Source organism: Scyliorhinus torazame, chromosome 15 (assembly GCF_047496885.1).
Source record: "Scyliorhinus torazame isolate Kashiwa2021f chromosome 15, sScyTor2.1, whole genome shotgun sequence".
Classification (NCBI taxonomy): Eukaryota; Metazoa; Chordata; class Chondrichthyes; order Carcharhiniformes; family Scyliorhinidae; genus Scyliorhinus; species Scyliorhinus torazame.
Window position 1 is genome coordinate 38,256,261 of NC_092721.1, and position 144,179 is coordinate 38,400,439.

Here is a 144,179-nt window from a genome sequence, read left to right on the forward strand (position 1 = left end):
AAGGTGAGGACAAGACGAAGTACAAGACGGTCCTTCTCAAACTCAGCGTTGAGGTAAATGAGAGTTTCGAGAGGTACCTCTTCCAACAGCGCCTGCAGGGTAAGGATGAGCTATTTCAATCTTTCCTAACACACCTCCGTATCCCCGCGCAGTCCTGCGGTTACGAGGCCACCTCCAATTCCATGATTCGGGACCAGATTGTTTTTGGGATCACCTCGGGCACCCTACACCAGTAGCTCCTCAAAATTAAAAGCCTCACCCTAGCCACCGCCATCGAAGCCTGCGTCCTCCATGAAAACACGACCAGCCGCTACTCCCAATTCCAGGCGGCTGAATCGGCACGGCAGGGGTCCGACACGGCCGAATCGGCAAGGCAGGGGACCTATGAGACCGAGCGGGTCCAAGCGATCTAGTTCCTCCCGGCCCACGGCCTGGACGAGGGCTGCCATTTTGCGTGCATTCCGCGGCCTGCCGCGCTTGTACACGCCGAAAGTGATGTCGACGCAGAGGGACGTGACACACAGGCGCGCTCTACGCAGGACTGAACTGCGCATGCGCGATGGCGCAATGAAGGCCATGACGTCACGACGTGCGGCAACTGTGGATCCGCACATTTAAAGCGGCAATGTCCAGCAAAGAACCAGCAATGCCTCCGCTGTGGCAAGTTGGGCCACTATGCTGCCTGCTGTCGAGCAGCTCAACCTGTCAACGCTCCCCAATTCCGACAGCCTCGCAGGGACGTGCGGACCATTCAGCCTCCGTACTCTGAATCATACCCGGACGATATACAAACCGGTGATACAGACGACCGGGAAGCCTTCCGCGTTGCGGTCACTGACAGGAACCGGATGTCTCCAAGCAGGACCCACCAGCCGATGCCAGTAAACAGTGTCAATCCAGGTGATGAATAGTGTGCCACCCTAACGGTCAACCGCTCACATTCCGTTTGGACACTGGTGCCTCCGCCAACCTAATAGCATGGTCAGCCTTCTACGCCTTGAAGGTCAGACCACCAATTCCGCCATCCCGTTGTACGATGGTCGACTACAACGGAAACGTTGTCTCGGCCATGGGATCCTGCCAACTCCAGGTGACACACAACACATACGCGGCCACACTGATCCTTCGAGATAGTTGGATCATCGAAGGACTCCCTGCTAGGCTCACAGGCATGCAAAGTTCTCCACCTCGTTCAGCAGGTACACGCTCTGTCTCCAGAAGGCACATCAGACTCCCGGATGCAGAATTTAGGGCACAGCTCCACTCGCTCCTCGCCCACAATCAGGAGGCATTCGAGGGCATGGGCACACTGCCCTATACCTACAGAATATGGCTCAAACCGGATGCCACACCGGTCATTCACGCACCTCGCAGGGTCCCAGCACCACTCAAAGACTGCCTCAAGCAGCAGCTGCAGGATCTCCAGGACCAAGGGGTGCTATCCCGGGTCACGGAGCTCATGCCATGGGCAGCTCCATGGTGTGCATTAAGAAGCCCTCTGTCGATCTCCGGATCTGCATCGACCCGAAAGACCTGAACAACAACATCATGAGGGAACACTACCCCATACCCAAACGGGAAGAGATGACGAGTGAAATGGCCTGGGCTAAAATCTTCACAATGCTTAATGCCTCGAAGGGTTTTTGGCAGATACAGCTGGATCACTCCAGCAGGAAGCTGTTCACCTTCAACGCTCCTTTCGGCAGGTTCTGCTATAACAGAATGCCGTTTGGCATCATCTCAGCATCCGAGGTATTTCACAGAATCATGGGACAGATGATGGAGGGCATTGAAGGGGTGCGCGTCTATGTTGATGACGTCATCATCTGATCCACCACACCACAGGAGCACATCAGTCGTCTCCAGCGTGTCTTTGCGCGGATACGGGAACACGGCCTGCGCCTCAACCGAGCCAAGTGTTCTTTCGGCCAAACTGAGCTAAAGTTTCTGGGGGACCACATATCTCGGTCAGGAGTGCGTCCGGATGCAGACAAGGTGAGCGCCATTACAGCCATGCCACAGCCGGCAGACAAGAAAGCAGTACTACGCTTTCTAGGCATGGTCAACTTCCTGGGGAAGTTCATTCCCAACCTTGCCTCCCACACAACGGCTCTTCACCACCTAGTAAAGAAGTCCACGGAGTTCCGGTGGCTGCCTGCACACCAGAAGGAATGGGAGGAGCTCAAAATTAAGCTCACCACAGCCCCGGTATTGGCGTTCTTCGACACCTCTCGTGATACGAAGATCTCGACTGATGCCAGCCAGTCCGACATTGGGGCGGTACTCCTGCAATGGGATGACATTGCATCATGGGCCCCAATCGCCTATGCCTCGCGGGCCATGAGCCCCACAGAACAGCGCTATGCGCAGATCGAGAAGGAGTGCCTGGGTTTGTTAACCGGCATAGACAAGTTCCACGACTACGTGTATGGTCTCACCCAGTTCACCGTGGAAACCGACCATCGCCCCCTGGTCAGCATCATACATAAGGACCTGAACGAGATGACCCCTCGCCTCTAGCGCATCCTACTTAAGCTCCGGAGGTACGACTTCCAACTGGTCTACACCCCGGGAAAGGACCTCATCATTGCGTATGCCCTATCCAGAGCAGTAAGCACACCGCCCGACTCGGAGGGTTTCGTCTTTCAGGTCGAAGCGCAGGTGGCCTTCACATCGGCAAATCTGCCAGCTGATAATTCAAGTATGGCCCGCATTCGCCGGGAGACTGCGGCTGACCCCCTTCTACAAAGTGTGATGCGCCAGATGACAGGAGGGTGGCTCAAAGGACAGTGCCCACAATTCTACAATGTTCGGGGCGACTTGGCCGTCATTGATGGTGTCCTCCTAATGCTGGATCGAATTGTGATTCCACACAGCATGCACAAGCTGGTCCTCGACCAACTACACGAAGGCCATCTGGGGGTTGAGAAGTGCAGATGGAGGACCCGAGAAGCTGCATACTGGCCGGGCATCAGCGATGACATTGCCAACATGGTGCTCAACTGCCCCACCTGCCAAAGGTTTCAGCCGGCGCAACCCCCTGAGAGACTTCAGCCCCATGAGTTGGTGACGTCCCCCTGGGTGAAGGTGACCTTTTTCATGCGCTTGGCAGGGACTACGTCATCATCATAGATTACTTTTCGAATGATCCAGAGGTCATACGCCTGCACGATTTGACATTGTCCGCTGCCATCAGGGCATGCAGACACCTTCGCTCGCCATGACATTTCGCTTACTGTCATGTCGGACAATAGGCCCTGTTTTGCAAGCCAAGAATGGTCTTCTTTTGCTGCTTCGTATGGCTTCACACACGTGACATCCAGCCCCCTGCATCCCCAGTCAAATGGCAAGGCGGAAAAGGGCGTTCACATCGTCAAGCCCTTGCAAGCCCATCTGCAAGGCTGCTGATGCCGGATCAGGTTTCTGCTTAGCCTTGCTGGCCTATCGCTCGGCCCCACTGTCCACAGGCCTCTCACCAGCCCAGCTGTTGATGGGTCGCGCCCTCAGGACCACTGTGCCATCCATTCTGGTCCCTACACCCAACTGTGCTCCAGGACTGCAAAGGATGCGACAGCAGCGTGCTCAGCAGGAGGTGGCACATGACACTCGGGCAACTGATCTTCCTGCCCTGGCGCCTGGAGACAATGTCCGCATCCACCTACCAGAGGGTGGCTGGTTGGCAACTGCCGAAGTTCTCCGACGCGTGACTCCCCACTTGTTCCTGGTTCGCATGCATGATGGCTCCATTCGCCGGCGCAATCGCCGGGCTCTTCGCCTGCTTCCGCGCTCGCTACGTGATAATACACCGGTGCAATGCCCTCCTGTTGTTCCTGATGTCGACTTTGTGGAGCTTCCAGCCACCATGCCCATTCCTCTGTCGCCTGTGGCCAGGCCCATTCCTCAACTGGTGGATCCTGACCCACCCTTGAGGCGGTCAACCCGAATTCGTCGCCCACCTACTAGGCTGGACTTATGAGCCTGTTTCAACATTGAACTCACTGACGTTTATGCCACAATGTTCATATGTTTCTCTTTTTGTCGTTACAGGAGTTCGTTTTGATGCTTGATGTTTACACGTGTTTTGTTTATGGTACAACCTCGTTGCTATGTTGCACCTGACACATTCCCATGTATATAGTTTAGCCTCATGTACATGTTGTAGATATTGCACACACACATTCAGCTGCACTCAGTACACATCTATATTTATTACCAAATCGGCACATATTCTTGTAAAAAAAGGGGGGATGTCATGATATTCAGATAAACATCATGGTGCAAACATACATACACACTGATGGACAGATCAATGGACCAATCAATACACACGCAATATCACAGCCAATCACAGGCAAGAGCATACACACTATAAAATGGGGAACACGACACTTCCCGCTCATTCCAGCAGGAGACAGCTCCGGGCAAAGAGCTCACAGCAAGCCACTCAGACATTCACCATGTGCTGAGTGCTTCTCAAAGATAGGGTTAGGGCTAGGTCCACAGGTTAGAGGGTAATGAACGAACCGCAGTTACCAGTTTTCAGATGTTGTTATTGTTAGTAATAAAACTGAGTTGTACCATCCGCAACCGTGTTGGTTCGTCTATATAGCAGAGCACCCAACACAACAATGTTGTGGTCCTCCTCAGGTTTGGCAACCACTCCAAGTTTGGTGTCATCTGCAAGTTTGGAAATTAACTCCAAAGTCTAAATTATTAAAATAATTTGAGAACGTTGTTCACAGCGCTGATGCTTGTGAAAGCCCATTTCCTGCCTTCTGCTACATGAATAGATACCCTTTATCCCTCATCTCTGCTTAACATTTGCAGCCAATCAGCTATACATTCTGCAACCTATACCCTGGTTCTGCATGAACTAATATAACTCATTAATCTCTAATGTGGTACCTTAAGGAAGGCCTTTTGGAAATGTAGATGTATATTACACCTATGTACAACATAATGCAAAATTCCTGTTTCCTTCTAGTTTAAATAATGGTATATTGTAGTGCAGTCCTCTATGTGCTGTTGAGTGCATGCACACCTCAGCAGAAAGTGGAAGTTGGGCAAGTCTAGCGTCGCTTTAAATCTAGCCTGAACTTTTGAAAGTCGAGGTATATGCATGTACTTCTTGCTTCTTGTCATCTGAATGACTGGAGTCACCATGCTGAGGAATCACAATGCTCAAAGGATCTTTGCAAGGTCTCCAGTAACGTGTGCTGTAACAGATTACTAAGATTGCAGAGGCACAGCTAGGCATCCTTAATCAGCATAATTCTCTGCCTTTGTGTGGCAGCATGGATCTCATTAAATGCATGCTGTCTGCATGTGAGTGCATTGCACACCAAAGGATGGCCCTTTGTCCTTCAGTGACCACATCTCTAGTTTCAAATACCATTGATACATTAGATTGATGTTGAATGATGCAGGATGCCGGCCATTTAACTGCATAATGTGCTGAGAAGGGTCACACATCAGCTGCTCGTTCTGGAGGTGAAGCCCATTGTTCTTCGGAACATAGGACACAAGACCAGCAGCGGACCATTCGGCCCTTCGAGCCTGCCTAGCCATTCAGCAAGTCGGTGGCTGATCTAAATACATATCTATGTTTAGATGCAGTGTCAGCAAAACCACCTGGGTGCCGTCAAGGTATAGAACAGCAGGTGAAGCTGTTTGAACTGCAGCTGTTTCTGAAGCAGAATACTTGAAAGCTATTTTTGTACGCATTATAATTACTGTGGTAATTACCATGGCTACCTTAATTGTATTTACTGTTTGTTGTATTAAACGATATTGATCAAATACTAATAAACAAATGTTTACATAGAAAATTGAATGCTACATCTTAGCTTAATTACTGAAATGCAGGAAAGTTTCATTGAAGAAATTCAAGTCATGACTTAAAAATGAGGACGCATGACTCATACCACAGCTGAACTAAACTGAGCTGATCTGCACTGCAGACTCACACCCAGACATGATCAATGTAAGGCAGCCAGCAGCAGTGCACAACACAAGACTGAAACCTTTGGAACCATCTCCAGCCAAGAATGCCAAGTGGATGATCTATTTTGACCTCCTCCTGAGGCCCCCAGCTTCATAGATCCAGGTTTTTAGTCAGTCCAATCACTCCATGGTGGTATTTCCACCCCCCCCCCCCCACACCCCCGGGGCAGTTGGAGAGGGGGGTTAGGGTGGTAGAAGGAGGGGGGATTTTGATCGGATGGGATCGTGTCACATTCCCACCTCCACCCCGATTATGTCTATGTTGGGAAGGCCCATGGACCCCCTTCCAGCCCTGCCATAAATTGAGGCCTTTAAGGGACAATTGATGCCCAAATATGGGCCTCTTCCTGAGCCGCTGGTATTAGCCGTTGGTGAACAAAGAACAAAGAAAATTACAGCACAGGAACAGGCCCTTCGGCCCTCCCAGCCTGCGCGATCCAGATCCTTTATCTAAACCTGTCACCTATTTTCCAAGGATCTACTTCCCTCTGTTCCCCGCCTGTTCATATATCTGTCTAGATGCATCTTAAATGATGCTATTGTGCCCGCCTGGACCTGTGGCCACTCAGGAACATGATATGTAAACCCATGATTTTATGTGGTCTCCTGGTGGGAGGGGGAGGGCCTCTCTCATTGAAAGGCACTTTGTGCATCATCGAGTGACCTGGATGGGTAGATTGGAGGGGGGGGGGCATTGAGAGTTACCCTCCTGCCCTTGATACGGACTCTCTGCATCCCCCCACCCCATGACTTCAACCCCACAAAATCCCTCCCACCATCACTTACCCCTTGCCCAGGTCACACTGCGATTACGCCTCCTGTGGGTACAGTTCCATCAGCCACCACTGCCATTCAGGTGGCATTGCTTAACAAAAGATGTTTCAGTCTCTGATTGTCTGGCAGTTTCTGCTAGGCTGGACGTCCCACCTCGAACTTGTACCCGATCCTGTGAAGAAACACCGGTGACCTCTCAACTACCTGATTGGCAAGTAATACCAGTAGGCCTTCCTGGAGGATGCACGGGTCTCTCGCTGGCTCTCCAGCCAATGGCCAAGACCCCACCGCCGCCAACGCCATAGAGTTTCCTCCATGCGATATCAAGAAACAGTTAAAGGCATTGGATACAGAAAAGTCTATGGGTCCTGACAACATCCCACTGTTGTACTGAAGACTTGTGCTCCAGAAGCAGCCATGCACCTAGCCAAGCTGTTCAATTGTAGCTACACAACCTGAAAATTGCTCAGGAATGTCCTGTCCGTAAAAAAACAGGACAAATCCAACCTTGCCAATCACAGCTCTCCAAGTCCACTATTGATCATCAGCAAAGTGATAGAAGATGTCATCAACAGTGCTATTCTGCACCACTTACACAGAAACAACCTGCTAACTGATGCTCAGTTTGGGTTCTGCTAGGATTGCACAGCTCCTGAACCTATTACAGCCTTAGATCAACCTTAGGAAAAAGAACTGAACTCATGAGATAAGGTAAAAGTGACTGCCCTTGACATCAAGGCATTTTTGACTGAGTGGAGAATCAAGGTGCTTTAACAAATTGACGACAATAGGAATCAAAGAGAAAACTGTCCACTGGTTGCAATAGTACAAAGGAAGGTGGTTGTGATTGGTAGAAACATCTTACCAGGGCATCCGTTCAGGAGTTCCGCAGGGTGCTGCCCTGTGCTCAGTCACCTTCAGCTGCTTCATTAATAACCTTCCCTCCATCATATCAGAAGTGGGATAGTTGATGACGACGAAAGATTCATGACTCCTCAGACCTTGAAAAAGTCTGTGCCCATATTCAGCAACACATGAACAACATGCATGATTGGGTTGACAAGTGGCAAGTAACATTCGCGCCACACAAGTGCCAGTCAAAGATTATCTCCACAAAGAAAGAATCTGAGCATTTCCCCTTACCATTCAACAGAATTACCATAATTAAATCCCTCTCTGGGGGTTACCATTGACCAGACACCTAACTGGACCATTGATTCACAGTGCTGTACTGTGTACCACATACAAGATGCACTGTAGAAACTTGCCCAACCTCCTTCAACAGGACCTTCTGAAACTGTGACCTCTAACACCCATGGCACAGGCATCAGTTGCAGAGGAACACCACCACCTGCAAATTCCCTTCCATGGCACTCATATACCTGACGCGGAACTATATTGACATTCCTCCACTGTTACTGGTTCAAAATTCTGGAACTCCCTTCCTCAAAGCACTGTGAGTTTACCTGTACCACATGGTCAGCAGCAATTCATCAAGGTGACTCACAACCACCTTTTCATGGACATGTACGGATGAAACAAGAAATGCTAGGGTTAGGGTTAGGGTTAGGATTGCTTGAAATGCTTGTCATGATATTCAAACACACATCACAACACACACATCATGATAGACAGACCAACGGACCAATTAGCACACATAACACGACAGCCAATCGCAGACAAGAGCAGACACAGTATAAGACAAGAAACACGACACCTCCTGGTCAGTCCATCTGGAGACAGGACAAGGCCAGGACCTCATTAACAAGACACTCACACCGTCACCACGTGCTGAGTACCAAGTCAGATGTGTAAATAACTAGTTGGAATAAAACTGCGTTGTACCAATCGCAACCGTGTTGGTTCGTCTGTACCTCAGAGCACCCAACACCACATGGTACCAGTGAGTGAATCGATACTTACCGGCAAATTGCCATCTTGAGCCATGGACACCCACAACAAACCGCAGCCGTTGCAAGTCGCTGGGAACCTGGGCACCAATTGGAAGCTCTTCAAGCAGCGAATCGAACTGTTCATGCGAACCAACGAAAAACAGGGCGCCTCGGATGAAACAAAGATTGCCATGCTCCTCACTACCGCAGGTCAGCACGCCATCGATGTATACAACTCCTTGGTGTTCGCGGAAGGCGAGAACAAATCTAAATATGACACGGTCCTCCTCAAGCTCGACCAGCACTTCAACGTTGAGGTCAATGAAAGCTTTGAGAGGTAGATCTTTCAGTGGCGCCTGCAAGGTAAGGATGAGCTCTTTCAGTCCTTCCTGACGCACCTCCGCATACTCGCGCAGTCCTGCGGTTACGGCACCACTTCAGAGTCCATGATCCGGGACCAGATCGTTTTTGGCGTTGCCTCCAGTGGCCTATGCCAGCAGCCTCTAAAAATTAAAGGCCTGACCTTAGCATCTGCAGTGGAAGCCTGTGTCCTGCATGAAAATGCGACCAGCCGCTATGCCCAATTTCAGGCAACCGAATCGGCACGGAGGGGGTCCCAAGCGATCGAATCGGCAAGCCAGGCCGCCCACGAGGCCGAATGCATCCAGGCAATCGTGTTTCTCCCGGCCCGCGGCCCGGACGAGGGCGGCCGTTTCGCGCGCTTTTTGAGGCCTCCCGCGTTTGTGCGCGCCAAAACCTATGGCAACACTGAGGGACGTGTTGCACAGGCGCGCCCGACGCAAGACCGAACTGCGCATGCGCAGGGCGTAACGAACGCCATGACGTCATGACGTGCGGCAACTGTGGAGCTGCACATTTAAAAGGGCAATGTCCTGCAAAAACCCGACAATGCCTACGCTGTGGCAAGATGGGCCACTACGCTGCCTACTGTCGAGCGGCTCAACCTGTGGATCTTCCACATCTCCGACAACCTCGCAGACACGTGCGGACCATCCAGCCTCCACATCACGACATCCAAGCCGACGACACAGATGACCAAGACGCCTTCCGGGTTGCGGTCATTGATGTGAACCGGGTCAACACCATCAATCCGGGCGATGAATGGAGTGCCACCCTGACGGTCAACCGATCTACGATCACTTTCCGCCTGGACACTGGCGCCTCCGCCAACCTCATAGCATGGTCAGCATTCTATGCCATGAAGGTCAGACCACCAATCCAGCCATCCCGGTGCAAGATGGTCGACTACAACGGGAACGTTATCCCGGCCATGGGATCCTGCCAGCTCCAGGTGACACACAAAACACACACGGCCACACTCTCGTTCGAGATAGTTGGCTCATCGAAGGACTCCCTGCTGGGCGCACAGGCATGTAAGGCTCTCCACCTTGTGTAACGAATTCTCTCTCTCTCTCCAGACGGCAAGTCTGACTTCCCGGATGCAGAGTTCAACGCACAGCTCCAATCGCTCCTCGCCCACAATCAGGAGGCATTCGAAGGCATGGGAACACTGCCGTACACCTACCGAATTCGCCTCAAACCGGATGCCATCCCGGTCGTTCACGCACCTCGCAGGGTTCCTGCGCCACTTAAAGACCGCCTCAAGCTGCAGCTGCAGGATCTCCAGGACCAAGGGGTCCTATCCAGGGTCATGGAGCCCACGCCATGGGTCAGCTCCATGGTGTGTGTCAAGAAGCCCTCTGGCGAGCTCCACATCTGTATAGACCCCAAAGACCTCAATAATAACATAATGTGGGAATGTCCCATACCCAAACGGGAGGAGATCACCAGTGAAATGGCCCAAGCAAAGATATTCACGAAACTGGATGCTTCTAAAGGATTTTGGCAGATCCAACTGGACCCGTCCAGCCGAAAGCTATGTACCTTCAACACCCCTTTCGGCAGATTCTGCTACAACCGGATGCCATTTGGAATCATCTCGGCAACCGAGGTCTTCCACAGAATCATGGAGCAGATGATGAAAGGCATCGAAGGGGTGCGCGTATCTGTGGACGATGTCATCATCTGGTCCACCACACCGCAGGAGCACATACATCGTCTCCAACACGTTTTTGCCCGCATACGGGAAAACGGCCTGCGCCTCAACCGAGCCAAGTGCGCCTTTGGCCAGACCGAATTGAAGTTCCTGGGGGACCATATCTCCCGGTCAACGGTCCGTCCGGATGCAGACAAGATGAGCGCCATCACAGCCATGCCGCAGCCGGCCGACAAGAAGGCTGTCCTACGCTTCCTTGGCATGGTCAACTTCCTAGGGAAATTCATTCCCAACCTTGCCTCCCACACAACGACTCTGCGCCACCTCGTCAAAAAATCTACAGAGTTCCAGTGGCAACACACACACCAGCTGGAATGGGAGGAGCTCAAACGCAAACTCACCACGGCACCAGTGTTGCCGTTCTTCGGCACGTCTCGTCCCACCAAAATCTCAACTGATGCCAGCCAATCCGGCACTGGAGCAGTGCTCCTGCAGAGGGATGACATGTCGTCATGGGCCCCGGTTGCCTACGCATCGCGGGCCATGACTCCCACAGAGCAGCGCTACGCGCAAATCGAAAAAGAATGCCTGGGCTTGCTAACCGGTTTAGACAAGTTCCACGATTACGTCTATGGTCTTCCACGGTTCACGGTCGAAACTGACCACCGCCCCCTGGTCAGCATAAGAAACAAGGACCTGAACGAGATGACCCCTCGCCTCCAGCGCATCCTACTTAAACTCAGGAGGTACGACTTCCAACTGGTCTACACTCCAGGGAAGGACCTCATCGTGGCGGATGCCCTAGCCAGAGCAGTGAGCACGCCGCCAGATGCGGAGGGGTTCGTATGTCAGTTCGAGGCACAGGTGGCCCTGACAGCGGCAAATCTGCCGGCTGATGACTCCAGTCTGGCCCGCATCCGCCGAGAGGCAGCGGCCGACCCCTTTTACAGCGAGTGATGTGCCACATGACGGGAGGATGGCTCAAAGGGCAGTGCCCGCAGTTCTATAATGTACGAGATGACCTAGCCATCATTGATGGGATCCTTCTGAAGCTGGACAGGATTGTGATTCCGCACAGTATGCGCCAGCTGGTTCTCGATCAAATACACGAAGGCCACTTGGGGGTCGAGAAGTGCAGACGGAGGGCCCGAGAGGCGGTATACTGGCCGGGCATCAGTGACGATATTGCCAACATGGTGATCAACTGTACAACCAGCCAAAGGTTTCAGCCGGCGCAACCTCCTGAGACGCTTCTGCCCCATGAGCTGGTGACGTCCCCCTGGGCGAAGGTGGGTGTCGACCTATTTCACGCGCTTGGCATGGACTATGTTATCATAGTGGACTACTTCTCCAATTACCCAGAAGTCATACGCCTGCACGATCTGACGCCGTCTGCTGTCATCAGGGCCTGCAAAGACACCTTTGCTCGCCACAGCATTCCGATGACTGTCATGTCGGACAATGGGCCCTGTTTTGCCAGCCTTGAATGGTCGTCCTTTGCGGCCTCGTATGGCTTCACACACGTGACGTCCAGCCCTCTGCATCCCCAGTCCAATGGAAAGGCAGAGAAGGGCGTTCACATTGCCAAGCGGCTCCTCTGCAAGGCTGCTGCTGCCGGATCGGACTTCTACCTCGCCCTGCTGGCCTATCGCTCGGCCCCACTAGCCACGGGTCTCTCGCCAGCACAGCTGCTGATGGGTCGTGCCCTCAGAACCACTGTGCCTTCCATCCTGGCACCAACAATAGACCATGCTCCGGTACTGTATAGGATGCAACTGCAGCGCGATCGCCAGAAGAGATCGTACGACACAAGGGCAACTGATCTTCCCTCCCTGGCCCCTGGAGACAACGTCCACATTCACCTAACAGACGGTGGCTGGTCAGCACCTGCCGAAGTTCTCCGACGCGTGGCTCCCCGCTCGTTCCTGGTACGCATGACGGATGGATCCGTGCGTAGGCGCAATCGCCGAGCCCTTCGCCTACTTCCACGCTCGCAATGGAACCATACACAGACGCTGTGTCCTCCACTGGTTCCTGATAGTGACTTTGTGGAGCTTCCACATACCATGCCCCTTCTGTCGCCGCCCGTGGCCAGGCTCGCACCTCAGCCGGTGGTTCTCGACCCACCCTTGAGGCGGTCAAGCCGAATTCGTCGCCCACCTACTAGACTGGACTTATGAGACTGTTCACACGTCAAATTTTAGCAACTACTGTATTGTAACATGTCATTGTTTTATCGTTCCAGGCCTCGTTTGATCGGTCCAAATTTCAACGTTCTTCTTCTTTTGTTATGGTACAACCTCGTTAGCATGTCACACCTGACATCGCCCCTTGTATATAGTTACGCCACATGTACATGCTGTAAATATCACGCACACACACCTTTAGCTGCACTCAGGACACATTTATATTTATAACCACGTAGGCACATAATCTTGTAAAAAAGGAGGGATGTCATGATATTCAAACACACATCACAACACACACATCATGATAGACAGACCAACAGACCAATTAGCACACATAACACGACAGCCAATCACAGACAAGAGCAGACAAAGTATAAGACAAGAAACACGACACCTCCTGGTCAGTCCATCTGGAGACAGGACAAGGCCAGGACCTCATTAACAAGACACTCACACAGTCACCACATGCTGATGTGTAAATAACGAGTTGGAATAAAACTGCGTTGTACCAATCGCAACCGTATTGGTTCGTCTGTACCTCAGAGCACCCAACATCACAATGCTCACATCCAGTGAAAAAATAAAAAGACATGAGCAAAAAATACTTTCCTTTCCCACCAACTTTTCTACAACTGCTGTGTTCTGCTTATCACTAATGTACCAATCATACAACAAGGATTGATAAACTAATAATGTGGGTTCTTTATTTGGAGATGAGACCATATTCAGATAATGGTAACTGGGAGGCTAAGTTGACACAGCGCATAGAATCACTACAGTGCAGAATGAGGCCAGTCGGCCTATCGAGTCTGTACCTACCTTTCGAAAGAGCAACCTACCTGGGCCCAAACCCTCTATTCCTGCAACCTCGCCCGAAGAGGCAATTTAGCATGGCTAATCCACATAACCTGTACATCTTTGGACTGTGGGAGGAAAACGGAGCACCCAGAGGAAACCCATGCTGACATAGGGAGAATGTGCAAACTCCACACAGTCACCCGAGGTTGGAACAAACCCGGATCCCTGGTGCTGTGATGCAGCAGTGCTAACCACTGTGCCATCCAAGGCTGGCCTTTAAAACCATAGTAAGAAGCCTTACAACACCAGGTTAAAGTCCAACAGGTTTGTTTTGAATCACTCGCTCCTTCCTCAGGTGAATGAAGAGGTGGGTTCCAGAAACATATATATCGATAAAGTCAAACAAAGTCAAAGTTGACTTTGTCTATATATATGTTTCTGGAACCCACCTCTTCATTCACTTGAGGAAGAAGCAGTGCTCCAAAATTTAGTGATTCAAAACAAACCGGTTGTACTTTAACCTGGTGTTGTAAGACTTCTTATTGTGCTCACCCCAGTCCAAGGCTGGCGTCTCCACATCATGGCTTTAAAACCATGGCTGTATTCTGTTTGCAGAACCATTGGATTATACGTCACATCTGGGTAGTGATGAACGTCAGTTTAAGATATGCCACCTTAAAGGTATTTAGGCATCACATCACAGCAGCAGCCACTTGGGATGAACTTTGCAGGAATAGTTGAGTTAGGAAACCTTTTTTAAGTAAAGCACTTAATAAATTCAAGGCAATTATTGTCTTTAGAATTATGGAAAAATCCCGTGATGCAGTGCGTAGTATCTCTCCCTCTGAGCTGGAAGTTCTGTGTTCAAGTCCTGCTCCAGGACTTGATTCCCAAGGAAGGTGCAATCATAATGTGGCCAAACATTGATTTCCAACACACAAATCCTTCCAGTATGCTGAAGGCAGGGGTGTGAGTGTCTCTTGGTCAGCCACAATCATGTGATAGCTGCAGACACAACAGCCTCCTCAGTTTCTAAACCTCCAAACACAAGCTGTTGCTCTGGGTTCCATGGTATGTGCCTTCCTTGCTTCAAGGGACTGCTGATGATTATTATGTCTTTAGAATTTAATTTTAATTACCTTTTTATGTTTGGCACTTGGCTCGGTGGAATGGTTTCATAGCAGCTTATGAGTCTAACTTTATCAGTATGCCATTTCCAGCAAAGTTGACTGAATGTTTACATTGTCCTTCAGTGCAGGAATAAGGCAATGGTGAAGGATGTACAAAGGACTTTGTGTAACCTTTCAGGAGAAAAACATGTGCAGGCCACCTGAAGTGGTCTGGGTTGAAAAAATCTCTGGCTGCAAGGGATAACGGTCGCACCCCTACTTTTGCTTCTTTCTTGCCTTGGCAACAAATCCTCGTCATCAGATGATGAATGTCAACAATGCTCTATATCTCCTCCAAATGCAAGCCCCTCTGCATTGTCAGATCATGTAAGATGTAGCATAATGCAATGATGCGGCATATTCTAGGGAACCTCCAGTCCTTTATTTCCAGAACCTATAGTCTGCTTAATAATACTCCTGGTGGTCTCATGGCTTTGGTTGTAACTCAGTTACTCAGCTATGAAGGGCCATGTTTACTACATTAACGGTGCTATATAAATGAAAGTGACTGTTTGATGAATTCCTGTTTACACCTTTTAAACTTGATAAATTATAGAACCTGTTTGTGTTCAATTCAATATTCGAAACTGCATTTATTTTAATTCTAACTTTAATTAGTTTTGGAAGGTTTTCCTCCGACAAGTACACTATACAACTGACACTAAGCTGAGAGACACATGGGGATACTGATTAAAGTCTTCTAGTAAACAGACAGATTACAAATAAAAAAGTTCCAGAAATCCAGAGGGAAATAAACCCATCAAATGCCATTCTGTTAAGCATGCGAAGCAGGCAAATAAACACGAGTTGCAAATCGGAATACTAAACTGCATTTCAAATGTTTCTGGGGCTGAGAGCTGCACTGTTTGTAGATGCAGAACACACCACCTGCAACATTTATCTAATATTGCTTCTGTGGCAATTTGGTGAAGTTTTAAAATAGGCTTTATTCTGTGCAACTTGTTCCAGCAATGCAGCCGCCCTAATTCCATCAATTAGTCTGTGACACAGCTTATGTTATAAATTGTTGCTCATTAGAATCAGTATGGACAACAGCATAAAACAGGTGACTTTTGTGTATCGGGCTGCAAGTTTTTTTAAAATAAAATCCTCGAGTAGGTAAACGGAATAAATATCCTATTCAAAGCAAACTCTGAAGCTAAATATGTAACACAGGATTTCAAGAGTAGTGCCAGGTTGGTCTCCAGTTCAATATTGTTCCCATTATTTCAATGTTTATGCACTGTTCCTCTTTTATATCCCTACCTCAGCCCAACATTAAATCCATAAGGCCATAAGATACAGGAGCAGAATTAGACCATACCTGCCTGCACCGCCATTTGATCATTGCTGATATGTTTCCCATCCCCATTCTCCTGGCTTCTCCCCATAACCACTGATCCCCTTATTAATCAAGGAATCCCCTTATTAAGCAAGAACACCACAGCTGGGATTCTCCTAAAATGGGGCTATGTCCCCACATCCCCCGGAAAATGGGCGCGAATCACTCCAGACTTTTTTCAAAAACTCCGGAGTGATTCTCCGGTGTTAACGGGGCTCTCAGGGCCCCGGCATGCAGCCCTCAGCTCCTGCTGACGATACGTGGCCCGGCACCTCCGGCCGCGGGTCTGCACAGGCGCGCGGTTGCCGTTTTCGCGCCGGCCCCCGTGCAACAGGGCGGAGCCACAAAGTAGGCCGGCACGGAAAAAGATAGGATCCCCCTGGATCGCGTGCTACTGCCGATCGGTAATCCCTGCTCGTGGGCCTGGCCATTGTGGAGGCCGCCCCGGAGTCTGATCCCCCTGCCCCCCACCAGGACGTCCACCGCAGCCGCGATGACGCGCTCCCATCGGATGAAACCATATGGGAACCACGCTGGCAGAACTCAGCGGGAACTCGGCCAGTCGACCGCGGAGAATCGCTGCGGGGGCCTCTTTCAACGGCCCACGACTGGTGCCGCATCGACCGCGCACACGCAGTTGGCGGCGATTCTCCGGTCGCCGGAGGATCTCATCCCAGCGTCGGACCTGATCGCGGGTCCGATGCTCCATTCTCCGCTCCCGCGCCGAGCGCGCTTGCGACGCGGGGGCTCGGAGAATCCCAGCCCATATTTGTGCTTGAGGTACTGTTACCTACAGGGCTACAGACCAAGATCAGGAAGGTGGAATTAGACAGATTAGTTCTTTCTTAGAACATAAGAACTAAGGGCAGCACAGTAGCACAGTCGTTAGCTCCAGGGTCCCAGATTCGATTCCAGGCTTGGGTCACTGTCTGAGTGGGCGTCTACACGTTCTCCCCGTGTCTGCTTGGTTTTCCTCCAGGTGCCCGGGTTTCCTCCCACAGTCCAAAGATGTGCAATTTAGGTGGGTTGGCCATGCTAAATTGCCCTTGAAATGAAATGAAATGAAAATCGCTTATTGTCACAAGTAGGTTTCAATGAAGTTACTGTGAAAAGCCCCTAGTCGCCACATTCCGGCGCCTGGTCAGGGAGGCTGGTACGGGAATCGAACCGTGCTGCTGGCCTGCCTTAGTCTGTTTTAAAAGCCAGCGATTTAGCCCAGTGTGCTAAACCAGCTTTAATATCCAAAAAGGTTAGATGGGGTTTCGGGAATAGGGTGGAGGCGTGGGCTTAAGCAGGATGCTCTTTCCAAGGGCCGGTGCAGACTCGATGGGCCAAATGACCTCCATCTGCACTGTAAATTCTTTGAAAATAAATTCTATGAAACTAGGAGCAGGAGTAGGCAATTCAGCCTCTCGAGCCTGCTCCACTGTTCAATACAATAATGGCTGATCTCATCATGATCTCAACTCCACTGTCCTGCCCGTTCTCTGTACCCCTTTAACCCATTACAAATTTAAAATCTTTCTAACTCCTCCTTAAATTTACTCACTGTCCCAGAATCTACGGCACTCTGGGGTAGCGAATTCCACAGGTTCACGACCCTTTGGGAGAAGTAGTTTCTCCTCAGGTCGGTTTTAAATTTGCGACCCCTTATCCTGAAACTATAAGCTGTCATTCTAGATTGCCCCACAAAAGGAAGCATCCATACTACATCTATTTTATCCACAATTTAATCATCTTATATACCTCAAATAGATCTCTCCTAATTCTTCTAAACTCCAGAGGGTATAGGCCTAAACTGCCTAACCTCTCTTCATAACACCCCATCACAAACCCCTCATCTCTGGAATCAATCTCACAGAATCATAGAATCCCTACCGTTCAGAAGGAGGCCATTCAGCCCATCGAGTCTGCACCGACCCTCTGAAAGAGCACCCTACCTAGGGTCCGGCCCACCCCCTATCCCCGTAATCCAGTAACCTCACCTAAACTTTTGGTAATTAGGGGCAATTTTGCACGGCCAATCCACCTAACATGCTTTGAACTGTGGAAGGAAAGCGGAGCACCCGGGGAAACCCACGTAGACACCGGGAGAAAGTGCAAATTCCACACAGACAGTCACCAAGGCAGCAATGCTAACCACTATGCCACCCTGCCGCCCTAGCGAACCTCCTCTGAACTGTCTCCAATGCCACTGCGTCTTTTCTCAAATAAGGGGACCAAAACTGTGCACAATATTACAGGTGCGGTCTCCCCAATGCCTTGTACAGTTGCAACAACATTTCCTTACCTTTATACTCTACACCTTCAGCTCTAAATATCAACATTCCATCCGCTTTCTTTATTACCTGCTTTTCCTGCATGTTAGTTTTCTGTGACTCATGCATGATGACACCCAAATCCCTCTGCACCGGAGCAACCCAAAGTCTCTCCCCATTTAGATAATAAGTCGCCTTTCCATTTTTCCAACCAAAATGTATTACCCCACACTTATCCACATTAAACTCCATCTGCCGCATTTTGGCCCTCTCACCTAACCCATCTACATCCACGTGTAAGGTTCTTATTTCCTCATTGCAACTTACTGTCCCACCTATTTTAGCATCATCTGCAGATTTGGCGATCGAACCTTCTATCCCTGTATCCAAGTCGTTAATATGGATCGTAAATATTTGAGGCTTGAGGATTGAACCCTGTGGCACCCCACGAGTTATATCTTGCCATCCAGAAAATGACCCTATTATCCCAACTATCTGTCTTTTGTTCATCAGCCAGTCTTATATCCAAGTGAGTAAATTAGCCCTAACCTCATGTGATCTAACCTTCTGTATTAACCTTCTGTGTAGCACCTTATCAAATGCCTTCTGGATGTCCAGATATAATACATGTACAGGATCCCCGTTATCCACATGGCTTGTTACATTTTCGAAGACCTCTCGCAAATTAGTCAAACTTGATTTACTGTTCATAAAAGCATGCTGACATTGATGGATTGTATTTTGACTTTCCAAATGTCCTGATATTGCTTCCTTAATAATGAATTCTAACAATTTCCCAACAACAGATGTTAAACTAACTGGTCTGTAATTTCTTACATTCTGCCTCCCTCCCTTTTTGAATAAGGGCATTATATTAGCATTTTTCCAATCCATTGGAATCTTTCCTGTAACCAGGGACTTTTGGAATATTATAAACAATGGACCCACTATCTCTGCTGCCACTTCCTTTAACACCGTAGGATGTAAGCCGTCAAGCCCTGGGTACTTGTCTGCCTTCAATCCCAATAGTTTGTTGTGTTCTGTTTCCTTATTGATGGATGTTAATTGTTCTAAGGCCCACTCTTTCTATTACCTCTGAATTGTCCATTGCTATAGGGATGGTACTAGTGTCCTCCACCATGAAAACTGAGGCAAATTATTGATTTAGTATCTCCGCCATTTCTGTGTTTCCCACTATAAACTCTTTGGTTTCACCTTTCAAGGGACCAACATTTACTTCAGCGACGCTCTTCCTTTTTATGTACGTACGGAAGCTTTTGCTATCCTTTTTGGTATTTTGCGTTAACTTTCTTTTGTAATATACCTTAGCTCCTTTTATTACTTTTTTAGAAACCCTTTGTTTGTGTTTGAAAGTTTCCCAATCTTTCAGCCTGCCACTGGCCTTTGCAACATGGTGCACCTTAGTTTCTTTTTAAATCTCCAGGCTAATGGCTTAGAATGTCTTGAAAATTAAGATTAATATGTTATAAATTATGCTTGGTATGCATTCCATCTCGAAAGCCAATTGCAGCCACTGGTGACTTACACAGGGAGTTGGTACAGGTTTCCTGGCTCAGCTCATTTTTTAACATCAGTGGAGTTATTAATATCAAAGCACATAAACCATGTTGAACTACTGCAAACTTTGTTGAAGTCTATGAAAAATGTTCAACAAAAGCTTGGACAAACAAGAGAGAGAGGGATGGTTCTTTTCTGATGAAAGGTCCATTGAGCTGAAACATTGGGATTATGTTTCCAGTCCAGCCCGTCACAGGCGGGGTGGACAATTTGATGGGCCACTGAAAGGTCCGTTAACCTCGAGTGGGTATTTCTGATCTCAGGGCAGGTGGGAGCAGATAATCCTGCCCATTAACTCTATTTTGCTCCACAGATGCTGCCTGACCTATTGAGTATATCCAGCATTTTTATTTTCATTTCAGATTTCCACACCTTCCGGATTTTATTTTTGCACTTTTCAGAGAGAAATGGTGTTCAGCATTGTTAATTAGTTTGCAAATTATTTCACTCCATATTATCAAAGTGGTTATTATATTTCTAACAAACTAATGCTACTTCGACCATCCCTAGATCCAAACAGCAACAGCGCAGGAGATCTTCAATGTTGAAGAGCTGCAAGAAACTCAGAGGCAAGAAGCAGAGATTCCTAGGCATGGCTGCCAAGTAGTCTGTCAGAAATATAACTCATTTCACATGGTGTGGAGATGCCGGCGTTGGACTGGGTGAGCATAGTAATAAGTCTTACAACACCAGGTTAAAGTCCAACAGGTTTGTTTCGAATCACTAGCATTCGGAGCACTGCTCCTTCCTCAGGTGAATGAAGAGATTGGTTCCAGAAACATATATATAGACAAAGTCAATGATGCAAGATGATACTTTGAATGTGAGTCTTTGAAGGTAATTAAGTCTTTACAGATCCAGATGGAGCGACTGGAGAGAGGGATAATCACAGTTTAAAGAGGTGTGAATTGTCTCAAGCCAGGACAGTTGGTAGGATTTTGCAAGCCCAGGCCAGATGGTGGGGTGCGAATGTAATGCGACATGAATCCAAAGTCCCGTTTGAGGCCTTAATCATGTGTGCGGAACATATCTATGAGTTTCTGCTCGGCGATTCTGCGTTGTTGCACGTCCTGAAGGCAGCCTTGTCGAAGGTGAAGAACTTGTCGACAGCAAGTTCTTCATCCAGACACATGGAACAGCCATGGGGACCAAATTCACGCCTCAATGTGCCAACATCTTCAAGCACAAGTTTGAACAAGACCTCCTGACCGCACAGGACCTTCAACCAACGTTATACACCAGATACAGCAATTACATTTTTTTCCTTTGGACCCACGGCGAAGAATCACTGAAACGGCTACATGATGATATCAATAAGTTCCATCCCACCATCAGAGGGACTACTCTTCAGAATCGGTTGCATTCATGGACACACTCATCTCCATCAAGGACGGTCACCTCAGCATTTTGCTTTACCGCAAGCCCACGGATAACCTCACGATGCTCCACTTCTCCAGCTTCCACCCTAAACTCATTAAAGAAGCCATCCCCGATGGACAAGCCTTCTGTATACACAAGATCTGCTCAGACGAGGAGGAGCGTAACAGACATCTACAGACATTGAAGGATGCCCTTATATGAACGGGATATGGCGCTCGACTCATCGATTGACAGTTCCAACGCGCCACTGCACAAAACTGCACCGTCCTCCTCAAAAGATAAACACGGGACAGAGTACCCATCGTCGTCCAGTACTTCCCCGGAGAAGAGAAACTACAACATCTTCTTCGCAGCCTTCAACACGTCATTGATGAAGACGAACATCTTGTCAATGTCATCCGCACACCCCCACTACTTGCCTTCAAACAACCGCGCAACCTCAAACAGACCATTGTAGCAGCAAACTACCCAGCCTTCAGAACAGTGACCACAACATCACACAACCCTGCCACGGCAATCTCTGCAAGATGTGCCAGATTATAGACATGGGTACCACCATTACACATGAGCTAATTCCTGGGGGGGTCCTATATTCCTCTGCGCGTGCCCTGTAGGAGAATATAGTCCCTTATTTCTTCACTATCTTAATTGTGTGTGTGCTGTGAAAGTTCAAATCAGCACACAAAGTCTACCAAAGACAGGCAATCTGATTCCAGTTGAAGACCAGACCATGTTGTCACACATGCAGCTCCTGATGGCAAGGTTGGCAGTATTTTGTTAGCGCTAATTAATAACTTGAGCCTTACACTGTTGGCGTAGATAAAAGCTCTCACTAATTGTTCTGTCAATTGTATCCAAAGAGGGTAGAGCTTGCCCATCCTTCGACCCTCATTCTTGCAGATTCCTCAAAGAAATGGTAAGGGGGTAGGGGACAAAGGGGGAAAATGGGGGGGGGTGTTGGGGGACCAGAGAAGGAGAAAACACAAATGAGGAAGAGTGGAGGACTCCAAGCACCACTACAAAGACATGAGCATATAATTTTCTAAAAATTATTTATCTTGAACATTTTCATTTATGGCAAGCAAACATATCAAACACATAATCCAGGTATGCATTTGGATCTCCAAAGGTAACAGATACAAATAAAGTGCATCCTTGAACTGAACTTATAAAAAATGTGATTAGAGTGTAGACTTGTGGAAGCTACATTAACAATGTGATCAGTTTTCATCATTGTGCCACATGCAATGGCCACTATCGCCTCGAAAACACCCTGTTGTAACCTGAGGGGGTGGGTGATCCAACATACACCCCTACAGGGCGAGGCAAAGCGAAAGTGGGAAAGCCTTGCCTGGAGGCTTCGCCCTCTTTTACGGTCATGTTGCTGTTGTGTGTTTATGGGCCCACGCCCCTGGTGTAGTACACTCATTTCTCTATCCATGAGTTATGAGTGCAATCTCACTCCCCCCTGCCTCATCACACTCCTCTGGTCATTCCTCCCTTCTCCCCCCCTCCTCCCTTACCCCCTCACCCCCACCCCACCCTCCCGCTCTCCCCCTTAGCTGTTGATCACAAACAGGTCATGGAAGATGTTGGTGAACTGCTTCAACATGCATTGGCACCTTTCCTCCGACACTGTGACGGCAAATTTTATTTTTCGGGCCTCAAGAATCCCGCTAGGTCAGACAGCCAGTCTGCAGACTTGGGTGGCGCTGCTGACCTCTCCCCAAACAAGAATCTCCGCTGGGTAACCAGTGAGGCATCGGATTTCTTCCCCTCAAAGAGTTCTGGCTGCACCGACACTCCGAAGACTTCCACTAAGGGCAAGTCTACACCCTCACCCCCACAACTTTGGACATAGCCTCAAAAAAGGTGGCCCAGAAACCGCTCAGATTGGAGCAGGAAAAAGGTGGCCCAGAACATGAGCATATGCTTAAGGTTGACAAATCTCACAGTGCTGAGGCAGTGATAGGAAAGTTCACCCCATGCCCAATAAAGCAGATGGAATTCAGCGCTTTATGCAAAGGGACATAAAGTATTAAAAGTTATGGTCGATCTGTGTAAAACACTTGTTCAGCCTCAACTGGAGTATTATGCCCAGTTCTGGGCGTCACGATTTAAGAAAGATTCAGAAACAAGCGAAAACCAGAAGACACCAAATTTAAGGTGATTAGCAAAGAAGCAATGATGACAAGAGGAAAATCTTTTCATTGCAGCACATAGTTAGGATCAGGAATGCACTGTCTGAGAGGGTGGTTGAGGTAGATCCAAAAGTAACATTCAAAAAAGAATGAGATAGTCACCTGAAGATGAAAAATTTGTTGTGTTATAGGAAAAGGTAGGGCAGTTTTACTCGGTGAGTTCCTCTTGCAAAGTATTCGCAATGACACGGCAGGCCGTTTGGCCTCCGTCTGTGCTATAACCATTCGAAGTCCTGGCTAACACCATCATAACAGATTTTCTGATATTTTGTCTCATTGCTGGATTTGGGACCTTGCTCTGGATAAATTGGCAGTACATTTACCTACATTGTAACGATGACTATACTTTTAAAAAAATTAATCGTTGGCAGTGAGGTACTTTAGTGAATCCTGAAGACGTAAAACGTGTTTAAAATCTCAGTCATAGAAAGTTACAAGAATTTCTAGAGAGAGCACAGCACGTGATTGTTCTCACAAAAAACTGGTACAGATACAGAGAGCAAATATCCTCTTGCTCTATAATCATCCTTGGTTCTATTACATGTTAGCCCAGGTTTGCTTGTTTTCATAGAATCCGGATAAACCTCTGGGGTCAGCATAATGGTTTTGCCTTACTGAGACAGAAAAGTTGCATTAGTGTCCATCTAATTGACTTATCAGCACATTTGCCCTGACATTAATAAATGATTTGGTAAATGAATGCCAACTTTAGATGGTAATGGAGTAATCAACTTTTATTAGCAAAGGTTAAGCTTGAAATACCTCTGAGCCTCTGTTTTGTAACAGCACAATACTGACTTCACTTGACCCAATGCAAACTTGCACTTTGTATATGTTTATCTTGTCTAAATCATCTGAGCAATTGCCACCACAGTGCTGTTTAGCACAGGGCTAAATCACTGGCTTTGAAAGCAGACCAAGGCAGGCCAGCAACACGGTTCAATTCTTGTACCAGCCTCCCCGAACAGGTGCTGGAATGTGGCGACTAGGGGCTTTTCACAGTAACTTAATTTGAAGCCTACTTGTGACAATAAGCAATTTTCATTACGGGGCTGTTTAGCACAGGGCTAAATTGCTGGCTTTGAAAACAGGCCAGCAGCATGGTTCAATTCCTGTAACAGCCTCCCTAAGCAGGCGCTGGAATGTGGTGACTAGGGGCTTTTCACAGTAACTTCATTTGAAGCCTACTTGTGACAATAAGCAATTTTCATTTCATTTCAGTGGAGAAATTTATTCAGCATAATGGCAGTCATCAGTATGAGAAAACCTCTCCTTGAAGAATGCTGGTTCTGGCTGTGATAATTTTCCTGAGAAGAACTCAATTGATAAGCCTTAACACACATGCAGGAAGAGGCACAGTTATTCACAATCACTTACTGATCAAACGTAGTTGAATCTTTTGATGGCTTTCTAATATTTGATGAATCCATCACTGGACTCTTTAAATTAATAAGAATGTGTAATTTTTACTTGCTGTGCAGTATTCCTACTTTTTGTGTAAATTAATGATCTGCTATTTTACTCTGAAAATGATTAATTCCAGCTCCTTTGCCATTCAATTTTCTGAAAAGAAAATACTGCAGTTTAATTTATGAAATTTTACTTTTTTGCTATATTCCATCTAATCACAGCTTTTACCAGACAGTTGCTATTTGGAAAATCAAAACTTGAAATAACTTTGTTCTGGATTATGCAACTGATTCCATATGACGCGGGGCGGTGGCACAATGGTTAGCACTGCTGTCAAACAGCTCCAGGGGCTCGGTTCAATTCCGGCTTCGGGTGATTATCTGTGTGGAGTTTCCACTTCCTCCCCGTGTCTGCGTGGGTTCTCTACGGGTGCTCCCTTTTTCCTCCCACGGTCCAAAGATGTGCCGGTTAGGTGGATTGGCCATGATAAATTGCCCCTTATTGTCCAAAAAGGTTTGGTGGGGGTATTATGTTACGGGGATAGGGTGGAGGCATGGGTGTAAGTAGGGTGCTCTTTTCAAGGGCCAGTGCAAATGGCCTCCTTCTGCACTGTAAATTCTATGACTGCACAAGATCTATTCAGTTTGTGGATGTTAGTCCCCATAAATTTGTATAGTTGTTACTTTTACTGCAATCAATACTTAATTGAGCTTCGGGGAAGGATGTGATTGAATCTTAACATCGAATTGAGGGTTCAGGGGAATAAGGTTCGCTTCAAGATACTGCAACCCTCAAAAGGAGGAAGAAATCAAGAAGCTGAAACTGCCTAATAAAAAGATCATAAGGCTGCTTTCTGTCAACACTATTTAGTTTGAGAGACAGGAGAAAGCACAGTTTTTGCTATTTAATTTGCATTGCAAATAGTGCATGAGTTATCACATAATAGAACTCACAAGGAGGCTTTCAAATGCATTCCACTGGATAAATATTTAACAATTGTGTGGAATACAAGCTAAACATGTATGCTAATCTCTCTAATAGTTTGCATCAAAAATAACATGGTGATAATGAAAGTCATATAAGGGTTAAGGAGAATTGGAATCGAGGATTTGCCAAAAATAGATGCATTAACAGGGATCGTTTACTGGGTCAAGAGGAAATTGGATGAATGTGGTGGGGGTAAATGGTAGAAGATGGGTGTAATAACCTGCCTGCTTACCACTGGCTGGGGACTAATGGCAATCCCACAATCCTTTGGGAGTATGAGCTTCCACAATGAGGGGGGTGGAGAAATCATTAGCAGATTCCCTGCAGAAATAAAGCTGGCCAGTTTGGAACGGGCTAGAGAAGAGTGAGCAGCAAGGAGTTGCTGCTGACCTTGCACTATTTAAATTACACTCTGAATAGGTTTAAAGACAAGACTTATGAGCTTTATTTGTCTTTAGGGTATTGCACCAGGAAATCTGAAATGCTTTTATACATCATGTGAAGTCAAAGGCTTTGTCCATTGCATTCAATATCATTTCACATGTTCAGTTCAACGTCATGAAAAATGCACAATAACTCATCTCTATGATTAATATCAAGAATTTATTTTGACTAGATTTCAAGCGTTCATACATTGAGGTAAAGGAATTGATGAGGTAGAAAGGAATATTTTTCTAACTTGCATTTGGTGAGAAAACCTAGCACTTTGTGGTGGCCTGGTGGGGTAGCCACAACGTCGACTTGTCCCACATTGTCATGACAATGCTACTCAGTCTCTGCTTCTCATACATCTTACTTCTGCTCCTCCATGACATTTGCTTTCAGCTGATTCTTGTATCGATTAATCTCTGTAAAAATAGTTACTGCTTCTAAGATGTCCTGCGCAAAAAAAAAGTATTTGTGCTAAGAGCACAAGGTGACATGGTTTGAACCCAATTTGTTTCTGACCCTTAATGGATGCCCCTTAAAGACCTTCTTCTCCTTTCTTAGGATGTATTACACTTAAGTCTCGCTGAAGAGCAAGAAAATTGTAAAGTTTGATGTCATGTCAGCAGCAGCTTTCTTCTAACTTCCCTTGTACCTATGTACTTTGGTGATACAAGATGCCAATAGATTCATTTATTTGGTTATTCTTTGCCTGCAACATAATCTGTTTTTTGTGGGGGGCGTAGTGAAGAGGAAGGGTCTTGTTTTCTGAATAACATTCATTTTCAGGTTAAGTAGTGTGAATTGATTATGCCGAAAATGTATGGGCCAGCTATCATGGTCATGGATCATTCTGCTCTTATGTTAGCTTTGTGGGATTATTCAGGGGCATGGGGGCTGCGACGAAGGAGAAAGCACACAACTCAAATACATGTGGTGGTACCGAATCCTGACACATGTCCACAACTGACACAAGTGCGTGATTACTGCCTGGGTGAAGGGAATCACAAAATCACAGAACTGTTACAACATAGAAGGAAGGCATTTGGCACGTTGTGTCTGCACCGGCTCTCCAAACAACCATTAAGATTTAGTGCCATTTCCCTGACTTCTCCCAGTAGGCCTGAACATTGTTTAGAGTCAAGAAATCATCTAATGCCCCCTCGAATGCCTCAATTGAACCTGCCTCCAACAAACTTCCAGTCACTGCATTCCAGACCCGAACCACTCAATGCGTCGGAACGTTTTTTCTCACATCACATTTGCTTCTTTTGCAAAGCACTTTAAATCTATGTCCTCTTGTTCTTGACCCTTTTACAAGCAGGAACATTTTCTCTCTATTTACTTTGTCCGACCCTCTCATGATTTTGAACATCTTATCAAATATCAAAGGGGGGAAGGTAGCACAATGGGGAGTGGGCACATAGCATGGTAGCACAGTGGTTAGCACAATTGCCTCACAGCTCCAGGGTCCCAGGTTCGATTCCCGGCTTGGGTCACTTTCTGTGCGGAGTTTGCACTTTCTCTCCATGGGTTTCCTCCGGGTGCTCCGGTTTCCTCCACAGTCCAAAGATGTGCAGGTCAGGTGGATTGACCATGCTAAATTGCCCTTAGTGTCAAAAAAGGTTGGGAGGAGTTACTGGTGTAGCCATCTGGGATGGCCACATCCCGATTACAAAATGGACACTTTGCAAAGATTGCAGGGAAAATGGACAATACTGAGAAAACAAGCAGGTTCAGGGTTTGTCTGTTGATTAGAGCTGCAGCTCGAGACAAGACCAAAACTGCAAACCAATTAGCATACTAATAGGCCATCTCCGGGGACAAATGAGTAACATTTAAGTAAACGATACTAAGGCAGACACCCCGGCGCCAGAGGAGACCAGAACAAAGCAGGCCAAAGGCCACCTAGGACACGCCCAGCCATCAGGGCACCCACCCCTTTATTGGAGGAAATCGATAGGAACAATTGAGAAACGGCCCAATTAATTGGGGCCAAGTTCAAGGCCCGCCCAAAAGCGCGCGAAGACCCTTTTGAGTCTGAGAAGGATCCCCCAAGAGAGATTCATTCTCTTGGCTCCGGCTCTCACCGAGGAGAGACCTGCCCAAAGCTGCACCAGAACAAGTAAGTCCAGGGTCAACGCACGCTACCAGACCGACGACCTTAGCTGTTATCCCGTACCAGTTCCACCCCAGCAGCCTCAGAACCGAACAACGGCCATTGTTCCTCTGACTGAGTGGGCACCCGAAGCTAAGTATAGGCTTTAGCAGCAGCGATAATTTAGTCTGTAGTATTTGTGCATGATTATATTTAACTGTGTGTGTAAATAAATAAGCATTTGACTTTGAACTAACTAACTGGTGTATCGAGTCTTTGATCAGTATTCGGTTTGTACCTTGTGGCGGTATCGAAAGATACCTGGCGACTCTAGAGCAAAACGTAATTAGAACTAAGGAAGGCGACCATATTGGCCGCCATATTCAGAGCCAAATAAAGAGAAACACAATTAGCAACACTGGGTTACGGGGATAGAGTAGATGTGTGGGTTTAGGTAGGGTGCTCGTTCCAAGGACCGCTGCAGACTCGATGGGCTGAATGGCCTCCTTCTGCATTGTAAATTCTATGATTCTGTGATCCTCTTAGCCTTCTTCTCTCCATGGAGAACAGTCCTAACCTCTCCAATATAACCTCATAACTGAATTTTCCCATCCCTGTAACCATTCTTGTAAACATCTTCTGCACTCTCTCCAATGCCTTCACACCCTTCCTGTAGTGTGGCACTCGTGATGACATGTACAACATCATTGATCTCCCAGTCATCTAGGTAAGATGTTTCTACTAATAAGCTATTCATATGCTATCGGATTCTATTTAAATGCTTTCTAATCTCAATACTGAGATCCAACCTTTTGAATGCTGGCTACTGCTGTCGCTAGGCAGATTTCTATCTGTTGCTGGAAGGTCGCATCCTGCTTTTGTTTGTTAAATTTGTGTTCCTACTCTTACTAGACAAATCCATGACATGAGGGTGATCTCCCCTTCATCTGTAACACTCATCAGAATTCTTGGGCCGATGTCTGTTTTCTCCTTTTGTTCCAGTCCATGATCTTGCTCCTGGGATCTCAGTTCAGCCTCACCTGTGCCTGCCACCTGTGGTCCACGTCTAGCAGCAATTCCTCTCCAGCGTTGATTCACCTCGCCTTCCTGCACTGGAACTCAGAAGTGCCCTCTTTGGCACATTCAGTGCCTTTCAAGGATATTTCTGTTTTGGTAATAGTTTCATTTGGACATTGTGGTTGCACAGCAAACAATTGAGCAACATGTCACTTAATCAAGAGCAAAATTCACAGTGGTTAGCTATTTGACAAAGCCTTTCTAGAAATGCAGAAATTGACTCCCCCGGGTCCCTGATGCCAAAATTGAATTTACAGATAGATCGGGGTCTGGATTTGTAATGCTCTTCCACTTACACCACTAACTGATCAAACAACTTGCTATCCGGAGCATTTGGAGATATTAAATTTCAATGAGGTTATAAGTCTGGGGTCTGCACATTGTAAGCAAGATGGATTTTCGTTTGTCTCCTCCAGTATTATCCCGTAAAAATGTACCAAAACCTCTCAATGTATTGGCTCTCATCTTCAGTCTCCTGGTCAAAAGAATTGAATTTTCCTATTGGTGGCATTATTTTTCATTCACTGTTACTGTAGAGACCATTTCTTTTTCCTTCTCTGGAGATCTCCAATGGCACCCACTCCCCCTCAAATATTGCTGCTCCATTTATTTATCTCGGTGAACCACAAACATTTCCCTTATAGCGATCAAATGACCACACAACCAGTTAGTTAGTTCAAAAGATGGTTTATTTACATACACAAGAGTTATCTCAACATGCAAACACAATATCTACTACGAGTTAAACTACACCTATCAGCTCTAATAACCTATGCTTAACTTCAGGGCGACTGGCACTGTGAAAATGGATCAGGCCTTTATCTGGATTTCAATTGGCTGGTTCGAAGAAAGTGGCTCTGTCTCTGCTGGGCTCATCCGTCAGGTAGCGATCGTTGGTCTTGAACTTAGCTGGCTGTTCCTTCTGCAATTGGGTAGGCACAGGCCAGATCCAAGAGAGACAGAACACATGGCTGTGCTCTCTTTTATCCCCTGATTTTGCGCTGTTTTGGGGCAGTCCTTAACCTTGGACCCAATAGTTCGACAGGGCTCTGATCACTCTTTTTAATTTGGGTCAATAAAGGGGCGGGTGCCTTGGTAGCTGGGCAAGTCCTTAGCGGTCATTGAACTTGGCAAGAGAGTGGCACCAGTCAGTCTGAGGCTTTACCGGTTGCTTGATTGGAGTTCTATTGTCCTGGGAAAATGGGCCATTAAATGCTAACGGGCGGGGGTTTCGGTCAGGTCTGGTTACCTGTGTTTAAAATACACATAGGCTGTGTATCTGTCTGAGTCCTGGGTTGGCCATAATTCCCATGGTCCTTTCAGGCGTCCATCTTAGATGGCTACATTCCATCCTTTTGATCCTGAACGCGAAGCATGGTGGATCACACTATTGATCCCTGTTCATCCTTGGTGGACCGGTCACCCTTGGTCAAGGCAAGGTTCTACTCTACTCTATCTTAGGTTTGGGACTTTTACTGAATATTCCATTAATACATTCATAAATTACTTCATCTCCAACGGCTACCATAATTTAGGTCACTATAACATTTAATTTATCCGCACAGTTGATCTCTAGCTAACACTATCTAAGCTACTCTCATGCTGCTGGTGAATATCAAAGAACTTATAATCAGTACAAAATTTAAAACAGCAGCATCACATTTCTACTTAATCCTAATAACGTTAAAGAGGTACATGATTTATTTTTATCAGCGATTGTTACATGAGTTAATTTTGTTGAATTCCAAAGAATGGGGCTCGGTCTGTCTCTCTCGGGGAGCGAGAGGCTTTTGCTCGCCATTTACGGAGTGGTGAGTGTCTGAATGGCGCTGTAGATTATTGCAATTGCTGGAAGGGCCTCGACTATGTATGAAACGGGGTTCCATTTGGCAATGTTTTGGCACCAGGTGGGGGTTTCGATGTCTGTCTTTATGTGTGGTGTAGGGTCCGGGCTGGTGGTGGTCTATTGGGTGGTAGTGTTCGGGGCTGGTGTGGGGTTTGTCACAAAAGTCCTTTGCACGCACAGTTGTAGATGACCAGCGATGATCCAAACGCATGTTAGCAGTCCTTGCTTCATCCTGTTTTGTCTGTTTTCCGTGTAATCCTGGGCTGCGGGAGGTAAAGGAAAGAAGGGGTGAGCATACGGAACGTGGCAAAATACATTCTTTATACCACAACCAAAGAGAGAGTAGATAAGGTGAAACTAAGGCCTGCCAAAGGCAATGCAGAGTATAGAGAACCATTCCAGAGCATATGATGTGAAGGGAACATGAGGTGCGTGTGGGCCGCTGCGGGAGAAGAATGGGTGGAATCCCCGGGTAGGACGGGGGTTAGTGCCGTTACTCCACTACCCGAGCTTAACTGACCGGATGAATTTGGGGTCCTCAGGTAGGGCGGGAATCAGTGCCTTGATTCCCTACCTGGGTGATCTGGGTGAACAGGAAGAGTTTGTAGTCGTGTGGAAACCTGTCATAAAGACTGGGAGAACAGTGATCTGCTTCCCAACAAACTTGTGCCTTTAACTGACATTGGGCATCTTACCCTTGAATCAGAAGAGTAATTTTGTGTCGGACGACATTAATTAAAACCATGTAGTAGAAGTAAAAGAAGGAAAAAGGTGGGCAGGCTCCATTAGAACTTTGGACACCTTAATACTTTGGCGGTATCTCTTTCTCATCATCTGGACATCTCAGGGTTCTGTACCAGACAGTGTTGTAAAACCATTACCGAAACGAGGCTCAGTATCTGAATCATCATCACCTCCTGGTTGCCAGACTCGTGTCTGCCGTCTCTGTGCCTTTGACGCGTGGGCCGTCGGTCCTAATCGTCGTGCCTTACCGGTCTGCAAGAGTTGTCGTGGTGCCAAAGAGGGGCTTGTTTGTTGTGAGGCATAGGGGTGGTGGGAGTGGAGGGCAAGTTACTGTGGACGGGCGGTGGATGTGGCAGTGGCTGGGGCAGGGCATATAGGGGATCAAAGATATCTAAGTCGTGGTTCCGGTGGCTGGGGTGACTGGTGGCAGAGAGATCGCGCCAGTGTTCAGGACTGGTAATCAAATCCGGGAGGCTCTCACTGTCGTCGGAGTCAAGTGCAAGGTGAAAGTCTGTACCTGTGGGCGGAGACAAGTCCGGGTCTGTGGGCGTGGACAAGGGATAAATGCCGGAATGGCTGGGGGAGGGTTGGCGTAGGGGTCGGACTAGGTTGTCGATGGGCGGGGCGTCATCATCTCCTATTACCAGAGAGATGTGGTGGGAGTGGCTACATTGTGATCCATAGACTTTGAGTTGGTTGATGTGGAACCAACTAGTTTTACCATTGGGTTACATTATCTTGTACATGGAGGGGCTCACTTTGTCTGAAATAGAGTAGGGTCCTGCAAATTTGGGGGAGAGGAAAGAACTGGGGTTGTAAAGTGAAACCATTACTTGCTGACCGACTGAGTACTCTACGGGGTGGACAGTTTTGTTAAAGCAGGCTTTACTCTGTTTCCTTCTAGCGCCTAATCGGACAGCTGCAACGAGTTATGCTGCTTTAATGTTATCTGTAACCTGTTGGGCTGCTTTTTCGTGGGTGAGGGCGGTTACTGTAGAGCTTGCCAGATGGAGGCCTAATAAATATTCAATACCCTTCATGGGCCATCCGGTCATGAGAGTGTTAGGGTTGAAACCAGTGGAACTGGAAACGGTGTTCCGAATAAACATGAGAGCACATGGGAGGACTATGTCCTACGTGGTATTCTGTTGCACCATCTTCCTAATGGTCGCTTTTAAAGTTCGATTCATTCACTCAACAATGGCACTGGATTGGGGGTGATATGCTAAATGGAATTTCTGTATGACTGCCGGTGAAGTGGGAACCTTGGTCTGACCCAATGCTGCGGGGGAGACCCCAGCGTGTGAACATCTGTTGGGTCAAAATGTTAGCAGTGGCCTTTACTGTGTTTGTCCGTGAGGGAAACACTTCTACCCATTTTGTAAAGGTGTCGATTACAACCAGCACATACCTGAAACCACTTCTGCAAGGGGGAAGGGGGCCAATGTGATCGATTTGCAAATTTGTCCAAGGGCCATTCACAGGTCGGTGTGACGTAATTGTCCTTTCTTTGAGTAATGTTCAGGATTGTTCTGAACACAGAGAAGGCAATTCTCGACATAATGGGTTACATCGCTTTTTAAATCGGGCCACCAACACAAAGATCCTAAATGGGCAATGGTATTGTCTATCCCCTGATGTCCGTGTCTGTCATGAAATTGGTAAATGAGCTGGTTTCTGTCCTGGGTGGGGACCACATAAATTCCGTTTTTTAAAACTATGCCGTCCTGTACAGTCACTGCATCCATCCATTTATCATAGGAGGCTGGGAAGGTGCCATCTAAAACCTGTTTGAGGGTGTTGTCTGCTTTTAGGGCTTGAAATAGATCCTCAATATTGGTCTTGGAAACCAAGACTGTGTGTATCGGTTCGCTTTCGGGTGGCTGCCAGAAGTGACCATGGCGTGATCCTGCTTTAGCTAAAGCGCCTGCCTTTACATTACCAGGTGGGGAGGAGCGATGATGGCTTCTTCTTTAAATTATACCGTATGTGCGATCTGAGGCTGTCTTGAGAATGTGCTTTAACAACGGGGCAGAGGGTAGGGGTTTTCCATCGGCTGAAACAAAACCTCGAGATTCCCACAGGAGCAGGAATTCTGTTAAACTGTTGCACACGTACAGGCTGTCCGAGTGTATGTCTGCGGGGGTTGGAAAAGAGTCGGGGTGCTGAATTACATAGGCTACGGCTGCGAGTTCTGCTGCTTGTGAACTTAGGTGGCCGGGCAGTTTTAAAGAGATCTCTTCTAGTGGACGTCCCTGCTGGTCTTCCACGTAAATTCCACAACCAGTAATCCTAACTCCATTTTCGATTGTGGAAGAACCGTTTACATACATTTTTAAAGTATCCCCTGTGGTTTGGGAATCCTGTGTCTTACTGCCTGCTCGTGGGTGTAGTGACGTTCGGATAAAGGGCCCTGTGTGGTGTTGGGCTGCTGTGATCTGGCTCTCATGTAGGGTCCCTGCATATTGGAGATTATCGGCCAGACATGTGTGGGTTTTGGTGCGTTTTACCGTAATGGCCCTGCGTTGTAATAGTATTGTCCAGCGAGCTGTTCTGATTTGGCTGACTGAACCGTCCTGTAATCTACCATCTAGTAATAGTTGCGTGGGGGTGTGCTCGGTCAAGATCGTGACTAGGTTGAGGACTGTGATGTACGCAAAGTACTGTACTGCCCAAAAGACTGCAAGCAAGTGCCGTTCGCAGGCTGAGATTCCTTGCTCTACGGGGTCTAATACTCTTGAGGCATAGGCTACGGGTCCTAAGTGATTGTGTCATTCTTGCAGGAGCATTGCTGATAGGGTTCGGTCGGTGGTTGCTACTTCTATGGCATAGGGCAAATCTGGGTCTGGAACTTGTAAAGAGGGGGCTGTTTTAAATCGTCAATGGCGTCTGTGTGCTGCGGAAGCCATTCCCATGGGGCATTCTTTTTAAGGAGCTCTGAAAGTGGGGCTGCTTTGGTGGCAAAACCATCTATATAATTTCTGCAATATCCTACCAAACCTAAGAATGACCGGAGTGCAGTGACGTTTTGGGGTAGGGGCAATTTAACGATTGATTCGATTTGTTTGTGTTCAATTTCTCTCTTCCCGTGGGTGATTATGGTGCCGAAGTAAAGGACCTTTTCCTTTAAAATCTGGGCCTTTTGGGGGTATACCTTACATCCGATTGATTGCAGTAGGCTTAGTAATTCGGTTAAGAGCTCCAGATGTTCCTCTTTTGTGTCCGTTTGCAAGAGCAGATCGTCTACATATTGTATTAGACATTCGGGTCGGGAACATTTAGAAAGTCCGTTGGCCAATTGTCGGTGGAAAATGGAGGGGGAGTTATGGAATCCTTGTGGGAGGCATGTCCACATGTACTGTTGCTCTTGCAACGTAAATGCAAATTTATGCTGGCAGGACCTGTCTAACGGGATGGACAAAAGCCATTGTTGATGTCCAGCACTGTGAAATACTTTGCCTGTACTCCTTGTTTGAGCACTGTCTCGGGACTCTTGGCAACAGTGGGGGCTGCTAAAGGGGTTACCTGATTAAGTTCTCGGTAGTCGATCGTTAGTTGCCATGAACCATCGGGTTTTTTTATGGGCCGAATTGGGGCATTATTTGTGGAAGCTATGGGTCGAATAACTCCTTGGTCTAACAAACTGTCAATAACCTTAAAAATCTCACCCTCGACTTGCTGTGGGAAACGATATTGCTTTTGTGGCTTTGGATCGGGACCTGAAATCTTCATTGTACATCGGATCTTCCCACAGTCGTGTTTGTGTTTTGCTAACAAAGCTTTGTGATTTATTGAGGACCTCTCTAATCATCTGGTCTGCACTAATTGTTTGTGGATTCAACCAATAGTCCCCTACTGAGCAAATCCTGTTTTCATAATCCCCTACTGTGAGCGTAGCGGGAGCCCTAGCTGTTTTAGCCATTCGCCAGACACATTTGTTTACTGGGTCAAATGAAAGGTTATGGGAGCAAATAAAGTCAATGCCTAAGATGTGCTCTGTGGTTTGGGGTAAGTCAACTAAAACAACGGGGTGTTTGGTGCTAATGTTCCCGATCTGGATGGGTACGGGAGCTGTGATATATCCTTGTTGCATGTGGCCTGTGAATCCACTCAAGGTGATGGTGTCTGTGGTGGGCCATTTGTCCTGTTGAAACATGGTGGAGGAGTTTAAAGTGGTGTGGGATCCTCCTGTGTCCCAAAGAAAATTGACTGTATGTCCTCGGACTGTGCCTGTAACTACTGGTCTGCCTGATTTGTCCCAGCGTGTGTAATAGACCCAAGTTGGGGAGTCCGAACACCGTCAATCTAGGGAGTTAAACGCTAAGTTGTCTGAACGGGCGCTAACATTATGCATGGGTCTAACATTGTTCTTAGGTGGGGGGTTTGGTTGTTGGTATCGTCAATGGTTTGGGGGGTTTTGTCAGCAATCGTGGGCGTAATGTCCTACATGGCCACAGTTGTAACAACCTTGTGGTGCCTGTGCTCTGGGGTGCTGTTCCTCGTGTATTCCCTCGTTTATCCATGTTCGGTCCTGGCTAGTCCTAACTGGGTGCATGTTTGCTTCTATATCGTCCTGATCTGTCCGTCGGTGTAGGGTTTGTTCCCATGCTCTAGAAAGTCATGTAAGTACGCAAACCTCATTGTGTGTGTGGTCTGCGGGGTCGTAGTTTACACAAGCCTTTTGACCTGCATCTGTGGCATGCGAGACTTAAGTGCGGGACCATTTTGTGGTGTCCTCCTCAATTAGGTGTGCGCGGTTCAATTGTCCGTAGACTGCCATGAAATGAATCCATAGACGACCAGCAAACGTGGTCGGGTGTTCTCCCTTCTTTTGCCTGCAGTGATTTAAACCCTCGACTGGATATCCTTTGTTATACCCGATGGCATCTAATATGGCTGTTTTCATTTCCTGTAGGGTTCCTCCTGCTCAATTTTGGGGTTCTGGCAAAGCTGACCTTATGGACTGGCAAAGGCTCATAACTATTAGCTTTGCTTCCTCTATCTCATCTAGGCCGTACATAACCTTTTGTTGGCGCACCTCCTCAAAGAAGCTGTGCGGGTCTGCGGTGGGCTGGAATGGAATAATTTTCGTGCAAGCGTCTTATTTGGGTTATGGATAGTGGGGGCGGTGTAACCAATATCAGGCTCCTCCTGATCCGATGACCTGTGTTCTGTGGTAACCGGATTCATGGGGGTCGAATTGTGAATGGGGGTGTATGCTGCCTGTGCAGTTGGTGCTGCGGGTGCTTTTCTTTTTGGGGCGTGGGGTGTTCGATTTTGATTTCCCGTGTCCTCTACGTATTTTTGGGCGCTTTCATTTAACTCTTGCCAATAGGGAGCATCTTCCCCATCTAAATCCTGCCCGAAAGTGTACCTGAAGCCATTCTGTACTGAGAGTAGCGACTGTAACTTTTCTATCTTCTATCGGAATTTAGCATGGTCAACAGTACTCTGCCTCTGTTCCTTAGTGAAGTTGTGGAGCGCTCTCAAAGCTACTTTTAAATCTGCGCATTTGCTAGTTAGCTGGGTGACGTGTTGTTCTGTTTCCTCTCTTACCAGGACTGCACGCTGTGTATCTTGGTAGGCTTTATCATACTGGGTCTGGAAGCTACTAAGGTGAACTAGACAAGATTGATATGCGCGGTTTACATCGGCCATTTCCTTATCCTTAGCTGCTAACGTTTCCCGGAGTTGCTCAATTATCTTCCCGCTTTCATTACTGTTTCCCTCGTTCTTCTCTTGCTTCTCAATTAACTTCACGACCTCCTCTGTGCCAAACAAGGCACTATTGCCATCGGATTTCTGACTTTCCCTACGTTTTTCTTGTGAACCTCGCTTAGGTTCTCCCACCAAGTCTGTCCTATCTTTCTCTGACCTGACTCACCATTAGCGCAAAAATTCAACCAAAGGGGCCATCCTTTCCCCTTTAAGTATTTCCTTAACTCTTCCTTCCATATGGGGCATTGCTCTGCTCTGTTGGTCGCTGCGACCTCGGGTTCCTGTGGATTCATCAATCTTTCCATTGCTTTTGTGGCCATTACTTCTCTTATCTCTTTCTCTACTTTTAATTTGGGACAGGGGAATAATGAGGCGATTTGAACAGCGGGTATGGCTTAAGCTATTTTCCGGCTCACAATCCCTCGCCAGTTGTGCACAATTCTAACGAGTTTACATTACTTTTCCTGTTAGGGTTAGTACACACTTCCGAAATTCAGTTATTTGGTCGATATGGGACAAGCACTTGTGGTTCTTTCTCTTTCTTGCAATTGGGTTCAAAGTTTGTGAGTTCTCTCGGAGTGACAAAGTCACTTCTGATCGAGTCCCACCAGAGGTCGCCAATAATGTTGCTCTATTTATTTATCTCGGTAAACCACAAACCTTTCCGTTATATCGATCAAATGACCACACAACCAGTTAGTTAGTTCAAAAGATGGTTTATTTACATACACAAGAATTATCTCAACATTCAAACACAATATCTACTACGAGTTAAACTACACCTATCAGCTACAATAACCTATACTTAACTTCAGGGTGACCGGCACTTTGCAAGTGGATAAAGGCCTTTATCTGGATATCACTTGGCTGGTTCGAAGAAAGTGGCTCTATCTCTGCTGGGCTCAGCCGTCAGGTAGTGATCGTTGGTCTTGAACTTGGCTGGCTGTTCCTGCTACAGTTGGGTTAGGCACAGGCTGGATCCAAGAGAGACAGAACACATGGCTGCGCTCTCTTTTATCCCCCTGGGAGTTTGCGCTCTTTGGGGCGGTCCTTAACCTACGACCCAATAGTTCGACAGGGCTCCGATCACTCTCTTCGAATTTTGGCCAATTAAGGGGCGGGTGCCTTGGTAGCTGGGCAGGTCCTTAGCGGTCATTGACCTTGGTAGTTGTGCTTTCTGGGAAAGGGTATGGCGCCGATCAGTCTGTGGCTGTACCGGTTGCTTGATTGGAGTTCTATTGTCCTGGGAAAATGGGCCATTAAAATGTAAACGGGAGGGGGTTTCGGTCAGGTCTGGTTACCTGTGTTTTAGATACACATAGGCTGTGTATCTAATTGAGTCCTGGGTTGGCCATAATTCCCATGGTCCTTTGCAGGTGACCATCTTAGATGGCTACAATGTTGAAGTTGGCGCCCAATTTACTTTCGTCACCAATGTTATTGCGCAAGGTATCATCACGGGGGCTGTTTAAATCACAAAGTGATATATTCAAACAACGAGGTAAGACTATACAAAAGCACAGCACCCACAACACAGATCTTGACCTCTTGACTCCCGAGCTTATACTCCGGGTCCATTGCTCCCCGAACCTGCGCGATTTCTTGCCATTGGCTCATGTATGTCCATTCCTAAACAATAGACCCGGGGGGTTATGTGACCTGGAATCAGTGCCCCTTAAAGAGGCCACAGTATCATAGAAATGTTTTAGAGCAAAGTATTTATCAATGCAAAGATAATTTCCACATTTGAAAAGCCAAAAGACTTTTCCGTGTCGTACCTTTGGTAAATCAGTTTGTGCACTCAAGAACAGATTAATGACTTTGTTAAAATAGTGAAGTGAACGATTTCACCGAACTGTGTTAATTAATTTGCTAAAATGCCAGGCAGGAGGAATTTCTGTATCCAGAGAATCTATTTTAATTTTTTTAACGCATACAAACTTCAAAGAAATTGAGGGAAACTCAGCTCAAGCTCCATATTGCGTGTTCAACATGGGCAATGTATCTGAGGGTACTGTAATTTTTCTGGCCCTGTCCATTTCCACAGCCTGAGGTGAAATTCTAGGTGGCCAATCTGGAGGGTGTTAATTGGGTCAAAAGTTTGTCAGTAAAGATTCCGAGGCTTCAGCCTACTTAAGGCCAGTGACCAACATGCAGGAAACTAAACAGCCAACTCGACAGTCATATTAAAATTCAAAACTTAGGCCATCAATGAAGGCAGCTTCGGGATAATGGGTAATGGCCGGTTTTCACCTAGATGGCAATCAGAGCCTCTTTGCATTATGAGTTACAAATTAAAAGGATCTATTGTCTGAAAATAACCTGGTGTTTTGAACAAATCTTTTTAAAATGGAGCTCACTGGATCACCAGTTTTAATTGAGGCTCAGATGACCAATGTCATCTTGCGATTGTTACCCTCCCTGTGCACCCACCCTCTGAAACACCAAGCAAATGCACAGAATCATAGAATCTGAATTTACAGTGCAGAAGGAGGCCATTCGGCTCTTTGAATGTGCACCAGCCCCTAGAAAGAGCACCCTAATTATACCCAGGACTCCACCCTATCCCGGTATCCAAGTAACCCCATCTAACCTTTTTGATACTAAGGAGCAATTTAGCATGGCCAATCCAGCCAACCTGCACATTTTTGAGCTGTGGGAGGAAACCAGAGCACCCGGAGGAAACCCACGCAGACATGGGGAGAAAGTGCAAACTCCACAAAGACAGTCAATCGAGACTGGAATTGAACTCGGGTCCATGGACCTGTGAGGCAGCAGTGCTAACCACTGTGCCACCATGCAGTGAAAATTTAGCTCACTGCATATAATACCACAAGAGGACGAATCATACTTTTGCATTATATTTTTGTACTGTTCGGCTTATTGTTAGATACAAAGTTGATTGTGAGAAGTGTTATGAGTTATGTGTGTTGCTCTTTTATAACCACAGTGTGTTTAACCTGTATACGATGGACAGATGATCACACAAGTTTGTTTAGTACAATGATAGTTTATTTGACATATGCAAGATTATTTACTTAATTAATGACACATTCATGCCTACTGGACCATAACTAATACACTGAAACGAACTTGGCTTAATTTCCAGGTGACTGGCAGATACAGAGTAGAGAAGGCCTTATCTGGTTCTAGTGTTCTGGCAGAGGCTGCAGTTCTTGTAGGTAGCCTGTGTTCTGTTGTCATCCTTCTGTGGATGGCATAGGCTCTTGGTCTTGGCTGGTTTTGGTAGCTGTTGATGCTGCAGTTGAGAGAGAGCGAGTGATGGTCTGCGCAGTGCCTTTAAACCAGCTTGGATTTTCCCTGACACTTTTGTGGGCAGTCTCTGGGTCATTGTCAATCAATTGATCAGGGCTCCATCCTCCTGATCGGTCAAATCCAATCAGGGGCTGCCACATCGATTTTGGGGTGGGCACTCAGTGGTCATGCCTGGAAATTTTTCAGAGCAAGGCTTGGGTGCCGCTGTGTCTAGTAGACGATGTGATTGACAGGATAGTTCCATTGTTCCTGAGAAGATCTTTTAACGGCCTTTTTCCTGTGTTCGATTCTGCATAATCTGAGCTACAATTTGTATATTTGCAGGCTACAGCCTGTCTGTGTTCAAGCGTGGCCAAATTTCCCAGCGTTCTTTGCAGGAGGCCATTTTAGATGGCCACATGTGTTACAGTTCGTCTGTGTTTGTCAAGAATTGCATATTGATAAACAAATTATGATGTCAGCTATGATATTTTTCTCTGAAATATATTTTCATGAATATTTTGCAACGCAGCCTAATCAGCAACGTGTTCACTCTTTGTTGCTGCCTTGCCACTGAAAAGTCATTGAATTTAACCTTTTTCTGAACAAACCTCTCGGCATTCGGAATAAAAGATGACCAAGTGAGGATGATGAAATCTGAATAAAATCTTTTAAAAAATGATAATCTTTTTAGTTTATACAATTCCATAAAATAAAGAGACATTTCATTGTCACAGAATTCCTACAGTGCAGAAGGAGGCCATTCAGCCCATTGAGTCTGCACAGACCCTTCGAAAGAGCACTTCACACATGTCCACTGCACCTTATCCCCATAACCTAACCTGCAGATCCTTGGATAGTAAGGAGCAATTTATCATTCACAATCTACCTGACCTGCAAACCTTTGGACTGTGGGAGGAAACCGGAGCACCGGCTGCACCACGCAGCCACGGGGAGAATGTACAAACTCCACACAGACGGTGACTCCAAGGTTGGAATGGAAGCCGGGTCCCTGGTGCTGCGAGGCTGCAGTGCTGACCAATGTGCCACACTGCCGTCCCTACCCGTCCGTGTTTTTCTTCCCCCTCTCCTTTTTTCGTTCAATTGAAAAAGTGACTTCCTTGGACCAGCTATTGAAAGATCAAACTCTGGTGGTACTGCACGTTACCTATATTTTCCTTTCGAATGGCGACAGTGATTCAGGAGATACAAATAGAACTGACAACCATATGGGCTTCGAAGATGGACAAAGATTATCATAGAATTTGCAGTGCAGAAGGAGGCCATTCAGCCCATCGAGTCTGCACCAGCTCTTGGAAGAGCACCCTACCCAAGGTCAACACCTCCACCCTATCCCCATACCCAGTAATCCCACCCAACACTAAGGGCAATTTTGAACACTAAGGGCAATTTTGAACACTAAGGGCAATTTATCATGGTCAATCCACCTAACCCGCACATCTTTGGACTGTGGGAGGAAACCGGAGCACCCGGAGAAAACCCACGCACACACGGGGAGGATGTGCAGATTCCACACAGACGTGACCCAAGCCGGAATCGAACCTGGGACCCTGGAGCTGTGAAGCAATTGTGCTAACCACCATGCTACCGTGCTGCCCCAAAGATGCAGTTAAAAAAAAGGTAAGTTAGTTTGAAGAGTGGAAAGGACCAGATAATAAATTATCATCATATGAACATCTAAGCCAGGAGACAAAAAATTGTATGGCCAAAAATGGCAAGTAGAATTGTCGACAAAGTCTGAAATAAATTGTCGGCTCAGCAATTGAATTCATCACACTTAATTAAACAAAGATTTTCTGCATTGAGTGAATGCTGACTATCCAGTTTCATTTTGAGTCAGAAAATTTAAATTCTCCCAGAGATTTGAATGTGAAAGATATGAAATATACAATTATAAAATTCATACGTTTCATGCAATGTATGAGAATTTTTATCAATACTCATGGAATGGGCACTGATCATTTTTCCAAACATGTAAATATTCCCTCCAGTCACAGCTGTATGGATCAGTTTTAGCAGTTCCTTTATCTAGGATTTTCAGTCTAACCTCTTGTTTTTAAATCAACAAGAATGAAAATATCAGTATTTCTTACATTAGAAATTGCAATTATTCATATTTATTTATATTTGATTGCTATTTATTTATTTTGTGTGTTCACCATTGCAGCTCCCAGCAACTGATTTAGGGTCGAGTCCAGGGCTCATCATCAGACATGGTCTCAATGGAATCTAGCAGTCGTCTCCATACTATTGGCTACAGATGTCCCTGCCTCGACCTGCTGTGGACCAGATTGTGCACCGTGCTCACTAGGTCATGACCCTGTGCCTGCTCTAGTGCTAGGTCCCACCAAGGTGCGTGCCTCTATTCTGGTGGGGGATATGGGCAAGGGGGGTGATGAATCTCCTGCTGTGGTGCCCTCTGGTTCCTTGCCCAAGGTGTCTTTGGGACTACAAGTGAGGTCCTGGCTTGTGGATGTCCTTGGGAGCTTTCCAGAGGTACCTCTGAAAGAATGGAGAGATTATAAATGTATGGCAGATTCTAAAACAAGAGAACCTCACATGGGTGTGTGTCACCAACTTCACTGTTGGCACAAGCATGTCCTCTCCAGCCAGCTCTATGGCTCAGATTTTGAACTGCGTGAGGACATTGAGCTCGGGCACTCCAAACATGGTCTGAGACCTCTCCATTTATATTGCGTGAACTGTTCCTGCATGAAGACAGATGAAAGAGTGTGAGCAAGACACGTGCCAGGGAAGATGGTAAGGATGCCTGGCACGTGTAGGTGGTGATTGAAGCCATGGATGGGATGAGATTGCAAGCACCAGAGGGGGATGAGGCCATTTGTGAGTGTGTGTGTGAGAGAGGTTGAGTGGTGATGTCCCTTGAGCTGGCAGTGAGTGAAATGCCAGTGAACGTGTGACGGGCATTTGAATGTGTGAGTTGAAAATGTTGAGATGGATGACTTACACTGGCGGCACAGATGAGATAATTCATCCTCTTCTTGCACTGAATGGCTGACTTCATCCACATGGCCATCACTGCCACCACCCCTCAAGCCAGATTGGTGACCATGCTGGACCTGCTGCGGCCAGATTGAGCATAGAAGACATTGTGGCAGGCCTCGACTGTGCCCAACAGATGCACCAGATGTGACTGAATTTGGGGACAGCCGTCTTCATGGGTTTTGAGGCCATCCCTCTCACCTGTAGCTGTCTTGGACTGCAGGTATTAGCAAAAGCCAATGGTTAAAATGATGTTCTTCACTCCAACTCCCACACTTAATGCAAGGACAGGAAAATCTTGTCCAATCTAAATAGCATCTTTCTAGTCAATAACCAGAGCCTTTCTTTGTTTCACACCATAACAAAGACTTGAAACTAATTGGGTGATCTAATAGAAGTGATTACAATGATTGAAATAGTTGATGCAAATAAATAGAAGCCATCTCCTACAATGGGAGAATCCAGAACAAGGGAGCAGAACCCTAACATTAGAGTTGGCCATTTTTTCACAGTAACTTAATTGCAATGTTAACGTAAGCCGACTTGTGACAATAATAAAGATTATTATTAGAGGATGATGCCAGAAACATTCATACACACTAAGAGTTTTGGAAACATGGAACTCTGCTCCCAAAGGTGGGTTAAGAAGGAATCAAGATATAAATCAGCCATGAGCTAATTGAATTGTGGAAATGGTTCAAGGGGCTGAACGGTCTATCCTCATTCTTATCTTCCTAAGACTGATTCAAACACAGTTCCAAAGCTGAAACAGAATCAAGCAAATCCAAACCCTCCTGTAATAAAATGTGATTGTTGGGAAGACACAAATTGCAGACGCACAAGGAATGACTGGGCATCAGAATTTGATGTGCCGATGACAAATCACATGTTATGTCATTAAATTGCAACATCTACACAGGAAAGACCAAAAGACATATGGGAATTATTAGAAAAGAGTGCAGGTTGAATGGGACATATATGAATCAGATTATACAAGTATCTGAGCAATATGCACATAAATCCTCTGTTGCTGACTAACATCGGGAAACTGGACTGAAAATTAATGAAATGAGTTTGTGTGGTATGATGAAGCTGGACAACCTTCAGTGACTCAAGACCAATTTGATACATGAAATGACCGAGGTATCAATATCCATCTTTAATTCAGCAGATCCAACCTGATTTGACTCTTGGTGCTTGGCAAGACATGAAAAGGCTTTCAATGTTGTTGTCTATTTATGTAAACAGCATATCACAAAACTACCGAGGAGTAAACTGAGGTATCGATAATATCAGGAGCCAGTAAAGCCTCCAGCTATGGTTGACTATAATGAGCATGTGCGTGGAGTAGACACCAGGGGCGAAATTCTCCCCCAACGGCGTGATGTCCGCCGACTGGCGCCCAAAACGGCGCCAATCAGACGGGCATCGCGCCGCCCCAAAGGTGCGGAATGCTCCGCATCTTTGGGGGCCGAGCCCCGACATTGAGGGGCTAGGCCGGCGCCGGAGGGATTTCCGCCCCGCCAGCTGGCGGAAACGGCGTTTGTTGCCCCGCCAGCTGGCGCGGAAATGACAACCCCGGGCGGCGCATGCGCGGGAGTGTCAGCGGCCGCTGACAGTTTCCCGCGCATGCGCAGTGGGGAGAGTCTCTTCCACCTCCGCCATGGTGGAGGCCGTTGCAGAGGCGGAAGGGAAAGAGTGCCCCCACAGCACAGGCCCGCCCGCGGATCGGTGGGCCCCGATCGCGGGCCAGGCCACCGTGGGGGCACCCCCCGGGGTCAGATCGCCCCGCGCCCCCCCCAGGACCCTGGAGCCCACCCACGCCGCCTTGTCCCGCCGGTAAATACCTACTTTAATTTATGCCGGCGGGACAGGCAATTTCTCGGCGGGACTTCGGCCCATCCGGGCCGGAGAATTGAGCGGGGGGGCCCGCCAACCGGCGCGGCCCGATTCCCGCCCCCGCCGAATATCCGGTACCGGAGACTTCGGCAACCGGCGGGGGCGGGATTCACGGCGGCCAACGGCCATTCTCCGACCCGCTGGGGGGTCGGAGAATGACGCCCAAGAGATCAGTATCTGAGTTGTTACTATCGGCGTCAATTATTAGTCTGACAATTTCTATCACAAGTTGCTGTGCGCATGAAGTAGCAATGGTCAATGTCTCTTTACATAACATCAAAGGGAATTAAAGCAAATGCTGGAAGATGAATAACTGGAGCAAAGTGACACCACCTGAGAAAGGTTCTGGCACCATACCTGACTGAGAATAACATGGGAAATGCATGACCAGCTGCATTTCTTTAACAGAGACTTTGCTTAACAATATTTCATCCTAGCTTCTAACAGTGTTGTAGTCAAATTTTCCCTGGATTGTTTGTGTTCCCTATTTACCTCATTCTGGGGTATTTTGAGGTAAAATGGAGGTTGGTAATCTGTAATGCTCTCCCATTTACATTCCCTGTGCCTCTTTGGGCATGAACAAGAAAAGGAAAATTGCATTGCACCAGAAATGGCCATTGTTGCTTACATTGGACATGATTTAATGGCCACGTTATGCCCGGCGTGGACCTGGGCGCATTGGTTAAATAGCGGGACAGACCAAAATCGGGATCCGGGCCGGGCGTGAATCGATTCGCTATTCAACTGGCCCGCTCCCGGTAGCGGGTTCCGGAGCCCACCCAGATATGCGAGACACCAATTGACACAAATCTCCATTTTATTAGCGAGATGTAAGTCCAATCTAACGGCCTCCCGATAACTAATCGGCTCCCCATATTCCCCGGTATACATCCTAGGGACGCTGGAGTTGCTGCCCAGTTCTCAGATGGGAGAGGATGAGGGACTCCCCCCCCCCAGGGTAGGATGGGTTTGGTCAGGAGGGCTGGATGTCATGGATATGGGAGCCACCCCTGGGCTGGGGGAGTGAGGGGCATAGTGTCTGTGGAGCCTACAAGCTATTCCGCAGTATTGTGTTTGTACCCATAACAGGGGCAACTAGAGCTACTGCCTGTTTGTCCTAACAACACTTTGAGGACAGAACTCTGTTCTTGGTTCTATGCTGAAGGTCATTTTAACCTCCTTTGAGTGCGAGCAGCCTCTAGCTGCGCAGCTGAAGGCTATTTCTAATAAGGAATTGGCTATGTTAGCTGTGCGAGCTTTTCACAGCTGCAGGTTATGTTTTCTGCTTGCTCCTGCTGGTGGCTGGAGTTGGTGTTGCTGCTTCCTTCCTTTTCCGTGGCCGGAAAGAGGATTTTTTTTTCTGCGATGCCTGAGTCCTGAAGCACTGGGCTTGGGGGAACGTTCTGGTCCAGAGCGCAATCCGGTTTGGGGAGGGAGGACACTGCGGGACCTGGTGCGCGACACGTGACAAATGGCCGAGTGCTATCATGCTGAGGAAATACTTTCACGGGTTGCTGATGCTTTTGCTGCTGGCGTGGTGAGTGCTGCGTGTGGCTGGCACATCGCTGCAGGTTAGACATGTTGGGATTGATGTTCTTCGGCTGCATCTTGAGCAGCAGTGGAGTGTATGGATGCCAGGATTTGGTTCCAGTGCCATGTGGGAGGGCCTGCGTGGCTGCAGCTCCTGGACAGAGATGGCAAGATGCGTGGACCAAGTCGCACATTGACAGATGGGTCATTTCATAAGCTACAGCCCACAAGTGCATCCATGAGGTCATGGATGCACCGTATTCCCGGGAAGGAGACTCCATAAACTTTGAGCTGGAGTAAGCCCATCAAGATGCCCGGGCATCAGGATTCTCTGCCATCGATGCATGCCCCAGGTCCAGAGGGTAACAGATGAAACGCATGTTGCATTGCGTGCACCGGGGCAGCAGTGAGCATCCTTCATTAACAGGAAGGCTTAGGGTGGTCCGCTGTGCCCACCACAACGTGGTACAGCAGTGGGGCCACGTGCTGGAGGAAGGAAAGGAGGATCATGCAGTCTCTGAGGAAGATGAGGAGACTGGGAGGGGCTGGAGGATGATCCCAAAGAGGACCCGTGGGAGTAACCGGGGGATCGAGGGCGCATGATGGTGATGGTCCGGCATGCCCGGTGGGCCAGGGAGGTCCACATCCTTGCCCGCTATTTTGTCCGTCAGCTCTCTCCCTTCCCCTCAGTCCATATCCCCCCCAATTTGCCCCCTCCCCCGATTGATCACCCCACCCCCATTCCCCTCCATCCCATCCATTTCCCCCATTCCTCCCCCCCATTCCCTGACCCTCCCATGCCTCCCCCAACTCCCTTCCATTCACCACCTCCCCCTATTGACCACCTCAACCCTGGTTCCCCTCTTGCCCACCCAATTCCCTCCTTCCTTTCCCCTCCCACGGCTCCCTGACCTTTCTGATCAGGGTCTGTGAAATATCACCCCAGGGTCTGTGTCGGCACTCTCAGTGGGTCAATATACAAGGCAGGAGAGTGAAGATAACCCACTGTGAGGTAAGCTTTGGCGCTCCTCAGTTTAGGACAAAGTTTGTCTCCTGTCTTTCCGCTGAGAGCACAGTCATATCCATCACCTGAATGGGGTCTGCATCGGGGGACCCTGATCCAGGACCACTGGACCCAGGGGGGAGGGGATGAGGGGAGCGGAGGGCAACAGGAGGTTGGGGGTGCAGGCAGGTCAGTTGTGGAGAACAAAGTGGCAGAGGCTGCACATGCATCAGGAGTTAGATGTTTAATGGTGAACATTTGAACATTCCATTGTCCCCAGCTGCAGATAGTGACTCCCTCCCCCCTTTGCCCACTCAGTGATCCTCAGTCTTAATCATCCATGCTCTACCGTGTCCACAAGATGCACATCAGAGGTGGAGACAGCTTTTGCTTTTCATGCCCTGTGGCCTTTGATGCCCTTGGCGGAGGGCCGTGGCCAATTTACTGGTGTCACTGGCATCACCGCGCCACCCTATCTGCGCGCTGACCTTGAGACGCGCCGGTGTAAGAAGGGGGGATTCTGAAGAACAGGAACTGCTGTCATCTCCTTGGTGGCAGGCCCGGGTTGGCCTCCAATGCTTGTTCCTCCCTGATGGTACACGTGGGACCCTAAGAGTCTCCATGAGATGGAGGGACAGGTGAAGTGAGCTCCAGAGGCCTCTGTGTCATCTGGCTCTGCCAGTTTTGGTGTCTCCCTGTTGTCGGCACCATGGTGTCAATGCCCTCAGTGATGGTTCTCAGTAACTGGGACATTGGTCTGCAGTGCCTTGACAGTGTGCACCTGCACCTGGGACATGTCCCTCAGTGACTAGGACATGATGTCAAGGCCCTCAGCCATGGTCGTCACAGACTGAGCCATGCCTTGGGCACCAACACTCAAGACTCTGACCTTGTACCCCAGGCTTTCCACTGCGGTTACCACTCTAGCAGTGTTGGCCTCGGTGCCACGTATTGCTGGTGCCATCGCCTGAGTTTGTAGCCCTTGGATTCCTCCAATAAGCTACGCACTAGCTAGTGTGTCATTGACACCCTGCCTGAATGTCCCGGCCGTGCCCTAGCAGCTGTATCAGCTCCGGGATAACATTGCCCAGACACTTGGCATCTGACTGGAACTCAACTGAGTCCTGGGATCCAGCAGACCTCCGACTGCTGACTCCCTTGGATTTTCCTGCCTCCACTTGATGTGCATCAGCAGTTCTACGGTGCTCACCAGATTGTTCCCCAGAATCCTGTCCACTAGTGTCACCCACCAAGGTGTGTGTCTCTGCAGTGGTGGGGATGACAGTTGTGATGCCTCGATGGTCGTATCACCGGAGTATCAGGGGGGGTGTAGAGGAGGGGTGATGGCCCTAGATGGGTCCTACCCAATCAGGTAGAGATCCTGTGAGAGAAGGTACATGTGGTCAGTGGGAAGGAAGGGTCGTTTTGCCTGGCATGAACAACTCACTTGAGACAGGCCATCTGGGTGAAGGGGTAGTGGATACTCACCTTTGCAGCGCAGGCCAATCTCACTGTCGGTGACTGCACTCTCATCGGCCAAACCCACGATCTCCAGGGTCCGTTCCTCATAGGGGGTGAGGACTCTGATGTCTCGAACTCCTCCAGCCATCAGAGCTCTTTCAGGCTTATTATGGGCTAACTTATCCTGTGGGGACAGAGGGGGAGCATTGTGAGCCGTGTGCTTGCTGCATCGGGGGCGTGGGAGGTGAGGGGATCTTTGGCAGGTGGCATTTGTGGGCACCGCACCTGGACATGAAGAGTTGTGCTGGTGGGTGCCAGGGTGTGCTGGGGCAGAAACACGGTGATCGGATGTGGGGAGAGTGCGAGGTGCCAGCCACTGACTTTTGTTGGGGGGGAGGGGGGGGGGGTGGGGGGGTGGGGGGGGGGGGGGGGGAGAAGCAAGGTCAGGGGGTGGCAGGCAGAACTGATGCCGGATGGCCGGTGTTAACTTACCCTTGCAGCCTGGTGGTGGCCGTTGGTCTTCTTCCTGCAAGGGTGGTCCAGAACTGACCACCATTGCCACGCTGCCGGTCCTCCGACTCCCTCGGGGGAAAAGGGTGTCCCGACCTGCCCTCCACAGTGTCCAGATGCTTGGCCAGGTTGGCATCGCCGAAGCATGGCACAGGTTGTGTGGAACCATGCTCGTGTGCTGACTGGGAGTCAGTTCGGAGGGAGACTTTAAAGAAGCTCTCCCTTGTTGCGGGGAATTGCCGGGCACGAGTCTGCCGAATCAGCTGCCGACAAAGGCAGTATCGGCGTGAAGCTCATGGGGGATCATTTTCGTCACTGAGTGCCCTTAAAAATGGGCTGCGTGTTGCCGGTGGATGGTCAGAAAACACCCAGGAAGTCACGTCCGATATGACACCTTGAACTTTTCCCATTAAATTACGCCTATTGTCCTTCCATGCAGCAGACATTGCATAAATTATTGTAGTCTACAAACCAGTTTTAGCATTTGCTGTTCATGGAGGCTTTCCCAATATACACAGAACGTTTGTTTCCTTCCTGCTACATATTAAACAATGAAATATTTGAAGAGAAATGCAGTCACTGGAATGTGGAATGTGGGCTCAATTCATTCATCTCTCTCGGAGCTTGAATTGATGCCCTCCACCACAGTGGGTTTGATGGCAAGGGTATTTAATCAGGCAGGAGGCTGGGTGGTGAGGAGCTCACGACATTTCTGCCACGGCCGTGATTAAGTCCATGGTGGGAAGGCCGGAAATCAATGCTCACTTAGGGGCCTCATCCTGCTGTTGCTGGTATTCATCAACTTAACTGCAATGTTACTTAATTATCAGTTAAGCTCATTGCAAAAAAATACTTTTCATTGTACCTCGGTACAGATGACAATAAACCCAATCCAATCCAATTCAATATTTATAAACATCTGGGAGTTAGGTGCTTTCACTTCTTCTTTTCTCAGAAGAGAGAATTGAATTGCTTTTGATGCGGTGGTGATCCGTCAATCATAGCTAGATGTTTATACACATTGCGTTTAGGTTCACCTGAGGAAGGAGCAGCGCTCCGAAAGCTGGTGACATCGAAACAAAATCGAAACAAACCTGTTGGACTTTAACCTGGTGTTGTAAGACTTCGTACTGTGCTCACGCCAGTCCAACGCCAGCATCTCCACATCATGGCTTTTATTTCAAGATTGTGAAGAGAGGGTTGGCACGGTGGTGCAGTGGTTAGCACTGCTGCCCCATGGCAGCGAGTCTCCGGGTCACTGTCCGTGTGGAGTTTGCACATTCTTGCCGTGTCTGCGTGGGTCTCACTCCCACAACCCAAAGATGTGCAGGCTAGGCGGATTGGCCTCTGAATTGGAAAAAAAGAATTGGGTACTCTAAATTTATTTTTAACAACGATTGTGAAGAGACTGAGACAGCCTAGAGAATAACCCCAACAAGATAAAAACAGCAGTGAAAGGTTAGGCCACCTTTGCTTTTTAAAGCCCGGGAGGCTGTAATGTCTTTTAAAAACACTCCCAGCCCAATTCCAAAAGGCCATGTTCATCTCGAAAGAAATTGGACTTCCCAATACAAAAGTCACTATTGCCTGACACCATGACCTGCTGAACATTCAGCATTTACTTCGGAATCCTGCAGTCATCCTGATATCCGACCCCAGCTTACCAAACTCACCTGAATTACAATTCAAAGTAGAATGAAATTCCTTCTCCACTGGACCCACAAAAACTGTATTCCTCCAATGATCTAAAGGTGTGAAATGTTAACTATTATTTTGGTTTAAAAGTTGTCGAAGCATGCTCTTGTTTTAACTGTGTCTTTTTTGAATGTGTGGTGCGTGATTGATGTAGTGCTTAGTTTTTCGGGGTCAGTGCATGAATTAAAACCCCCAAAATTCTGCTTCTGGTGCTTCTAAATTGACCACAAACTCACAGGGGCTTAAAAACACACATATCCACCTTTCCAAAAATAACCCACACTGATTATTGAGAGAGGAGAAGGAAAGTAGAATTTTTTGTTTCTCTCATCGCTCCTGTCCATAACACTATCTTAAGCTTTGGAAAGTTCAAAATTAAGTCACCCTGTTTGGGGGCCTCTCCATTTGACTGGACATGCCCAAAACAGCACACCTCTGTGGAATTCACATTTGGTAATGCTTTGAGATTTACCGATAAAACAGATGCAGATCCCATGGCCAGGATTCTCCGAGCCCGCGCCGGGTCGGAGAATTGCCGGGGGGGTGCGCGCGAATCCCGCCACGCCACTCTGACGCCAGGCTGGCGATTCTATGCCGACCGGAGAATCGGTGCCAATCGCGACAGTGCGGTCGCCGCAGCGCCGGCGGGACTCAGCGGAACTCGGCGGGCACTTGGGGGGGGGGTGGCGGGGGGCGCCGAGTCCGGGGGGGGCCTCAATGGTGGCCAGGCCCATGATTGGGGGTCAACCGATCAGCGGGCGCGCTAATTCCGGGGGGGGGGCCTAAATTCCTCCGCGCCGGGCACCTGTAGGGCTCCGCAATGTTGCCCGCGGGTCAGCACGGAGACGGCCGTGGCGCGCATGCGTGGACCAGCGCCAGTTGTGGCGGGCCGGCTTTCCGTGCCGGAGCAGCGCACAGCACTCCGGCGCCGTTCTAGCCCCCGAGGACGGGGACAATAACTGGGCCTGGAGACCCATTGACGCCGGCGTCGCCAGCGCTGGTTATGACGCCGGCGTCAACATTTGGCCAGGATTTTAATGAATCCCGGCTCATGTCTCCAACACTGAAAGATGAGCGGAAACCAATTCATCCTGACTAAGTGTGAATTACTCACCCAATTTCTCCATTCGCTTTAAGCTTTAAGCCCATGAAATGGGGGATGAGGGGGGCATGAAGATTAGGGGGAGAGAAGGGGAGTATGAAATGGCCTCATAATCTTGGGTGCTGGCGTAGAAAGGTTCCTGAAAGTAAGTGGGGGGTGAAAAAGCAGGGTGGTGGGCCTGAAGAGGGGGTTCTCAGCGACCCCATAGTGGTGTATCCCACTTAGGGGGGTAGTGCTGTAGCCATCTGAGATGGCTACATGCAAAGGACCTTGGGAATTATGGCCAACCCAGGACTCAGACAGATAGAGCACGTGTGTGTATTTGAAACACAGGGAGCTAGACCTGATCGAAACCCCCGCTCGTTTGCATTCTAATGGGCCATTTCCCCAGAACAATAGGACTGCACTCAAGAAACCGATACAACCACAGAATGATCAGCGCCACTCCCTTTACTCAGAGAGCCCAACTGCCAAGGTCAATGACCGCGATAGACCCGCCCAGCCACCAAGGCACCCACCCCTTTATTGGCCAAAATCGAAGGCAGTGATCGAAGCCTGTCGAATTACTAGGTCCAAGATTAAGGACCGCCCCAAAGAGCGCGAAACTCAGAAGGATAAAAAGGGACACAGCCATGTGCTCAGTCTCTTTTGGACCCGGCCGGTGCCAGCCGCCTTTGAATCCGGCCTGTGCCAGCCCCACTGCAGCATAACGACCAGACAGCCAAGTTCAAGACCAACGATCGCTACCTGATGGATGAGCCCAGCAGAGACAGAGCCACTTCTTCAAACCAGCCACGTGATCAAGATAAAGGCCTTATCCACTTGCACAGTGACGGTCACCTGAAGTTAAGTATAGGTTATTGTAGTTTAAAGGTGTAGTTTAACTTGTAGTATATTGTGCTTGCATGTCGAAGTAACCCTTGTGTGTAAATAAACCATCTTTGAACTTGAACTGACTAACTGGTTATGTGGTCATTTGACCGACATACGGGAAAGCCTTGTGGTTCAGTAAGAGAAATAGAAGCACCCACAGTATTGGCGACACTGTTGGGACATAACATCATAACATAAAAAGAGCCTCAGTATCATATTGGCGACTCTGAAGAGCAACATTATTATAATATTCCATTAAATTGGCAACGGTGCCCATGTCTGCTGGGGGTGTCATTTCCCATCGATGGCGGTGTGGGGGACCCTCAATCGCACTTCGAGATAGGGACACCCTTTCAAAATGGGTCATGCCGGTGAGTTCAGCTCCCCACTACTGAAAACATTTCTAAATGTGGGCTAGAGAGGGAAGAAAGCCCCCCAAAAATGACCACGTGTGGGTAAATAATGGCCTGGATCTCACCAAAAGACCGTCGGAATGCATCCGGCTAAATTCGCCCAAAATGCCATTTAGAAGTGTTTTGGTTGAATCGCGCCCAAGACCTATTGATCAGGATCACTGCCCTCGTCCAATATAGCCAAGTGAAGATATTGGTACTTCAAGTTCTATTATAAATCGCTGTGATTATGGTGGTGCTTCTGGCGTTCACAATCAGAAAAATCAGAATCCATGCTGCTGATGCTGATACTGTTTGGGCTTCTTTATGGCAAAGCCTGCTTGTCCTGAGAATATATTGTTGTTCATAGTTTCATCAGAGTGCAAACTCTTACCTTGGTCGGGATTCTCCCATAATGGGGCTATGTCCCCACTCCAGCATCAAAATGTGGGCATTTCACTCTGGACTTTCCTGAAGAAAGTCCAGAGTGATTCTCCTACCTGAAGGGGTCTAGCAGGGCTCCAGGGTACTCCTCGCAGCTCTGGCTGCCGATACAGGCCCTGCATTTCTGGTCGGGAGTCCACGCATGCGCATGGCGGCGGCCGCCCCGTGCGATCTGGCGGACTCACACCGCGGACCAGCCCCGAGAAGATAGGCCTCCCTGAGATCGCGCGCGCCCACGGATCGGTGGCCCCTGATCGCTAGCCTGGCCGTCCGTGAGGCCCCTCCCCCCGGTGAAGGATCCCCCTGCCCCCCACCAGGACTGACTCCGCAGCCGCCACTGGCCGTTCCCAACAAACACAACGTGGTTAGAACCACTCCGTCGGGAACCCGGACAGTTTTCATTGGAGAATCGGCGCGGAGGCCTCTGTTAATGGAGGAAAACTACCCATGCCGCGTTGACCGTGCGGGCGCGATTCACGGCGATTCTCCGGGGATCTTGGCGTCAACGCCCATTCTCTGCCCCCATGCCAATTGCGATTTTGCGACAGAGGCCCGGAAAATCCCGCCCCAGGTCTCTTTGTGAACCTTCTCTATTGACATGGGTTTTTCGTTTTTTCTTTCTCTATTTTGGCATTGATTCTAAAACAATTATTTTTCGATCTATCACTGCCATTAAGGCTTCTTATATTGGCACACCTGAGTCTTCCTGCAGGAAATCTGCTGCTAATTATATTTTCCATCATTTTTATGATTATAACCTTGAATTAACTAGTCATTAAAACACTCCCTAAGGATTTAATTCGCATTGATTGATTTTGGGTCATGGTCTGATATCTTCAATGGTGGAGTGTACTGCAGCTTAAGTGTCCAAGATGTAATCTATCAGAGAATGTTTGTGACACATTGAAAAAAAGGAAGGGGCTGGTTTAGTGCAGTGGGCTGAATAGCTGGCTTGTAAAGCACACCAAGGACAGCAGCGCGGGTTCAATTCCCGTACCAGCCTCCCCGAACAGGCGGCAGAATGTGGCGACTAGGGGCTTTTTACAGTAACTTCATTTGAAGCCTACTTGTGACGATAAGCGATTTTCATTCATTTAATTTTATCTTTGTGTTTACAATGGAGGAAGAAGCAATAGTTTTACGATCCAATATTGCTGCAGTATTCTCCCACAACTGATCATGAACCATGGGCGAAATTCTCCCCCAGCGGCGCGATGTCCGCCGACTGGCGGCAAACACGGCGCCAATCAGACGAACATCGCGCCGGCTCAAAGGTGCGGAATGCTCCGCATCTTTGGCGGCCTAGCCCCAACATTGAGGGGCCAGGTCGACGCCGGAGGGATTTCCGCCCCGCCAGCTGGCGGAAATGGCGTTTGTTGCCCCGCCAGCTGGCGCGGAAATGCGGTGCATGCGCGGGAGGGTCAGCGGCCGCTGACAGTGTCCCGGCGCATGTGTGGGAGCGTCAGCGGCCGCTGTCAGTTTCCCGCGCATGCGCAGTGGGGAGAGTCTCTTCCGCCTCCGCCATGGTGGAGGCCGTAGCGGAGGCGGAAGGGAAAGAGTGCCCCCACGGCACAGGCCCGTCCGCGGATCGGTGGGCCCCGATCGTGGGCCAGGCCACCGTGGGGGCACCCCCTGGGGTCAGATCGCCCCGCGCCCCCCCCAGGACCCCGGAGCCCGCCCACGCCGCCTGGTCCCGCTGGTAAATACCAGCTTTGATTTACGCCGGCGGGACAGGCAATTTCTGGGCGGGACTTCTGCCCATCCGCGCCGGAGAATCCAGCGGGGGGTCCCGCCAACCGGCGCGGCCCGATTCCCGCCCCCGCCCAATCTCCGGTACCGGAGACTTCGGCAGGGGAGGGGGCGGGATTCACGGCGGCCAACGGCCATTCTCCGACCCGGCGGTGGGTCGGATAATGACGCCCCATATGGGGGAATTGTAATAAGATCATGGGCGACATTCTCCGACCCCCCGCCGGGTCGGAGAATGCCGGGGGCTGGCGTGAATCCCGCCCCCGCCGGTTGCCGAAGTCTACGGCACCGGATATTCGGCAGGGGCGGGAATCGCGCCGCGCCGGTTGGCGGGCCCCCCGCTCGATTCTCCGGCCCGGATGGGCCGAAGTCCCGCCGATAAATTGCCTGTCACGCCGGCGTAAATTAAATCACCTACCTTACCGGCGGGACAAGGCGGCGTGGGCGGGCTCCGGGGTCCTGGGGGGGGACATCGTGCTGTTTCGGGAGAATTTCGCCCCATAGACCATACAACCCTCCACTTTCCCGCCTTATCCCATAACCCTTGATTCCCTCACTGATTAAAAATCTGTCTCTCAGCCTTGAGCAAACCTAATGGCCCAACCTCTTCAACCCTCTGTGGTAAAGAATTCCACAAATTCACTACCTTCTGAGAGAAGAAATTCCTTTTCATCTGTGTCTTAAAAGGGCAACTCCTTATTCTTAGATTATATCCTCTGGTCCTAGCCTCTCCCACATAGGGGAACAACGTCTCAGCATCTACTCTGTCAAGCCCCCTGAGAATCCGATATGTTTCAATAAGGTCGTCCCTCATTCTTCTGAACTCCAATGAGTATAGGCTCAACCTACTCAACCTCTTCTTAAAATAAAATCCCTCCATACCAGGGATCAACCTAGTGAATGTTCTCTTCACTGCCTCCAATGCCAGTGCATCCTTCCTTAGATAAGGGGACCAAACTATTCACAAAGTATCCCAGGTATGGTCTAAGTGCCTTATGCAGTTTTGCAGGACTTCCCTTTTTTATACTCCATTCCCTTTGAAATAAAGTTCAACAATCCTTTTGCCTTCCCCATCACCTGCTGAACTTGCATGCTATCTTTTTGTGATTTATGTACAAGGACCTGCAACTGTGCTTTTTGATTTTGATTTGATTTGATTTATTGTCACATGTACCGAAGTACAGTGAAAAGTATTTTTCTGCGGCCAGGGAAACGTATGCAGTACGTACACAGTAGACAAAAAGAATAATCAACAGAGAACGTTGACAAATGGTACATCGACAAACAGTGATTGGTTACAGTGCAGAACAAGGGGCCAAACAAAGGAAATACATGAGCAAGAGCAGCTCAGGCGTTGTGAATAGTGCTCTTTAAGGGAACAGATCAGTCCGAGGGGAAGTCGTTGAGGAGTTTTGTAGCATGTTTTCCAACACAATATTTCACAGGGTGGCTCGGTGGCACAGTGGTTATGCAGCTGCCTCACAGCCCAGACATCCGGCTTCAATTCCGGCTTAGATGTGGAGTTTGCACGTTCTTCATATCTGCGTGGGTTTCCTCCTGGTGCTGTTGTTTCCTCCCACTGTCCAAGTCCATGTGCAGGTTAGGTGGACTGGTCATACTAAATTGTCCCTTCGTGTACAAAGGCTAGGTAGGGTTGTGGGGACAGGGCTAGGTAGAGAGCTCTTTCAGAGGGTTGGTGAGACTCGATGGGCTGAATGGCCTCCTTCTGCACTTTAGAGATTCTATGACTTCTATGATCTGCCAAGTGTCTGCCCACTCACCTAACTAGTCAAAATCTCTCGAAAGGCTCTTTATGTCAGCCTCACCATATGCCTTCCCACCTATTTTTGTGTCATTCGCAAACTTGGCAAAATAGTACATTCACTTCCATCGTCGGGAGCTATTAACATATATTGTGAGTAAATGTGTCCCCAGCACTGACCAGTTACAGATTGCCATCCTGAAAATGTGGGGCCCAATTTTCAGCTTCGGCCTCTGTGCTAATAAGTGGGAAATGATGAAAATGAGGGCACAACTTGGGAATGAGGAACAATATGAAAGTTGGTGGCCACAAGTGTGTGCCTGTGCTACAAGACTCAATATCCACTGAAAATAAATATCAGCCTAGTGATATCTTAAACTACATGCATTGTTAAAGTTCTGTGCCTGAAAGTTGATGTTGAAACCGAAAAGAAGATCAGGAAGCATGATTGACGTTTACTTTGGAAAAGAAAGCCATCTCTCCCACTGATTTGGCAAACTAAAAATCTAAAGGTGTATTTGAATACAGCAGGAACCCATGATTAACAAGTTAAGGATCATTCAATTGATTTTCCTTCTGAATGAACTCTGCCTGTAAGGTTTGGTTACCTTATTATTCTCCCACAGCAGTACACAGATGAGGAGATAATGGATAACGTCAAATTTCTCAAATGCTTACAGTTCTACCACGGATTATGAAATGAAAGACAGCAGCAAATACCTCAGGAGCTTATACTTTCCCAGTAGATCAGAAGTACCCTTCTGTTCTTAATACAATAATCTCTTTGGGCTGGTATTTCTTCCACAATGTTGTTTGGAGTTGAATAAATTCAAGATCTCTGAGATTAGTACAATGACTCTTACTGCCAGCAGTTCAGAAATGTGTACTTATCTTCAAGTCCCATCCAAAACAATATGGTCATACCTTTAGCAATGTTCTGAGTTTCAATTGCATGTGGGTAGCCAGTAATCATTGGCGCTCAATTCAGCAGACAATATGGAAATTAGTGTTATTGAAACTGTACAATCATAGTATTCCCACAGTGCAGAAGGAGACCATTCGGCCCATCGAGTCTGCACCGATCCACTTGAATTAAATGAAATGAAAATCGCTTATTGTCACGAGTAGGCTTCAAATGAAGTTACTGTGAAAAGCCCCTAGTCGCCACATTCTGGTGCCTATTCGGGGAGGCTGGTACGGGAATTGAACCGCGCTGCTGGCCTGCCTTGGTCTGCTTTCAAAGCCAGCGATTTAGCCCAGTGTGCTAAACCAGCCCTGTACTGGTACTCTCATAACCTAACCTGCACATCCCATGACACTAAGGGGCAATTTTGCATGACCAATCCACCAAACCTGCACATCTTTGGACTGTGGGAGGAAACCGGAGCACCCGGAGGAAACCCAAGCAGTCACGGGGAGAACATGCAAACTCCACATAGACAGTGACCCAAGGCCAGATTTGAACCCGGGTCCCTGGTGCAGTGAGGCAGTAGTGCTAACCACTGTGCAACTGTGCCACCCTGGTTGGACAATAGCTGCTCGATAGAGAGGAGTCAGAGTTAGAGTTAAAGGGCTAGCAATTCATTCATGGAGGGAATGCAAGTCAGGCACTAACATAAGAAGCAGCCCTTATACATCCCACCAGCCACTCAGTTCTGGCGACTTAAACGGACCTGAGCATCAGATCAAGCATTGTAAGAGCTGCCGAGCAATTCTTCTTGCTTTCTGCTGTGTTATATCACCACACACTTTTAAATGGCAATCAGGTTTTACTAATGTTACAATTATTGACATCAGCACTGCTCTCTTCTGCAATTAAAATATCCAGTTATTACCTCATGTTGCATTTCACTGGAGCCAAACAACTGAACTGTAGTTTACTGAACAAGCAATGTAATATTTGTTTACATTTAGTGGATGAGCTAAAAGAAAGCCTAGACCACACTAGCCACCGTAACAGTCTACAGCATCTGATAAATCATATTTGGCAACTCGGAGAAAAACTACCTCAACATGATAGCCGTGCCGTCATTGCAATTTGGAGTTTTCACCTTGCAAAATGTCAGATGGGCAATTTAGCATGGCTAATCCACCTAACCCGCACATCTTTGGACTGTGGGACGAAACCGAAGCATCCGGAGGAAACCCACGCAAACACAGGGAGAACGTGCAGACTCCGCACTGACAGTGACCCAGCCGGGAATCGAACCTGGCACCCTGGAGCTGTGAAACAACTGTGCTAATCACTGTGCTGCCGTGCTGCCCCAAAATGTAGAGACCCAATTCATTTTTTCCAATTAAGGGGTAATTTAGTGTGGCCAATTGACCTACCTTGTACATCGTTGGGTTGTGGGGGTGAAACCCATTCATACACGGGAGAATGTGCAAACTCCACACGGACAGTGACCCAGAGCCAGGATTCTAACCCGGTTCCTCAGCGCCGTAGTCCCAGTGCTAACTACTGCGCCACATGCCGCCCCTCATACTTGGTGATGGAACAGCTTAGCGAGGGTCGTGGCTAGGTCTGGAAAACAAGTCTTCAGTAATACATCTCAGATGTTTTCGGGGCCCAGCCTTTGGTGTACCCAGTGCCTTCGCCGATTTCTTGAAATCAAATTGAATCAACTGTCGTTCACCACAGCACTACAACCATAGTTAAGCACATGTTGCTCACTGTACAATTTGGTACTGAGATTAAAAAGTAGTTAATTATTATTTCTAAAGTTTTGAACGTGGCTATTGCAAAATGGTGAGGGTCATAATTTATTGAACAACCAGAGCTATTTGTGTAACACCAAACATGGTTAATCTTGAATTAACTTAATAGTACATTGCTATATTCATGTGATTACCGTGAGTGACAGTGTGAAGTGGTCCAACATTCAAGGTCTGTTGCACAAAATAGCAATATGGATGAATGCTTGCCCACTGGAGGATTTTGGCTAACCTGTTTGATCTTAGCTTATGATATTATTCACTGTGATAACCAACACAGCAGAGTAAGGTAAGACTCAGCCAAAACCAAAATGCTGGAAAAGCAACGAAGCGGGAAGTCAACCAATCTAGGGGCAGTAGCAGGAGGCCAGCTAACTTCCCAGCCAAAATGCTAGAAGGCTGGTGGGGAAAAGTTAAAATCAGATACCGAGCCAGCTGAACCCAAGGCGACAGGAGATGGGGGTGGATATGGTACTTCCAGTGTGGCCTCGGATTCTTCACGCAGGTTTGATGAGCTGATGGGCTTATTCCTGCTCATAATTCATATGCATGTTTGTTCCCTATTGTTACCCGGAAAAGCTCCCTTCCTCCTGCTGACAACACAAAGGAAGGAAATAAATCACCTGAGTAGCCTGTCCTCCTTTTGTTAGCTTCAGCCTGTCAGGAAATACAGCTACTTTCTTGCACAGGTCAATGTTAAATAAAGTTTGAGCCTTGATGTGTATTTAGAGAGATTAGTGAGTAATTCACTTGCACGGGTTGATCTGCTCCCTAATGCCCCTGTCTCTTAGCTACTGAGCAGAGGGAACGATAATTGACCCCACCCACAAAATCAATTTGGAGGGCATGACATGTTAGTCATTACGGAGAGACGGGGCTGGATTCATTGTAGCTCTTTGCAGCGGGAAACATGCTGTCTATGATAACGCTCATGAGGACCATGGTGGAATCACTCCAACGTGGACTCGTAGAATACGAGTTCCCATGTGAACAGGCGGCGACTTGCCCAGCTGGGGCTCATTCAGGGGACCTGTAAATGCAGCTTCCATACCCGGACTGGCAGTTCCCGATAGTCCTGCGCTGCGAAGTTTGTTTTGTGAACCGCATTAGCAGATTTATTTTCAGCTTAAATTATAGCAGTTTGGCCTTTCACTCCATGCCTCCTGGAATTATTACAATGCCCCGGCCCACTTAATCATGGGAGATTGTATACGTCAGTTTCCAAGCAGCTAGAAAAGTCCAGTAATTATGTTGAAGGTGGAAAGAGGTCTGTGGGGGAAATTTGCTCATTGAGCTAACTGACACCAATTAACCATGATGCTAACAAAATGTAGTTGCGGTTTGGGTATTATACTTGAGTGGCAAAGCTTTCCCGAGCCTCCAGAAGGTTACCAGGAAAACCATGTCAGGTTTGCCTTCGGTTCTCTAGGGGTAGAGGAAGTCCCTCTTTCAAAGGCACTTAGTGGCCGCATTCAGGGACTCAACATTGGGCAGGGGTGGTTGCTGAAAGTCACCTCATGCCTTGATCACTGACCTCACTGCAACCCCACCCTGCCTCCTTTGATCTCTCCCAATAACCCCACCATCACTTACTTGTGGCCTGGGTGCCTCAGTGAACCCCAGCCTCTCCCTGGCTGCATTACTGATGGCAGCCACTGGTCTGAGTGGCGCTGTCTCAAACGGAGAGCTGCTGGCCACAGATTGATTGGATGGTAGCTCTTGGCAGATGGGGGGCCGCGCCAGTTGGGAGAATCGCCGGCCGCGCGATTATATCGCGCGACGCCGGTCTGACGCCGTCCCGCCATTCTCCCAACCGGCGAGAATGGCCCCGTCGAGTTCTGCGCCGCGCCAGCCGGAGACACTCACAACGGCGATTCTCCGGTACCCCCGCTATTCTCCGGCCCGGATGAGCCGAGCGGCCACTCCGACACGACAGGTACCTGCCGGCGCCGTCCATACCTGGTGGCTGCCGGCGGGAACTGTGTGGGAACGTTGGGGAGGGGCGGCCTGTGGGGGGGAGAGAGGGGGGTTCCTTCACCGGGGTGGGCCTCCGATGGGGTCTGGCCCGCGATCGGGGCCCACCGATCAGCGGGCCAACCTCTCTAAAGGAGGACCTCCTCTCCTCCGCCGCCCCGCAAGATCCATCCGCCATCTTCTTGCGGGGCAGCCTCGGGGAGGACGGCAACCGCGCATGCGCGGGTGACTTCATTTACGCGACTGTGCTTTTTACGCGACGCCAAGACCCAGCACGCGTAAAATACGCGACCCCGCTCCTAGCCCCCTGGGGGCGGGAGAATAGGGGGCTGGGAGCGGGCTCTGTCGCCGGAGTGAAACGCTCCGGTTTTCATTCCGGCGTCGGGTCTTTGTCTCCCTTTGGGAGAATCGCGACCGGGATTCCCCCTGTGGTCCCAAATCCCAGAGACAGCCTGATGATGGCCAGTTAAGTGCCTGGCAGGGAGTTAATCTGCTTGGTTCCTCCTCATAAGAAGCGTCTCCCACAGGTGAGCTGAAACTGAGTCAACTATATTAAATACTCTCCGTGGCTTCAAGATGCACAGGACTGGAAATTAAATATACCAGGTTATAAATCTGCAGGAAAGGTGGAAAACGGTAGAAAGTGAAAGAAAGAAAATGGACAATGTTGAAAGATGAAATCATGTCCATGATAAAAGAGGATATAATAAGAGGTATGCAGGCAGGGGAGACTTTATGACTAGAATTAAGAAAAAGAGAGTGAATTAAGACTGTAACAGGAATTTAGCATAGCATTGCTGGGTTGAAGCTGAAAGTTCTGGCTTGTATAAATGCTGGAGAGGATTGTAAGTCCAAGGATTGAATGTTGTTTAGAATTCAGCAAAGGAGGACAAAGAGATTGATCAAAAGGGGAAACATAGAGTGTGAGTGTAAACTTGCAAGGAGCATAATAGTGGACTGCAACAGCCTCTATAAATATGTAAAAGCCAAATTATTAATGAAGACAAATGTAGGCCCCTGACAGTCTGAAACAGGAAGATTTATAACGGAGAACAAGGAAATGGCAGAGAAATAAACAACTACTTTAGGTCTGTCTTCAAGGAAGAAGACTCAAATAACTTTCAAGAAATGCTAAGGAATAGAGGGTCAAAGGAAATGAAGAATTGAAAGAAATTGGTATGAGTAAAAAAATAGTGTTGGAGAAATTAATGGGATTGAAAGTCAATAAATCTCCACGGTCTGCTAATCGACAACCCCATGGAAATAATGGATTCTTTGGATGTCATCTTCCAAAATTCTGTAAACTCAGGAACAGTCCCAGCAGGTTGGAGGGTGGAAAATGTAACCCCACTATTTAAAAAAGGAGGGATGCAGAAAACATAGAATACGAGACCAGTTAATATTACATCAGTAGTAGCGGACATTCTAGAATCTATTATAAAGGATTTGAAAACACAAAATTTAGAAAATATCAATGGGATTGGACAAAGTCCTCATGGATTTATGAAAGGGAAATCATGTTTGAAAAACATACTGGAGCCTTTTAGGCCTTAACTAGTAGAATAGATAAGGGAGAAGCAGTGAATGTGGTGTATTTAGATTTTCAGAAAACATTTGATAAAGATCCACATATGAGGTCTGTGTGCAAAATTAAAGCACATGGGATTGGGGGTAATATACTGGCATGGATTGAGAATTGGTTACCAGACAAAAAGCAGAGTAGGAATAATGGGTCTTTTTCAAAGTGGTAGGTAGTGAGTGACTAGTGGGATCGGGCAGGGATCAGAGCTTTGGCCCCAGATATTCATGATATTAATCAATGATTTGGATGAATTTAGACAAATGTGAGGTGATGCATTTTGAAGGTCTAATACAGGTGGAAATTATAAAGTAAATGGGAGAACCCTTAGAGGTATTGACAGGGAGAGAAACCTGGGCGTACAGGTCCATCAATCACTGAAAGTGGCAGCGCAGGTAGATAAAGTAGTCTAGAAGGCATACAGCATGCTTGCCTTCTGTTATGAATATCACGTTCGCCGCAGAATTCGGTTTGAAATAAGGCAACAGAAATTAATACGACCAGATTTTAATTCAAAATGGAATAAAACCACTTCAGTTAAAGGTCATTCAGAAGTCACCATTTGAAGAGAGAAACTCCTGGCTGACTTCAAGGATCATTAATACATTCCAAACAAATACAGGATAAGGAAAGCCTTGCATTGACACACCGTAAATTCTCTAGATCACTCCCCTACACCTATAATTATTCAAACCACAAGGACAGGAAATTCTTCAGATAAATAATACACAAATCCTTCCTTAACACTTGACACTTAGAATAACACCCTCAAAGAAGTGTCTGTTTGACAACCTATATCTATCTAAGAAACATGGCAACACTGGAAAGGGACAGATCTCTATACGAGCCCCTCTTTGCCAATCTTTCTTAAGACACCTGACATTCACGTATACACTAACATCATTAAAACGTATATTGATGATAATACATCAAATTAGCCATTCGGCTATAGGTAATTAACCAATAATAAGTGATAAGATAACAAAGACAGTCCTTGACCGATTAAAATGGTATATGTATAAGAAGAGGGGCATTTTGGCAGAGAGGTACCTTCTCACTCCCCTGCAGGAGTGTGGGTCAAAGCTCTGTTCTTCAAGCTTGCCTCATCAAACAAAGGCCATCATGGTTTTGTAAGTCTGTTTCTGCTAAACTTCTGAGAAATGTATTAGAAATTGATAGGCGATACTTTAGGATTTTCCATGTTTTAGATATCTCATTCTCTTAAGAGAAGTTAGTGTGTTAGCAGATAACAAAGGACTGTGAACGGGTTTTATATTGTTAGCAGATAACAAAGGACTGTTAACGGGTGTTTATATTATTAACAAATAACTAAAGACTGTTAATCGATTTATCTTTTTATCTCTGCAATATTGTATGCATCAATTGAGAGGATTTTACAATAAAAATACTTTTATTAAAATTATACTGTGTAGACTTACTCTCAAAGTTTAAAATCCAAGACACTCGTTTAGGAAGTCTTAAATGAATTGGACCCACGACGCCAGAGGTAGCGATTTAGTTATGAGTGACGAATCTGAACTTTTCCCATAAAAAGTAACTGAGATCTTGTTTAACTGTCTGAGACCCGGAAAAGCATTCTCCCTTCGTGAGGTCTATTTTGAGTCTTAGCAGAGAAACGGATTTCTCTCTTTTGGTGGGTTAACCTAAATCATAGGTTAGTAATACAGTATTATCAGGTCCGGAATAACCTAAATCTTTCACACTTCATCGGGCGGGGCATTGAGTATTAAAATTGGCAAGTCATGCTGCAGCTTAGTTAGGCCACATTTGGAATATCGTATACAATTCTGGTCACCACATTACCAGAACGATGTTGATGTTTTAGAGAGGGTACAGAAGAGGTTTACCAGGATGTTGCCCGGTCTGGAGGGTATTCGGTATGAAGTGATGTTGGATAAACTGGGATTGTATTCACTGAAACGACAGAGGGGATGGACGACCTGATAGAGGTTTACAGAATTATGAGTGGAATGAACAGACTGGATAGTCAGACGTTTTTTCCCAGGGTGGAAAAGGCAATTACTAGGGGACATAGTTTTAAAGAGCGAGGGGCAAAGTTTAGAGGAAATGGGCGAGGCAAGGTTTTTTGCACAGAGGGTGGTGAGTGTCTGGAATGCGCAGCCGGGGAAGGTAATGGGAAGGAGATACAATAGCGGCATTTAAGAGGCATCTTGACAAATACTTGAATAGGATGGGAATATGCACCCCAGAAGTGCAGAAGGTTTTAGTTTAGACAGGCACATGATCGGCGCAGGCTTAGAGGGCTGAAAGGCCTGTTCCTTTGCTGTACTGTTCTTTGTTCGTTTATGAGGGAATCAAATGTAACATGTCCAAGTTTGCTGACAACATAAAATGAGGTGGGAATGTGAGTGGTAAGAAGGATGTAAAGAGCCTTCTAGGTGGTTTACATAAGTTCAAGGAGTGAACAAACACATGGCAGATGTGGTATAATGTGGTTAAGTGTGACAGTATCCACTTTGGTAGGAAAACAGAATGGCAGAGTATTACGTAAATGCTGATAAATTGGGAAATGTTGTCGGACAAAAGGGCCTGGGTGTCCTTGTACACAAGTCCCTGAAAACAAGCATGCAGGTACAACAAGCAGTTAGGAAGAGTACAGAGTCTTGGTAAGACCACACCTGGAGGACTGTGTGCTGTTTTGGTCTCCATACCTAAGAAAATATATTCTTTCCAGGGAGGGAGTGTAGTGATGGTGCACCGATTGATTCCAGGGATTTCAGGAATGGAGAAATGAGTGACACCAAAGAGTGATAAATTCCCAGGGCCAGATGGTTACCATTCCAGGATTTATAAAAAGGTACATTAGATAATTGAAAGATTATAGCTGGGACAACTATAACATTATATCAATTTGGGAACTGCACCTTTAGATTTGAAACTTGTAAATGTGACTCCAGGATTTAAGAAAAGTGACAGAGTAACAGGAAATTGTAGATCAGTTTGCCTATCATTTGTTGCCAGGAAATTGCTGCACTGATTAAGGATAGAACATCTTGGAAAACATTTTTTGAACAGAGATTGTCAACATGGATTTGGAAAGGATAGTTCATATCTGATGAATCTGACTGATTTTTTTGAAGAGGTGATTGAAGTAATGGACAAGGGGTGCATCTCTGGATGTTATTCATATGGACATCCAGAAGACAATTGATAAACTTCCTCCTAAGAGACTATTTGCTAATGATGAAGCTCATGGGATTGAAGGCAAATTATTGACCTGGTGAGGAAGTTTGCTGAGGGCTAGGAGATAGAACAGGGATAATAGGCAGATACTCTATTTGATACTTAGTTAGGTACTTACACCTATTTCATTCTTGATTCATCTAATCAGGATAGCTGGCCACTGCCACATGTCCCTGCCTCTAACAAGATCGCTCAGAGGCAAGAATGCATCAAAGAGCTGACCCAATAGGTTATTTTCAACTTTTGCTCCCAAATCCTCCTCCAACTTTGCCTTTGCTGAGCTGATAAGAGTTCATGCATTATGTTCTAGAACCAACAACGATGCAGCTAATGGAGTTTCAGAAAGATCTGTGTTGCGGCCTCATCTATTCACTATATTCGTGAACAACTTTGATGATGAGACATTCACATATCAAAATTTGCCAATGATGCAAAAACACTTAAGTATTGTAAGTAATGCAGATGGAAACATAACATTGAAAACAAGATATATTGATAGACTACCTGAATGGGCAAAACTGTGTCAAGTGAATTTCAATGTCGTCAAATTGATACACTTTGGATACAAAATGTATCGAGGGGGTACTTTTTAAATGCTGAAAGGCTGGAAACTGGATGTCATGATATTCAAACACACACATCATGATGGACACACTAACAGGCAAATCAGAGTACACAACACCACAACCAATCACAGACAAGAACACCAACCACATAAAAAGCACGAGCACGACACCTGGAGGTCAGTAGGTCTGGGGAGAAGGAAGCATGAAAGAGCTGTTGAAACACCACAAGCAGGGAGCCCCCCACGTGCAGAGTGCAAAGACCAAGTTGTAAATAGTGAGTTTAAATAAACAAGTGTTGTACCATATGCAACTGTGTTGGCTCTTCTGTGTGTTAGAACACCCAACACCACATGGTACAGGAGTGGATCGATACCTGCCTACCAACCTGCCATTCTGGACATGGACCACACCGGCAAACCGCAGCCGATGCAAGTCACGGGGAACCTAGGCACCAACTGGAAGCTCTACAGGCAGCGATTTGACCTGTACATCCGTGCCACCGAAAAACAGAATGTCTCGGATGATTCGAAGATTGCAATGCTCCTCTTCTACGCAGGCCCCCACCCAAATGATGTCTTTAATTCACTGGTGTTCGAGGAAGGCGAAAACCAGGCCAAATATGACACGGTCATCCTCAAAATGGACCAGCACTTTCAAACTGAAGTAAACGAAACTTTCGAAAGATACATCTTTCAGCAACGCCTGCAAGGTAAGGAGGAGCTTTTTCAACCCTTTTTGACGCACCTCCGGATTCTAGCGCAGTCCTGCGGTTACGGCACCACCACAGAGTCCATGATCAGGGACCAGATTGTTTTTGGCGTTGCCTCCAGTGGCCTACGCCAGCAGCTTCTTAAAATAAAGAGCCTCACCTTAGCGTCTGCTGTGGAAGCCTGTGTCCTCCATGAAAATGCGACCTGCCGTTTTGCCCGATTCCAGGCGTCCGAGTTGGCACGGAGGGGGTCCCCAGCCGTCGAATCGGCAAGCCAGGCCGCCCACGACGTTGAACGCATCCAGGCCGTCGATTTCTTCCCGCCCCACGGCCCGGACGACAGCGGCCGCTTCCCGCGCTTTTCGCGGTCTCCCGCGCAGGTGCGCGCCAAGAATAACGGCCACAACGAGGGACGCACTGCGCAGGCGCGCCCACCGCAAGATCGCACTGCGCATGCGCAGTGGCGCAACGAACGCCGTGACGTCATGACGTGCAGCAAGTGTGGAGGTCTACACTTAAAAGGGCAATGTCCTGCAAAATACCAACAGTGCAACAGATGTGCCATGATAGGCCACTACGCAGCCCGCTGTCGTGCGGCTCAACCCATGGATCCGGCGCATCCTCGACAACCTCGCACACGAGTCAGGACCGTCCAGCCCACGCATCAAGACTTCCAGTTAAGTGATGCAGATGACCAGGATGACTTCAGAGTTGCCGTCATTGATGTCAACAAGGTCAATGCCATCAATCCAGACGATGAGTGGTGTGCCACCCTGACGGTCAACCGATCGCGCGTCGCCTTCCGTCTGGACACCGGCGCATCCGCCAACCTGATTGCTTACTCTGCAGTCCAGGCCATGAAGGTCAAACCACTCATCACACCATCCCGGCTTAAGATGGTTGACTATAACGGGAACGTTATCCCGTCCGTAGGATCTTGCCAGCTACAGGTGACTCACAAGGGGTACACGGCCACACTCCCCTTCGAAGTTGTGGGCTCATCAAAGGACTCGTTACTGGGCGCACAAGCGTGTAAGGTCCTTCACCTGGTACAGCGCATCATGTCTCTCTCTCCAGATGAGATATCCGACTTCCCGGATGCTGAGTTCCACGCGAATCTCCATTCCCTCCTCGCTCACAACCAGGAGGTTTTTGAAGGCATGGGGACATTGCCACACACGTACAAGATTCGACTCAGACCGGACGCCATCCCTGTCGTTCACGCACCTCGCAGGGTTCCTGCGCCTCTCAAAGACCGCCTCAAGGCACAACTGCAGATTCTTCAGGACCAAGGGGTCCTATCCAAGGTCACGGAGCCCACGCCATGGGTCAGCTCCATGGTCTGTGTAAAGAAGCCCTCTGGCGAGCTCCGTATATGTATAGATCCAAAAGATCTGAACAACAACATCATGCGGGAACACTATCCCATCCCAAAACGAGAAGACCTCACCAGCGAGATGGCGCGAGCCAACATATTCACTAAATTGGATGCGTCCAAAGGATTCTGGCAGATCCAACTGGACCCGGCCAGCCGAAGACTATGCACATTCAACACCCCTTTTGGCAGATTCTGCTACAACCGGATGCCATTCGGCATCATTTCGGCATCTGAAGTATTCCACCGCATTATGGAGCAGATGATGGAAGGCATCGAAGGGGTACGTGTATATGTGGACGATATCATCATTTGGTCCACCACTCCGCAGGAACACATGCATCGTCTTCGACGTGTCTTCACCCGCATACGGCAAAATGGCCTGCGTCTCAACCGTGCGAAGTGTGCTTTCGGCCAGACGGAGCTGAAATTCCTCGGGGACCACATCTCAAGGTCCGGGGTCCGTCCCGATGCAGACAAGGTTAGCGCCATCACAGCCATGCCACGACCGGCTGACAAGAAGGCTGTCTTAAGATTCCTGGGCATGGTCAACTTCCTTGGGAAGTTCATTCCCAACCTGGCTTCTCATACAACAAACATGCGCCATCTCGTAAAAAAATCGACGGAATTCAACTGGCACCAGTCGCATCAGCAGGAATGGGAGGAGCTCAAGCACAAACTGGTCACGGCACCAGTGCTGGCCTTCTTTGACGCGACTCGCCCTACAAAGATCTCAACAGACGCCAGCCAATCTGGTATTGGAGCGGTACTCCTGCAAAAAGACAGCACGTCATCATGGGCCCCGGTTGCGTATGCCTCACGAGCCATGACCCCTACCGAACAGCGCTACGCGCAAATCGAAAAAGAATGCCTGGGCTTGTTAACTGGACTGGACAAGTTCCACGACTATGTGTATGGCCTGCCACGATTCACGGTCGAAACTGACCACCGCCCCCTGGTCAACATCATTAACAAAGACCTGAACGACATGACTCCTCGCCTCCAGCGCATCTTACTCAAACTCAGGAGGTACGATTTTGAACTGATCTACACTCCGGGGAAGGAACTCATAGTGGCGGACACTCTTTCCCGAGCAGTGAGCACACCACCAGATGCGGAGGGGTTCGTGCGTCAAATTGAGGCACACGTGACTCTGACAGCAGCAAATATGCCAGCTGATGATCCTTGTCTGGCCCACATACGCGCAGAGACGGCGACTGACCCTCTGCTGCAGCGAGTGATGCGCCACATGACGGAAGGGTGGCTAAAAGGGCAGTGCCCCCAGTTTTACAATGTGCGAGATGATCTCACCAATATAGACGGGGTCCTTATGAAATCGCATAGGATCGTCATTCCACACAGTGTGCGCCAGATGATTCTTCGTCAACTACACGAAGGCCACTTGGGTGTCGAAAAATGCAGACGAAGGGCCCGGGCGGCGGTATATTGGCCGGGTATTAATGAAGACATAGCCAACATGGTGCTCAACTGCACAACCTGTCAGAGGTTTCAGCCGGCGCAACCTCCGGAAACACTTCTACCACACGAGATGGTGACGTCCCCCTGGGCGAAGGTGGGTGTTGACCTATTTCACGCGCTCGGCAGAGATTACATTGTTATTATAGACTACTTCTCAAACTACCCGGAAGTCATGCCTCTCCATGATCTGACGTCGTCCGCAGTCATTGGGGCCTGCAAGGAAACGTTTGCTCGCCATGGCATTCCAAGGACTGTCATGTCAGACAACGGACCTTGTTTTGCCAGCCGTGAATGGTCGTCCTTTGCCGCAGCATATGGTTTCACTCATGTGACATCCAGCCCTCTGCATCCACAATCGAACGGGAAGGCAGAAAAGGGTGTCCACATCGCAAAGCGGCTCCTGTGCAAGGCGGCTGATGCCGGATCGGACTTTAACCTTGCCTTGCTGGCCTATCGATCGGCCCCGTTATCCACGGGCCTCTCGCCAGCGCAGCTACTAATGGGTCGCTCCCTCAGGACGACGGTACCTTCCGTCCTGGCACCGACAACAGACCATGAGGCGGTTCTTCGGGACATGCAACTGCAGCGTGATCGCCAGAAAGGTCGGTACGACACACGAGCGACGGACCTGCCCCCCCTGTCCTCCGGAGACAAAGTACGCGTCCATCAACCGTATGGTGGCTGGTCAGCACCGGCCGAAGTCCTCCGACAAGTGGCTCCCCGCTCGTTCCTGGTTCGCATGCCGGATGGTTCCGTGCGTCGCCGCAATCGGCGCGCCCTTCGCCGACTTCCACGTTCACAGCCACACAACACGCCAGATCCTCAACAGGCTTCCGAGGATGACTTTGTGGAGCTGCCGCACATCACGCCCTTTCCATCGCCACCCATGGCCATGCCTGCACAGCAGCCGGTGGTTCTTGATCCACCCTTAAGGCGGTCAACCCGAATTCGTCGCAAACCCATTAGAATGGACTTATAATACAGTTCATATGTTTAATAAGTTGGACAATTTTACATGATAACCTGTTGTTGTTTATCGTTCCAGATGTCGTCTGACTGGACAACTGTTCAAAATTTTTTTTCTTCTTCTCTCGTTCGCATTTCTGTTATGTTATGGTACAACTGGATTCATGTGACGCACTCGACATCGCCCCATGTACATAGTTCCGTCATAGACACATGCTGCACACGACACACACACACTCTTAGATGCACTCACGTCACGATCATATTTATTACCACGTAGGCACATATCTTTGTAAAAAGGGGGGATGTCATGATATTCAAACACACACATCATGATGGACACACTAACAGGCAAATCAGAGTACACAACACCACAACCAATCACAGACAAGAACACCAACCACATAAAAAGCACGAGCACGACACCTGGAGGTCAGTAGGTCTGGGGAGAAGGAAGCATGAAAGAGCTGTTGAAACACCACAAGCAGGGAGCCCCCCACGTGCAGAGTGCAAAGACCAAGTTGTAAATAGTGAGTTTAAATAAACAAGTGTTGTACCATATGCAACTGTGTTGGCTCTTCTGTGTGTTAGAACACCCAACACCACACTGGAGAAGTCCCAAAAGACATGAGGCTCCAGGTGCACAGATCATTAAATGTCAAGAATAGGAACAGAAAATAATCAAAAAGATTAATAGAATTTCAACTTTTCCACCGAGAGGGCTAGCAGGGGAGTACATGCTTCAGCTTTACAAAACTGTGGTTAGATCACACATGGAGTAGCACAAGTAGTTTTGGTCACTATATATTAAGGGTATCTTGGCCTTGAAAGGAGTGCAATTTAGATTTACCAGATTAACACCTGAAATCCAAGTATAAAGTTACGATGAGTGAGTGTGCAATCAAGGGTGTATTCTTTGGAATTTAAAATGTTAAGGATTGATCTTACCAAAGTTCAAGATATTAAGGGCAACTAGAGGGAGGTGGTGGGTTACATTTTCCCTTTCTTTTTACTTCTCAGTTTTTCGTAACAAGATGTGATTTAAAAGTTGTGGTTCAGACTCTGTTGTGCTCTGATTTTAAGTAATAAACACAAAGTAGGCTTTTGTGCCAGTTTCAATCAAAAGAAAGGATAATGTTCATTCACACAGCATCGCAAAATGTAAACACAAAAAAACATACTCATTCCCTCCATATAAACATACACACATGCAACAATGTATTGCAGAGACAAAATATACATCTATATTTTTAGCAAAACAAAATGCAAGAAGTAAATCATGTGTCCAAATTTAATTCCTTTAAAAATGCATGTGTAATAGGCCTGGATGTGTTTACTCTCATGGTTCTTTGGATAAAAGGAAGTTAGAAGCCACTGGGCCTACAGACAAAGTCATAACCATGTTTTGTAGAGAAAAAACATTCCAGGTGAAAACAAATTAGTCACTCTTTCTCACTGCCTCGGATGATTGGTTGTTAGGCAAGATTCTGTAACTTTTGCTGGAGCATTGTCCCTCTTGTGCTGTTTCTTTTCAAACACTCTGGCTGCGTTCTCTTGTAGAGTAATAAGATCCATTATCTGAAGCCAGTTTCTGTCACATGATGGTAAGTTTCAGTACCGCCCATTGTCCACAGTAACGGATTGGAGCAAGGGTAATTATTACACAAGGGAGAATGATTGATAGCCCATCAAAGTATCAGTTAGGATTATGTTATTGCAAGGTTTTATTTGATATTCACTCCTCATGTCTCTGGCAGTTCTTGCCATCACCTTTTGTTAAATTTCCTCCTTTAAGCTGGTGGAAAGGTGGTCAACTTTCACTTGTGAAACCCATTTGCATTTTAAAACATTCCAGAAGAAGGTTTCAGACATGGGTTAATGACTTTTCTTTGCAGAAATTAAAACAGTAATCATCTGACCCTTGGTGGCCACCTTGGGCGGCATTTTGACCACCTTTTAAAATAAATTTTCCAAGGTCTGCTGAGTGAAGTCGGCACGTTGAAAGTTAGGAATATGATGTCCTTGCAGGAATGACATGACCATCAGAGAACAAACAGTGTAGAGTTGCGAGACTATTTCCACTTGTCGAGGAGTCTTAACAATTGAGGGAAAATCCCAGCCTTGAAGGAATCAAAGAATCAGAGAATCCCTAGAGTGCAGAAGAAGGCCATTCAGCCCATCAAATCTGCACCGAACCTCAGAAAGGGTACCCTAGGCCCACTCTCCAGCCCTATCCCCATAACTCCACCTCACCTTTGGGCACATTAAAGAGAAATTTAGCATGGCCAATCTACCTACATCTTTGGACTCTGGGAGGAAACTGGAGCACCCGGAGGAAACCCACGCAGACACGGGGAGAATGTGCAAACTCCACTGGGACAGTCACTCAAGGTGGCAATCAAACCCGCGTCCCTGGCGCTGTGAGACAGTAGTGCTAACCACTGTGCCACCGTGCCACATGAAATTAGGAAACACTTCTTCATGCAAAGTAGAAACTTTGAAATCTCTTCTGTAAACAATAATTTATGCTAGATCAATGGATACTTTTAAAATTGAGATTCATAGATTTTTGTTAACCAAGGCATTAAGCAGCAAGAGTTGGTATGTTGTATTTCGTTGCAGATCAGCCATGATCATATTGAATGGCATTCCAAGCTCAAATAGCCAAATGGCCTCCTTCTTTTCCCATGTTCTTATGTCAAACTTGTGCTAAAATGGCATTGAAGAATCATTGATTTTACCTTTCCTCGCCGAGAGATATGCTTGGGAGATGCCGAAGGTTAGATTGACCTGAAGTCATCCATTCCTGCTTGGCGTCATTTCATCTTCCGTGATTTTCAAGTGGGCTGAGGCTCCCAGTAAAGATAAGTGCGAGCCTAACTTAAATGTAAACGCCACGGCTTAATTTTTATATTTTGTCAGCGGGTGTCCCATTCTGTGTGGGACATGACAGCTGAGCCTTGGCTGGAGGTAATGACTGGTCAGAAAAGGTCAAGGGAAGCATTGGAAAATTAGCTTTGGCAGAATTCCTTGTGGACCAGAAGGAAATGGGTTCTTCTTCCAAGCCCGATAAGGAATCCTTCGGCTTCTCCAGTTCCAGCCTTGAACCTCCCTATGCATGCTGGTACCACCTATAAATGCCCTCGCTTCACACGAAGATTCCACCAAGCTGTGTAATCCAAGTTCACTTGGAGTTAAAGAAAGCAATATTGACCAGGGCTCCTGATCTCTATGTAATGTTGCCTAGATAAGCACTGGAGCCTGTACAATACATCAAATGTATTGGGACTATTACATTTTTTAAAATCTACAAATGTAACCTTTGTTAGTGGAAGGATAGTAAATGAGCTTTCTTCCTTTCCTGGCATATACATTTTAGAAAATGAGATCAGGAGGATCTGTTTTATATATAAGGATTCACATACACAAATTCCAAACTCTCCCACATAGCCCAGTTCAAATGATGCCAACAATGAACCAAAATAGGTCAGTCAACAGGATTTCCTGTGCTGTACTTTTCTTTGTTCTTTGTTCTTAGTACAGGGTTAAATGGAATTCAAATGAACTCTTATTAATCAGATGCAAATAATGAGGTGGAGGCTGTGGTGATGCATTATTGACAATACTTTGTTGAACTGTAATTGCAGATATATCATCAAAACTATCACATGGTTAATGGCAGATTCAAAATATAGGAAGAGAATGAGAGTTGTTTAATCAGAAGCGCAGCTTAATTATGGCCATCACAATATTTCATTAGGAGCTGGGTTTTGCTTTGTGACAGTAAAGCAGCATGATATGGTATATGTCCAAAACTGCAGACCAGTCTTAATGAGTTAGTGTTCCAAGATTATGGTCAAATATCATTGGTAATCCTCCAGTATTCGGAGTGTTTCTGGGTGCCTGAAATCACACATAATATCTCTTTAAGCAGCAGCAGTAGAACCAGAAAGAGCAAGCCTCCAGTGATGTTCTGCAGCTACTTCCAGGATAGGTCTGTGGCAAGACATCATTGTTGTCTTCTTTATTCATAATTTGGTTAATCCAATTCTCTTAACTCCTTCTGAAACTGTTGGTGCTTTAAAAAAAAATTAACTGGGAAGATGGTGGCATAATGGAGATGTCATTGGATTAGTAATGTCTCGATGAATGTTTTGGGGATACAGGATCAAATCCCATCCTGGCAGCCGGTGGAATTAAATCCTATTGTCTACAAAATTATGAGGGGCATAGACAGAGCGGATAGTCAGAGGCTTTTCCCCAGGGTAGAGGGGCCAATTACTTGGGGGCATAGTTTTATGGTGCGAGGGGCAAGGTTTTGAGGAGATGTACGAGGCAAATTTTTTACACAGAGGGTAGTGGGTGCCTGGAACTTGCTGCTGGAGGAGGGGGTGGAAGCAGGGACGATACTGACATTTAAGGGGTGTTATGGGTGAGGTGTTTTCAGAACCCCAAAATGTATCATGGAGTCCAACCAACCCTTTAATGGATTGTTGCTTTTGAAGCACACGGCTTGTTCCCTAGGTGTAGTTTACAATTATGGACACGTAGGTTTTTAAACACAAAACAATGTTTATTCCATGAACTCAACTTAACCTTTTAAATAAACATTGGATCACTTATCACTCCTTACTTCAAAGATAACCCCGGAAATATTACAATACTAAATAATCCTTCAGTTATTCCTTTCAACATCCAAGAGACTTAGCACATTTAAACAGAAACCCATCAGGTTAAAGGCATTACTTTTGTGAGTTTATATCACCCAAATGATCCAGAGATAGTCTTTCATGGCAGAGATCACAGCAGATCCAGCTCACTGCAAACACAGACACACACCCAAGCTGTTTTCAAACTGAAACTAAACATCCATTTCTTAAAGGCACTCTCACATGACAGCGGCATCTTGACAAATACATGAATAGGATGGGAATAGAAGGCTACGGACCCAAGAAGTGTAGAAGATTTTAGTTTAGACGGGCAGCATGGTCGGCACGGGCTTGGAGGGCCGAAAGGCCTGTGCCTGTGCTGTACTTTTCTTTGTTCTTTCTACTTTTGTTCTATGTTCTGTTGACTGGCCGACGTGATTGATGAACTACAGAACATCTAGTTTAAATAATTTATTATGGAACAACTGCTGATAAGATAACTAGGATAAATAAAATAATAAAATACCAACACTAATTAACTATTGTCGAGCTACTGCAAAATATATCTGTCATCCAGCACGATCTACTCCCAACTCTCAGACTACAGGGTCACATGGTGGGTTTACACTGCCGCCTAGTGGTGGAAGGTCGTGCATAATATTATTGTGGTAGAATGTATTGGGGGTCATGTGGGACTGGAAGCCCTAATGTCATTGGCTGACAGATCCCGGGTCCTGGTTGGCCGTTGACCTCAAGCTCCGCCCTGAAGGCGGAGTATAAGAAGCCGGAGTCTTCCCCCGCAGGCCAGTTTACTATCGAGCTGCGGGGGAACAGACACGCTTAATAAAGCCTCATCGACTTCACTCTATTCGTCTCATGGAGTCTTTGTGCGCTACAATTATGTACAAACTTGCGTTATGCATATTATCACATTAACCTTATAAGCTCTAAGTCCAAGAACATTTTCTTGGCCTTTCATGCACCAAAGGCTTTGCCCAGCTTCCTTTTAAAGATAAGCTCACTTTATGTTAAACATCAAAAAACAATTCCCCTTCAGATGAACTGACCAATACATTTTCAATTTATGTAGGCCCCTTCCTAAGATACATTTTGATCACAGCCATTTCTTAGAAATTCGTAACTGTCAACTTGTGTCAACTATAGTGATATAGTAAATGATAGTGATGGGAAACCCATTTCCCAATGCCCTAGCTCTTCATTTTGTTATTGAATACCTTACAGCACTTGGGCAATAATGAAGAAAATCCCTCCTTAAATTCCAACAGTGATTATACTTCAGTCCTTCATTGGCTCCGAATCACTTTTTTTGGGACAACTTGAAGTTGTGAAAGTTGCTATTTATAAAGAAGAATGGCAGAATTGTATCCATCTGGTCAATGCACCTGCTGCAGAATGTAATGACATTGCCTGAGTACTAAATTCACGCCACGGGAACGAACCCACTGATTTGGATGACTATTTTCCCACAACAGTGGATGTCAGCTGAAATGTACTGCGGGGATGTTCCATGCGGATCGTCGGGATCAGCCACAATGATGTTTCACCAACCCCACAATTTAAAAAATGACACGTTGACATTCACGGAAAAGACTCACATGAATAATGGTCCATTAGGCAATTACATCTGAGAACTGTACAGCGCCAGCAAACGATGCCTTCAGGAGAAATTGTGGGAAGGAAAACTTTGAGAGAAAAATAACATATATGCAATCTAATAAATAAATTGAGCAAGTACTATTTTCAGCAGAAGGAAAAAAAAGGTTAAACATTGCTCAAAGTCATAAAGATGATTGCTGCCAACAGGATTTTGCTGATAAATTCCATAAATGGAAACAACTTGACCCTTGCCCTCCCCACCATGTCATGAACAGTTTTTGCATTTATCTATGCTGCAATTCAGAGCAATACAGATTTAAATGGGAACTGCCACTTCTTCACACTAACACAGAAGGTAAGCCATATAGAATCATAGAATTTACAGTGCAGAAGGAGGCCCTCCGGCCCATCGAGTCTGCACCGGCTCTTGGAAATAGCAACCACATCCAAGCCCACACCTCCACCCCATCCCCAAAACCCAGTAACACATCTAACCTAAGGGGAATTTAGCATGGCCAATCCACCTAACCTGCAAATCTTTGGACTGTGGGAGGGAACCGGAGGAAACCCACGCAGACTCGGGGAGAAAGTGCAGACTCCGCACAGACAGTGACCCAAGCGGGAATCGAACTTGGGACACTGGCGCTGTGAAGCCATAGTTCTAACCACTATGCTACCGTGCTTCATATAGGTATTATCTTGCGAATTCCTCATCAATATGATGCTCTAGTATTGAAACGAAGTGAATCCACAGAAGTGCAAACCAAATTATGAAGTGATGCTGTTCATCATCAGATCCAAGGGGAGTAAATCAGCAGAGGCATTAGTGGAGTACAGAAAGTGAAAATTGAGCAAAATAAATCAATTAAGAGAGCAAAGTGGGGATATGAGAAAACTCTGGCTCGTAAAAGTAGGGAAAATCCTAAGATATTCTACAAGTATATCAATGGGAAGAGGGTAACCAGGGAAGAGTAGGGCCCATTAGGGACCAAGGGGGCAATCTGTGGGTGGAGCTAGAGGACATTGGTAGGGTGTTGAACGAATGATTCACATCTGTTTTCACCTTAGAGAATGAAGATGTAGGTATGGAATTCAGGGGGAGAGACTATGATTTTTTTTGAACAACTTGTCATAGGGAGTGACAAGGTATTGGAGCTGTAGGCAAGTTAAAAGTGGATAAACCTCCAGGTCCCGATGAATTGTGTCCCGGGCTCCAATGGGAGGTGAGGGAGGAGATTGCAGGGACACGGACCTAAATTTTTAATTCACCTCTGGTCACAAGGGAGATGCCAGAGGACTGGAGAACAGCTATGTGGTTCCACTATTTAAGAAGGTTTGCAAAGGTAAGCCAGGGAACTACAGACTAGTGAGTCTCATGTCAGTGGCAGGGAAACTAATGGAGAAAATTCTGAAGGAGAGAATTTATCTCCACTGAGAGGCAAGGTTTGATCAGGAATAATCAGCACGGTTTTGTCGGAGGGAGGTCATGCCGAACAAATTTGATCAAATTTTCTGAGGAGGTGACCAGGTGTGTAGATGAGGGAGTGCATTTGATGTAGTTTATCTAGATTTCAGCAAAGACTTTGACAAGTTCTAACATGGGAGACTAATAAAGAAGGCAAATGCACTTGGGATACAGGGTAACTTGATAAAGTGGATTTAAAATTGGTTAAATCATTGAAGACGGAGGGTAATGACAGAAGGCTAATTTAGTGACTTGTCATGTGAGAGTACCCTTTAAGAAATGAGTGTTTAAGAAATGTACCTTTAAGAGACAAAATGCGAAAAGGTGAGGTAATTATGGCAGTGGCAAAGCATTTAAAGTTGCCTGAGATACAGTCTGACTCATTAGAAATGGCAAAGATCCAGTTGCAGATTAAGCAACTTGAACATGAAAAACAATTAAAGCAGATTGAATAAGAAAGAGAGAGTGGAAAAAGAAAGAGAGAGAAAAAAGAAAAGGAGAGAGAAGAAAGGAGAAAAGAAAGAATAGCCCCAGCAGAACAAAAAGAAAGAGAAAGGAGATACAGATCAGGGAAAAAGATAAAGACAGAGAGTTTGAACTTCAGAAAATGGCCATGAAACATGATAGTCAATTAAAATTGGCAGACGTAAAGGGAAACGTACAGTTGGATGATAGTGATGAGGATAGTGAGAAAGAGCGTTATAGTCGAAGGCTTGGTGTGAATTTATTTAAATATGTCCAAGCATTGCCAAGGTTTGACGAGAAGGAAGTGGAAGCCTTTTTCATTTCATTTGAGAAGGTAGCTAAACAAATGGAATGGCCACAGGACATGTGGGTATTACTGATTCAAACAAAGCTGGTAGTTGAGCTGGTGAAGTGTTTGCATCACTACCAGAGGAGGTATCTGGAACATATGAGGAGGTGAAAAAATCCATCTTAGGTGCATATGAACTAGTGCCTGAAGCCTACAGACAAAGGTTTAGAAGTTTAAGGAAAGAATTTGGTCAAACATACATGGAGTTTGAAAGGGTCAAACAGAGTAATTTTGATAAGTGAATAAGGGCTTTGAAAATAGACCAAACCTATGAAGCTCTCAGAGAAATTATACTTTTGGAGGAGTTTAAAAATTCAATTCCTGATGTAGTGATGCTCATGTGGAAGAGCAGAGGGTTAAAACTGCGAGATTAGCAGCAGAAATGGCAGATGATTATGAATTAGTTCATAAATCAAAGCTTGGTTTCCGACATCAGTTTCAGCCTGTGAGGGATAGAAACTGGGGACATGAGAAATACTCAAGTGGTAAAGGTAAAGGTGATCTGATGGGAGATAACGAGGAGAGTGTACCTCAGATTAAAAAAGAAATCCAGGAGGGTGGAAAAGAAATGAAAAGTTTCAAATGTTTTCACTGGAATAAACTAGGCCATGTAAAGTCACAATGCTGGTGGTTGAAGAAAAGCACTGGGAAGGCTGATGTGGTAAAACAGGATAAGACAGTGGGCTTTGTTAAAGTGATAAAGGAAAGCCCAAGTGAACCGAATGAAGTGCAAAAGATTGTACAGCCTGATCAAGGGGTGATTGATAAGAAGGTGCAAGATCTGTTTAAAGAATTTACTTGTGTGGGTAAAGTTTACTCATGTGTATCAGGAGGAGCAGGTAAAGAAGTCACAATTTTAAGAGATACGGGAGCTAGTCAATCTTTAATGGTAAGAGATGAGGAGTTATGTAGGTTTGGAAGAATATTACTAGAAAAGGTGGTAATATGTGGAATTCAGGGTGAGAGGAGTAGTGTTCCATTATTTTAGGTAAGGTTGAAAAGTCCAGTGAAGAGTGGTGAAGTGGTGGTAGGAGTAATAGAGAAACTATCTTGTCCAGGAATACAGTTTATCTTGGGTAATGGTATAGCTGGATCGCAAGTGGGAGTAATGCCTACTGTGGTTGATAAGCCTGTGGAAAATCAGACAACTGAAGTGTTGAAGGACGAATATCCTGGGATTTTTCCAGATTGTGTAGTAACAAGGTCGCAAAGTCACAGGTTAAGACAAGAGGAGAAATCGAAGAGTGAAGATAAAGTAGAAGGGCAATTCTCAGAACGATTTTTGATCAGATGGTTGAAAAAGACAAGAACAGGTGGAGGATGTGGTGGATATTTTTAGTCCAGGAAAATTGGCAGAGTTACAACAAAAAGATATAGAAATAAAACGGATGTATCAGAAAGCATATATGGAAGAGGAATCTGCGTGTATACCAGAGTGTTATGACCATAAAAGTGATGTCTTGATGAGAAAATGGGGACATTTACATATGCAGGCGGATGAAAAGTGGGCAGAAGTTCATCAAGTAGTATTGCCAGTAGGGTATAGAAAGGAAGTGTTGCGAGTTGCACATGAGGTACCAGTGGGAGGTCATTTGGGGATAAGGGAAACTCAAGCTAAAAACCAGAAACATTTTTATTGGCCTGGACTACATAAAGATGTTGTTAAATTTTGTCACTCATGTCACACATGTCAAGTGATAGGGAAACCTCAAGCAGTGATAAAACCAGCGCCCTTAATACCCATTCCAGCATTTGAGGAACCTTTTACAAGGGTCCTAATTGATTGTGTAGGACCGCTTCCTGAAACAAAAAGTGGGAATCTATATCTTTTGACTATAATGGATATGTCTACTAGGTTTCCAGAGGCCATTCCAGTACGTAATATTACAGCTAAAAATATTGCGGAGGAGTTACTTAAATTCTTTACTTGATATGGACCACCCACAGAAATACAATTGGATCAAGGATCAAATTTTACCTCAAATTTATTCAAAGAAGTTATGGATAGCTTCGGAATAAAACAATTTAATTCAAGTGCGTACTATCCAGGATCGCAGGGAGCGTTAGAAAGGTGGCATCAGACATTAAAGACAATGTTGAGGGCTTATTGTCAAGATTATCCAGAGGATTGGGATAAAGGAATTCCATTCGTATTGTTTGCAATTAGGGATGTACCTAATGAGTCAACCAAATTTAGGCCTTTTTAACTAATTTTTGGTCATGAGGTAAGAGGACCACTTAAATTGATTAAGGAAAAATTGGTGAGTGAGAAATCAGAAATTACATTATTGGATTACGTGTCAAATTTTAGGGAACGATTAAATAGAGCAGGTGAATTGGCTAGACAACATTTGAAAATTGCACAAAATGTGATGAAATGGGTAGCAGACAAGAAATCTAAAGTTCGTAGTTTTGCCCGTGGGGATAAAGTTTAGGTGTTGTTACCAGTGGTAGGTGGGCCTTTAAAAGCTAGGTTTTGTGGACCTTATCAGATTGAAAGTAAATTAAGTGAGGTGAATTATGTGGTAAAAACACCAGATAGGAGGAAGACTCACCGAGTGTGTCATGTGAATATGCTTAAAAGTTACTTTGAAAGGGAAGGAGAGAAAAAGGAGGAGGTTTTACTGATTCTAACTCAAAGTGACGAACCAAATGCAGATGACTGTGAATTTGACATACCTCAAATTAAATCGGAAAATGAGGATGTTCTTAAAAATTGGGATAAGTTGGTGAGTTACCTTCCAGAGGAAAAATGAACTGACCTGAAAGAGTTATTGATATCACATGGGCAAGTTAGTGGAGATAAATTGGGAAGTACAAAAATGGCTAGACATGATGTAGATGTGGGAAATGCTGTTCTAATCAACAACATCCATATAGACTTAACCCTTTAAAATTGGCACAGGTTAACAAAGAGATTGAAAGTATGCTTAAAAATGGCATAATTGAAGTGGGTTGCAGCCAATGGAGCTCACCCATTGTGATGGTGCCTAAACCAGACGGTACCCAACGGTTGTGTGTGGACTATAGAAAGTTTAATGCAGTTCAAGAACGGATTCTTGTCCTATTCCATGTTTGGAGGATTGCATTGAGAAAGTGGAACAATCAGTTTTTATTTCCAAACTGGATTTACTTAAATGTTACTGGCAGGTAACTTTATCCGAAAGGGCGAAGGAGATTTCAGCTTTTGTGACTCCAGATGGTATATACCAATTCAAAGTTATGCCATTTGGCATGGAAAACGCACCAGCCACATTTCAACGGTTAACTAACAAAGTCATTTCAGGATTACCCAATTGTGCGGTACACATCGACGATCTGGTAATTTTCAGCCAGACATGGACAGAACATTTGAAACATCTGATGGAGTTATTCGATCGATTTCTGGAGGCGGGTTTGATGATAAACCTAGCCAAAAGTGAATTTGGAAAAGCCCGAATCACTTTTCTTGAGGAGTTTTCGATACCCTCGAGACGAAGGGAAATCATGTGATTTCTTGGCATGAGTGGATTTGATCGAACATTTGTGCAAAAGTTTTGTAGCGTGATTGCTCCACTGATGGACTTGCTTAAGAAACGTTGAAAATGTCAATGGACAGCGGACTTTCAACAGTCATTTGACTGCCTGAAAGCTGTGATAACCAATGGTCATGTGTTGGAGAATTACAAGGGACTCGATGATCAGATTGAACTAAAGTATTTGACTTTAAAGAGAAATGCTGAGGTGTAGAGAATTGGACGGATCGTGCAGAGACCTTCCTGTTCAACGAGACTGTCAATAATGAAGAATTTCAGTTGGAGGAAGAAGAACGAAAAAATTGACTTTATTATTATACCTGTTTGCGTGTGTTTTTTTAAAAACGAACAAGTATATTTACTGTGTGCATTTCTTAAAGGATAGTGCAAAGGTGAAAAATGAAACCATCTTCAAGTTGATGGGTTTTTTTTTCTTGGGGGGAGGTGTCATGTGAGAGTACCCTTTAAGAAATGAGTGTTTAAGAAATGTACCTTTAAGAAATGGAGCTGCTCATGTTATTGGAGTGATGTCAGAGTGTTAGTGGAGCTGAGCTCCACTTCTGCTTTTTAGTTTCAGTTTGAGAAAGCTTGGGTGTGTCTTTGAGCTGCACTGCTGTTGAACTCTGCAATGAAGGACTATCTCTTAATCATTTGGTGAATTCAGAAGAATTCTAAATGTTTTCAGTCTTGAATGTAAACCCTAATGTGCTCCTGTTTGGAGGTTTGTTAAGTCTTTTGAATGTTAAAAGGACAGCATACATATTACTTAGTGTTGTCTTCTTTGGGGGGTGTATTTGATTTACTGGTTGCTAAGATATTCACTGTTTGTTTTAAAAAGGTTAACTTGAGTTCATAGAATAAACATTGTTTTGTTTTAAAAACCACTGGTCCATTTTCTGCTGTACCACCCGTGTAGAGTGAGCCATGTGCTCCCCATACCACAATCTATTAAAAGTTGTGGGTCAGGTGAACTCCGTGATACACTTTGAGATTCTCTAAACCCTGACCCATAACAGACTGGAAGCCGATGTCCAGTGGCATATCACAGAGATCTGTGCTGGGTCTACTATATAATCGACATAGGTAGCCTTGTGGATAGCACAATTGCTTCACAGCTCCAGGATCCCAGGTTCGATTCCGGCTTGGGTCACTGTCTGTGCGGAGTCTGCCCATCCTCCCCGTGTGTGCGTGGGTTTCCTCCGGGTGCTCCGGTTTCCTCCCACAATCCAAAGATGTGCAGGTTAGGTGGATTGGCCATGCTAAATTGCCCTTAGTGTCCAAAATTGCCCTTAGTGTTGGGTGGGGTTTCTGGGATATGGGGATAGGGTGGCGGTGTTGACCTTGGGTAGGGTGCTCTTTCCAAGAGTCGGTGCAGACTCGATGGGCCGAATGGCCTCCTTCTGCACTGTAAATTCTATGAATAGATGACTATGTGGGAGGTAGGATCAGTAAGTTTGCGATTGGCTGGGTGGTTAACAGTGGGGTTGAGTGTCTTGGGTTACAGGAAGATATAGACCGGTCAAATGGGCAGATGGAATTTAACCATGAAAAGTGTGTGGTGATAGACTTCAGAAAGAGTGATTTGACAAGGAAGCATTCAATGATTGGCATTGGGAAGTTCTGAGGAACAAAGGGATCTTGGCATGTTTGTCCACAGATCTCTGAAGGCGGAAGGGCAGGTTAATCGGGTGGTGAAAAAGGCATATCGGACATGTGCCTTTATCAATCGAGGCAGATATTACAAAAGCAGGGAGGTAATTTTGGAGTTATATAGAACCTTGGTGGGGCCACAGCTGGAGTACTGTCATTATAGGAAGGACGTAATTGCCTGGAAAGGGGTGCAGAGGCGATTCACCAGGATGTTGCCTGGGCTGGAACATTTTAAGTTAGGACGAGAGGTTGGATAGGCTTGGGTTGTTTTTGCTGGAGCAGGGAAGACTGCGGGGTGACCTGGGTGGTTAGGGAGCAGCTGCTCCTCTTAGTTGAAGGGTCGGTTGCGAGGGGACACAAGTCCAAGGTGAGGGACAGGAGGTTTTGGGGGAGGGGGGGATGATCATAGAATCATAGAATTTACAGTGCAGGAGGAGGCCATTCGGCCCATCGAGTCTGCACTGCTCTTGGAAAGAGCACCCTACCCAAGCCTACACCTCCACCCTATCCCCGCAACTTAGCAACCCCACCAACGCTATTTTGGACACTAAGGGCAATTTAGCATGGCCAATCCACCCAACGTGCACATCCTTGGACCGTGGGAGGAAACCGGAGCACCCGGAGGAAACCCATTCACACACGGGGAGGATGTGCGGACTCTTTGGTGCTTCCATGTGTCTGTTTCAATTGTTTTTCAATTTTGGTGACCAACAAATATATAATGAAGGACAAATGTTCAAGATGGGCAGAAAATATCAATTCTGAAGCAACGAGTACAGCATTGCCATGCACTCAAATAGATCCGATTGAAACATGTCAGAAAACTGTATAAACTAAGGGATCTTTTGTAATTTGTTCTGCAAAGTAAGATGGAAAAATGCAAAAATAAATCAGAACAAATAAAGGTCAGCGGATGGAATCCTTGCAGCAATCCTGAAGATGCATAGCAAGGATAGGCTTGGTCATGGAATGATGGGAGGCACTGTTGCCACAGGCACAACGCTGAACAGGTAGCCTGTTTCTTGAAGAATTCTTATTCGGTCTCCTTTCGCTCTTTCATTCTGCTTTTTTCCCTGCCATTTGCTCGAGAAGATTGAACATTTCCCCTATTGTATGACTTCTCCATTGTGTTTTTCTCATTCTGAGGAAAGGGAATTAAAGGTCATGTTTTATAAATTTCCAATTTTTGACAAGTGACCTTTCTAATTGTGCTGCCGATTAGTTGGTGTGGAAAAGTTAATTAAAAGTCAAAAATCGCAGTTGTGAACTCTGGATAATTTAAAATGGACTCACTGTACTAGTTTATGATGCTCCACTCCACTTGAGAAATGTAAAGACTCAAATTCAGAATCTCTTTTCTGGTCTTCATATAATGGACGTTATCATATTCTCTATAGAATACTTACTTACTTGGTTCTTCTTGCCACATGCGAGTAATAGGCAACAAGAATCCACCATCGGCACTGATCTATTGTAATTTCTTTTGCTCCAGCCCAGGTGATGTGCCGCTTTTGGAGGTCCTCCTTAAATACAAAGAACAAAGAACAAAGAACAAAGAAAAGTACAGCACAGGAACAGGCCCTTCAGCCCTCCAAGCCCGTGCCGACCATGCTGCCCGACTAAACTACAATCTTCTACACTTCCTGGGTCCGTATCCCTCTATTCCCATCCTATTCATGTATTTGTCAAGATGCCCCTTAAATGTCACTATCGTCCCTGCTTCCACCACCTCCTCCGGTAGCGAGTTCCAGGCACCCACTACCCGCTGTGTAAAAAACTTGCCTCGTACATCTCCTCCAAACCTTGCCCCTTGCACCTTAAACCTATGCCCCCTAGTAATTGACCCTTCTACCCTGGGGAAAAGCTTCTGACTATCCACTCTGTCTATGCCCCTCATTGTTTTGTAGACCTCTATCAGGTCGTCCCTCAACCTCCGTCGTTCCAGTGAGAACAAACCGAGTTTATTCAACTGCTCCTCATAGCTAATGCCCTCTATACCAGGCAACGTTCTGGTAAATCTTTTCTGCACCCTCTCTAAAGCCTCCACATCCTTCTGGTAGTGTGGCGACCAGAATTGAACACTATACTCCAAGTGTGGCCTAACTAAGGTTCTATACAGCTGCAACATGACTTGCCAATTCTTATACTCAATGCCCCGGCCAATGAAGGCAAGCATGCTGTATGCCTTCTTGACTACCTTCTCCACTTGTGTTGCCCCTTTCAGTGACCTGTGGACCTGTACACCTAGATCCTGTACACCTAGATCTCTCTGACTTTCAATACTCTTACCACATACTCTTACCGCAATACTCTTACTACAGGTTGATAGGGTTGTGAAGAAGGCCTATGGAGTGTTGGCCTTTATTGGTAGAGGGGTTGAGTTCCGGAGTCAGGAGGTCAGGTTGCAGCTGTACAGAACTCTGATACGGCCGCATTTGGAGTATTGCGTACAGTTCTGGTCACCGCATTATAGGAAGGACGTGGAGGCTTTGGAGCAGGTGCAGAGGAGATTTACCAGGATGTTGCCTGGTATGGAGGGAAAATCTTATGAGGAAAGGCTGATGGACTTGAGGTTGTTTTCGTTGGAGAGAAGAAGGTTAAGAGGAGACTTAATAGAGGCATACAAAATGATCTGGGGATTGGATAGGGTGGACAGTGAGAGCCTTCTCCCGCGGATGGAAATGGCTGGCACGAGGGGACATAGCTTTAAACTGAGGGGTAATAGATATAGGACAGAGGTCAGAGGTAGGTTCTTTACGCAAAGAGTAGTGAGGCCGTGGAATGCCCTACCTGCTACAGTAGTGAACTCGCCAACATGGAGGGCATTTAAAAGTTTATTGGATAAACATATGGATGATAATGGCATAGTGTAGGTTAGATGGCTTTTGTTTCGGTGCAACATCGTGGGCCGAAGGGCCTGTACTGCGCTGTATCGTTCTATGTTCTATGTTCTATGTTCTTGAGGGTTCTACCATTCACTGTATATTCCCTACCTGCATTAGACCTTCCAAAATGCATTACCTCACATTTATCCGGATTAAACTCCATCTGCCATCTCTCCGCCCAAGTCTCCAAACAATCTAAATCCTGCTGTATCCTCTGACAGTCCTCATCGCTATCCGCAATTCCACCAAATGTACTTGACTAGGTCTTATTTGACCGGCCCCATCATCTTCTTCCATGGTGGTGTTCATTCTGTGGAAACTCTGGAAGGACATACATCTAAGAGGCCAATTCGTGTTTTGCCAACCTCAGTGGTCTCTCTGTCACCCCTGACCAGTCCACTATAGCGCATCTTCATTGATGATGCAATCCCTCCATGTGATGCCTAGGATCTTACATAGGCAGCATTGGTGAAAGACATCCAGCTCTACTGAATCATCATCATTAAGTGTAGAGCTGGAAGTTTCTTTCAATGAGAGTAAGAACTGTGTCATTTTTGTTACGACGCCCTGGGTGAATACGCAATCAGTTCCAGCCCCACAGCCCCTCCGATTCCCAACACAAGTGAATTAACCAATAATTTGTATAAAGTTTCTGAGTTTTTGACCCTTGATTGCTCCAGTGACTAACAGCCACCAGATTTGTAAGTGAAATACAACTGTTTATTTATAACAACAATAGAGATAAGACCTACACTAATTATACCAGAATATGGCCAGTTAATCTCCATTCCCCCACTTCTTCCAGCCCATCCTCAACCAAAACACACACAAGATGTACACATGTGTGTGTGCGTGTGTGTGTGGGGGGGGGGGGGGGGTAAAGGGGGGGGGGGTCACTTACACTTTTATTACTCTGGGCCTTCAGTCAGAAAACCTGTGTAATTCTTATTCGTTACCAACTCTACCAGAATGTCCCCGAGCGTTACTGAGGAAAAACAGAGACACGAGATTTTAAAAAGGATTCTTTAAACAACTGGCCCTGCCTGAAGTTGTTGTTGGACTGTATTTCCTTATAGTTCAATCTGACTTTGGAGAAAAAATGGTCTTTACTTTGAACGTTTGGACAGAGCCTATCATGTAAGAGAGAGAGAGATCAGGGCTGTGGCCCTCCAGCTTCTTGATCAAACCAAAACTAAAAACTAGATTAAGTCTTCCTGTCCCTGGCAGAGCACTCCGGAATGGTCAGCATGAATCAGCATAGACTGTCAGCTAAGAACCCGGCAAAGTAAACAGCCCATTGGCTGACAGCCAAGTCCATCAAGATGACTCATCACTGATGCCGGCACATTCTGCTGGATTTTTTTTTCAATTAAAGCTGAAGTCCATCTTAAAGGTGTAGGTCCCAGTAATTGTCCAGATATAAAAAATTTAAATGCCAAAACAAAAGAAAATAAATGGAAAATACAGGGAAAACAGGGTTCAAGCAAGAGTCCTTACATTTTGTATGACCAACAGCTATGAATCTAGCTCGCATCTGAAGCTTGCCCCTGGAGAACTGATGGCTCGTCAGGTGTTTGGGCCATAGCAGAAATGTTACATTTCCAACAATTCATATTGGGAATGACAGCAGCATGAAGTTGAACGTTTGGCTTCAGTTACAGAAGAAATGTTGAAAGTTCTTTAATCTGTACTTCAGGCTCAAACAAACACACAAGGAACTTTGGAGATAATGGGGCTGTTGAAGATGGTAACGAGATTGGACTTTTCCAACTTGTACCAGTGGAAAGATGTTAGGTGTATTAATTTTAAATCATGGAAAGTAGTAAATCAGCTTTGCTCTAACATGTAGACAGTGAAGACACAATGGGATGTTCCCTGCAAATAAATTACAATGAAGCATGATTGAGATCGAAAAAAATATGGTCTTCAAACATGAGCATTAGTTTGTTAAAGTATATTTTCTGTCCGAATCTGATTAATATCAATTGATTATATCAATAATTTAGGGGCTGGTTTAGCACAGGCTAAATCGCTGGCTTTGACAGCAGACCAAGTCAGGCCAGCAGCACGGTTCAATTCCTGTACCAACCTCCCCGAACAGGCGCTGGAATGTGGCGACTAGGGGCTTTTCACAGTAACTTTATTTGAAGCCTACTTGTGACAATAAGGGATTATCATTATCATTAACAATGTTTAAATCGATATCCCATGTCTCTGATTAAAAATGCTGTGACAGCATTGAATGAAAATGTTCATCCAAGAAATAACTGAGGGAAATAGATCTCTGTTGTAATAATTTTAGTTGTAATTACAACAATTTCATTGCAATAAGATAATTTTTAAATTGTGTGTACAATTCAGGCAGTTTTCTTTCATTGGAAAATGCTTTTTCAGATGCTCACTTGATGCCAAGAGTTTGATGAATCCTGGCATTAGGACCAAAGAAGGAGAAACACAGCAACCGGATATTAAATTTAAGAGTGCAATATATGGGCATTAGGGAGGTCACAAGGAGAACAAAATATCTGGAGTGAAATTCTTCATCCCGCCCCGCCACATTTCTGCCCCGACCCGCCGGCGGGAGTCTCCATTACACCGGCCAGTCAATGGGGTTTCCCATTGTGGGGCAGCCCCACGCCGTCGGGAAACTCCCGGGCGCCGGCAAAACGGAGACTCCCGCCGGCGGAGACTGACGGAGGAATCAGATGTGAGGAAAAGCAATAGAACATCAGGAAATCAGATAGAACAGATATGGTAGAAAAGAAAGGAATTGAGTGAAAGCGGGATGATTTAACAGAACTGGGTAGGGTCAACGAGGCGCAACTTTAGAGAATTTAGCCGAAGGTGCAGTGAGAGTAGGTATTGAACTTTAAGCCCTGAAAATTGCCCATGTAGGTGCAATGTCTGCACCCTACTGCCAACACCACCCATTTTCCATCAAGCCGCCAGCCTAAGGTAACATTAGTTTGGTCAATCCTCCCTTGTTCGTTAAGCACAGGGAGCATTGAAATGGATTGCTGGGGAAAAGGGGAAAAGTGGCAGGAAAGGTGTCGAGCTGAAGCCCTGCCTTTCAGGGCAAAACAAGTTGAATAATTATGCAAAGAAGAGATGGGAAATTCTTTGGGTGAGTTTTGGGCAGCACGATGGAACAGTGGTTAGCACTGTTGCTTCACAGCGCCAAGGTCCCAGGTTCGATTCCCGGCTTGGCTCACTGTCTGTGCGGAGTCTGTATGTTCTCCCCATGTCTGCGTGGTTTTCCTCCCGGTGCTCCAGTTTCCTCTCACAGTCCAGAGATGTGCAGGTTAGGTGGATTGGCTATGCCAAATTACAGCTTAGTGTCCAAAAGATGCGTGGGTTATGTGTGGTTACGGGGATAAGGTGGGGGAATGAAACGAGGTAGGGTGTACGTTTGGAGGGTCGGTGCAGACCCGCTCGCCCCAAAGGCCTCCTTTTGTACTGCAGGGATTCTATGGATATATTTTTATGGAATTGAAAGATTGTCTTGAATTTTTGGTGAGTTTATTAGTTAATTGATCACTCACTGTAAGACTGTGTCAAAAGAGTTCTGAATAATTTGCCTGAACAGTTTTATGCTACTGTTGGGTTACAGAAGATCTCTTTCAAAATGAACTATCAAGGGATTTAAGTGATTTATTTTTGCCAATTACTCAGCCATCATTAATACTGAAGTATTAATGCTGAACGTGGCATGGTAGCACAGCGGTTAGCACTGTTGCTACACAGCGCCAGGGTCCCAGGTTTGATTCCCGGCTTGGGTCACTGTCAGTGCGGAGTCTGCACGTTCTCCCTGTGTCTGCCTGAGTTTCCTTCGGGTGCTCCGGTTTCCTCCCACAGGTTCCAAAAGACGTGCTGTTAGGTAATTTGGGCATTCTGAATTCTCCCTCGGTGTACCCGAACAGGTGCCAGAATGTGGCGACCAGGGGCTTTTCAGAGCAACTTCATTGCAGTGTTAATGTACTTGTGACAATAATGATTATTAGTAAGTACATTGAAATGTTTGTATTTTTGGGATGTGGGCATGATTGGTGAGTCCGATGTTTATTGCCCAGTACTTTCACCATTGAGAAGGTGGTGGTAATCCGCAGGAGCGTTTGAATTTGAAGCAGGGAATAGCTCACCCCGACCCTCAAACCTGCTTTGCTGTTAAATAAGACCATGGCTTATCTGATTGTAACCTAAACTCCACATCCCCACCTTTTCCCAGAACCTTTCACCCCCTTGCTCATCAAGAATCTGTCTAGTTCTGTCTCAAAAACTTTCAAAGACTCTGCTTCCGCTGTCATTTGAGGAAGAGAGTTCCGGAGACTTGAGTTCCTCTGAGAGAGAAAATAAATTCTCCTGCTCTTTGTCTTAAATGACTGATCACAGTTTTAAACAGCGACACGTCGGTCTATATTGTGCAATACGAGAGCTACCAGTGAGATGAGGAGAAACGTCTTTACTCGTTGCTGGGATTTGGAATTCGCTGCCTGGGAAAGTGGTGGAGGCAAATTCCAAAGGAGGTTTCAAAAAGAGATCTGGATATATAATGGAAAGTGATTAATTTAGAGGGATACGGAGACAGTGCTGGGCCATGGGACTAGCTAGGTAGCTCTTTCGGGAGCCAGTGCACACACAATGGGCCAAATGGCCTCCTTCTGTGCTGTAAAATTCTATTATTCTAGAAGAGGAAACATCCTCGTCAAATCCACCTTGTGAAGACCCCTCAGGACAATACATGTTTCAATCAAGTCACTTCGAGCTCTTCTAAACTCCTGCGGATACAAGCCTAGCCTGTCAAACCTTTCTTGCTCCTCTTGAACCATGGCAATCCATGCAAATATGCGAATATTAGAAATTGTCAAAAGTCTGACCCAGCAACAATTAAGGAATTACAATATATTATAAGTCAAGGTGGTGCGTGGCTTGAAGGAGAGCTGGCAAATGGTGGTACTCCCATTTTCCTGCTGTCCCTGGTCCTTTCAGCCAGCAGACCTCATGTGTCAAATAAGCTTTGATGAGATGCTGCAGTGCATCCTGTCGATAGTATGTACTGCAGCTACAGTTAGGGTTAGTGTCCAGTAGTGGAAGGAGGAAAAGTTTCAAGAGGTCTAGATCATGTTGAATGTTTTGAACTGCCAGGAAAGTCACACTCAAGACTTGTGCAGCTAGATGGTGGAAAGGCTTTGGGAAGTCAGGGTGTGAGATATTCACTGTAGAATACCCAGCCACAGTATTTCTGTTACTGGTCCAGTTCAGTTATTGATCAATGGTGACACACGGGTTTACCTGGGGCTGGTTTAGCACAGGGCTAAAGAGCTGGCTTTTAAAGCAGACCAAGGCAGGCCAGCAGCACGGTTCAATTCCTGTCCCAGCCTCCCTGAACAGGCGCCGGAATATGGCGACTAAGGGCTTTTCACAGTAACTTCATTTGAAGCCTACTTGTGACAATAAGCGATTTTCATTTTCATTTAATATTCACTCTTCCCCACCCTCCCATGCACTCCAGCTTTGTTGGTGATGGACAACTCAGCGATGGTAACATTCTTGAACATCAAAGGGAAAATATGAATTTTGTCTTTCTGAAGTCATTGAAAAGCAATTTTGTCAGGTGGATGTTACTTCCGACTTAACAGCCCAGGCCAGAGTGGTGTTTGAGGAGCTGAACACTGCGCAGGAAACACCTCCACCAAACAATGCCAAGGGAATGGCATTGACAATGTGGTTGAATAATGTTGGGCCGAGGAGAAGCTCATGCATCCTCGGAGGCGAGATGCACCCCCCACCAAGCTGTGTGATGAGATGCCTCAGAAGCCCCAAAGCACTGACTCCATGTATTGAACAACAGATGGGCAATTCTCCGTCTTTGCGGACCCTCCGATAAAGTTTCTGTGGTGATGTGCATCAATGTAAATGCATGTAGGCTAGCTAGACACTAGATGGAGCACCAGAAACAGCACACACAGACACTCAACCAACAGATCAGTTAGGTAGGACGCGACCAATGGACATTCACGATGCATACGGAGGTGACACGACCACAGGGGGGCATTTCACCAACCCATATATAAAGGACACCACACACATGGAGCGGGATTCTCCAAACCCCCGCCGGGTTGGAGAATCGCCGGGGGCTGGCATGAATCCCACCCCTGCCGTGTCCCGAAATCTCCGCCACCAGCGATTCGGCGGGGGCGGGAATCGCGCCGCGCCGGTCGGCGGGCCAACCCTTGCCGATTCTCTGACCCACGATGGGCCAAAGTCCCGCTGCTGGAATGCCTGTCCCGCCAGCGTGGATTAAAACACATTTTGAATGGCGGGACACGGCGGCGCGTGCGGGCTCCGGGGCCCTGGGGGGGGGGGCGCGGGGCAATCTGGCCCCGGGGGGGGTGCCCTCACAGTGGTCTGGCTCGCGATCGGGGCCCACCGATCCGCGGGCGGGCCTGTGCCATGGGGGCACTCTTTTTCTTCCGACTTCGCCATGGTCTTCACTATGGCGGAGGCAGAAGAGACCCCCTCCCCTGCGCATGCGCGGGGATGACGTCAGCAGCCGCTGTCGCTCCCGCGCAAGAGCGGACCCGCGTCGCCCGGTGAAGTTCTTTCTACCCGGCTGGCGTGGCGCCAAAGGCCTTTCCCGCCAGCCGGTGGAGCGGAAACCGCTCCGGCGCAGGCCTAGCCCCTCAAGGTGAGGGTTAGGCCCCAAAAGGTGCAGAGACTTCCGCACCTTTGGGGCGGCCCGACGCCGGAGTGGTTCCCACCACTCCATTACGCCAGGACCCCCCGCCCCGCCGGGTAGGGGAGAATCCTGCCCATGATCTGCCTCTTTCCAGTGGACACAATCAGTGAGTACAGACACAGGGGTGATTCAATATTACACCCACCAGCTGGATTGCAGCAGCTGGTTAGTCAGTCTGGGTAGCTATAGTAGGATTAGCAGTAGTGTTGAACCCAAGTAATAGAAGTGTAAATAGTTTAATAAATGTGTTGAAGTTACCTCCACGTCTGAACCTTCCTTTGTCAAGTGCACCACAAGGAATCCGCTTATGTTACACCTACAACATAACAAATCATGGCACCAGAAGTGAACTGTTTCAAACCACAAAGCCATACCTCAACAAACAGTGACAACCAGCAATGCCCAGGCAAGATGTTCGAGATCCGGGTTCCGCAGCAGCTCCAGTGCCACGGCGATCTCCGTGAAAACTGGAGGGCATTCCGGCAAAAGTTTGAAATCTTCCTGGTGGCAACCGAACTAGAAGAAGTGGCCGATCCTGAAAAAACAGAGCTTCTCCTCACCATCGCCACTGCCAGAGCAGAAGAAACCTTTTAAAAATTCAAGTTCTCCAAGGGGCAAAATAGGAGTGACTTCCAGGCAGTCCTGGACAAATTGGGCAAATACTGTGAGGAAAACACACACCAACCAGCAAGAAAAAGTAAGAGAAGCGCCAGTACTCACCTGAGGCCGAAATCCCGGAGCAGAGAACAATTTTGGTCGGCGGCCATCTTTCTACAGGGACTGCACTTGCGCTATTGCGCGAGAAGCGTACAGAACGGGAAGGTCCATTTGCGCATGCGCAAGACGCTGCGCATGTGCAATCACAAAAACGGCCACACAGAGCGTGGTCCACGCTCCGCTCTGGGTTCTCGACTCTACAAAAGAAGACATGCAAGACTCCACACCACAGTCCTTGCACACACAAGATGTGACTCCAGTGTCACAAGCCTCCACAGCGAGCTCATGGGCAGACTCCACGATAGAAGAAACGCAGGACTACCACGCGCAGTCCTTGCAGGAACAAGACCATGAAGGTCGAGCAACCTCCTCTGACCAACTAGCAGCAGATGATGCAAGTCTGCCATGCTCAAGTAAACAGCAAGAAGACTATGAAAGTCTACCACGCTCCAGTGCACAGCAGGACGACCATGACGGTCTATCATGCCACAGTGAAGAACAAAGCGACGATGACAGTCCAAGCCCAAATGAAGGACAACAGCAAGACAATGACAGTCCACCCACATTGTTTGCGCCACCAGATGAAGACTCTGATGATTTTCACAACCCAAGTGAACAACAAGCAGCTACTGAGGCTCTACCCACGGTATGTGAGACGAGTGACGACAGCATCCCACTTCCCATGCAAGATGTGCAAAGTGACAGACCTCGGCTAGTGTGTACAGAGGCACTCGACGATCACTGTGAGACCACTGGTGACTCCGGTGACACCATGATGCTTCCACCCTCATTCGCTCGAACCTCTCCACAAGTCAATGCATTCCTGCATGTTCCAACTCCAGACGTGCAGCTTCAAGAAATCTCAACTGACTCCAGTGAACCTGCTAAGACTCCGGACGGGGAGCATCAACAAACCAACTCTGACTCAGTTAAAACAGACCAGACTCCAGATGGGGAGCAACCAAACGCCGACTCTGATTCACGTAAGCCGGACTTTACTCCAGACAGGGAGTGGCACGCTCAGGGTGACAGCAGATGCCACAACGACAGGAGATGGATCACTTAACAATTACACTGGGTCGGTAATAACAAGCAGCGGCTACAGTCCAAGAGGAATACACCAATATTCACCACAGCAATATCCACACATTTGTTCAACACCGACAGTGCGGCCAATGACAGCTCATGCTGGACAGACCCTGTATTCAGGCATGCAGCAGCCAGCAGTCTAAGCAGCATATTCTCAAACAGGCCAGCAATACGGATTGCCCACTAATGGAATCAAGACCGAAGGAGGACTACCGACAGCGCAATCTGCACTACAGACTGGATGACTTAGTTACAGCCCAGGATTTGCTGCACCCCAGCCTGGCCAGACGGCATATTCCTATCAGATGCAAGGTTCTAATTTGACACCATCACCAGGTATTTATGTGAGCAGCAATTCTGTCCGATTCGACAAATTTCAACGGTTCTCAGCGGGATCACCCTTCCAGCACAGCACGTGGCCAGAACCAGTATGTACAGTCTTATCCAACTTCACCATATGGCACAACCATGACCACGAATGATACTGTTGATGGTACTTCTTCAACATCAACACCTTCTAGGCCACAAGATGCCATCCGACAGCACCATCACAAACATCAAAAAAAGAAAGGGACTCCAAATCAGACAGCGAAGTGATTTGACCACTTCTTGGTTCCTGTGGCACAGGGACGTTGATGGCACAGAGACATTTGACCATGATGATTGATGGTTTTTAAGACCATAAGACATAGGAGAGGAAGTAAGGCCATTCGGCCCATCGAGTCCACGCCACCATTCAATCATGGCTGATTTCAACTCCGTTTACCCGCGTTCTCTCCATAGCCCTTAATTCCTCGAGAATGGACTCACACAAATGATTTGGACTTATTGTTTAATCACTGTTCCCATGACTAGTATATACCTTACCTTATCTACCTCTTCTTTGTTCAATTTTCTTAAAGTGTACAGAAAATATGAACGTATAAAAAAGGGGGGATGTGGTGATGTGCATCAATTTAAATGCATGTAGGCTAGCTAGACACTAGATGGAGCATCAGAAACATCACACACACACACTCAACCAATAGATCAGTTAGATAGGACGCGACCAATGGACATTCATATGCACACGGAGGTGACACGAACACAGGGGAGCATTACACCAACCCATATATAAAGGACACCACACACATGATCTGCCTCTTTCCAGTGGAGACAGTCAGTGAGTACAGACACAGGGTTGGTTCAATATTAGACCCACCACGTGGATTGCAGCAACTGGTTAGTCAGTCTGGGTAGCTATAGTAGGATTAGCAGTACTGTCGAACCCGAGTAATAGAAGTGTAAATAGTTTAATCAACGTGTTGAAGTTATCTCTACGTCGAACCTTCCTTTGTCAAGTGCACCACAAGGAAGCCGCTTATGTTACACCTACAACATAACAAATCAGTTTCCACCTCTGAGTTACAGTCAGAAACTTTGGACGGTTATGACTTACCTATCTGGATAGTCAACCAGGAAATGTCAGACATAAAATACCTAATCTAACTCCTGGACAACAATAAAACTGACTCGTCAATCACTCACACTGATTCTCCCATGACTCCCAAAGATTGCCTCCTGACACCGTGACTATCCCCCAATTTACTAACAATCTCCTGACTTCCCAGCTACCCCTCCAACCCCTACTCCACCCAGGCCCAAACTGACTATATCCCACCACCCGACCATCCTCTCATTCACCCGTCTCCTCTCTGACCAACCCCCCAGTCCCTCACCTGACATAACCTGACTGACCTCTTCACTCTATATAACTGCTACCCACCCCCCCTTACACACTTACCTCACCCACCCTACCCCCTTACCCAATTACCTTACCCACCCTACCACCTTACCCACTTACCTCACCCACCCTACCCCCTTACCTAATTACCTCACCCACCCTACCCCTTACCTAGTTACCTCACCCACCCTACCGCCTTACATAGTTACCTCACGCACCCTGCAACACTCATTCACTAACACGCTGAAAAGCTGTTTAAATGTGGCAAAGCTTTTGGTGTGTTAGTGAAAACGTACCAGAATATAACAGCTTGTGCCATGTTCTCGGCGTGCATTTCCTTCCCTGATATTGTCAAGGTTTCCTTCACGGACTGAGTTCTGCAGGATTCTCCATCAGAAGATCAGTCAGAAAAATCAGAGGAAGCTAAGTGGGTAGTTTTTTTGCCTGAACAAATGGTGGAGCAAATAAAATCAGAAATGTTTAAGAGACCAGAATTAGAGAAGTGCGATATGTTGGCAAGTTGTGAAACTGGAGGAGTCCTCTTGGCAGGGGCAAAGCTATGGAGGGGAGTGAGAATTTTAAAATCAAGATGTTGCTTAACTGAGCTGTGTTGATGGATTAACGCGACTGAGTCTGAGTTAGGGCATGGACAGCGATGGATTGAATGACCTGAAGGAAACGGAGGGTAAAAAGAGAGGTCGGTTAAGAGCACATTGGATATTCAAGTCTAGAGGTAATAAAGGTATGGATGAGAACGTCAGAAGCTGATGAGCTGAGGCAGGAATTACGGTGAGCGGTGTTACAGGGGTAGAGAGAGGCAGGTTGGGTTTTTCAGTCCCGCTCGTGGAGAGAATTGTCACGGGTGGGATGGAAAATATGACAGACCAGCCAAAGGTCTGTTAACTTCGGACACAAATTTCTGGTTAGTGGGTGGATAGGATGGGATAATCCCGATGATGTTAGGGATATGTCATTGGATGTTTACTTCTCGGTAAAATGTGACACCAGGGTTGAGAACAGTAACGTTCACAGGAGTGATTCCACACAGAAACAAGGACATGATATATTAAAACCAAAATTTGTTATTAATGTGGTATTAAATTATTTTAACATCACGGAAATATAGCTTAAATAATGCTGAACAATAAAATAAAAGGAAACACTTTAACTTTTAAATGATACCTTCTATGTCTCCAATCAAGCAAAACCATCACAGATCAAAAACACCTTTAAATAAAGTGAGCAAAGACAGGCTTACTTGCCTATCGTTGGATAAAGAGTTATTTTAAAAGACTGCTTGAAGAGAGTGGTCTTGTCAGGAAACAGCCTGCAGATTCTTGTCTGTGTCAGACTACTGCTCAACCTGAAAGCATTTTGCAGAAGCTGCTGTTCAGCTCATAGCCAGAGCTAAACTTTGTCAAAACTGACTGCCTGCTGCAGTCTTGACACCTGCCATTAATAACATCATCTCTATCCCACTCAAATCCCATGACCTAATTACTTATGTTGAAACACAATGGCCAGGATTCTCCGTTCGAGAGACTATGTTTTCCAGCTGGATTTTAATTGGAACTGATATGCTTTCCAGCAATTCAGTATTCCTCGCCATACAAATTTATGCATGGTAAGGGATTTCCGAGAGAATCCTACTATCGGGCCACCATTTTGTGTGAGCAGCCTGATAGTGAGGTCTCACATCACAAATTAGTCCCCCTTCCCCCAGTCCCCCTTCCCCCAGCGTGAAGCAGGTCCCCACCCCCAGGTTTTCTGGGTTCCCCCTTCCCCAAAGTCTGGGGGTGAACCGACCCATTCACCCCCCAGTGACTCCCTGAATACGGTGATCCCGCAAAGACCTCTCGATCGAGGACGCCCCAAGACCCCCTGGGTAGGGGGACACCCCAAGACTCCCTTAACTATGGGGATGCTCCCAAGATTACCAGAATAGAGGAACCTCCCTTAGAGACACCCTGGATATGGGGACCCCCGAGACCTCCTGCATAGGGGACACCTGCCGACACCTCCTGGATAGGGGGATTGCCCAGAGACCCCCTGGATAGTGAAACCCTCATAGACCCCCAAACTATAGACCCCTGGAGACACCCTAAATAAAGAATATAAAGGAATATAAAGAAACCCCCCAAATTAAAGGTCACCCACAGAGACAACTAAAGGAACCCATCCTGACAGAGACCCCCTAATTATAGGAACCCCCTATCTAACGGACCCCCCCCACACACACACACACACACAAATCCCCCAGAAAAGAGATATCTGTCTGGAAGCTGGAGAGCTGGCCAAACAGGGCAGTGAGAAAATGAGAGTTAAGTGCTGTCAATTTACAGCTCAGCACCTCACTCAAGCATGAATATTGGAATGCACTTAACTCTATTTGATGTGGTTAATTTTTGTAAACATTGTGGTTACAGTACTTGGAGTTACATGCTGGTCAACATGATCTGATTACACTAATCCCATTTTCCAGTGCTTGGCCCTGAAGGTTATGGCAGCACAAATGAATATCCAAATACTTCTTAAATGTTATGAGCATTTCTGACTGAACCACCCTTTCTGGCAGTGAAATTCCAGACGCCTACTACCCTCTGGGTCGAAAAGCTGCTCCTCAAAACCCCTTTAGCTTTCTACCTCTTACCTTAAATCTATGCGCCCTGGTTATTGACCCCTCTACTAATGGGAAATGGTGCCTTTCTATCCACGCAATCTATGCCCCTCATAATCTTGCACATTTTCAGGTCCCCTATCAACCTTCGCTGCTCCAAGGAAAACAGCCCCAGCCTATGCAATCTTTCCTCACAGCTCAGACCCTCCAGTCCAGGCAGTCTGCACCCTCTCCAGTGCAACCACATCATTTCTATAGTGTGGTGACAGAGCTGCACACAGTACTCCAGTTATGGCCTGACCAGAATTTTATACAGTTCCAATATGACTTCCCTGCTCTTGTATTTGACTTGGCTAATGAAGGCAAGCATCCCATATTCCTTCTTAAGCACCTTATCTACCTGTCCTGCTTCCTTCAGGGCTCTGTGTGTACGCACTCCATAGAATCCATAGAATCCCTACAGTGCGGAAAGAGACCATTCAGCCCATCAAATCTGCACCGACCCGGTGAAAGAGCACTTTCCCTAGACCCATCTCCTGCCCTTTCCTTGTAACCCCACCTGACCTGCACATCTGCAGATACTCAGGAGCCACTGAACATGCCCAACCTATCTAACCTGCACAGCTTTGGGTTGTGAGAGGAAACCAAATGAAATCAAAGCAGACACAGGGAGAACGAGCAAATTCCACACAGTCAGCCAAGGCTGGAATAGAACTCGGGTCCCTGCTGCTGTAAGGCAGCAGTTCTAACCACTGTGCCATCGTGTCACCAAGGCCCCTCTGATCTTCAAGATGGTATTGCTGAGGGGCAGAATATAGGTAGAAATGGGAGGCGGCCAAGGATGGATCCTTGGAAGGCACCAGAGATAGCCAGTGATTCTCTGATTATGATGATGGTGTGCAGGGCGGCATGTGGCACAGTGGATAGCACTGGGACTGCGGCGCTGAGGACCCGGGTTCGAATCCCGGCCCTGGGTCACTGTCCGTGTGGAGTTTGCACATTCTCCCCATGTCTGTGTGGGTTTCACCCCCGCATCCCAAAGATGTGCAGGTTAGGTGGATTGGCCACGCTAAAATTGCCCCTTAATTGGGGGGAAAAAAAAATTGGGTAATCTATAAAATGTAAAAAGAAAATGCTAATGGTGTGCAACAATAGAACCAGGTGAATATAATTCTGCCCAGCTGGACATCAGCGGAGCGGCATTGGAGGAGGATGGCATGACCATGATGACATGGCACTGCATGATGCAACGGTGCTATCCACTGTGCTATCGTGCCACCCTGGACATGGGGGGACATAAGGTGACCTGGGGGAGGTAACCATCCTGACTTCTTTGGTACCAGCCCTGTATTCATTGGTTAGAAAGGCTCAAAGAAGTGATTGGCATTGTATAAATTACTAGCTGCTTGAAATAATGTGTGTATACATGTGCTTGGATGCAGGGGGCAGTCCTCGTCGGGCAGCCGCTTTCTTCAGATGGCAGATGGACCAGGAAAGATAGAAGAAAATCATGGGAAGTGTTCCCTAACCCTTTGGCTAGGGAGCAGAATGCTACTGTCGCAAGCTACTGAGATCAACACTCTCTGTGCCAACCATCTGCTCGTCCTCTGGGATTGGAGATCCGCTCTCAGCTGCCACGGGTTGTATACGTTCCCTGTCTATTTAGCTGATGTATCATATCTAAACTGCTACTTCTTAATAAACTTAATGAACCACCTAAAATTACTTATGAATATTTGACTGCCTACCTTAGGTGTCTGTGGCTCCCAAACCCAAAATCGTACACGTCCATTTGAGAGGCAGATGGCCAATGGTGAAGTCCCTGTGCCTCAGAGGCAGGGTCATTGCTTTTTCAGGTGAGTTCCGAATCTGTGAATGTTGTCCAATGTCTAGCTGACCCTGAAATGGATGGTCCATCATGGGCTGCGTAGTCAAAGTGCACTCTCCTGAATGGCTGAAATCATGGAGTGGATTCACAAGATGCAGCCATCTTGACTTCCTACCACAACCTGGTATAGATATTATGGAGTCATGTAGTTAGTTTCCAAGGCTCATTGACTGAATCATCAACAGTGCCATGGTCATTATCCCATCTACTAGCCCTCTTGCCACCCATCCAGCTGAATGTGACAACAGGGTTGACCCTTGACCAGGTCCCTCACAGATGCACACAGCCATGGCTGTCAGTGGAGAACATTCTACAGTCTTGTAGATTGTGGAAAGGCTTTGGGGTATTAGAAGGTGAGGAACTCCTGCAGTGAAGCACTGGAACTGAGATGATTGACCTCCAACAGCCACAACCATTTTTCATTGTGATAGGTTCAGCTCCTTTGGCCCATTCACAGGCTCATTGGAGAGGCAGTCATCAATGATAAAGTCCCTGTGCCCCAAATGATTTGCATTGTAATCTCAATCGCTCACAAATGTTTTGCTTTACATTTTTATTCATAGAATGTCATCAAGAGGAAAAGGATGGGTCCATTTGTCCCATTCTTTTCTGACCAGGGTTTTAAGGAATTGTGGTAGAGGTCCAGATGAGGAGAGAAGCCCTTCGGGCAGTACGGTAGCACAAGTGGATAGCACTGTGGCTTCACAGCGCCAGGATCCCAGGTTCGATTCCCCACTGGGTCACTGTCTGTGTGGAGTCTGCACGTGCTTCCGCGTGGGTTTCCTCCGGGTGCTCCGGTTTCCTCCCACAGTCCAAAGACATGCAGGTTAGGTAGATTGGCCATGATAAATTGCCCTAAGTGTCCAAAAATGTTAGGAGGGGTTATTGGGTTATGGGGATAGGGTGGAAGTGAGGGCTTAAGTGGGTCGGTGCAGACTCGATGGGCCGAATGGCCTCCTTCTGCACTGTATGTTCTTTGTTCTTTGGTCTATGTAGACCTAGCAAACTCCATAATGCTCCTGTATCAAACAAAAAAGCATGTATTTAAGAGCAGCTACAGTTAATGCAGCGGGAGGCCATCAGTGCCCATGCGTGCCATCCAGGATAAGGTTCAATGACAGCAAGGTGAATATCTTGGCTCATTCACATTAACCCCAAGGGAAGGGTCACAGTAAGTGGCATATACCTCATTTCAGCATTGAGGCTTTGTGTGTACACAGCTAACATAGCTGCACACAGAACAAGTATATGGGCATGTGATCGACAGATGCAACAAAGAACAATATTCCACCATAAACTATATATCAGTGTTAACATAATAACACTGATATATAGTTTATGGTGGAATATTGTTGTTGTTATTGCGGATCAAAAGAGTCTGAATTGGCGGGGGGACGATACCTAAATAACTCCTTTTGTTCTCACACATGTCCCAGCTCTACTCCCCATCCCCTTGGGCCAAATCATTCCTCATATGCCAAGAGGGGAAAGAGATGACCAAGAACGCCATGTCATATCATACGAACCCACAAAATGCCCAAAAGATGACCAAGAACGCCATGTCATATCATACGAACCCACAAAATGCCCACTCAATTGCAGATATGTTAGAGGAATGTTGAGCATACGTAGAGTTGGTGGCACACGTTGAAAGTCACAGCAGAATGCAAGAGGAGGTGTCAAAGTCAGAGACATCAATGCACAGTGCCCCTCAGAGGTGGGAGGAATTTCATGATGGTGCTCCAGTAGGCAGGAATGAAGAGCCTTGGGAGTCACCTTTTGGGTCATGCCATTTTAACAATCAGCCGCAGATGTATGGACATCTGTGGAGCTCTAGGACTGTGACTGGAGGAGTCCATCATGAGCTCCACATTGTCCCAGGAGCTCAATTGCATGAGCTCGAACCGTGAGAGACTGGCCAGTGTCACGGAGAGACAGATGTAGCAGCTCTCAGAATGAGTGCAAGAGCAGCGACTTGGCCAGGAAAGGGTGCAAAACCGAGATCAGTCCATTAAGGGGCTGTTTAGCACACTGGGCTAAATCGCTGGCTTTGAAAGCAGACCAAGGCAGGCCAGCAGCACAGTTCAATTCCCATAACAGCCTCACCGAACAGGCGCCGGAATGTGGCGACTAGGGGCTTTTCACAGTAACTTCATTTGAAGTCTACTTGTGACAATAAGTGAATTTCAGAGTATGAGTGCTGATGTTTGTGGAACACCAGGAGAGTCACGTATCCTTAAAAGGACGGAATATATTTGTTTTTATCTTAACAGGTAACAGCAACGAGGAGTAAGCTAAGAATAAAAAACCAAGACAGATGAGGAACCAAAGGACTACGCAACCCGGGGGTGTGAGGGGGCGGGGGGCACATCATTAACTGCACCTGAAGGTGAACCCAGGGTAAAGGTACCACAAGCTCCTCAGCACTCTCATCTTCCTCGCCTCTCCTGCCCCTTCACCAGAGCCCATTCAGAGATGCCGGGTCTGGAGTCTGAAGGCAGTCCCCAACAGGTGCCTGCACAACAATACAGGCCACCACTCTCCTCATTGTCATTTGGATAGAGAAGTGAACAGCCTGCCTCCACCTTCACTGAGGAAACACAGGAGGCACTTGGCAGGAGTATGTGAGAGTGAAGGATGCCGTCTCACCAAGAACACCAGTGAGTTCACACCGGTTACAATTCTCAAATTGTATGAAGCATATTTGAGCACTTACTGAATATATTTGCTTTTACTTGTACATGGCTCAGCGTGTATTTGTACATCAGAGAGCTCAAAAAGAATGGTATCATTAAGCAGGCAATTATTACCAGTAATAATGAGGGTAGCCTGCTGAGGTCCATCTCAGAATGCAGGAAACAGAAAACAGGTTGCCGGCTGATTTGTGATGCTTTGGACGACTTTGTCCTTCTCTCTTTGTGGCCCATAAGATTCCAGAGTTCAAAAGCTCAAGCACTGAGATGCTCCTTGTATCTTTCATTGTCTCTCCATGCTTGATTTCAAGGGATGCTCAATGATCAGACTCCAACAAACAGATACTGGGCAGTGGTACAACTCAAGCATTAATGCTGGCCGTGCACTGCAGTGTAACATATTGGCCTAAATGTAGGCCTCGCAGCTCAAGAGGCCATAAATAGTGAAGGTAATATCGGTCGTCTGCTGTGCCCAACACTTTGGCTGTATTTGCATTCCAGGTTTCCCAGGATGAGTTTTCTGTGGTAAGCAGAGGTATATGAGACACAGGAATATTGTATTTGGCACGCATGTCAGAAATTGGACCTTTGGCCAAAATGGTTAGTGCGCTTTGTGCCTCTTCTGGGGCTGTTAATAAAATTTTAAGCAAACTCAGCATGGGTTCCATATCTCGAGTAAGGACTATGCAAGGAAATATGCCAAGTTCAGATCGGTTCTTATCAGGTCTACTTTGCACACTTCAGGTTCCACACTCTGGGTCACCAGGCAGCTGGTGAATGAAATGGGCAACTGCCTCTGTAAAACAGACATGAGCGATACACGCCCCATCCCCATTTCCGCAACTGCACAGGTTCTCCAGCGTGGCAAAAATCTGGGCCTGAATTCCCACCAGAAATATTCATTGCTTCAGGACATGGTGGCATAGTGGTTAGCGCTGCTAACTAACAGCTCCAGGGCCCCAAGTTCAATTCCAGCCTCAGGTGATTGTCTGTGTGGAGTTTGCACTTCCACCCTGTGCCTGCGTGGGTTTCCTCCGGGTGCTCCGGTTTACTCCCGCAGTCCAAAGCTGTGCAGGTTAGGTGGATTGGCCATGATAAATCGTCCCTTAGGATCGAAAAGATTAGGTGGGATGTCGGGGATAGGGTAGAGGCGTGGGATTAAGTAGGGCACACTTTCCAAGGGCCAGTGCAGACTCGATAGGCTGAATGGCCTCCTTCTGCACTGTAAATTCTATGATTCTCTGACCTCTATCTCAGTGAAGGATGTTTGCAAACCTTTCACAAAACAGAGTGGCATTTATTTAATACTGTGATATATTACCAGAATGGTAACTGTTACCAATAAGATTTCAATATGATAACTTTAACTTGATTCATATCATTGAAAAGTACCAAATGAAAATATAAGACCATAAGACATAGGAACAGAATTAGGCACTTGGCCCATCGAGTCTGCTCCGCCATTCAATCATGGGTTATATTCTTCACATCCCCCATTCTCCTGCCTTCAATGTTGATGAATATCGATATACAAACTCCTTTTGCAGCACATAGATCATAGATCATAGAATTTACATTGCAGAAGGAAGCCATTCAGCCCATCGAGTCTGCACCGGCCCTTGGAAAGACACCCTACCTAAACCCATACCTCCACCCTATCCCTACACCTCCACCCATCCCTGTAACTCCACCTAATCTTTTTTGGGACACTAAGGGCAATTTAGCATCCCATTCCACTTAACCTGCACATCTTTGGACTGTGGGAGGAAACCGGAGCACCTGGACGAAACCCATGCAAACACGGGGAGAACGTGCAGACTCTGCACAGGCAGTGACCCAAACCGGGAATCGAACCTGGGACCCTGAAGCAACTGTGTTAACCACTATGCTTCCGTGCTGACCCCGCTTGATACTTCAATGCCAGCTCCCCTTAAATTAAATGTGTTCTTGCTGAAAGGTTTGACAAAAGCATGTAGGTGGCTCAAACTGAGAGACCAAGAAACAAAAATAGCTTTAATCTATGTAATTATTTCAATAGCATACAGTGATTATTAAAAGTAACTCACTATTTCTCAACTCAGAGAAACCCAAAATCTTTGAGGTTCAATATAAAAATACATATTATGACTTCATACCCATCGAGACAACAGGAATTATTTGATATAAAATCTCTTTAAATAAAAAAAGTGAGATGTTTATCAAGTTTCAGCATTTACAATTAAAAAGGGAATACCAGAATAGGAAATTGATCATTCCTATTATTTCTTTGACCTTGGAATATCCAGGCTTCACACCCAACTGAAAGGAGTCAATGTGGAGGAAATTCTGAATTACACTTGAGCTGATTTGAAATGACCCATTTAATTTGATTTCCCACTTAGTTTCCTCGACAGTAGTTTTATAGGAATAGCCGAGATTAGCAAATTATAACTGTGCTTTAAACTGCAGCTTATGTATGAGCAAGGCAAATGAGAGATCAGCAAATGGTGTAAAAATAATCAGTAATCTAAGATCAGTATCCAGAGGTAAAGCATTAAGCAATTCAATATTACTGAATGACTCCTTGTGTGTCGAGAGCCTGAATGTTACCTGGGTTTACAAATCAATGCAGTTGTTCCACACATTGCTTACACTGTGTTTATGCAATCTCATTTTCTAGAGCAGTGAATTGGCTCAAAAAGGTTGGGTTATCCTTTTAGTCCCAACATTGTGTCCGCAACCTCTAATTATATAATCATTGAACATACTGTGCACCCCCTTATCTGGTCCATTCACCTGTTTATATTGGCTATCTTCTTTAGTCCTTTCTACTTCCCCGAATACTCAGAACTTCAATTGCTCGTACCTGCTATTCAGCTTTAATTCTATGCTTTCTACTGCTCAGCCAGTAACTAAATTATGGTTCTTTTTGTCTCTCTGATACCACAGAAATTCCTGCAGGTTCCAAAAGATTCCTGCATGTACTCCTCTATTTTTAATTTGTACTGTGTGCACAATGTCAGCAGTGGTGATATAACATGTTTTGTGTAACATTGCTAAAGGCAATACCTTTAATTAACTGAAAAGCTATGGCATCCACAGTATAGCTTAGAACAGAGTGTGACCTGACAGGCTTTTCTCTGACATCAAACAAGATACTCACATAAACTATAAGCCAGCTTCCCTCTGCACCACACCTTGCTGTGGCAACAGAGAAATTCAGGTTTGAAACTTGACTCTAAAAATTGACTATGCTTTGCAGTCAACCTTTTAAAAAATGTGTTCATGGGATGTGGGTCAGTAGTAATTATCCCGCCCTAATTGCAGTTGAGGAAGTGATGGTGAACAGCCTTCCTGGAGCTCTGCTGTCCATGTGGTGTAGGTTACTGTCCACAGTGCTGTTGGGAAGTTTTTAACCCAGCGCTAGTGAGTTAACCATGATAGTTCCAATTCATGATGGTGTGCGATTTGGAGGGGAACTTGCAGGTGGTGTTTCCATGCACCTGCTGCCCTTGTCCTTCTAGGTAAGAGAGGTTGTGGGTTTGGAAGGTGCTGCCCCAGTGAGTTCTTGCAGTGCATCTTGTAGATGGCACACATTGCTGCCATCGTGCATTGCAGCTGGAATGGAGTGCATGTTGGAAGTGGTGGAAGGGGTGCCAATCAAGCAGGCTACTTTGTCCTGGATGATGTCAAGTATCTTGAGTGTTGATGGAGCTGCACTCATTCAGGCAAATGGAGATTATTCCATTACACTCCTGACATATGCCTTGTAGATGTTGCACAGGCTCGAAAAGACAAGAATTCAGTTAATTCGGACAGAGTTCCCAGCCTTTCACCTGCTCCTGTAGCTACAGTTTTATTATGGCTGGTCCAGTTCAGTTTGTCATCAACGCTCCCAGGATGTTAAGGATGGAGGATTCAGCAATGATAATGTCATTGAGTATCAAGGGGTGAGGAGTAGATTCTCCCTTATTGGGGATGGTCATTGGCTGGTCCTTTAGTGGCACAAATGCTACTTGTTACTAATTAGCCCAAGCCTGACTGTTGTCCAGATCTTGCTGCATATGGACTGCTTCAGTATCTGAGAAGCTGCAAATAGTGCTGAACATTGTGTAGTCATCAGCGAGCATCCTCACTTCTTACCTTATGATGGAAGAAGACCATTGAAAAAGTAGCTGAATGTAGTTGGGCATAGAATTCAGTTGCTATATACAGAGAGTTAACAGTAATATTCAGCATCTTACCTAGATATAGATATAGCAACATGTTAGTAAGTAAATGTATTTTTATCCCACTCTTCAGTAATGGTATCATTTAAAAATAGGGCTCAAAATAGTCTTATGTCAGAGCTGGGTTCAAGGAAGTTACATATTTTGTAGTGCCAAAATGTTGATTCTCTGCCCCGCTGTGCCACATTTCCGTTTCACCCCACCGGCGAGATGCTCCGTTATGCCGGCTGTCCAATGGGGGGGCTGGATTCTCTGCCCCGCCACGCTACATTTCCGTTTCACCCCGTCAGCAGGATCCTCCGTTACGCCGGCCGGTCAATGGGGTTTCCCATTGTGGGGCAGCCCCAAGCCACCGGGAAAACGGAGCATCTTGCCGGCGGAGAACCCAGCCCGGTTGTCTTTGTTCAGTATACCTCAACCATTAAATAGAAGTCATAGGGTAGTGCTCATAATTATTAACTCACAAAGCTTATCATCTTTTACACTGTGCACAGTCAACGGTGTTAAGCATTCCAATGGTCAGGGCAAACTGCAATCTATTTATTCCTGGCCATCAGGAATTAGATTTCCATTTTTGAAAGACTTGTTACATTTGAACAGGATATTGTTCTGTGCACTAAAGCTGGTGGCACAGCACCAGCATGGACACAGGGGCCGAGAAGAAAGTCCCCTCTATGTTAATGTCGGACCATACTGCCAAGCTCAATTTTGTTGCTGGGCTTTTAGACTCACCACAAATGATCTTACCAATGTGGAGTTCTGGTTTCAACTCAGTAGTATTATGCATTGAGATTACACCAAGTGGAAATAGCCATCTGCCTACGATATGATTGAACTGAACATTCCTTTTTAACTTTTGCGATCTTCGGAAAACTGCTATGACCTTTTAGTCTTTTTGGTCTGTTATTCATACTATTTTTAAATATGTCATGAAGATGTGTTGTATAAAATATTAATTTATAATCCCAGTGACTGGACATACATTTGTATTGAACTTTCTTGAAAAGGATGCTTTTTCCGAAGCAAAGGACACTGGCTTACAGAAGTTGCCACGTCACATTTGGCAAGGACACAAGCTGCTTTCTGGAAACACCAAGGGTGGGATTTTTCGGTTGCGCCCATCTCGAGACCAGAAATTCCCATCTGAGGTCAACGGACTTTGAAATGATCCATCAAACTTTCCGTTCCACCGGCAATAATTCCTGCAGTGGGCAGGACCGGAAAATCTACCTCCAAGTCAATCTGGCTCTCAGAGACAGAGAGGTCACATGACTCAGTTCTTGGATGGAAAGATACTGGACTTTTGTACAGTCAGAGAGAGATTGTCACCAGGGTCTTCTCATAAAATTACCCCCTAGACGCAACTATTTGCATTTCTTGAACACTGAGAAACACCCTGTTTTTCCCAAGTAACATTGAATATAATCTAACTCTATGAGCTAAAGCCAGCAAATAGTTACCGCCCACAGGTTATCTGTTCACATTTGGGAAATCCGTCTTCAGTTTCAGCAAAGGAATAACCTTCTCTTTTCGAGTTTTGGTTTCTACACAGTACAATAATAATGTTTATTTTCACAAGTAGACTTACATTAACATTGCAATGAAGTTACTGTGAAAAGCCCCTAGTCGCCACAGTCCGGCGCCTGTTTGGGTACACTGAGGGGTAACTCAGAATGTCCAAATTACCTAACAGCACGTCTTTCGGACTTGTGGAAGGACCCAGAAGCACCCAGAGGAAACTCATGCAGACACGGGGAGAATGTGCAAACTCCACACAGACAGTGACCCAAGTCGGGAATCGAACCTGGGAACCTGGTGCTGTGAAGCATCAGTGCTAACCACTGTGCTACTGTGCCGCTCAGCAGTCTTTTAGCAAAAATTTGTTTTTGGGAGAGCGAGATTTCTACAACCGGGTGTGCCTATGATGGTAACTGCTTCCACTGTGTCCTTTTCTCCAGTTACCTTGCTATGGATATATATATATTTCTCTTTGATGTTACTCACCCTTTGCATCCAGCTTTTAGCACAGAAGTGCCAACTTCCTTATCTCTCCACTTGGATGAATTCCCCCTAATCACAGAGGTATGCTCTTGTTTCCCCACTGGTATATAGCAAAACACCTCTTCTGACAGCTGCACTTATCAGCTACCTTTTTATCCCAGTTTCATTTTTAAAAGTTAATTTCCCTCAATTTTTAAAGAGACAGTAGAACAGGTGATAGCAGACATGCCAAAGGCTAAGGTGTTCAGTATCCTCAATGCAAAATGATCGAGCAGATCCTGTTAGATTTGGATTGATTGTCATATGTACTGAGGTACAGTGAAAAGTATTGTTCTGCCTACAGTTCAGGCAGATCGCTCCATACATGAAAACATAGAACGTATGTTTTTGTTTGCGCTGAGTGCTGAATTTGGGTGCATTTCAGTGCTGGAATGAGAGTTTGGTGACTGAAGGATATTAAGGGTTCATTTTTATCTAAAGTCTAGTCTTTCTTTCATTTAGTTAATTAACTTAACAGTTGCTGTTTGGTTTAGAAGAAGGTGAATTTTCAATCAGCTTTAAACAAAGGTTCTACATGTAGCTACTTGGAGCTGGAGTGTGTTAATTAGTTAATTAGATTAGGCCAATTTTCAGAGGCTAGCGTCACAGTATAAAGGTGAGCCAGCTACAGTGCAGACCTTGTTTGCACTGAGTGCTGAACTTGGGTGCATTTGAGTGCTATACTGAGAGTTTGGTGACTGAGGGAGTTAGGTGAGGAGGGAGTAAGGTGCTCCTTTCATTTCATTTCCTACATTTCCTCAAAGAGCGTGAAGGGAGCCGGGAGTTTACAGAGAGTGCAGCTGACTGGGAGCAGAGTCAGAGGGCGGAGTTCCAGTTGGTCCACAGGGCAGTTATATTCTGTAAGGTAAAAGGGGATGGAGGCTAGGGCAGTTGCATGCTGCTCCTGTAGGATGTGGGAGGTGAGGGATACCACCGGTGTCCCCGCTGACTATACCTGCGGGAAGTGCATCCAACTCCAGTTCCTCAGAGACCGTGTTAGAAAACTGGAGCTGGAGCTGGATGAACTTTGGATCATCTGGGAGGTAGAGGGGGTAATAGAGAAGAGTTACAGGGAGGTAGCCACACCCAAGGTACAGGACAAGAGTAGCTGGGTTACAGTCAGGGGAAAGAAAATGAACGGGCAGACAGTGCAGGGATCCCTCGTGGCCGTTCTCCTTCAAATCAAGTATACCGTTTTGGATGCTGTTGGGAGGGATGACCTACCTGGCGAAGGCCCTAGCAGCCAGGTCTCTGGCACTGAGTCTGGCTCTGTGGTTCAGAAGGGAAGGGGGAGAATAGAAAAGCAATAGTGATAGGAGACTCAATGGTTAGGGGAATAGCTAGGAGATACTGTGGTCGCAAGCGAGTCTCCTGGAAGGTATGTAGATCCCGGGTGCCAGGGCCAGTGATGTCTCGGATCAAGTCTACAGGATTCTTAAGGGGGAGGGAGAGCAACCAGAAGTCGTGGTGCACATAGGAACCAATGACATAGCTAACAAAAGGGATGAGGATCTAATAAGTGATTTTGGGGAGTTAGGTTGGGAGCTAAAGAGCAGGACAAGCAGAGTAGTGATCTCAGGATTGCTACCGGTGCCACGTGCAAGTGAGGCAAGGAACAGAGAGCGAGTGCAACTGAACACATGGCTACAGGGCTCGTACAGGAGGGAAGGCTTCAGATATGTGGATCATTGGGATACCTTCTGGGGAAGGTGGGACCTGTACATGAAGGATGGATTGCACCTAAACTGAATGGGCACCAATATCCTGGGTGGGAGGTTTGCTCGAGCTCTTTGGGAGGGTTTAAACTAGTTGGCAGGGGGGTGGGAACCAGAGCTGTGGATCAGAGGATAGGGTAGCTGTTGAACACACAGAAATAGTATGCAGCAAGTCTGTGAGGAAGGATAGACAGTTGATAGGGCAAAGTTGCACTCAGTGGAATGGATTAAAGTGTGTCTGTTTCAATGCAAGGAGTGTCAGGAAAAGGGAGATGAGCTTAGAGCATGGATCAGTACTTGGAACTATGATGTTGTGACCATTACGGAGCCATGGATATCACAGGGGCAGGAATGGTTGTTAGATGTTACGGGGTTTAGATGTTTTAAGAAGAATAGGGAGGGAGGTAAAAGAGGAGGGGGAGTAGCACTGTTAATTCGGGAGTGCACCACAGCTGCAGAAAAGGAGGTAGTTGAGGAGGGTTTGTCTACTGAGTCATTATGGGTGGAAGTCAGAAACAAGAAAGGAGCAGTCACTTTATTGGGAATTTTCTATAGACCCCCAATAGCAGCAGAGAGATAGAGGAACAGATTGGGCGGCAGATCTTGGAAAAGTGCAGAAGTAACAGAGTAGTTGTCGTGGGTGACTTCAACTTCCCTAATATTGACTGGAACCTCCTTAGTGCAAATGAGATGGATGGAGCAGATTTTGTTGGGTGCGTACAGGAAGGATTCCTGACTCAATATGTAGATAGGCCGAATAGGGGGGAGGCCATATTGGACTTGGTGCTCAGCAATAAACCAGGCCAGGTGTCAGATGTCTCGATGGGAGAGCATTTCGGTGACAGTGACCACAACACCATGACCTTTTACCAAAGTCATGGAGACGGATAGGAACACACAGTATGGGAAGGTATTTAATTGGGGGAGGGGAAATTATGCTGCTATTAGACAGGAGCTGAGGAGCATAAAGTGGGAACAATTGTTCTTGGGGAAATGCACAACAGTAATGTGGGGATTGTTTAAAGAGACGAGAAAGGAATGATGAGGTTAAGGAGCCTTGGATGACAAGAGAAGTGGAGCTTCTAGTCAAGAGGAAGACGGAAGATTCCGTAAGGTTGAGGAAGCAAGGATCTGACTTGGCTCTAGAGGGTTACAAGGTAGCCAGGAAGGAACTCAAAAATGGACTGAGGAGAGCTAGAAGGGGGCATGAAAAAGCCCTGGCGGGAAGGATTAGGGAAAACCCCAGGGCGTTCTACACTTATGTGCGAAATAAGAGGATGATCAGAGTGAGAGTAGGGCCGATCAGGGATAGTGGAGGGAACTTGTGCCTGGAGTCTAAAGAGATGGGGGAGGCCCTAAATGAATACTTTGCTTCAGTATTCACGAGAGAGAGGGACATGGCTGCCCATCAGAACAGTGTGAACCAGGTTAATAGACTCGAACAGGGTGATATTAAGAAGGAGGATGTGCTGGAAATTTTGAAATGCATTAGGATAGATAAGTCCCCTGGGCCTGATGGGATATACCAAGGTTACTATGGGAAGCGAGGGAGGAGATTGCTGAGCCGTTGGCGGTGATCTTTGCGTCCTCACTCTCCACTGGAATAGTACCGGATGATTGGAGGGAGGCGAATGTTGTTCCCCTATTCAAGAAAGGGAATAGGGAAATCCCTGGGAATTACAGACCCATCAGTCTTACGTCTGTGGCGAGCAAAATATTGGAAAGGGCTCTGAGAGATAGGATTTATGATTATTTAGAAAAGCATAGTTTGATTAAAGATAGTCAGCATGGCTTTGTGAGGGACAGGTCATGCCTCACAAGCCTCATTGAATTATTTGAGGATGTGACGAGACACATTGATTAAGGTCGGGCAGTGGATGTGGTGTATATGTATTTTAGTGAGGTATTTGATAAGGTTCCCCATGGTAGGCTCATTTAGAAAGTTAGGGGGCACGGGATACAGGGAAATGTCGCTGTCTGGCTACAGAATTGGCTGGCTGAAAGAAGATAGCGAGTGGTAGTGGATGGAAAGTATTCCGTCTGGAGATCGGTGACCAGAGGTGTCCCTCAAGGATCTGTTCTGGGACCTCTGCTCTTTGTGGTTTTTATAAATGACTTGGATGAGGAAGTTGAAGGGTGGGTTAGTAAGTTTGCCGATGACATGAAGGTTGGTGGAGTTGCAGATAGTGTTGAGGGTTGTTGCAAGTTACAACAGGACATTGACAGCATGCAGAGCTGGGCTGAGAAGTGGCAGATGGAGTTCAACCTTGATAAATGTGAAGTGATTCATTTTGGAAGATCAAATTTGAATCATGAATACAGGATTAAAGGCAGGATTCTTGGAAGTGTGGAGAAGCAGAGGGATCTTGGGGTCCAAGTACATAGATCCCTCAAAGTTGCCACCCAGGTTGATAGGGTTGTTTAGAAGGTGTATGGTATGTTGGCTTTCATTAACAGGGGGATTGAGTTTAAGAGCCACGAGGTTTTGCTGCAGCTTTATAAAACTCTAGTTAGACCACAATTGGAATATTGTGTCCAATTCTGGTCGTCTCATTATAGGAAGGATGTGGACCCGGGTTGGGGGTCTTTGATTATGCTGTCCGCCTTCCCAAGTCATCGGGAGGTGTAGACAGAGTCAATGGATGGGAAACGGGCTTGCAAGATGGACTGAGCTGTGTTCATGACTCTCTCTATTTTCTTACAGTCTTGGGCCGAGCAGTTGCCATAACAAGCCATAATGCAGCCAAAAAAGGATGCTTTTTATGGTTTATCTCAAGAAATTGATAAGAGTCGTTGTGGACATGCCCAATTTCCTTAATTTCCTGAGGAAGTATAGGTGCTGTTGTGCTTTATTGGTTGTAGCGTCAATGTTGACCAGGACAGATTGTTGGTGATGTTTATACCCAGGAATTATAAGCTGTCAATCATTTCCACCTCGGCACCATTGATACAGACAGGGGCATGGATGACACTTCACTTCCTAAAGTCGGTGACCATCTCCTTAGTTTTGCTGACATTGGGGAAGAGATTGTTGTCGTTGCACCATGCCACTAAGTTCTCTATCTCCCTCCTGTACTCTGACGCGTTGTTGTTTGAGATCCGGCCCTCCATCGTCATGTTATCAGCAAACTTGATGTAGTTGGAGCTGAATTTTGCCACACAATCATGTATCGGGAGCATAATAGGGGACTAAATACGCAGCCTTGCGGGGCCCGGGTATTGAGGACTGTCGTAGAGGAAATGTCATTGTTTATTCTTACAGATTACAGTCTGTGGGTCAGGAAGTTGAGGAACCAGTTGAAGAGGGAGGAGCCGAGTCCCAGGTTTTGGAATTTGGGTATGAGCTGGGCAGGGATTATGGTATTGGAGGCAGAGCTGCAGTCAATGAACAGGAGTTTGACATAGGTATCCTTGTTGTCGAGATGCTCCAGGGATGAGTATAGAGCCAGGGAGATAGCATCTGCTGTGGATCGGTTGTCGCGATGTGCAAATGACAGTGGATCAAGGCATTCTGGGAGTATGGGGATAATGTGTCTTATCATTAACCTCTCAAAGTGCTTCATAATAATAGATGTCAGGACCACACCATCTGGTTCATCTTTGGCGCCAGTATGATAGTGGTCTTCTTCAAGCAGGTGGGAAACTCGGAACAGAGTAGGGAGAGGTTAAAGATGATTGCAAACATACCCGCCAGTTGGTCCATGCAGGATCTGAGTGCACAACCAGGGACTCCGTCAGAGCAGAAGATTTGAACACAGTTTCTTGTAGCCAATGAAATCAGGAAGCTCACGTCCCAGATTTGCTGAGCCCAGTTGTCAGGAAGACCTCATTAAAAATTACACAAGACTTTCTTGCTGCAGACATTCTTGATTTCTTATTCCAATGTTACTGCTGGCTGTGCAATAGTCACTTATTACAATCCTGTGACACCAAATCAATGTGTAATGTGCTGTTGAAACCAGGCTTCAAGGAATTATGAATTTAATAACACACCAATTAAAGCAATTTCTCATGGATGCACCTGATTTGAATAAGGCTGATATTTTCCATGTTTTTTGAGGGCTGTAAAAATGAGCTGAGACACACTTGAAACAACTTTTAATGTTCATTTCCCTATTACATTGATCTGTGTACAATTACTTTTGTCAAATCTAAACCTGGCAGAATGGTAACCATAGCACTGGATAGTTGGAGGAACAAATGCATAAAGAAGCTCACTTACAAAAGAAGTATTAAACAACATGCTGAATTTTTTTGTGTGGTTCTATCATCAAACAGGTATGTGACAAGCAAAATGTATCAGTTCTTTGTCTGGTCAATGGGATTGTATTGGTGTGAATATTGGATGCTGAAACTGGGGATTTTTAATTTATTTTGCGATAGTAATAGGAAATTAGATGGAAAAGAAATATTGGGATGTAATCAGAAATTCACAGGTCAGAAGTGCAAACCCTCTGGGTAATGGTTTGATGCTGGGAGCTGCTATAGACTGTTATAGTAAGCAGCCTCCGATTTGAATAGATGTACAGATGCCTTTAGCAAGTGTGAACATGCGCAAGTGACATCATCAGTGTCGCGAGCTTGCGCAGGTTTTTAGTACTGCCGCAAATGACCTGCGTATAATTGTGTATAGCTGTCACTAGTTTCTGAATCCATGCTGTACTGCTATTTCAATATTTTTATAAGTCGAGAAGATTGAATTTTCACAATGTGTTCGACTAACTGTTTGTGGTCAAGTTACCACATCTTTTGGGCAATGAGGATTAAACAGGACAAGTAAAATTTGAGATGCAACATGATGACACAAGGCTTTGTACAGTGAGTGGTTACTTTGCAATGTGAGCGGCGGTTGAGAGCTCTAACCAGCGGGGTTTGCGAGTTTACGGACAAAAAACAAGTTATCGGCACCATGGCTATGTTCGGGACTACCAGTGAGTTTGTGGAGGGGGTTAAGGCTCTTCCTGTTGAGTCCTTTCTCTCCTATTTCTTTTATTTTGCTGCTACCATTTTGATCCATGCACGTTTAATGACATATACCTTTAAGTCGAACAGAGAAAGAGAGGAACTCAAAAGTTGCAAAATAATACACTGTGCTAGCTTTCCAACAGCAGAACTCAGACTTTTTGGCACCTGAGTGATCGGAGGTACTCGGTTCGATTGATTGGCTGATGGCCACTGAATTGGCCAAAATGCCATATTCTGCCTGGTAATAGGCAGTGATTGTGTCCTACACAAGTAGGGTGGTTTTCAGAGAACCAAGAAAAAGGCAATTGGGTCTTGGACACTCAGAGAAGAAGCTGTGTGAGTCTCCCTCTCCAGAAAAGCTACATAGCTGCTCTATTTCTGAAACTACCGAGAACCTGGATAAATAATGAAAACCATTATAATATAATAATAATAATCGCTTATTGTCACAAGTAGGCGTCAATGAAGTATGAAAAGCCCCTAAGCCCCTAGTCGCCACATTCCGGCGCCTGTTCGGGGAGGCCGGTATGGGAATTGAACCCGCGCTGCTGGCATTATTCCGCATTGCAAGCCAGCTCTTTAGCCCAGTGCTAAACCAGCCCAGACTGGAAGCAGAAATCTTGAATTGAAAGCATAAACTGAAGGAAGGTATGCCAGAAGATAACCATCTGAAACAAAGACTCGTATCCTTTATACTTTCATCATTATTTTTGCACCCCTGTGTTTGTTTGTCTGTGTTGTGTGTGTGTGTGTGTGTTTATGTGTAGAGGGTGGGGGTGAGGTAAAGAGAAGAAGTTAGAAACTAGACAATTGTTCCAAGCTAATACTTACATGCTGATGAGGAATTTAGCAACACCACGGAATTTGGGGGACATTCCATTTGCAGATTTAGTTACACTTCTTCAGAATCTCAACAATCCTAAATGTTCAGTGATTGTCTAATGTTCTAATTTCCATAGCCATTTTTGGAAGGCAGCACAGTCGGTAGTTAGCTTCTTGCTCAATTATGTCAACTCTCGGAGCATTGTGAGTTTGGAGCAGTGTTAGAGGACATGCTCTGGGACAGATTAGTCTGTGGCATTAATGAAGAGAGCATACAGTGTTGGTTGTTGGGATAAGAAATACTGACATTCAAGAGGGCTCTAGAGATTTGTCAGAGAATGGAAATGGCTGCCTACAATGCAAAAGATATTCAAAATGTCAATGGTGTGACACAGGCAGGTGTAGTGCATCAAGTAAGAAAAGAACCAACAAGCTAAAATGGGAAAGCATGCAATGTTGCAGGGCATGGTGGTACACACTCTGCAAATAATTGAAAATTCATGTATGCTCTGTCACAATTGCAACAATAAAGGACATTTGGCTAAAACGTGCAGTGGTGCTAAGACCAATCAATGACTGGGTAGGAAAATTCTAATTCAAAGAAGCTGAATTCTGCTATGCATCACCTGGAAAACACAGAGCAGGAGGAGGAGTACTCCTACAACATATTCATTGTGAGTGAGGTGCGCGCAATGCCTATCTATGATACAATGGAGGGGGATGGACAGAACAAAGAACAATACAGCACAGTAACAGGCCCTTCGGCCCTCCAAACCAATACCGGTCATGATACCAACCTTTGCTAGAACCCTCAGCACTTTCTTGTGCCGCATTCCTCTATAACCATCCTATTCATGTGTTTGTCAAGATGCCTTTTGAACGTCGTTAATGTATCTGCTTCCACAACATCCGCTGGCAACATGTTCCAGGCACTCACCACCCTCTGCGGAAAAACCTGCCTCGAACGTCTCCTCTAAACCTTGCCCCACTGACCTTAAACCTATGCCCCCTAGAAACCTACCTCTTCACCTTGGGAAAGAGTGCCTGCCCATCCACTCTATTCATGCCCCTCATAATCTTGGAGACCTCTACCAGGTCACCCCTCAACCTCCGTCTTTCTAATGAAAACAGACTGAGTCTATTCAACCTCTGCACATAACTAACACCCTCTAGACTAGGCAACATCCTGGTAAACCTCCTCTGCACCCTCTCCAAAGCCTCCACATCCTTCTGGTAGTGTGGCAACCAGAATTGTGCGCAATACTCCAAGGGCGGCCTTGCCAAGGTTCTATGCAACTGTAGCATGACTTATCAGATTTTATACTCGGTGGACCGTCCAATGAAGGCAAGCATTCCGTATGCTTTCTTGACTACCTTGTCCACTTGTGCTGCCACCTTCAAAGATCTGTGGACCTGCATGCCCAGATCTCTCTGACTTTCTATATTTCTAAGCGTTTTGCCATTTAAGGTATATTTCCCCTCTATGTTAGGCCTACCAATATGCATTACCTCATATTTGTCCGGATTAAAGGTGGAGGTGGAAATGGGAGCCTCTGCATCTGTCATCAGTGAGGAGATTTGGGACAATGAGAAGATTTGGATGTCTATGCAGACAACTGCCCATATTCAGGCAGGGATCAATCATCGGATGTCCACTGGGGAGTCCATACTATTGCCTGGAGTATGAGAGGTGGACATTGCATATAGCAGCCAAGAAGCAAGAGCACGGCTTCTAGTAGTAAAAGGGCATGGGCCTAGTCAGCGCGGACGTGACTGACGGAGCAAAATTCAGTTGAACTGGGGTGAGATAAAGCACAAAATAGTGACAGAGGATGTCATTCAGAAATATCCTGACGTTTTCAAGGACAAACTGGGTACATTGATTGGTCCTACAGTTAAATTGTTTGTAGATCCTCAGGCTACACCTCACCTTTTTAAGCCCAGAAGAGTGTCCTAGGGCATGAAAAACAAAGTGGAGGAGTTGGAAAGTCTAGGAATCATTGAGACCATTCTGTTTTCACATTGGGCAGCTCCAATCATACCGGTTCTTAAATGTGCTGGTACTGTGCGCATATGTGGGGGATTACAAACTTACCATCAATCAGGTTTCCCAGTTGGATGCTTACCCGTTGCTGAGGGTAAAGATCTGTTTTAAACTCTGACATTTTCAAAATTTGACATGAGCCAAGTCTCCCAGCAGCCCTTGTTAGAGAAGGATTCAAAACAGTATGTCCTGTTCTGTGTGTCATTTGAATAAAAGATGGTGCCACCTGCAACACTATATCAGATGGACTGGCCTGGCTGTTCCTGGGCCAGGCTTCATGTGGACTTTGCAGAGTCTTTCATGGGCCATATCGTGGACACACATTCTAAGTGGTTAGAAGTACACATCACGGGCAGCATTATAGCTCCCATTATGCTAGAGAAGGTAGGCCAAGTTTTTGCTACTCATGGCTTACTGGATTTTCTTGTTTCAGATAAAGGAATAATGTGTACAAGTGATTTGGTTCCAAGAGCTTGTGCACAGAAATAGAATACGCCATGTGTGTACTGCTCCTTTTCATCCAGCTTCGAACAGTTTCACAGAACGAGCAGTTCAGACACTGAAATAAGGGCTGAAGTGAATGATAGACTTTGGGAACTGTGATGTTCTTGTCGGATGGCCTGATTTATAATACAAGAACACTTGTAGCTAAAGCTATAAATGATTTATTAACATTAACTGTGGGTCAAATATACACAAAACAACAGATGAATAACAATAAGAACATGCACCAGCAACCTCTCTCTTCCAGCTCCCTCGTCAGTCTGAGGTCACCTGACTCTAACATTCACTTATATACTAATGAACCTCTTGGTGGTCAGTCGGTGAATTACAACAATTATATCTACAGGAACTGAGCTCTCAGGGTTCTTGTCCTAGTGTTATATCACGCCACAAACGAAATAGGACTCGCAATGACCGAAATGTTGATGGGTAGGAAGCCAAAGTCTCACCTAGTTCTGCTACATCCACGTGTCAAAGAGAAAGTGGGAAGGAGACAGGAAATGCAGAAGGAGAGGCATAGTTATCATGCTAATGAGAGGTATTTCAATCCAGATGACTGTCTCTATGTCAGGATTATCGACAGTAACCAACAATAGTGGCCTGGAGTTATCCTAAACTAAAGTGGGTCCAGAATCTTTAGTGGTAAAACTAACGAATGGAAGAGTCATCTGCAGACACAAAGATCACATTTGTCTATGCCATGACTTTGAGACAGCTAACCTACCGAATCACATGGCAGAAGGAAATACTGCTTTAGAAATTTGACAGGAAGTGGTTCCTGTTGTTCAGGGGCATCCAGTGGTCTCGACTCTGGGAGAGGATGAGGGGCATTTATTCACAAATACCCAACCTACTGTACCCACAAGTCCAAATCAACTAAAACAAGCCTCACCGGAGTCCATTGAGTCACCAATGGTTTTGTACAAATCACAGCGAAGTCGCAAAGCTCCTGAAAGACTGACATATAGTTGAGACATGAGTGTCATGGGGCAGGATTCTCCATCAGCGGGATCCTCCGCTTGCCGGCAGCGCACTCATGGCCGCAGATTACCCGATGGTGTGGGGTGCCCACGGTGGGAAACCCCATTTGCCAGCTTCCGGGATGGAGGATCCCACTGCCGGCGGCGGTACGCTGCACCAGAAAACGGGTGCGGTGGGACGGAGAACCCCGCCCATTATGTTCCTTTCCTTGAGAGGGGTTGAAATTTAAGGGACGGGGGCGAAGTGTTATATGGTGCTCTAGTAAGCATCTTCCGATTTCATTATATACACATTTAGTAAGTGTGAGCATGCGTGAATGATCACATCAATAGCATGGGCTTGCGTGGGTTTTTAGTCCTGCCAGTATATAGTTTTTTTTTTAACAAACAATTTGAATGAGGTATTTTTGGCATTACAAACAACCACAGTATAAGAAATAGAGTACAAAGAACAATAGTCATAATGCAACCGCCAACTCCGTCCCTCCAATGCCTGCCTATTTAACCCCCTACTCTATGCTATCCTAACCCCCCTCCCACCCCCACCCCCGCCCCTGCTGACGATTAATTCTCCACAAAGAAGTCAATGAACGGTTGCCACTTCCGGGCGAACGCTGACACCGACCCACTCAAGGCGAACTTGGTCTTTCCAGTCTTAGAAAGCTCGCCATGTCGGTTAACCAGGCCTCTGGCTTCGGAGGCCTAGAATCCCTCCAACCCAGTGATATCTGTCGTCGGGCTACCAAGGAGGCAAAGGCCAGAACATCTGCGTCTTTCTCCTCCTGGACACCCGGGTCTTCCAACACCCCAAAAATCGCTACCCCTGAACTCATTTCAACCCTTGTCTTCAATACCCTGGACATGACATCCGCAAACCCCTGCCAGTAACCCCTAAGTTTTGGGTATGCCCAGAACATGTGGACATGGTTCGCTGGTCCACCCGCACATCTGACACACTTGTCTTCCACCCCAAAGAATCTGCTCATCCGGGCTACTGTCATGTGCACCCGGTGCACCACCTTAAATTGGATCAAGCTAAGCCTTGCGCATGTAGCGGTCGCGTTGACCCTGCTCAACGCATCCGCCCATAGGCCATCCTCTATCTCACCCCCCAGTTCCTCCTCCCACTTACGCTTCAGCTCCTCTATATGCATCTCCTCCACCCCCATTAATTCTTTGTAGATGACTGAGAAGCTCCCCTCCCCCACCCAGCCCCTAGACACTACCCTATCTTGATCCCTCTTAGTGGCAGGAGTGGGAAAGATAATACCTGCCTGTGCAGAAAGTAGATATCTGAAGTCATTCCCTGCTGCCAGCCCTAACTTCTCCTCCAGCGCCCTCAAGCTAGGGAAGCTCCCTTCCAGAAACAGGTCCCCCATATTCTCAATTCCTGCCCTTTGCCATACCCGAAACCCCCCTTCTAAGCTCCCCGGAGTAAACCGATGGCTGTCACATATTGGGGACCAAACCGATGCACCCACTGCACCAACGTACCTTCTCCACTGACCCCAGATCCTCAGGGCCGCCACCACCACGGGGCTGGTGGAATATCTTGCTGGCAGGAACGGCAAAGGTGCCGTTATCAGCGCCCCCAAGCTGGTGCCCCTGCATAAAGCTGCCTCCAGCCGCTCCCAAACCGCCCCCGTCCCCACCACCCACTTCTTTATCATCGTAATATTGGCTGCCCAGTATAATTACTAAAATTTGGCAGGGCAAGCCCCCCCTCCCCCCGATTCCTTTTGAGCATCACCTTTTTCACCCGTGAGGACTTACCCGCCCAAACAAAGCCCCAAATTATTTTGTTGATCCTCTTAAAAAAGGACCGCGGATGAAAATCGGGAGGCATTGGAACACAAATAAAAATCTCGGCAATACCGTCATCTTAACCGTCTGCACCTTCCCCGCCAGTGACAGCGGAAGCGCATTCCATCTCCGAAACTCGCCCCTCACCTGCTCAACCAACCGGGACAAGTTCAACTTGTGTAACCGCCCCAGTCGCGCGCCACTTATATCCCCAGATAACTAAAATTGTCCCCCACTAACTTGAACGGTAACTCCCCCAGCCGACCCTCCTGACCTCTTGCCTGGACTACAAACATCTCAGTCTTTGTCATATTCTGTTTGCATCCTGAAAACCGGCCAAATTCCCCCATAATCGCCATAATCTCCCCCATCCCTGACCCTGGATCTGCGACATATATGAGTAGGTCATCTGCGGACAGCAATACCCGAGGCTCCACCTCCCCCCTAACCCGTCCTTTCTAACCCCTTGAAGCTCTCAGAGCAATTGTCAGTGGCTCTATGGCTAACGCAAACAGCAGTGGGGAAAGGGGACATCCCGGTCCCCTGGTGCAGCCTAAAATAGTTCGAGGTTGTCCTTTTCATCCTTACACTAGCCTCCAGGGCGTGGTACAACAACCTGTCCCAGTCGATAAAGCCCCTACTGATGTGTTGGGTGTTCTGGATCACAAACAGGTCACCAACACTTGAAGTGGTGCAACTCTATTTGATTATAATGTTAACTATATTGACATACTTGAACTGTGGGTAAATGAAATACCAGCTTTAACTGTTGACCCTTGCCTAGACCTAACCAGGTAATGCACTCAGCACATGGTGAATGTTTGTGTTGCAGGCTGTGAGCTCTGTGCTCCGAGCTGGCTGCTACTAGAATGAGCGGGAACTCTCCTGTCCCCTGTCTTTATAGTTCATGTGCTCTCACTGGTGATTGGCTGCGGTGTTTTGTATGCTGATTGGTCCCACTGCATGTCCATCAGTGTGTGTGTGTGTGTGTCTGCACCATATATATATAAAGAACATGTGCCTGCGTGACAATAAATATCATGTAGTGAATGTACCTGACTATGTGTATGCGTGTTATTTACATGACTATGTACATGAGGCAGATCTATTTACACGGGAAGGTGCCTGGTGCAGAGAAATAAGGTGTCACACCAACAACGAAATGAACATCATATACAAACTACTGGAACGATGAAACAGGATAACAGAAGAGATCAAAGAGTCCAACATCGTAAAACTCATAAGTCAAGTCTCTGAGGTGGGTGACGAATTCTGGTTGACCGCCTCAAGGGTGGGTCAGGAGCCACCGGCTGAGGAACGGGCTGGGCCACGGCAGAGTGAGGAGGATGCAGAGTATTCGGAATCTTCACATAGTCCAGGTTGGGGACAACAGGAGGGCGTGGCACCGGTGGAGGTTCACGTGGCGAGCGTGGAACGAGACGAAGGGCACGCCGATTGCGGCGGCGAATGGAATCATCTGGCAGACGAACCAGGAACGAGCGGGGAGACACCTGCTGAAGAACCACACCAGTTGCAGACCAGCCACCCTCCGGAAGATGGATGCGGACGTTGTCATCCGGCGCCAGAGCAGGGAGATCAGTCGCCCGAGCGTCATGCGCCGCCTTGTGTTGTGCACGAGACTGTTGCATCCGCTGAAGGACCAGAACGTGGTCGAGGTCTGGGACGTGAATGGCACCGTGGTTCTGAGGGTGCGACCCATGAGCAACTCGGCTGGCGACAGGCCTGTGGAGAGTGGGGCCGAACGATAGGCCAGCAAGGCGAGGTAGAAGTCGGATCCTGCATCGGCAGCCTTGCAGAGGAGCCGTTTGACGATGTGGACGCCCTTTTCCGCTTTGCCATTGGATTGGGGGTGCAGGGGACTGGATGTCACATGCACAAAGTTGTACCTGCTGGCAAAGTTGGACCCTTCCTGGCTCGCGAAGCAGGGGCCATTGTCCGACATCACAGTGAGTGGGATGCCGTGACGAGCAAAGGTCTCCTTGCAGGCACGGATGACCGCCGATGATGTGATGTTGTGCAGGCGTACGACCTCCGGGTAGTTCGAAAAATAGTCTACAATCAGAACATAGTCCCTGCCGAGTGCATGGAACAGGTCAACGCCTACCTTAGACCAAGGGGACGTGACCAACTCATGGGGCTGTGGGGTCTCACGTGGTTGGGCCGGCTGGAACCGCTGACAGGTGGAGCGGTTGAGCACTGTGTTGGCGATGTCCTCATTGATGCCGGGCCAGTACACAGCCTCTCGGGCCCTCCGTCGACACTTCTCCACGCCAAGATGGCCCTCGTGTAGCTGTTCCAAAACGAGCTGGCGCATGCTGTGCGGGATCACGATGCGGCCCAGCTTCAGGAGGACACCATTGACTACTGCCAAATCGTCTCTGATATTATAGAACTGCGGGCATTGGCCCTTGAGCCACCCGTCCGTCATGTGGCGCATGACAAGCTGTAGTAAGGGGTCAGCCGCAGTCTCGCGGCGAATGTGGATAAGGCGTTCATCCGTGGCCGGCAGATTGGAGGCCGTGAAGGCCACATGGGCGTCAACCTGGCAGACGAACCCCTCTGGGTCACATGGGGTGTTGACTGACCTGGACAGAGTGTCAGCTATGATCAGGTCCTTGCCCGGGGTGTGTAGGAGCTGGAAATCGTACCACCGGAGTTTAAGCACAATGCGCTGGAGGCGAGAGGTCATATCATTCAGGTCTTTTTGTATAATGTTGACCATCAGGCGATGGTCGGTCTCGACAGTGAATTGGGGGAGGCCGGACACGTAATCATGAAATTTGTCGAACCCAGTCAACAGGCCCAGGCACTCCTTTTCGATCTGCGCGTAGCGATGTTCCGTGGGGGGTCATGCCACGTGACGCATATGCAATGGGGGCCCATGATGAGGCCTCATCGCGTTGCAGGAGCACCGCCCCAATGCCGGATTGGCTGGCATCCGTTGAAATTTTTGTTTCCTTCGTGGGATCAAAAAATGCCAATACCGGGGCCGTGGTAAGCTTGGTCTTAAGCTCCTCCCATTCGCGCTCGTGGGCGGGAAGCCATTGGAAGTCTATCGTCTTCCTGACCAGGTTCTGGAGAGCTGTGGTATGAGAGGCGAGATTGGGGATGAACTTCCCCAGGAAGTTTACCATACCCAAAAATCGGAGGACCGCCTTCTTATCCGCTGGCTTCTGCATGGCCGTGATGGCTGCCACCTTGTCTGCATCTGGCCGCACACCCAACCGGGAGATGTGGTCCCCGAGGAACTTGAGTTCCGTCTGGCCGAAGGAACATTTGGCTCTGTTGAGGCGAAGGCCTTGGTCCCGTATTTGTTTGAAAACGTGCTGGAGGTGACTGATATGCTCCTTATATGATATGGACCAAATGATGATGTCGTCAACATAGACGCGCACACCCTCAATGCCCTCCATCATTTGCTCCATGGTCCGGTGGAATACTTCTGATGCCGATATAATCCCTAAGGGCATCCTGTTGTAGCAGTATCTGCCAAACAGGGTATTAAAGGTACACAGCTTTCTGCTGGACCTGTCGAGTTGAATTTGCCAGAATCCTTTCGAGGCGTCTTTGGTGAAGATGTTGGCCCGAGCCATCTCGCACGTGATCTCCTCGCGCTTGGGGATAGGGTAATGCTCCCTCATTACGTTGCGATTCAAATCCTTTGGGTCAATGCAGATCCGGAGCTTGCTGGAGGGCTTCTTTATGCACACCATGGAACTGACCCAGTCGGTTGGTTCCGTCACTCTGGAGAGCGCTCCTTGGTCCTGGAGGTCCTGTAGCTGCTGCTTGAGGTGGTGTTTGAGGGGTGCTGGGACTCTGCGAGGTGCATGAACCACAGGCGGGGTTTGAGCAGGATTTTGTAAGTGTATGGAAGCGTGCCCATGCCTTCGAAAATGTTGCCGTGCTAGTCGATGATGGCATTGAGTTGCGCCCTGAAGCCCGCATCCTGGAAGGCAGACGTGTCCTCTGGAGAGAGAGAGTGTACTCGTTGAACGTGGTTTAGGAATTTGCACGCCTGTGCGCAGAGAGTCCTTCAAGGAGCCCACGATCTCGAAGGGAAGGATGGCTTTTCGCGAGTTGTGCATCACTTTGAGTTGGCATGAACCGGTAACAGGAAGGACGTTGCCCTTGTAGTCCACTAGTTGGCAGGTCGATGGAAGAATGGTTGGTTTAACCCCAAGGGTCTGAAAGGCTGACCGCGCTAGGAGATTAGCGGAAGCACCAGTGTCCATGCGGAATCATATCTGGGATCGGTTGACTGTCAGGGTGGCACACCACTCATCGTCTGGATCAATGCTGTGCACCGACAGCGGCTGGTCGTTTTGATTCGGGGACAGCCTGTTCTTTGTTATAACAGCGACTCGAAAAGGCTCCCTCGGGTCCTCGGTGTCACTGGTCTGCGGGAAGTCGGAATCGGACTCGGTTTGGGTGTAGGTAACTGCTTGTTGCAGGGTTCTTTGGAGGTTTCCTGGTTCAATTTGAGGCATTGTGCTGTCATTCCAGGTGAAGGAAGGTTGTTTTACAGCTTTAAAAGATTTTTTCTTTGATTTGGGACGTTTCCCCTTTAAATGGGCGTGGTCCGGGGCATCTGGCGTCATGACGCGCGTGACGTAGCACGTAGGAGGCATTTGCGCATGCGCAGATTGCGGTTCCTTTACTGATGGCCATTTTCGTGATTGCGCATGCACGGCGCCACGGAACTGCGCAAGTGCTGTCCCTTTAGAATGATGGCCATGACCAAAATCGTTCTCTGCTCTGGGATTTCGGCCTCGAGGTGAGCACTGGCGCTTCTCTTACCTTTCTTTGTTGGTTGGAGTGTGTTTTCCTCGCAGTATTTGCCAAATTCGTCCAGGACTGCCTTGAAGTCGCTCCTGTTTTGCCCCTTGGAGAACTTGCATTTTTAAAAGATTTCTTCTGCTCTGGCACCGGTGATGGTGAGGAGAAGCTCTGTTTTATTCAGGATCGGCCAGGTCTTCTAGTTCGGCAGCCAGCAGGTAGATTTCAAACTTTTGCCGGAATGCCCGCCAGTTTTCGCGGAGATCGCTGTGGCACTGGAGCTGCTGCGGAACCCGGATCTTGAACATCTTGTCTGGGTATCGTTGCTGGTTGCCACTGTATGCTGAGGTATGGCTATCTGGACTGAACCAGTTCACTCCTGGTATCATGATGTGTTTGGTGTTCTGGATCAGAAACAGGTCACCAACACTTGAAGTGGTGCAACTCTATTTGATTATAAGGTTAACTATATTGACATACTTGAACTGTGGGTAAATGCAATACCAGCTTTAACTGTTGACCCTTGCCTAGTTCTAACCAGGTGATGCACTCAGCACATGGTGAATGTCTGTGTTGCAGGCTGTGAGCTCAGTGCTCCGAGCTGGCTGCTACTAGAATGAGCGGGAACTCTCCTGTTCCCTGCCTTTATAGTGCATGTGCTCTCACTGGTGATTGGCTGCGGTGTTGTGTATGCTGATTGGTCCCACTGCATGTCCATCAGTGTATGTGTGTGTGTCTGCACCATAATATACTGGTGTATATTATGACACCTACCAAACCAAAACCATCCCAGCACCTCCCATAGATAGTCCCACTTTACCCGGTCGAACGCCTTCTCCGCATCCATGGCCACAACTACCTCAACTTCCCTTCTCTCCGGGGGCATCATAATCAAATTAAGCAGCCTTCTTTACTGGCCACCAACTGCTTACCCTTGACAAATCTGGTTTGGTCCTCCATAATCACCTCCGGCACACAATCTTCAATCCTGGAGGCCAATACTTTGGCCAGCAGCTTAGCGTCCACATAAAGCAACGAGATCGGCCTATAGGACCCACATAGCTCTGGGTTCTTGTCCCGCTTCAATATTAACGAAATGGTGGCCTGTGACATCATCGGGGGCAGCATTCCTCTATCCCTCGCATTGTTAAGAACCTTGACCAGCAACGGCCCTAATATCCCCGAACATTTCTTGTAAAATTCCACCGGGAACTCCTCCGGCCCCAGGGCTTTACCCGACTGCATTGCCTTCAAGCCCTCGGATATTTCTTCGTCACTAATCGGAGCCTCCAACCCATCCACCAGCTCCCAGCCCACCCTTGGGTAAGTCAGCCCGTCCCGAAAGCGTCTCATCTCCTCAGGCCCCGTGGGGGGGCTCTGAGCGATAGAATCCGCTGTAAAATTCCTTGAACGCCCTGTTTAGCGCAGCCGAATACCCTACCAGGTTCCCATCTCCGTCGACCACCTTATCAATTCCCCTGGCCGCCGCCCTCTTCCTCAACTGCTGTGCCAGCATTCTGCCTTCTCTCCATGATCATACAATGTCCCCCTCGCCTTTCTAAGCTGCTCCACTGCCTTGCCCCTGGACAGCACCCCAAACTCAGCCTGCAGTCTCCGGCATTCCCTGAACAGTTCCACCCCCAGGGTCACCGTATACCTCATATCTATCCGCAACATCTCCTTGATCAGTCGATCCGTCTGTGCCCTATCCGTCCTGTCCCTATGAGCTCGGATTGAGATCAGCTTCCCTCTCACCACATGCCTTCAGCGCCTCCCAGACCACCAGTGCTGAGAGTTTCCCCGTGTCGTTGACCTGCAGGTAGATCTGCATGCACTTTCTTACTCTCTCGCACACTGTCTCGTCCGCCAACAAGCCCACGTCCAATCGCCACCGCGGGCACTGGAAGTTTTCCTCACTAACCTGCAGTTCCACCCAGTGTGGGGCATGGTCCGAGATAGTGATGGCCGAGTACCCCATGTCCACCACCCCCGCCTGCAGATCCCTCCTCAAAATGAAAAAAGTCAATCCGGGAATACACTCTATGTACATGTGAGTAGAAAGAGAATAATTTGATTAGAGATAGTCAACACGGGTTTGTGAAGGGTAGGTCGTGCCTCACAAACCTTATAGAGTTCTTTGAGAAGGTGACCAAACAGGTGGATGAGGGTAAAGCGGTTGATGTGGTGTATATGGATTTCAGTAAAGCGTTTGATCAGGTTCCCCACGGTAGGCTACTGCAGAAAACATGGAAGCATGGGATTCAGGGTGATTTAGCAGTTTGGGTCAGAAATTGGCTAGCCGGAAGAAGACAGAAGAACATAAGGACTAGGAGCAGGAGTAGGCCATCTGGCCCCTCGAGCCTGCTCCACCATTCAATGAGATCATGGCTGATCTTTTGTGGACTCAGCTCTACTTTCCGGTCCGAACACCATCACCTTTAATCCCTTTATTCTTCAAAAAACGATCTACCTTTATCTTAAAAACATTTAATGAAGGAGCCTCTACTGCTTCACTGGGCAAGGAATTCCATAGATTCACAACCCTTTGGGTGAAGAGGTTCCTCCTAAACTCAGTCCTAAATCTACTTCCCCTTATTTTGAGGCTATGCCCCCTAGTTCTGCTTTCACCCGCCAGTGGAAACAACCTGCCCGCATCTATCCTATCTATTCCCTTCATAATCTTATATGTTTCTATAAGATCTCCCCTCATCCTTCTAAATTCCAACAAATACAGTCCCAGCCTACTCAACCTCTCCTTGTAATCCAACCCCTTCAGCTCTGGGATTAACCTAGTGAATCTCCTCTGCACACCCTCCAGTGCCAGTACGTCCTTTCTCAAGTAAGGAGACCAAAACTGAACACAATACTCCAGGTGTGGCCTCACTAACACCTTATACAATTGCAGCATAACCTCCCTAGTCTTAAACTCCATCCCTCTAGCAATGAAGGACAAAATTCCATTTGCCTTCTTAATAACCTGTTGCATCTGTAAACCAACTTTTTGCGACTCATGCACTAGCACACCCAGATCTCTCTGCACAGCAGCATGTTTTAATATTTTATCATTTAAATAATAATCCCTTTTGCTGTTATTCCTACCAAAATGGATAACCTCACATTTGTCAACATTGTATTCCATCTGCCAGACCCTAGCCCATTCACTTAGTCTATCCCAATCCCTTTGCAGACTTCCAGTATCCTCTGCACTTTTTGCTTTACCACTTATCTTAGTGTCGTCTGCAAACTTGGACACATTGCCCTTGGTCCCCAACTCCAAATCATCTATGTAAATTGTGAACAGTTGTGGGCCCAACACTGATCCCTGAGGGACACCACTAGCTACTGATTGCCAACCAGAGAAACACCCATTAATCCCCACTCTTTGCTTTCTATTAACTAACCAATCCTCTATCCATGCTACTATTTTCCCCTTAATCTTTATCTTATGCAGCAACCTTTTGTTTGGCACCTTGTCAAAGGCTTTCTGGAAATCCAGATATACCACATTCATTGGCTCCCCGTTATCTACCGTACTGTTAATGTCCTCAAAAAATGTCACTCAATTACTTAGGCACGACCTGCCCTTTATGAACCCATGCTGTGTCTGCCCAATGGGACAATTTCCATCCAGATGCCTCGCTATTTCTTCCTTGATGATAGATTCCAGCATCTTCCCTACTACCGAAGTTAAGCTCACTGGCCTATAATTACCAGCTTTCTGCCTACCTCCTTTTTTAAACAGTGGTGTCACGTTTTCTAATTTCCAATCCGCCGGGACCACCCCAGAATCTAGTGCATTTTGGTAAATTATCACTGGTGCATTTGCAATTTCCCTAGCCATCTCTTTTCGCACTCTGGGATGCATTCCATCAGGTCCAGGAGACTTGTCTACCTTTAGCCCCATTAGCTTGCCCATTACTACCTCCTCAGAACATAGAACATAAAATATACAATGCAGAAGGAGGCCATTCAACCCACTGAGTCTGCACCGACCCACTTAAGCCTTCACTTCCACCCTATCCCCGTAACCCAATAACCTCTCCTAAACTTTTTGGTCACTAAGGGCAATTTATCATGGTCAATCCACCTAACCTGCACGTCTTTGGACTGTGGGGGGAAACCGAAGCACCCGGAGGAAACCCACGCAGATACGGGGAGAACGTGCAGACTCCGCACAGACAGTGACCCAGCAGGGAAACGAACCTGGGACCCTGGCGCTGTGAAGCCACAGTGCTATCCACTTGTGCTACCGTGCTGCCCTTGGTGATAACAATCCTCGCAGGTCCTCACCTGTCATAGCCTCACTTCCATCAGTCACTGGCATGTTATTTGTGTCTTCCACTGTGAAGACCGACCCAAAATACCTGTTCAGTTCCTCAGCCATTTCCTCATCTCCCATTATTAAATCTCCCTTCTCATCCTCTAAAGGACCAATATTTACCTTAGCCAAAGGGTGGTGGTTGATGGGAAGTGTTCAGACTGGAGTCCAGTTACCAGTGGTGTATCACAAGGATCTGTTTTGGGGCCACTGCTGTTTGTCATTTTTATAAATGACCTGGAGGAGGGCATAGAAGGATAGGTGAGTAAATTTGCAGATGACGCTAAAGTCGGTGGAGTTGTGGACAGTGCGGAAGGGTGTTACAAGTTACAGAGGGACATAGATAAGCTGCAGCGCTGGGCTGAGAGGTGGCAAATGGAGTTTAATGCAGAAAAGTGTGAGGTGATTCATTTTGGAAGGAATAACAGGAAGACAGAGTACTGGGCTAATGGTAAGATTCTTGGCAGTGTTGATGAGCCGAGAGATCTCGGTGTCCATGTACATAGATCCCTGAAAGTTGCCACTCAGGTTGAGAGGGTTGTTAAGCCTCCATGAACCCTATCAGCTCCTTTGCCATTGCTGACACTCTCCCCGTTTTCGAGCACGACCGGTCCAGATTGGGGTCGATAACTATATTAAAATCCCCTCCCATCACCAGCTTGTGCGAGTCCAGATCCGGTAGCTTCCCCAGTACCCTCTTAATGAATTCAACATTGTACCAATTTAGTGCATACACGTTTACCAATACCACCTACCACCCCTCCAGCTTACCGCTCACCATGACATAACAGCGCCCCCCGTCCGAGACTATACTCCCTGCCTGGAATTGCACCTGCTTTTTAATTAAAATCGCCACTCCTCTCCAGCCCCGAATGGAAGACCTGACTGACCCAACCCTTCCTCAGCCTAACTTGATCCGCTACTTTCAGGTGTGTCTCTTGCAACATCACCACATCTGCCTTCAGAGCCCTCAGGTGCGCGAACACCACGGGCCATCTTGACAGGCTCATTCAACCCTCTAACATTCCAGGTGATCAGCCTGGTTGGGGGGCACTGCCCCCCCCCCCCCCGTCGATCAGCCATCCCCCTTCCTGGGCCTGCCCCCCGCCCAAATGCCACGCCTCCATCTGCCTGCCTTCAGGTAGCCCCCGACCTCCTCTCTGTCCCCGAACCCAGGTCCCTCCCTTGTCAGCAGAGTAACTCCCCCCGCCCCTAGCAACATCACCCTATAACCCAACTCCTGCCCTGTATTGAACCAATACAACCCCCCCCCCCCCCCACTGTGCTTCTGTAGACTAGCTCACCCAGCTAGCTTTGTGACCTTCGCCTCTGGTGCCAAAATGTCTCCCACCTATTGTTCCCTACTCCCCTCCCCCCCACCCATCGAAATCACTTCCCTCATCAAACCAAAACCGAACAATCTCCTAATTACCATAGGAGACAGCCCAAAACAGACAGAGACCCCCACAAAGAAACACCTCAATAGTGCAAATTAAAGTAATACAAAATAAAAAGCCCCCACCAACCACCCCCATTGAAACACCGAAAAACCCAACACATACCAAATAACTTTTACTCCCCCATCTTCACCCAAACTTCAAAAACAGAAAAAAGGCAACAATCAAACCATATACACATTGTTCAAGAAAAGGGAAAGATACTGTCACTTAAGTCAGCAAAGTTCTCAGTTCTGTGCCAGACCCTTCTTCTTGGCAAAGTCCATCACCTCTTCGGGCGACTCAAAATAGTGGTGCTGGTCCTCATATGTGACCCAAAGGTGCACCGGGTAGAGGAGCCCGAATTTCACCTTCTTCTTAAACAGGATCTCCTTCACTTGCCTGAAGCCTGCCCTCCTTCTGGCCACGTCCACGCTCAGGTCCTGATAGACGTGCAATATGCTATTGTCCCACTTGCAGCTCCTGGTACGTTTGGCCCACTGGAGGACACACTCCTTATCTAAAAATCTGTGGAACCGAACCACCAACGCCCTTGGGGGGTGGCCCGGCCGTGGCTTCCTCGCCATCGCCCTGTACGCCCTGTCCACCTCCAATGGTCGGGGAAAAGCCCCCTCCCCCAGAAGCTTCTGGAACATATTTACCACAAAAGCGCCCGCATCAGCCCCCTCACCCCTTCAGGGATACCGACAATTCTTAAGTTCTGCTGGCGAGCTCTGTTCTCCAGATCTTCTCCCTTTTCTGACAGCCTTTTCTGCTGATCCTTCAGCATCCCCATCTCCAGCTCGACCACTGTTTGGTGCTCCTCCTGGTCCACCAGCACTTTCTCCAACATCTGGACCGTCCGATCCTGGGCATCCAGCCTGCGTTCCAGCCGATCGATCAACTCCTTTATTGGGCCGAGACAACCTCGTTTCTGTCTGGCGAAGCCCTCTTGGATGACCTGCATCAGCTCCTCCATCGATGGCTGGGCCGACGCAGCAGGGGTCCGAACATCGGCCATGTCATCATCAGCAGCCACTTCTACCCAGCCCATGCTTCTCTTTCTACTTCTTCCTTTACGGTCCCTTGGGGCTCTCCGTTCCACGCACCAATGTGTGGATCCAGTGCCTAAAATTCCGCACTTTCAAAACCAAAATTCAAAGCCACGAAAAAGTCAGGGATAAGGGTCCAAAAGCCCAGCCAGAGTGGGAGCCACCAAGTGTGCGACTTACTCCCTCATAGCCTCCACCGGAAGTACGGCCTGTGTATTGTTAAATGTATCTGCTGCTCGTTTCGCAATCCATGCTGCACTGTTACTTTGATATTTTTGAAGTAAAGAAGGTTGAATTTTCACAATGTGTTCAATTACATTTTTGTGGTCAAGATACCACAGGAACCTTCAGAAAATTAATTTTAAATCGCAAACTTCGGTTGGTTTGGTTTGGGTTACTCTGATAGTTACTCAGAGAAGGTTAGAATAATAAAAACCTCTGGTAACTTCTGGGTAACTGTTGTAAAGATTCAGACCGACCTCCAACTCTCCCTCACAACCCCCACATGAGACTACTCCCAAATCCCTGACCCCGCCTCCCACCCCCCATGGGACTCTTCCAAAACCCTATGGGATTGCCCCCCACACCCCAAACCCTCAGGAGATGCCCCTGCACACCCGACTAACCACACCGTCCTTATGACCAGACCTGACACCCACACCCTGACTTGATTCACCGCCAGATCTGACCCACCCCTAACCCAAAGAACAAAGAACAAAGAAATGTACAGCACAGGAGCAGGACCGTCGGCCCTCCAGGCCCGTGCCGACCATGCTGCTCGACTAAATTACAATCTTCTACACTTCCTGGGTCCATATCCCTCTATTCCCATCCTAATCATGTATTTGTCAAGGTGCCCCTTAAATGTCACCATCGTCCCTGCTTCCACCACCTCCTCCGGTAGCGAGTTACAGGCACCCACTACCCTCTGTGTAAAAAACATGCCTCGTACATCTACTCTAAACCTTGCCCCTCTCACCTTAAATCTATGCCCCCTAGTAATTGACCACTCTACCCTGGGGGAAAGCCTCTGACTATCCACTCTGTCTATGCCCCTCATAATTTTGTAGACCTCTATCAGGTCGCCCCTCAACATCCGTCGTTCCAGTGAGAACAAACCGAGTTTATTCAACCGCTCCTCATAGCTAATGCCCTCCATACCAGGCAACATTCTGGTAAATCTCTTCTGCACCCTCTCTAAAGCCTCCACATCCTTCTGGTAGTGTGGCGACCAGAATTGAACACTATACTCCAAGTGTGGCCGAACTAAGGTTCTGTACAGCTGCAACATGACTTGCCAATTCTTATACTCAGTGCCCCGGCCAATGAAGGCAAGCATGCCGTATGCCTTCTTGACTACCTCCTCCACCTGTGTTGCCCCTTTCAGTGACCTGTGGACCTGTACTCCTGGATCTCTCTGACTTTCAATACTCTTGAGGGTTCTACCATTCACTGTATATTCCCTACCTGCATTAGACCTTCCAAAATGCATTACTTCACATTTGTCCGGATTAAACTCCATCTGCCATCTCTCCGCCCAAGTCTCCAAACAATCTAAATCCTGCTGTATCCTCTGACAGTCCTCATCGCTATCCGCAATTCCACTAACCTTTGTGTCATCTGCAAACTTACTGATCAGACCAGTTACATTTTCCTCCAAATCATTTACATATACTACAAACAGCAAAGGTCCCAGCGCTGATCCCTGTGGAACACCACTGGTCACAGCCCTCCAATTAGAAAAGCATCTTTCCATTGCTACTCTCTGCCTTCTATGACCTAGCCGGTTCTGTATCCACCTTGCCAGCGCACCCCTGATCCCGTGTGACTTCACCTTTTGTACTAGTCTACCATGAGGGACCTTGTCAAAGGCCTTACTGAAGTCCATATAGACAACATCCACTGCCCTACCTGCATCAATCATCTTTGTGACCTCCTCGAAAAACTCTATCAAGTTAGTGATACACGACCTCCCCTTCACAAAACCAAGCTGCCTCTCACTAATATGTCCATTTGCTTCCAAATGGGAGTCGTACCTGTCTCGAAGAATTCTCTCCAGTAATTTCCCAACCACTGAAGTAAGGCTCACTGGCCTGTAGTTCCCGGGATTATCCTTGCTACCCTTCTTAAACAGAGGAACAACATTGGCTATTCTCCAGTCCTCCGGGACATCACCTGAAGATAGTGAGGATCGAAAGATTTCTGCCAAGGCCTCAGCAATTTCCTCGCTAGCCTCCTTCAGTATTCTGGGGTAGATCCCATCAGGCACTGGGGACTTATCTACCTTAATATTTTTTAAGACGCCCAACACCTCGTCTTTTTGGATCTCAATGTGACCCAGGCTATCTACACACCCTTCTCCAGACTCAACATATGCCAATTCCTTCTCTTTGGTGAATACTGATGCAAAGTATTCATTTAGTACCTTGCCCATTTCCTCTAGCACCACACATAGATTCCCTTGCCTATCCTTCAGTGGGCCAACTCTTTCCCAGGCTACCCTCTTGCTTTTTATGTACGTGTAAAAAGCCTTGGGATTTTCCTTAACCCTATTTGCCAATGACTTTTCGTGACCCCTTCTAGCCCTCCTGACTCCTTGCTTAAGTTCCTTCCTACTTTCCTTATATTCCACACAGGCTTCGTCTGTTCCCAGCCTTTTAGCCCTGACAAATGCCTCCTTTTTCTTTTTGACGAGGCCTACAATATCTCTCGTTATCCATGGTTCCCGAAAATTGCCGGATTTATCCTTCTTCCTCGCAGGAACATGCCGGTCCTGAATTCCTTTCAACTGACACTTGAAAGCCTCCCACATGTCAGATGTTGATTTGCCCTCAAACATCCGCCCCCAATCTAGGTTCTTCAGTTCCCATCTAATATTGTCATAATTAGCCTTCCCCCAATTTAGCACATTCACCCTAGGACCACTCTTATCCTTGTCCACCAGCACTTTAAAACTTACTGAATTGTGGTCACTGTTCCCGAAATGCTCCTCTACTGAAACTTCTACCACCTGGCCGGGCTCATTCCCCAATACCAGGTCCAGTACCGCCCCTTCCCTAAGTTGGACTGTCTACATATTGTTTTAAGAAGCCCTCCTGGATGCTCCTTACAAACTCTGCCCCGTCTAAGCCCCTGGCACGAAGTGAGTCCCAGTCAATATTGGGGAAGTTGAAGTCTCCCATCACCACAACCCTGTTGTTTTTACTCTTTTCCAAAATCTGTCTCCCTATCTGCTCCTCTATTTCCCGCTGGCTGTTGGGAGGCCTGTAGTAAACCCCCAGCATTGTGGCTGCACCCTTTTTATTCCAGATCTATACCCATAAAGCCTCACTGCCCTCTGAGGTGTCCTCCCGTAGTACAGCTGTGATATCCTCCCTAACCAGTAGCGCAACTCAGCCACCCCTTTTACATCCCCCTCTATCCGCCTGAAACATCTAAATCCTGGAACGTTTAGTTGCCAAACCTGCCCTTCCCTCAACCAGGTCTCTGTAATGGCAACATCATAGTTCCAAGTACTAATCCAAGCTCTAATTTCATCTGCCTTACCCGTAATACTTCTTGCATTAAAACATATGCACTTCAGGCCACCAGACCTGCTGTGTTCAGCAACGTCTCCCTGTCTGCTCTGCCTCAGAGCCACACTGTCCCTATTCCTTAGTTCTCCCTCAATGCTCTCACCTTCTGACCTATTGCTCCCATGCCCACCCCCCTGCCATACTAGACCCGAGCCAACCCACATTGCACCAACCTCCGCCCTTGACCCAACTCCCCTAGAGTTTGCTTGTGATGCTCTCCACACAGCTGGGTTGATACCAATAGCAACAGGATGAGGCCCTTCAGTGACCACTAATTGACTACTTAAGGGATTCAATTGATGGCAGGGCAGAATGCCAACCCCATGCCACCTCCTGCCTGATTAAATAACACCAGCCCAACCCACCCCACCACCACCTCCAAACCTACAGTGGAGGATACAAGCTTTTGCCCAGGGCCACCGAGTTTCCCTCCAGCTAAGGGAGGAGGTGATCTTGACTATAGCCTGTGCTACTTTGAGGTACATATTGCCTGCAGGTGTCTTTGCAACAGGAAGGGAAAGAGGGAAACATTGTTTCATTCTGATATTTTAAAAAGTAATGAGTCAAATTGTTGTGGCAGTAAAAGGAATGTTGATGGGATTTTTACTTTCTGGCAAACATGATGATAATTGATCCAAAAACAGGAGAGAGAAATATGGCTAAGTGATGTGATACAACAGGCAGGTATCATAACAGAGGCCGATACAATTCATTCGTAGGCTTTGCCTTGTAAATCTGCAATGACATGGGGTGTTACTGTGACAATGATCTCCAAGTGAATGCACACCCAGAACCATGCAGTGGAAATCTTTTAATGGCTGTAAACACATCTTACTCTGTTGCTTCCTGCTGTGCTTTAGATGTTGAAAAATGAATACATTTGGTAGTGTTCATTATCAACATAGCTGCAATTTTCTGGATACAATTTGACATGCAAGAAACCAATATAATCATCCCTTCATGTCCATAAGAAGTCTACAGCTTAAAGATCGATAGCTACATTGATCTTCGGCTATGGGTTATGTAGGGACAATTAATGAGGGTGATTTGAGGTCAGCATTTTACATATGAGAGACATTGTCATAATATACACATCAATATATGATGGTGCAGAGACACACACTGACTGACACACTGCAAGACCAATCAACACACATAACACAGCAGCCAATCACCAGTTAGGGCACGGTCACTATAAAGACAGAGGGCACTAGTTTTCCCGCTCATTCGGGATGCAGCCTCTGAGAGAGACAGAGCCTGCAGTCAGTAGCACAAACATCCACCATGTGCACGCAGTATAGGCTGGTCAGGTTAGGCATAGGTCTTCAGTCAATCTAACATAGTGTCGACCCACAGTGCAAGTATGTTTAACAGCTCTTAGTTAAATAAAATAGAGTTGTACTATTACAAGTGTTGGTAGCTTGTCTATATTACTGCTAAGGTAAACACAGTCTCCACAGATCCAGAGTACCCAACACATAACAGGCATCAGTAAGAATGACTCTCAGAACAAACCAGACACATGTTTAAATCGTAGAATCCCTACAGTGTAGAAGCCCATTATCGGGCTTGGGTGGTGGTGTGGGGGGATGATCATAGGGTTCTAACAGCCACTATAGGCTGCAGGTAAAGTCAGATAAATGGTATGCTGAGTGGTGTGCTGCAGCACCGAGAAACATCCTGCCATCCAATAGCACTTTGCCGTTTTGTTTGACCTCGGGGCACTGCCAGGGTGGCACTGCCAGAGTGCCCAGGTGCCGGGAGAGTGCCAGGATGCCATTGTGCCCTGTCCGTGACCACCAGGAAGTCCCCAATGGCTGGGAGACACCTCCGGTGCCATACCAACTGGCCTATGTTTGTGTGGACCAGTACTAAATGGCACCCTGGTGAGGTCTGTCAGGCATGGTCAGTGAGTCCTGGATGCCGGGTGAATCCAGCGTCCGGGTATTTATATGAGCAATTAGGCTCACTTAAATATTCAGATCTGGATTTCACCCTCACTGCGTTAGATCCAGATTGTGCCAGGCAGGGCAAATCAGGTGACTCATGCGGGTTTTTGCGCCCGGCGCAGATCCTGAATTGGGGCTCGCGCACGATTCACCTGTTGCGCCTGGATCCACGCCGGGCGTAAGTGAGTAGCCGAATCAAGCTCATCGTCTCAAGGCATCCACTCACACCCAGGCTGGTGTTGGATTGCAGGAGTGAATGCCTTTCCAGGTGCCCGTTAAATACAGCGCCAGACCTTCGACCACATGAGATCGTTGCAGGGTCGTTGACTTCCTGTCCTGCCCCTGCTGTACGATTGGCCAGGCACCTCATTCATGAATATTGAGTTGTCTGGACACAGCATGATTGAGCGTGGCCAGCCATCCCTCCTACGAGCGGCAGCCCCGCATACCTCCAGGCCTGCTATTGGGATGCTTGATTCTCCTACATAATTTTTTTTGCTGAAACTAAGTAACATCAATCGAGATGATCTGTCCGCAGTCATTTTGAAATGCCTCTATTTATATCTTCTTCATCCATAGAATCCCTACAGTGCAGAAAGAGGCCATTTGGCCCATCCAGTAGGCCCACTCCCCCACTCCTAACCCCACTTAACCCACACATCTTTGGACCTATGTATATGGGAGATGCCTCTCAATATTTGATATTATTACTTTCATTA